The sequence below is a fragment of the Micropterus salmoides genome, unplaced genomic scaffold (genome assembly GCF_014851395.1).
Source record: "Micropterus salmoides isolate LMB-PRFRI ecotype aquatic unplaced genomic scaffold, ASM1485139v1 Ms_hic_scaffold_20, whole genome shotgun sequence".
NCBI classification, from domain to species: Eukaryota; Metazoa; Chordata; class Actinopteri; order Centrarchiformes; family Centrarchidae; genus Micropterus; species Micropterus salmoides.
Genome location: NW_024041151.1, coordinates 31649848 through 31773385, shown reverse-complemented (window position 1 = coordinate 31773385; position 123538 = coordinate 31649848). Strand labels below are relative to the sequence as shown.

Below are 123538 nucleotides of genomic sequence, written 5' to 3'. Positions count from 1 at the left end.
AATATTAATAACATATATTTTTGTATTGCCTGTCAATGGACCCAAGGAGGCTTTACACATAATCACAGAGACAAACAACAGAACAAAAGGTCATTCCTAGATTATCATGGCTTTAGAGCAGTGTGGAAAGGCAAATCTGAGCATTAACTTGAGGCCATTTTGTGTACCTGACCAATTTAATTCAATTCACTTTTCTTTATATAGCGCCAAATCACAACAACAGTTATTTCACAGCACTTTTCATAAAAGAGCAGGTCAGGACCACTCTCTGTGATGTTATTTACAGAAGCCCAACAGTTCCCACCAAGAGCAGCACTAGGCGACAGAGGCAAGGAAAAACTTCCTTTTAAGAGGCAGAAACCTCGAGCAGAACCATGGCTCAGGGTGGGCGGCCATCTGCCTTTTCCTTACTTGCTCTTCATCTCCTCTCCATGAATTTATTACATGTATATTAAATATTAATACTGTTGTATATTAAATGTAAGATGGTTAGCTCCATGGTATAACACTGAAACTCACAAATTAAAGCAAATATCGCTGAAACTTGAGAGGAATTGGCGTTCCACCAAACTGGAAAATTCTCCTTTAATTTGGAAAGATAGTCTTAAAACTTATAGGAAGGCCCTCTGTAATGCCAGAGCAGCGCACTACTCGTCATTAATAGAGGAAAATAGGAACAACCCCAGGTTTCTTTTCAGCACTGTAGCCAGGCTGACAGAGAGTCACAGCTCTATTGAGCCAAGTATTCCCATAGCTCTCAGTAGTTACGACTTCATGAGCGTCTTTAATGATAAAATTCTAACTATTAGAAACAAAATTCACCAAGACCTGCCCTCAACTGGCACCAACTTATCTCTTAACTCAGGAACCTTAGAAACAGCTGTAGAACCAGATATATGTTTAGACTGTTTTGCTTCCCTCAATCTTTACCAACTAACTTCAATAATTTCTTCATCTAAACCATCAACCTGTCTCTTAGACCCCATCCCGACTAGGCTGCTTAAAGAAGTTTTACCCTTAGTCAGCACTTCTATACTAGATATGATCAATCTATCTCTATCAACAGGCTATGTACCACAGTACTTTAAAGTAGCTGTAATTAAACCTCTTCTGAAAAAGCCCAAACTTGATCCAGACGTTTTAGTTACAAATACCTTGGGATGCCGCAGGCTAACAGAAACCATGAGGTGGCAGCAAGGAAGTCCGCCACAGCCAAATACCTACAGAGAGTAAGGCGGGTCCTGAAAAGTCAGCTGAATGGGGAAAAACAAGATCCGAGCTATCAACACATACCTGTCATCAGATAACCTTATGGTATAATAAACAGGCCAAAGGAGGAGATAGAGACCGCTGACATCAAGATAAGAAAGCTCCTCACAATGCATGGTGGGTTTCACCCCTAATCCAGCACCCTGAGACTGTACACCAAGCGTAGCAAGGGAGGCAGATGGCTAGCAAGTGTCAAGACCACTGTCCAGGATGAAACAACAAAGATCCAGGAGTACATCAGGAAGATGGCTCCCAAAGATGAAGGGCTTAGTGAGTACCTCAGGCAGCAGAAACCCGAGGGTGAGGACAAGGAAGATGAAGAACCTTCATGGAGAGACAAGCCGCTGCACGGCATGTACCACAGACAAATAGAAGAAGTGGCTGATATCAAGAAATCCTACCAGTGGCTGGAAAAGGCTGGACTGAAGGACAGCACAGAAGCACTAATCATGGCGGCACAAGAACAAGCACTCAGAACAAGATCAATAGAGGCGGGGGTCTACCACACCAGGCAGGACCCCAGGTGCAGACTGTGCAAGGATGCCCCTGAGACAGTACAGCACATAACAGCAGAGTGTAAGATGCTGGCAGGAACAGCGTACATGGACCGAGCTAAGATCCTGTGGGACTTCAAGATCCAGACTGACAAACTGGTGATGGCTAACCAACCAGACATTGGACAAACAGCAGAAGAAGGCTGCAGTGATAGATGTGGCAATCCCAAGTGACAGAAACATCAAGAAGGAACACAAGAAGCTTGAAAGATGAGCTAGAAAAGATGTGGAAAGTAGGAGCAACAGTGGTGCCAGTGGTAAATATACACACACACACACAGTACATACAATGGTCTTAATAAGCTGTCATAGTTTGAACTCTACCCTGGTCTGCTTTCTGTTTGGTGGTTTGAAATGGTTGTAGAGCTCAAAACACATCAAATCATCTTAACCTGAAACAGATGCATGATCATTTCACACAAAAAAAACACCATAACTCAAATTTAGATCATATTTATTTACATTTCATGAACATAAAGCAGTCAGAAATGCATGACGTCCAACAAAACAGAAGTAACTTTATTGAAAAACAAAGGAGAAAGAAATCCAGGTGTAAAACTTTCTGTGGTAAAATGACCAGTGGCATATAAAATCACAACCCTCAAAGTGCTGAGGTACAGTGTACAGTTCATGTGCTAGTAGACTGAAATCAATGAGCACAATGTATCCTCTTTGGTCAGTACATAAAAACAAGTCATTTGGTCTGTAGAGATCAAGTCTAGTTATCATTGCAGCTGTCTTTCTCTAATAGTGGCTGGGGGCCAAGTCCAACAGTCCTGCTATACACATTAATAATCATACTACATGCTATATATTGTTATGACACATGATAACTGAGGCAAATAATTATTAAGAGACAAACAAAAGCAAGGCGATTTAATGTGCATTTGTCAGAAAAGATGCTCATGACACATTCAATCTGCATGGCTTACAGTCTGTGGATGAGAGTATTCCCATCACAGTGAGTGAGAAATCTAAACTCCAGTGATGTCTGCTTAGTTTTAGCAGTAGAAAAAACACATCATTTCAGGACAGCTGAAGCTGCTTCTTTGATACAAGACACGGCCTTCTGAATGTCCTCCTCCGTATGTTCAACGGTGACCACCACTCTGATGCTGAGGACAAACAGGTGGAGCAGTCAGACACAACAGCACTGTCAAAGCTTATGGCATCTTCACAAATGATGCCATTTATAAATGCTGACACTTCATTCACTGAAATTAACGTGTTTCAAGAGTTCAACAGGGTTGCTCTCAGATTTCCCCATTTATTCTTTTACTGGAGAATTACCAATATCTCTTCCCACAGTGGTGTTCATTCATACCTCTCTATTTTACCTGCCCTTTCACATTTCCAGTGGATGTAAATAGGGTCAGGTGACAAAGAACAGACACAATACTTCAAGTTGACTTTGAAAATGCATATCTATAAATATAATTACAATATAAAACACAACATTGTTCATTGTACCCCCTTTAAAAAATAATTTATGTATTTTTGTTATAAAAATCTCCTGAAAAGACCAAAAGCAATGATGTGTTAGTTGAATAAACTACAGTGTGTGTGTTCCTGGTAATGAACTGACTTAAGATAATAATACATTTTGATACACTGTATCGGCTGGAAAGTAGGGTCCCTTACCTGGGTGGGGGGAGGAACCGCTCTTCTTTTTCCAGGTAACAAGCGAGGGTCAGGGCAACATGTCTTCCCAAACACTGATACAGAAAACAGAAACTACTAAGAGACACTAAATAACATAATCTCTGTCATTTAACATTAAACTCTGTCACCATTTGATATACAGCTATATTAAAATGTTGAAGAAAATCTGAGCATAATAGTAAACATTAAAAAACATCAATGATTTTCCAGTTGTTTGTCTTCACTTGTAAAAAATAACCTTTTAATATAATTGTGTGCCTGGGATTGATGTGATCAGCTGGACTTACATAGTCTACAATAGTGCGGAGCAGCTGCATGTCGGAGTCTCTGGAGCCTGAACTTCTCTCCAGCTGTAAGTGAAGAGCTGGGGCAAATGGTACTCCTACTAACTTCAGACCTGGAGTTCTGTCAAACAAGGATCATGCCAAACAATCACAAAATACTGGGAAGAGCAACTCTGAAACTTCGGTCAAGATCATTTTGATGTAAAATAACCCTGTCTCTGCTGGCCTGGATATGGTGTGGACAGTCATGCGTTTCCTCTACACAGCCACCTGCCACTAGGGGTGGGAATCTCTGGGCACCTCATGATTCAATTTGATTACGATTCAGAGGGCTGCGATGCGATAATAAAACGATCAATGCATCTTGAGACATAATTTTATTCTATACAGAATCTCTGGATAATTACTAAGCGTAACATTTGCCCATTAAAATCCAAAATAAACATCTCCCAATTAGCTTAAAAGGACTAGTTTGCCTTCCTAATTACTTCATTAAGCAGGTGTGTTTACCTGAGGTGTAGGCTTCTTTGTGTCTGTGTGTGGGGAGAAGAGAATCCAGAGGAAGGTGCAAAGAGTATTTAAAATGTATAATAATAATGTTCCTGGTGATTAAAGCCTGCTGGTTTAATGTGAAAAATTTTGATATTTTTGCTGGGGGGGCGGGTTTTACAATCACGATGCCTGCTCAACCATCGACCATCTGTCTGCCATCGCCGATGGATGATGGCTATCGGCCCAACCATAGTTGCTGCTAATATCTTTTTCCACTAACTGCCACTCGCTCTCTCATTCGCTTGACCACACACACAGGATACACATGGAGCTGCCAAGCGTCAAGTGTCACCATGCTCGCACAATGTGCGAGATAAAATCATTACTTGAGCATAGATATTAATGATTGTGTGACATTTAAGTAAGGTGGTTATTTATTCCCAGTGGTGGTGTGCCGAATACAAGGGGGAACACGGTTCTCTGTTATGTGCATGCCACAGACGCAGGAAGGCGCTGCACTTCTGTGAGTTCTGCCTTTTGCGTTCGTCAACATTACGTTATCAATTAACATTTAAATAATAGATTTTTGACATTCTTTCTTAGAAAATAAACCCCTTAGTCACTAGCAACAGTCAACTTTAAACTTTTAGATAAATTCACACATCAATCATCTTGTTGGAGTTCTTGATTTGACTCACAGTCAAGTCTTACCCCTTTAAAGCCTTGCAAACATGTTTGCACTTTTCCTTCAGGACAGTGAAAATATCTGCAAAACAGATGAAGACAGATGGATGAGCGGGAACAGGTTTGAAAACAGAACTGCTTCTTTCTAATGCACATTTCTAATCAGCAGGCATTAGCAATGAAAAGCACTTTCTCTAATAACAGCTTGTCTCAAATAAATGCCCCCAAGATGGAAAGGTGCATAGAGGAGTTGTTAAAGGAGCAATGCAACACAATATATATAGATCTTCTGTTGTTGACATATTGTCAAAACGGTTATTTCCTCACATTCTATTCATAATTTTAGTTAATGTTTGAAACCTGTACCTGGATCCTCCTCCATGATGTTGAGGGCCTCAATGGCAGCAGCAGCCAGCATGGGAGGCAGGGAGGCAGAGAAACAGTAGCCCTGGCCCGACAGACGCTACAAAACAGGAGACTTACTTACTTTTTACTGAGTCAGTGGATGTTGTTAGGATTGGTATTTTAACACTGATCACACTGTACAAAATATATTTTAATATTAAAGAAGAAACAAATTGACCTAAATTAAAAGCAGCAGATAGAAAGTAACTCACTGTATTCGATTTCAGCCCCTTCACTACTATTACTCATATTTAGTAGAAGCACCGTTTACAGCCCCGGCTTTATTTTATTTGTCCACTTTCAGAGGAAGTGTTAGTAAACAGCTATTTTGAAGTGGACAGGACTGAGGCCCGGACCAGGATGTAAACATCTTCATAGGTGGGGTTGTTCACACCTCATTAAAGCTGATGATACACGGGGCAACTTTTTGAGCAATGTTGCTGGGCAATCTTGCTAGTGGCAAGTCCGACTAGGTTTTGAACGGATAGCGGCGATACGGGGCGGGTGGCGGAGTGGTGGGGGAAGGGGATAACGGTAGTAATCTTTACTCATTACCATTGACGGCAACGTTGCCCTGCATGATTGCTCTAAAAGTTGCTCTGTGTATCATCAGCTTAACTCTTTTTTTGGATACTTCTTAAAATGTTTGAGGATACAGTCTCTCACACTATGTGTCAAAGTTGTATGTGTACAGCCATACAGTGCTTTAACTTGATTAGCAATTTAATTTAAACATTATTGAGCAGAGACCAATTAGTCATTTATTCATGTATCAATAAAACTCTTGTATTTACCTGGTGGTCGATGACAAAGGATCGTCCACAGCAGAAGCCTCCGATAGAGGCAACAGCGTTCTCCATATTGGCACTGATCAGGTCAATGTCATCTATCTGCATGGTGCAAAAATGGTACCGTGTTACACATGAGACACACATACACAATGGAAACAAATAAGCCCAAAATGTTTTCAGATATGAGAGGCTGAACAAGCGCACTCTTGATCCAAATGCCCTTTGTGTCATCTCTTATTTTGTTCATTGGAAAAGTTTATCAAAACAAATAACATTCTTGCAAGAATTATAATTAGAAACAATGAATTTATTTTAGCAGCACATGTGCTGCTGCACACCAGTTGGCAGACAGGTGTAGGCATGAGGATAGGAGCCTAGCATCAACAAAAAGGGAAGTTAAAAATGAAAAGACAAGGACACTGCGCACATAACTAGAGCTGAAACAATTCATCGATTATATCGATTAATTCAATTACTAAAATGCATCGACGCAAATTCTTTGCATTGCATTCTTTGCGAGAAAATAGCGAGGGACGAAGAAGAAAGTGTTCAAAGTATGGGATTATTTCAAGCTAAACGAAAATAATCTGTAATGTTACATTCCGTCCACCGTAAAATTAAACTTACGTGGCCTACCAACAGCACGACGGTACCTGATCAGAAAGCAGCCGGTGTTCTGCCAGCGGACCACAGATAAGGTAACAGTAACAGCAACTTTAGCATTTAACAGAAATCATGATTGATTGTTGAGTTGAAGGCTAGCTAAAGTAAGCCGCAGTCCTCAGCTGATAATGTACACACGTGTGTTTGTTGTTCTCCACCGTGAGTTTGGGTTCTAATGTCACAGTCAGGAGTTAACTGGGTGATGGGGAGCTGCACCTTAGTGTAACTTGTATAATACTCGGGTGATGTTTGTGTTGGTAAAGCAGCTGTCTGGTTGTTTGTCTGTTGATGCTGCTGGTCTGATGTTTGCTGTATGACATTTCCAAAAAGACTAATAAATATCCATCATCTATCAACGTACAAAGCTGATCCCGTTACCGTGGTGGGGGGCGCCGCCACCGCCAAGCCTAAGTTCTTCTTAAAAAATGCATCGATAGATTGTTGAAATAATCTATAAAAGCTTCAAGTACTAAAATCATCGTTAGCAGCAGCCCTACACATTACACATTGTGTCATAGATGTAAAAAAAGTTATTTAATATACATTTAATGTTAAATATTATTGAGTATATATTTTGGTACTCAAATTATGTTTGATATTAATTTGTTTATTGTAACTTTGGGTTGCATTTGTTTTTTGTATTTCAGACAGTTGGTGCAGGTAATGTGGGTGTGGTTGATTGTTGGGCAACTGAAGACATAGATATAGCTGTTATAAGATACAGGCACTGAGGAATGAGAGAACTGTGGGACCTGACATTATGTATGTGAGGCAAGCTTTTTTTTTTTAAACTGTAGAGGTTGAATCTTTGCAAGGCCTGGTTTTGATATTTGTCCGGTTAAATGATTATTTTATCTGGTCGTTACCAACTGCGGATCAGAATGAAACCAACATTCACACAAGTTCTTGCTCAAGTACACTTTGACATGCAGACTGGAGGAGCTGGGGATGGAAGATCCGAGATTACCTACCTGTCTACCTGATCCGGTAGACATATGGTGCTAAAATAATCATATGACATACTGAATTCTAATTCAATTTGTAGCTAGCTACAGGCATTTCATTTGTGCCATTGTTGCATATTGAGATGCTGATTATTTCCCCCTTCAGTTGGTGTGGATTTCAGAGTATGAGTCTCTATTGGTATGAGCTTAAATGAATCCTATCAGAGAGACTTAAAAGATGTTCAATCATGGATGGGTGATAATGGTCAAGATGAACAGTCGTGTGATGCGTCATTAGAAGGAGCTGTTGGGCCTGGTGATTTTGATTTTGAAACTGCTGTGGCAAAATTGTTGAAATGAAACATACGGGTAAATAAAGCACACTGAATGGAAATGACAGTGTCTATGACGTCCACAAGGGCCTCGAGCTAATCCGTTTAACCCCCAGCCATAACCAAACACGCAGGCGAATATACTCAATGTTTCTAGAAATATCTACGTCATAATGTAGAACATGTACAGTACTTGTTTTAACAGGGCTCAACGTTAAACTTTTTTCCGTCTGGCCCCACTTTGCCAGTCTGTTTGAAACTTACTGGCCCAAAGACTATTTTTACTGGCCCTCCTTCCGAAAGTTATTTATCAGCGTTACAACTGTTACAAAAATCGGTTATTTAATACATCCTGGATATAAAAAAAACTAAACTAAAATGTAATAGTTAAACAGTTAAAATTATTTAAAAAAAGGTATTAGTTAACAAAATTTACTTTTTTACAGACATACTAATGTACTAATTTACAGACGACACACAACTCTACCTATCCTTCCAGCCACGCGATCCCACTGTCTTGGCGCGGATCACGGACTGTCTATCAGACATATCTGCATGGATGAAAGCTTGCCACCTTCAACTAAACCTCTCTAAGACTGAACTCTTGGTCATTCCAGCCAAGCAATCTATCCACCATAACATCAAACTACAAATTGACTCTTCAACCATCACTCCAGCCAAGGTGGTGAGAAACTTGGGTGTCATGATTGATGACCAGCTGTCCTTTTCAGACCATGTTGCTGCTGTCTCTCGGTCGTGTCGCTTTGCTCTATACAACATAAGGAAAATCAGGCCCTACCTCACTCAGTACGCCACCCAGCTTCTGGTACAGGCCATGGTTATCTCTCGCATCGACTATTGCAATGTCCTCCTAGCAGGTCTTCCAGCTTGTGCGGTGAAACCCTTACAAATGGTTCAGAACGCAGCAGCGCATCTGGTTTTTGATCAGCCCAAAAGGACTCATGTCACTCCATTACTTTGTGACCTTCAGTGGTTCCCCGTGGCCTCCAGAATCAAATTCAAGTCACTAATGCTTGCATACAGAGTGACTACTGGGTCTGCACCCATCTACCTAAACTCCATAATACAAACTTACGTTCTGCCATCCCTTCACACAAAGCAATCCCAGTCCCGGCTATTCTCATCTGTGACACCACGACGGTGGAACGAGCTACCACACGCCATCAGAGCAGGGGCGTCCCTCTCTGACTTCAAGAAGCTCTTGAAAACTCATCTCTTCCGAGAACACTTCCTCTTATAACACCTCTAACTCCTAACCTCTAACATGCACTTCCTGTGCCCTTCTTCTTCTATCCCCTACAATGATCTTGTATTGATTGCACTTTTTGTTTTGATTGCACTTTGTTAACTCTTACTTCCTTCCCTAGGTATCTACCCCATTGATATGATGATATGTACTGTGAGCTCTTACTAGTATGTATTGTCAGTTGTAGATCTGTATTTGATGCTCTGTTGATGCTTGTATGTTGTTCCTCAAATGTAAGTTGTTTTGGATAAAAGCGTCTGCCAAATGAGTAAATGTAAATGTAAAACAAAACACACCAAACAGACTCAAACATGACGTGCTCGCTCTCTCGCTCACAGCCATTTAATAAAAGAAATGTACACAGAGCAGGAGATACAAGTCACCATGGTAGCGACTTGTCAATCACAAGGTAGTCCCGCTGGCTGTTTAATGTAGGTTTAAGTTCCGTCCGCATGGTTTCACTTTCAGACCCAGAGGATGCCGCTTGATTGAAATTAGAGAAATAACATTTGACAACCAGTCGTCACTACAAATCTGGAATTGGACAACCGTGTGCGCCATGAGCTGCAAAGCAACTGCAGGAGTTTCTGATTTATTTTTTTTAAATACTAAATGTTTTTGCACTGGTCCACTGGTCCAAGTTGCAAGTTCAACTGTCCCGACGTTACTTTTTCCTGGCCCCAGGCCATCAGGCCACCGTTACTGTCGAGCCCTGTTTAGGCAGGTGTAAAAAATGTAAAGTAAGAAATATCACCAATTTGTCTTGCACATAGTATAACATTAAGTCAATTAAACTTTAGGGATATCAATCTGTTCAGTTATGAACAGGGTTTCTGCAGCTTTCACCTAGTTAAATTTAAGACCTTTTAAGACCTTCAAGACCATTAATGAACAAAATATAAGACCAATATCACAACATCAAAAAAAAAGAAAACCAAGGAAATGCAGTCAAAAAATTACTTACAAAGTAAATAAATGTATTCAAACGTAACAGTACTGAACACAGTTTAGATGCTTTGTTGAAAAAAAAAAAATCATACAAACATGTTGTCATGAGTTTGTGTGAGTGAATGAGTGGAACTTTTATCTTTCCCGCAAGTGAATGATTTAGTGATGTCAAAGTTTGGAAACATTGTCTGAAACAATTCCCTGATTTCCTCATTCACGTTATAGGATTGGTATCTAGTCACTGTGTGGAGGACCCAGAGCATTTCTGTTCTTAGTGTTCAAAACACATACATGCAAACTCAGAAGGGAAAAAAAGTGGCATTTTTGCAATTTTGCATTATGTTGTACTTATGTTGAAGCTGTAACCAGACACGATAACACTGAGGAACAGTTGAAAATATCTTATTTTCTTCTCAAAGATGTGATGGCTGCAACACTGAAGACTTGTAGCAGCAGAGGTAAAGCAAACTTTTTTTTTAAGTCTGCACTTGCAAAAGTGGGCCCTGCTTAATCTCTAGATAAGTAACACCAATACAACATGTATGTAAGCAAACACTATATATTGTTTGATATATAGTTAACAAGCATTTCATTTGTAAATAAAAATCGAAAAAAAAACAATCTCCTCATTAGCTTAAAAGGACTAGATTGCTTTAATTGCCTCAGCTCCTCCTACACCATCCTTTCTTTTTAAAGAGGTTAAATTCTGCTTTTTGCCTTTTTCCCTAGTTAGTTATATTCCTTTTCTGTGTGCATGTAATAGGTTTGCAAAGTGAAAAAGCCCAAAGTCCAGCCCAAACGGAGTTCCCACCTCCCACAGAAAACTCTGCTCTGAACTGCCTTAAAACAGCTCGTTTGTAGTCTGGCCTTTTCTTCAGCTTTCTTGTGACGTCACAAGAAAGAATGTGTCATAATGCTCGCCAAGCAGCTAGTCTGACACACCCTAAAAAACACTGGTGGAAAAACACAGAGCTGCAGCACACAGCGACAAGATGTCCACCTGCCGACTCTTCTCTCCCTTCCAAACACTAGCTACCCTCCAGGCAGTCAATGGACATAAAGTTGTTCCTGTGCTGTAGAGACAGAGCTCAGTCAAAACTTTATGGATAAAAGATACTTTTGTTACAGATTAATAACTCACCACTCTGAAACTCTCGCTCCAGTCTATGTTGCTAAGCTGGTAAGGGGATATACAGCTCAACCGAAGCCATGTGTACCGGCTTTTCACGACTTGCCCTACTCTGCTTCTGATTGGGTAGTAATCCTTAACTAGGAACTGCGTGTGTGCAACTCCCAACAAAGATCTTGTAGAGGTAAGATGTATCACTCCAAAGCTAAAACTAAGCCTTCAACACAGAGTGAAAAGAGGAGCTGCAGCAATGTGCAGTATGACAAAAAAAGATTTTTGAAAATGAAACCATGTTTTCAGGTACAACCCCTAAATAAAATGATGAATCTGTGTTGAAAAAGACTTGAAACTAGCAATTGAGACCATAAACTCATCAGGAAAGTGTTTACTGAGGTAATAACTCAGCTGAGAAGTAGAAACATCAGAGTCACCCCTGCTGGCCGTTCAATAGAATGCAGCTTTATGGGACTTCCGCATTGGATTCACGTCTCAGACCGGAAGCTTCGCGCTTGCACACTACGACCTGTAACAGCACCTGTCATGTAGAAGTCCTCTGAAGAATGAGGAGAGGAAGTTAGCCATGCTCTTTTAGCTCCCGCCAAAGAGTAAAGGTCAGTACAATATTTACTCTTACTCACTTCCTCCGATAACATCTTGGGTGTCTTTCTAGCCTCTGCCATGTTAACCATACTGTGAATTGCGCAATGCGGAAGAGTTGAGTGAGTGGAAAATATACATTTTTTGTTATTATTCTTTAGCAAAAAATGAGCACTCGTGTGCAGTGATGGAGTAGATGTGTCTTCCGAGTGCTCCATGCCATCTCCTTCATTTTATTTTAACAACATTGCATTTTAACATTATATTAGGTAGGTAGATAGATTTTATTGTCACAGTACAACAAGTTTTGTAACTCCCTTCTGCTAATAAAGATTAAATTGTGAAAAATGGTAAACAGAAATAAACTATCATCAGTGGAGCAGTGCTGAGGATGAATTAGAGTTTAAGAGGCTGACAGCTTGGGGGGGAAAGTCTGATGGTGTGACAAACTTCTATATCTCTTCCCAGAAGGCAGCAGGGTGAACAGGCTTTGGCTGGGTGGGTACTGTCCTTTAGTATCCTTTGGGCTCTGCAGACACCTCACTGATATCACTGATGCTCAGGAGATGGGTACCAATGATCTTCTGAGCAGTTTGAATCACCCACTGCAGACCCCTACGGTCCTGGGCCGTGCACATCCCATGCCAGTTTGTAAGGTTCCCAGTCAGGATGCTTTTACGCTGTGTTGTCCGTTAAACCGTGCTGTAGCCTGTCGGAGGGGTTTATATCAACATGCCTAAGACAGACAATAGACCGAGAGATGCATCAAAGACGAGTTTGTCTGCCGCTAGCAACGATGCTATACTAGCAGGTATCACTAACCACGGGGCTTGACAGTATCAGCGCATTGGAAGCAACGTGCAACAGGTGGCTAACGGTCTCCTCAGAGCTAAACTGAATGATTTGGAGGGCCACTCCCGTGGACTCAATGTCAGGATTGTGGGCATTCAAGAAGGGGAAGAGAAAGGCAGCCCTATTGATTTTGTTTCTAAGTTGATCGCAGAGCTATTCGGCCGAGACAACTTTAGCAGAACCATAAAAATAGACCGCGCCCACCGTAGCCGGAGACCAAAGCCTCACCCTAATGAAACGTGGTTTAGCTGGTGCTAAATGTTCTGCGTTTTCTAGCCAAGCTCCACATTGACCACAACAACACATCAATCTTTGTGTCACCGGCTGATGCTGAACAGTTTGCCAACTCTTTAGGCCCAGGAAATGACTCTTAACTCCCATATATTACTATTTTGTATATAATTTCGGATATGTTATTTTCCTATCCAACGTTTTGATAAATGTTGATATAACACTTTTATTTTTAGCTGATCACCGATCAGGGACGGACTGGCCAATCGGGAGAACCCGGGCCAAATCCCGTGGCCTGCAGGCTAATTTGGCCTTCCATCGGTAATCTAGAACAACAACAAAACATCATCTAGCAAACTTGAGCCAGCGCACACTCTATTCACTTTCTACAAATGGAGCTCCAGTCTGACAGCTATCAGGAAGCTTCAACTCAGGGGTGGTCAGTTAATAACAAGTTTAGGGGGGGCTCCAAGTTCCGGGGAGCCTTGTGGATGAGATGAATGCCTTTGGTGTGAGAGACCCGGGTTTAATTCCTCACTGTGACACATCCACCAATGTGTCCCTGAGCAAGACACTTAACCCCTCGTTGCTCCAGAGGCGTGCGACTAGACTGGCTGTGATCTGCTCCGGCAGCTGCGACGCAGGCAGACTCAGTGTGTCCGAGGTCATGTAAACTTGGTATTAACTGACTTGGTAGCAGGTGGCCACCGTGATGAAGCTCCGCCCTCGTCTTGAAAACTCAGTGTTCAAAATCAGTCCCAAAAGTCAGTAGATGAACATGGCAATGACTATACCTGGTGTGGTACCTGTTACATCAACAAATGGGGTTTGTCCCATAGACCAGGGGTTTTGAAAGTATGAGGCGGGCCTCCCTCGGGGGGTCCAAGTTCCGGGGAGGCTCAATGAAAGGAAATTAAACAATATTACATTATTTATTGTCCTTTGGGGGGTGCGCCATTTCCCAAGCTTTGTAGGAGAGGCCTGCAGTCTCAGACTTTGAAAACTCCTGCCATAGACTTTATATAAAAAGGTTAGTCCACAAAAATTAGCAGTTTGGTGGTTTGTGTGAACAAGGTGGCCTGGGGTCAAGTCAAATTCCCGGCCAGAATTCTTGTGCCAGTATGCCTCTGTCACAGATGCAGTATATACACCTTATGTGCTTAAATAGCGTTACACACAGTGTGCTTTTTCAGGTGTATAAACCTAGCACTGGCACAATATTATTTATTACCTTTGGATTGTATTAATATTGATTGAGACTCCCTCTTATGTGTATTTATTTAAGCGTTTGTCTTTTCATGTATACACATTCTTTTTTCACTTTGATATTTTATATGCTGCACCGTTTATACCCTCCTACCTGTTATATCTCACCAAGCGTGTGTTTAGAAATTTACTTACTTTCTGTTCGGTGCAATTAAAACATTAGTCTGTGTTGGAGATGTGCACTGGGCCCCGTGGTAAGTGTACATTTTAGTGTGCAGTTTGGCTGGCTCTGTTACCCGGCAGCCTCCTTGTTAGCTAGTGGGATGTACCGCTTAGTTCTTTTAGCAGGTTTGGGTTCTGTGGGGGTTTTTTTTGCCTTTTTTGTCATTTGATGTTTTGCCAGCCCTTTATATGTAACATGTCAGACTTCCCCATCTGTCCCTCCACATAGATCCATGTCACTTACTCACTTATGTTAGGGATGAGTTACATCACTATTACTACTTGGAATTGTAGGGGTATGGGCAGAGTTCTTAAATGAGGTAAAGTATTCTCACATTTAAACTCCCTGTTGTCTGATATTGTTTTTTTGCAGGAGACACATATCCATCCTTCAGAGCAGATGCGTTTGAGATTTGTGTGGGTGTTTCAGGTGTACCAGTCCACCTTTTCCTCCAAGGTGGGGGGTTGCCATTCTTGTTCGCACATCCATCCCATTTGTATTCAAAACGCAGACAACCAATCCAGATGGGAGGTTCATACTTGTCAATCACTTCGGACGCAGCACAAAGGTGTTAATCATCACTTCACGTAAAGTTTGGTGCAGATGTGAGAATGTACACTGAAGTTACAAAAACTTCCTCTTTTACGGGGAATCATCAATTTTCGACTGAGTAGAGAGTGTCTGAATCATTCAAAAAATTACCATAAAATTCAAAATAGCTGACTTCATGTTGGGTGTAGGGCATCGGTCCAAGAGGCTTTTTGCTACGTCTGGAAACGATACATGTGCCATAAAACTTTCCTATATGTAGGTAAACTGTGCTGCGGGTGCTGCTTCATTTAAGGTCACTTCCTAATGCCAGCAGGTGGCACTAGTGAATACTGGTTTGTAGACCTGGGGCAAGTTCAATCTCAAAACTTTTTGCACTGGTTTGCAACATTTTCAGATTAAACAACTTGTTTTCTCCCATTTGGTGGGCGAGTCTCCGGTGTTACCCAATCAGCTGCGACAAGTTTGTAAACCAAACAGTGTTAAAAAGACAGGAAAATTCAGTGCGCTTGCGTACACAGCAGGGTGTTCAGGGAACCACAGTTTCCGCAAAAAAAACAAAACACGTTTTGCTACGTTTTGTCTGCGATGAACTCAGCCCTGTTCAGGTTGGGATTCTTATGAAAGATGTCAAGTTTGGTACAGATCTGAGCATGTACAGTCAAGATACAGCAACTTCCTCTTTCATGGTGAATCATAAATTTTGGATGCCATGCCACGGGCACGCCATTCCTCAAAAACTCACTGTTTGTACAACTTTTAATTATCAATGTATGACAGATAAATGGAAAATTCTCCCCCGTTCATTGATTGGCCGTGTCAATATTGTCAAAATGGTCGTGCTCACTAAATTCACTTATCTAGTTCAGAATGTGCCCATCTTCCTCACTTCATCCTTTTTCAAGAAGTTAGACTATTATCATGCCCTTCGTCTGGGCAGCCAACCCCCCCGTATTTCAAAGGCCCACTTAAGCTATGTTCACACTGACAGCAAAGTTAATATTCGCCTCATTTTACTTGCGCGTGTTTGACCACTGGACATTCTGAGTGTATTACAGCTGTATGAACCCAAGGTAAACCTTTTGTTGTGATTTAAACGGATCAAACTGATGCCAAAATAACTACAATATGATGCCAATTTGTTAGACATATGAATTCATGCTTTGTCAGATCTGTCAGCAAGTCAGCAGGACAAAAACTTTTAAATGTTTGTTTTCTGAATGGAGTTCGGATCAAGCTGGGCTATGCTAACCTGTTCACAGTAAAGTACAACGATAGCTGGAATAAAGTTAGACACATATTTTCTGAACTCACCAGGAGGTTCAACTTCTTTTTTGTCGTCATTTAAGTTTTTTTTATTTATTCATACACACAAACATAAAATAAAATAAACACTGACCCCAACATCAACGGACCGTATATTCAGCATACAACCCCATATACAAAGGCCTCCTGCAAAATCGACATTTCCTTTTTTTGAAAACAAAACATTCAGCACCATGTCTACAAATGTTTCCATATGCCCCATCTACAAAAAGATACGTTCCCAGGCCCTCCTAAAATGTTCTCCTTCGTTGTTAATTCTAGCCAACATGCGTTCATATGATGAAACTTCTGACATCTGCTGTGACCATCCCAACTTTTAAAACCCCTCGTTCATATTTAGATATATTTGACATTTCTGTTTGGTCCCCTAACACAGTCTTGGTGATACAGGTACCACCACACCCAGCCACTTACTCACATGTTCCAGTACTTTCTCCCAAAACGGGTAGACCAGTTTACATCCCCAAATTAGATGCAAAAATGTCCCTATTTCAATCTGACACTTCCAACATAGATTTTTTTCCTATTAAGCCCATTCTATGTAGTTTTGAAGGGGTGAAATAAAATCTATGAATTATCTTGTACTGAATAAATTTCCCCTTCGCCTCTCTCATATGTTTCCCTGTATGTGATACGACATTTAACCAATCCTCCTCATTCAGATCACACACTAGGTCTTTCTGCCAAATGATCTTCAGATTTTTGAGGCTAGCTTACTTCTCGTCGCTGCACATTTGAAAAAGTTAACTTTGTTGTTCGACATTTCATTGAAGCAGTAGTCCAACAGAGTTCTGGGTGCCAACCGACACTAACAACAACAGTAAAACCGGATATGCACGGAAGGTAGCTGCCGAGAAAGGCGAGTGAAGATAATTGAAGTTGTTATCCCAAAATCTAAAGTAAAAAGCTAATTTAATAAAAGCAGTTTAAAAAAAAAAAAAGTCTTTACACACGTCAGCCTGTAGATGCCCTCAAATCCTCTCCATTTCATCTCTACATTGATATTCATTTGAGTGGACTCTCAAATTTCTGTGTGATCTGTATCAGTATAATCATAACTATTATTGCTATGGTTTTATGATATCTTGCAAAACAGCATTTTTTCTGTGCATTTACAGATCATTTTTAGAATAAAGAAATCACCCAGTACAACAATCCAAGTAATTATTAAATACATAAAACATTTTGTAAAATATCAAGCTATGAATGAGATTTAAGAAACTGTTTGCTAATTAAAGTTGCAAGCGGCGCTAAACGGGCCCTCACGCTTGCAGTGCATCTTGGTGTGAAACAGCCACACTGCAGATGCCACAACTCACTGTCACCGGTGTCGCGGGACTTTCGGATAATTTATCACCATTGATGAACCACACAAAGAATTTTATATAACTTTTAAATAGTACTTGGAATAGACCCGTAAGGAACCGCAACGTGAATGCAATTGTCGGCCGCATAGCAAGCACGTAAATCTCTGACAAGACCGTTGAATGGGGCGGCTGTGGCTCAGGAGGTAAGCGGGTTGGCCGTTAATTCAATCCCCGGCTACTCCAGGCTGCATGTTGAAGTGTCCTTGGGCAAGATACTGAACCCCGAATTGCCCCTGGTGGCTGTTCCACCAGTGTATGAATGTGTGTGACTGGTGGAATGTGTGTGACTGGTGAATGCAGATGTAGTGTAAAAGTGCTTTGAGTGGTTGAAAAGATTTGAAAGGCGCTATACAGAGCATTTACATTTGAATAGCAGGCAAGCAGAGAGAAAAGGGACAACAATAAGCCTCAGTTTCGCTGGAAATGTCTTTTCTTTTCTAAACACTAAAGCGGAGCTACCGTGTATATTCTCTACGAGATACATCTCTTGAGTGACCATTGTTGTTGACTTGCTCCCTCAGCCCCGAGGGTTTTTCACACAAATAAGCACCTATGATGGCGGTTCCCTTGAGGGCAAGTGCTGAATGGAAGTCACAGAGGCCATGTTGAAACGCAGTCAATCTTTCAACCACTAGTTTACCACTTTTTGTGACAGGAATGGATTTTTCTTGTTGTTTCTTTATGAAGTTAATTAACAGCAATGTTTGTAACATTTGAGTTTGTTAAATTAATCAATTAAATTTTTCACATCCAAGATGTTACCACTTATTCAGTGCTCAAGTTTCTTAACACCGAAAAGCAGACACATTATTTTACTATGCATTTTTTGACTGTAGCTATTGATCTACTGATATCTGACAGCAGCGCTCCCAACAAACAGTTTTAGTCAGAACATTTTAACCAGCTGCTTAGCTTTTTACGGTGCCAATATACAGTATCTCTTTATTTAAAGTTGAGTGTACTCACATTGACCCCAAAGTGTTCTGTGACTCCTCTGCCATGTTCTCCCAAAACACCAAAAGACATGCTCTCTTCCAGAAAGATCCGCACTTTGTACTTGTACTTCAGCTTTACCTGGAAAGTTACACAGACACAATAAATAGGCAACAAAACACAACACACATTTAGACATATGACAGCCCTGCTGTAATCATGCCATAATACACTGATCAAAAATAAATAAATAAGGGGACACATATAACATGTCACTTCAGGGAGATCAGTCTGTCTAATTAGGAAGCATAAGAGATTGTGAATTAATGTCATTCTCACTTGCATCAAAACAATAGTGCACTGGAGAGGCAGCAGAAAGAACTCCCAAAAAGGGAATAGTATATTGTAAAGCTTGTGAGAATTCGTTATCCAGCATGAAACAAGAAGCTGAAGCTTTTGTAAGTGTTAAGAATATTTGAAAACTCACAAAACTTGGTTCACGTGTAAGAAGGGGCAGGATGAGAATTAGGGCTGAACAATTAATCGTTTTCAAATGGAAATTCCGATTTGAAAGAACGCAATTAGCTTATCGTGAAGACGGCTATTAACAATGTAGGTTAATTATACAGCGCATCTGACCCGTTTTAAACAGTCATGCTGTTACAAATTCATTCCATTTCCATCTGTGTGTGACAGACTTGCTAGCCAATCACAAGCGCTCACCTGATGCATGCTGGACTTAAACTGGGGGGTTTGGGGACACTCCCTCAGAGAATTGAGTGTTTTAATTTCCTGTATTCTGGTGTTTTTCCTGCACCAATTTCTGCCTTTTCTGCATCAGTTTATTGTGGAAATTATTTATGTAAAAGGGACACAAAATTCAGGTAGCAGCAGGGGGCTGAATCTTTGTTTCACTGTTACTTTTAAATGACTTGAAGGCTGGCAATTCTGCCTTCAGATGTTATGACTGATTACTTGTTTGATCGTCTTTGTTGCTGAATTGTGGTGAATGGAGAACATTGATACTTTATGACCTTGTAACTGATTATTTATTCCCATCTTAAATGTACAATTGTACTACTTCCTACCTTGGCCAGGACACTCTTGGAAAAATAGTTTTTTCTGGTTTAATAAAAAGGTATAATAAAACAATGTAAAATCTAAAACTAACAGAATATAGAGCAGAGCAGCTCTCAGGCATTCAGAATCACAATCAGAAGGAGCTTTATTGCCAAGTAGTGTTTTACACATACGAGGAATTTGTTTTGGTGATGAGGTGCTACACGTAGACAAACATATAGATGACATATATAAATGTAGAAATATATAAATATGGAATAGACAATGCAAGTTATATAAGAATATTAAAGTGAATAGAGAAATAATATAACTATTTGCAGAACATGTGCATTATTCTGGGTTGCTTTCAGATATGTTTCTCCCATAATCAACTTTTAACATCACTGCTGAATCAACACACACACAGACGTGTCTGATTGAGGTAACCTCTTTAAATGTGGATGTGTGTTAAATAATTTTAATTCAGTTAGAAACTCCTGGACTTTAATAGCACCTGTGTTTCAGCAGGTTTTCTGCTCATGTTCAAAGTTCTGCACAACTGGGTTCTGTGACGTTTCCAGAATAAAGGATATTTTTAAAGGTCAAACAGGAATCATAAACTTTGCAATCAATTATGCGTGCCGTACCGTGTGGAAGGGATCCATACCACGGCTTCTGCAACCCGTTTCACCACTACTATCCATGGTACTGTGAGGATTTAATTCTTGCATGTTTTGTTGTGCAGGATCACAGCCCCTATGTGTCCACATGAGGAAAGGTCAAGATAGGCTATCAGAGTAAAAATGGACTGTCTATTGCATCAGACTAAGCAACTTAATGAGTTTATTCTTTTAAGTAGCCCATTAAAATATTCCTGCAAATGCAGTGAATAAGTTCAAGTTCTAAAAAGCTGTAATCTGAATTTGTTTTTAAATAAAGCAGTTAAATGCTCATTTCTAATAACTTTTGAAAACAGAAAGTACTTATTGTGGCTAAAAAAAAAGAGGGTATTGAAGATGATGGAGAATAATATAACTAGAACAAAACCAACTACATAAACCATGGAACAGTTGCTAGTTAATTTAGCCACGGCACAAATGTATTCAGTTCTCCTAATGTTCAACTTGTCTGTGACATTCCCGGTGTCTCACTTGGCCCTGACTCTTTGTCACGTCATCTCACATCTAGGAAAGCAACAAATGTTTGTGAACACAGAACTGTCTTCAATGCAAACTCTGATGACATTATTGTCATAAGAGTTTATGCTATTAACCTAACAAAGTCATTTTACTCTGAATTTTAGAACAAACTATACAGTATGTCTACTAGCTATCCATACAACTTCCAAGCTCGTCCTGCTCAGTTATTTCTGCTCCTCCTCCTATGACCTCTGTCGTCTTCCTCTTAAAATACTGCAGGATGCTCGTCTCATTTTGACCACTGTTACATTTAAATTGTTTACGGACATGTATGTACACATTCAGGACTTTATAAGGTCAAGGATGGTCAGAGACAGGGGCAAAAGTGGCCCAGGAGTTTGTCCCTGGTCAGTCCACTCTCCAGACAAAGTATTTGTTGGGGCCCTGTGTCTTTAGAGAACTTTATTCCTGCATTCTTAAGAATTTTAAGTAGAGTGTATAACGTTATGAGCCATTACCTTTTCAAAACTAGAAACCCCTCTCTTAAAGTAATCACCTCAGCTGAGCCCTTGAGTAGATAAATAATCCATATCATCATCATGCTTACCATAAACTGGTGCTTTGTGCTGTACTGGTTCTGACTCTGTTTTCCTATAGACCTCATCTCTGCTGTCTGTCTCATGTTATCCACAGCAGCACTAGTAGCCACTGGTGCCGCTGGCCAGTGGCGGGTAGAGTACTCAAAATCTTTACTCAAGAAAAATTACAATTACTCGCATAAAAAGTACAAGAACAAAAATGACATCTGCTGTTCATCCTGTTAGAAACAGCTGTGCAACATGGTTATTTCTTTTCCTTTTAAATTTCCATGAAAGTGTTGATAAGATCACTTTAAAATATCACTTTTGCTGCCCAGCCAACTATTGTTGCCTGTGCCTTTTATTGTGGAGATATACCCTACCAAACCGCTCACACAGCCTGGATGACAGCTCATTTCGGTTAATGAAGCCAAATGCAGATTACAGACTGGTTAAGTTATGAAGGTATGAAAGGAAAATGTAGCAAAATTAAAAGTACATTAGATGTACCCACCCCTGCTGCAGACATCACTGCTGCCTTCAGCTAGAAGTAACAGCAGCACAAAAGATAAGTCTGTAAGATTGATGCACTTTGCTGCACCGGCCTCCAGCAACTTCTTTTTTTCCCTCCCTCAACATTTCTATAGGCCACATTCTGTCCGTGACTGATGTAGAGTATGTGAGTGATTGACTGGTCACTTAGTAAACCGCCTCCTATATGAGCTAGGGTTATGTAACCATAAAACATGTTTACCTTTTAAGTATTAATGGTGTCAAATTATGCCTGAATATCTTTTAAACAATACGATTTGACCTTCTGGAGGTTGTAATGGTGAATTTTAGGATAAGACCTTTAAAAAAAATAAGTAAAATGATTAATAAAGATTTGAGTAAAGCAGTACACTAAAGTGGCCACTAGATGGCAGCAGAGGGTAAGAACTTCACCATTACAACGAGGCAAAAAGGGTGCGGTCAGGGAACATAGGAGGAGTTCAAGTAAAAGTCCAGCCTAAGTGGGCGGAGATTGAGGATTATAAAAAGAGATGTTCACCAACTGTGCACTCAGTCGTTGATCCTGATGCCAGCCGGGATGTAACTTGGGTTTGTGACTTTTAATGGAATACAAACTATTTTGCACTGATTTTGATTGTTATTATGGCGAGTATAATAGTGGTGGAGAGAAGTTTTGGGCTTTTAAATTGGCCTAGCCCCAAACTTTTCTTCATCAAAATGTATGGGATTATTTTCCTATCTTTATTCAAGTGCATGGTCTTTAAATTTGAGAGCATGACTTCTGACTGATTTCATGCTCAGATTTTGTAACGCTTTCCTTCAAAACCCTGCCCTCACACTTACTGCCCCAACCAACAGAATGCCAAGTGAAGTGTTGATCAATGAAATGAACCCTGCCTCACTGCAGGCATGTTCGCTTTACTTCTTATAGCGTCCGTACGGGCAGTTACTCTTGAACTGGATCATCCACAGCTTCATACACCGGTCAGCCATAACATTATGATCACCTGCTGGTCATAATGTAAGTCTCCCTTTTGCTGCCATGCTGGAACGGATTCTGAGAGGGTTATTGCACAAAAAAAATCCCAGAGCACACAGAAGCACCCTGAGTATGAGGAGAAAGGCTGAAGCCAGAGGCAAAGAAACCTCTGGAAGGAACAACAGCTTCTAAGTGAAAGCACGCTATCTGAGCAGAAGCAGAGCAAATATAAGTAGTCTAATCAATCAATCAAGCAGGGCTGTTTGAGTGTGAGGGCAGGGTTTTGAGGTAAAGTGTTACAAAATCTAAACATGAAATCAATCAATGATGCTATCAAATTTAAAGACCACGCTCTTACAGTAGGGTTGTGCTATTAATTGAATTTTAATTACAATTTCGATTTTGTCTTCCAACAATTAAAAAATAAGTTAATTGAAATAAAACGTTTATTACCGTGCTGTTTCGCATTGAAACTTGTTTTGTCTTGGGTTATAAATCCAGCGCACCCTTTCCTTTAGAGCAGCACCCCCCGCCCCTCCCTAAAAGCCAGGCATTTGTATGTGTTAGGTTAAACCTTGCTTTACCTGGTCCATGCTTGTAAAAGAATCACTGTGTCCCTGTCTTCTAACAATTACTGGATTTATACTTTTATCACCGTTGGTTTAAGTCACTGCATCTCCCAACAGAACGCCACGGTTGAATTTCAGCGTAACTTAAAGAGGTGGTATTATGCTCATTTTCAGGTTCAAAATCTTAACTGGGGAACAGGTTTACATGGTTTCATTTTCAAAAAACACCATATTTTGTCATACTGCACATTGCTGCAGCTCCTCTTTTCACCCTGTGTTGAAGGCTTCGTTTTAGCTATGGAGTGATACATCTTGTCTCTAAATGATCTTTGTTGGGAGTTACACATGCGCAGTTCCTAGTTAAGGACTACTAGCCAATCAGAAGCAGAGAAGGGCAGGTCAGCGAAAGGCCGGTAATAGCCAATCAGAAGCATACGTATTTTCATTGTGACGTCACAAGAAAGGGAAGTGAAGGGCTGGACTACAAACGAGCTGTTTTCAAGCGGTTCAGAGCTTTCTGTGGGAGATGGGAACTCACTTTGGACTGGACTTTGGGCTTTTTCACCCAGCAAACCTGTTACATGCACAAAAAAGATAGATAACTCAATAAAGGAGAGGGGGAAAGCCAAAAAGCAGAATACCACCTCTTTAACATAAGAAGTTGTTGTTTACTCAAGTAGTTCACAAGTCACCCATTCACACACCAGCACATACACACACAGATGGAAGCCCGTCAACCTGGATAAACACTGTGTTGCTTTCATCTTCTTGCGCTCCAAGATGCTGTTAATGCATAATCACTGAAAATATGAAGCATTCAGTTTTAAAAGTTCAATAAATGCATGATGTTTCTTAAGTCAATCAGTAATCATGTTAATAATTGTGATTTCAATTATGATCAAAACAATCATGATTATATTTTTTGCCATATTAGAGCAGCTCTATCTTACAGAAATGTGTTCAACAAGTCTAACACTAAATAGGAAAACTAGTTCCAACCCCCATACATACTACACTGAGGCTACATCTACACTACTACGCTTTTGCTTAAAAAACACCAGCGTTTTAGCTGCGTATCAGAGTTAATCTCCGTCTATATTAAACCACTGAAAACGCACATCTAGTGGCCGTTCATGTCCACTTGGCATGTGTGTGCTGGTGTTGCTGAATATTTGGCAAAAGAAGAAAGTACTACTAGAGATGAAGATCCACAACAGATATATATATTTTTTAATGCATGGAGCAACGACGTGGTGGACTGTTCCGGGAGTCTAATGCGACTGTGACGACAGAAAACAGACATTCGTCACAAAGTAAATATGGCAACATGCACTTCACAAGTGTTATTTGCTCAATACAAAATATTTTACTAAAAATATTAAAGTCCTCCGTTTTCACCTGCTGCACTACTACGCTATCCCACAGTTTTAAAACAAAAACATAGTAGTGTGGATGTAGCCTGACTGAAAGACACTTATACAAAGATATTTGAATAACAACAGGAACTGCAGTTTTAGAAATTATGGTGCTGAATCACCCAATGATTTTTAGTAAAATAATTCACTCAATTACTTGGTCACACACCCCCTGACAGCAATTACTGAGGGATAATAAACTTGGCCAGTTTGTAAATCAAAGAGATTAGATTTATTGTGGAGAATAATAATCTTTGTGGTCTATTAAGCTTGATTTATACTCCTGCGTAGGGTCTACGTGCCATGCATTTATACTTGTGCGTCCGTGTGTCTGGCCGTAGCACTACAGAGTCCACTCTGTTGACTTTTGCCGGCCGAGCAGGCTAACTTCCGGTTTAGCCCTCCGCTAACGTGAATGGGTAAAATTGTAAACGTGCAGCTGGTATAGCCTTTTCAAATGTTACTGACCGAGTGAATCACATTCTGATAGTGAAACGAGTCATTTTGCTCGGGTTGTGGCGGTCAAATATATTGATCCACCGTGTTACAGCCGCCGTTTTGGCCGCTAGAAAAAGTTACTTCAAAGCACATCCTGTCGCCTCGGAGGCATTGCAAGGTTACCCAGCCGACCAATCACAGAGCTTACGCGTCGCCTCGACGTGTAGTTACATTTTTGAAGAGGTGCACGTCAGGCTACGCCGTAGGTGACGGCGTAGGGTAGGGGGCTACACAGAGGCTACGCTGTCGATTTGAGGCAGTTCTCTATTTACCAGTTCAGGGAGAGGACAGATGTCTGCAGTGTTGATGTACAGCCCCTCCACTACAATGAACTTCCGGGTCACTCGAGCTTTACGAGGATTCTGCAACAGAACCACAGTATGTTAGCACATGAGAGTTTGGCAAGAAAGACAATAAGACATTGAACATTCATAAAGAAAACAGGTTTATAAAAATAACATTTTGAGTTCCAACACTCTCTGCTACATTTACAACTACAGAGTGCAATTTGACATCCTCCCCCAATAATATTGTTTTCTCAAATTAAACAACCCTGTACTAACCTTCTGGTCCTCCAGCTCCTGCTCCTTGAGCAGCCTCTCCAGATCCTCCATGTCATTGTGTTTGAAGTATTTGATGAAGCTGCGGGACGCTTGAAGTCCCTTCTGGATGGAGAAACAAGCTGCTTCGTCCCTGAACACACAATCAAGGACACAACACAAAACTAAATATATGGAACACAAAACAACAAGTCACACTTCAAACTTTGCTACACTACATCTATGACAGAATTACAGTCACTGGAAAAGGAAAACAGGTTTTTGGATTAAAGAGCAGCGGACCACTATCCACCAGGCCCGAACTACCAGATCAGGCACCACGGCGGGTGCTGTGATCACTCAGGAGAGGAAAGAGAGCCAGGAGAGGAGCCATGCTTGACTTAAGGCTGCTACTAAAGGTCCAGTCTGTACAAAATGGGAGTCATGTTGATCCAAGTTACAGAAATCAGAGACTGTTGTGCCTACAAAGAACTGTGTCAGACTTTTGAATGTAAAGATGAAACCATATTATGATCTTGTTGCTGCGGGTTATATTCAGCCCAGACGCAAATTCAAAAATTGCACTGCAGAATTTTTTAGGTGTACGTATATATAGACAATACTTACACAAAGATGATGTCCCCCCTCTTGGAGTAGGCAGGGATTGCACTAGCAATGGTTGCAAAGCCATACGAATAGATGATGGCCTCTTCTGTTTTCATGAATTTGGCCAGACGACTCTCCAGCTCCAGGTGAACATCTGGGGGAAGGAAACAAAAAAGAAGTTGAAACTAATAAGTTCACTGTTAATCTGCATTTATTATTACAGAACATATTCAGATTTGCAGAGAATACAGTGGCTTCTTGGCAAGGCAAAAATAAACCTGATTCAACAAAAGGTATAAGGAATGATATTGTATTGCTGTGTGTAAATAAAGGACAGTCATTTTAAATATGATTAATATCCCAACCACTATGCTTCCCTTTCTGGTAGTCTTGTGCTTTCTCGTCCCTCTCCTCTCTCCTCCTATCACTTCCTGCAGGTGTTTCTGGCTCTGGAGCTGAGGAGTCTGGATCTGTGGCTGCGGGTCACCTGCTGCCCCCGTGTTCCTGCTCGACACCCTCTGCTGCAACGACTATTGTTACTAGTCCTATTGTTATTATAATTATTATCATTCACACTGCTGTAAATATCTGTACCATTTTTCATTCAGTCTATAGCAACATCACCTTTACTGTCTGTACCTCTGTGTGTACATTGTGTAGGCTGCCTCCCCCCCCCCCCTCTCCCTACAACGGTGGATTCTACAGACAGAAGCATGGCTGTGCCATGGGCTCACCGGTATCCCACGATTGTGGCAAACATCTACATGGAAGAAGTGGAGAACAAAGCCCTCAACTCCTTCAGAGGAACAGCACCGAGCCACTGGTACAGATATGTGGACGACACCTGGGTCAAAATTAAAAGCCAGGAAGTGCAAGGCTTCACAGAACACATCAACTCTGTGGACAGTAATATCAAGTTCACACGAGAAGATGTTCACAACAACAGTTTAGCTTTCTTGGACTGTGCTGTACACACTGAAGAGGACAAGAGTCTGCAAACTGGAGTTTACAGGAAACCCACACACACAAACCAATACTTACTTTTCTATTACACCACCCACCGGAACATAAGCAAGGGGGTTATTAGAACCCTGCACCACAGAGCGGACAACATACCAACAAGTGCAAAAGCTAGAGAGAAGGAACAGAACCACCTGAAGGGGGCACTTACAGCCTGTGGATACCCTAAATGGACCTTTGTGAAAACAACAGGGGATGAGGAGAGGAAGGTCAAACGCAACAACATTGTAATTCCATACGTGTCTGGAGTATCAGAGAAACTCAGGAGGATTTTCAACAAACACAACATCCCTGTGTTTTTTAAACCCAAGAACACACTAAGACAGATGCTGGTACACCCCAAAGACCGAACACCCAAACACAAGAAAAGCAGTCTAGTGTATGCGGTCCAATGCAGTGAGGAATGTACAGACCTGTGTATTGGGGAGACTAAACAACCACTACACAAACGCATGGCTCAACACAGAAGGGCCAACTCCTCAGGTCAAGACTCTGCAGTCTACTTACATCTGAAGGACAGAGGACACTCGTTTGAGGACCACCAGGTGCACATTTTAGACAGAGAAGATGGATGGTTTGAAAGAGGTGTCAAGGAAGCCATCTACACCAGGGTCGAGAAGCAGTCATTGAACAGAGGAGGGGGTCTACGCCACCACTTATCCCCCACTTACAATGCTGTCCTTTCATCACTTCCCAGGAAACTCCACAAGCATTTCCTCTTGGCCTCAGGTGAAGATACGGACGATGGTCATTCAGACTTGGCCATGGGTGACTGTAAGAACCGTCGTTACCACAGCCAGGACCACTAACAAACCAGCGGTTAGGGCTGGGCTGATAGACGATGCCATTGTCCATCGGCAATGGCTGACAGACATCACGAGCTGAGCCAGCGTCGTGATTGTAAAACCCCCGCCGTCACATTATACCACCCAGTCAGTGTTGTGGATTCCCGCCCAATTGGGCTGTTTTAATTTTGATTGTGCGGGTCAAAAATAGTTTGGGCGGGTGGACAAAATTTGGACTGGTTTGGGATCAGTTTGGTGGTTTTTAACAGTAGCATTTTATAGTTAATTTGAAACAAAACCTAATAGTGTAAGTACTCCATCCAATCAGTAATCATTAAGATAGACACTACAAAGTCACGTTGCTCGAGGTACTAGACAGAGCTGTATCTAAAGGTAAAAACACTTGTCTGTCTAGATTAAAGTTTTAGAAAATCTTCTTGACTGACAGATCGCGTTCCTTTATCGTTTTGTCGCTATGGTTACACAAACTCCCCCACTCCTGCCCTCCCGTTGGCACTGCGCTAAAAGTCATGAGTCAGTTATGCAGTTACCCAAAATCTCCTGAATGAAGTTAAAGTGTGTCATGTCATTGCATGAAATAATATCGACTTGCAAAAATACACGAGCCGCCTTACAAACGAGTGTGTGGAGGATATTGTGATTTCGCCGTAAAGTTTTGATGGCACTATTTATTTATAAAGGAGGGCAACACTCCAGTCCAGCAGGTGGCGCTAATGCACCTAAAACGGTTTATTTATGTATGCTTCAGCTGCTGGTGTTTATTTTTTCTAGTAAAAATATATATGTAACGTACTGTAGGAAAGGAAAGGTGGAAGTTACTGAAATAAATACTGATAACATATTTTGGGCGGGTTTGTGTGCGTTTTGGCGGTTTTTGGGCTGGAATTCATCAGCTGGATCTGGCAACACTGCAACCAGTGAAAGCAGATTTTAATGACCACAAACTTATTGTTTTTAAGCATGCTTTGCACCAGAATTCTCTTCTCCCCACACTCACACACACCTACACATCAGGTAAACACCCCAGCTTGCCCCGCCTCTCTCTCCCCCCCGTCTGCAAAATTTTCTCCATCAGCAGTATGTTTTATAAAGTCACCTAAGACTGAGAACTCGTCTTTTTTTCTGTATACATTTCCACCCACGAACCCTTTATCATGGCAGCAGGTGAGCCGCACGTCGGCTTATTAATGACGCAACCTATCAAACAACTGAAACCAACATCTGCACCCTGTGTGTTCACTGCTGCTTTACCTGGTCCGTGCGTAAAATATCCACCGCGACTTGTAACGCAAGATCAATTCAACTGAGCTTTATTGGCATGAATGTGTAACAATATTGCCAAAGCATCATACAAACTACATGAGAACAATCAACCCCATACATTTCAAAGCAGTAAAGTAAGTAAAGTAATAAAAGCGTAAAGTTAATAGTCTACCATTTTTTTTAACCGAATGAAATCTGTGCGAGAACACATGTACATAAGACGACTGCAGTCCCCCCGTGCGTGTGTGCGCCCGATGACATTGTCCATCCCAATGTTTCATTGTAGACATCGCCCAACCCAACCAGCGGTATCGACAATCCTAGCTAATGTTCCCAGAGGTTAATTAGCTCAGTTTCCCTACCAGTCAGTCAGAACTGAAGAAGTCTATTAGATGAGGGACGAAAACGTGTTCTAGCATCTTCAACCAAGTCCAGCTGCCCTTGACCTCAACCTTCGTCCATCATCAATGGAGCTCCAATTCTGCAATTCAGCACGGCAATGGGTAAATAAAGAGCAGAGACTCCATTTTAATAGGGTGGCGCTAGAAATATGAATGCGTGTCAACGCAGACCATGATAGGCTATTTATGTTAAAATGCAGGAATGAAATATGCGGTCAATAAGTTGACATTACTACGTTTTATACAGCATTGTTCATTCATCATTTACCAGACTTGAATTTCCTTAATGAATGATAAAGTGCTGGAATTCTCCTATAGGCCTAGGTCTATTTAAATAGGCTAGATTTTATGCAGACTTGGTTATGCAGCTGTAGCCTGATGGGACTAAATCTTCTCTAAACCCACTGACGATTAAAAGTTGTACAAATGGTGAGTTTTTGTGAAACGGCGTGCCTGTGGCGTCCAAAATCGATGATTCTCCATGAAACAGGAAGTTGTAACTTCAGCCTACATGCTCACATCTGCACCAAACTTTACGTGCTTCATAACAGTTGAGCCCTGAACACATCTAGATGTTCAGTTATAGTCGTAGCGCAAAGTGCTACGCAGCGCCACAAAGGGGACACAGGAAGTGATGACTAACACCTTTGTGCAGCGTACGAGCTCCAGAATCTGCAATGTGGCGTCTCACACCTCACCTCGTGAAAGGTACTATACAAATAAACTTTACTTACTTACTTACTACTGCCTGAAACATATACAAGCCATATAGTAAAATGATTTCTCTTTGCTTTAAGAGTGATAATCGTTAACTGCTTAGCTCATATTACAAAAGTACAACATTTTAAGTAAGAAAGGTGTTTTGTTTGAGATACTTTAATATTTTTTAAAAGTCCTATATCTCTGCATCTCTTGTGCCTGACTGTATCTTTGCCTCTAAAGACCTTTGTCTGTGTATGGTTAGACATGCTCCAAGTGAAAAAAGGTGGGATAAAGAGGGGAAGGTAAAGAGTTTTACTTCTTAAGTTTCTATATTTTTTTTTTAAGTAAATTTTTTTGTAAACTTTAAGATTTGTCTTCTGTAATTATGTCTCAAATATGCATTCCATGATGACGTCAAGATAATTATTTTAAATCAGGAAAGAAGGCACTATTTGCCTATATATCACCAGCCATTGTGAAAATGAAAGCAACCTCATTTTGAGAATAAAAGAACAGAAGGAAGGTTTTTAGTCAATCCATGATTGAGGTCTTTTCTGCATCTTGTTTATGATTTTCATTTGTGTGATGCATTTAAGATGTATAGGAGAAGAAATTTTGTCTTGTTTTGAAATTGAGACCTACTACGTATATCTGGTCTATATGCATTGGAAATTAGAAAATATTACACAATCATAGTTTGTTGAATCTACACAATATTTTTTATTTTACAGGAAGTGTACACTACCTATAAAAAAAAAAGAAAAAAGAAAGATATGAGGTGAGAATGTAATCTGATGGCTAAATTCTGGCAGCCAGTGAACATTTGGAAAAGGGGTGAGGTCCTTCTTGACAATCAGTTATTTAAGTTGCTGACCCTAGAGCTCAAGGGGAAGAAATAAAGAAGGGGCAAAAGAGGAGAAAAGGGAGGGATTTTGGGGGCTTCCGTTTTTGCATTTTTGAAAGTTTCTCTTTGGGTCACGCCTGAAGACACTAGAAAGAGTTTTTCATCTCTTTTTGTCTTTTTATTAAGTTTATTTAAATAGGGATAGATGCAAAAACATAGATAAACTTTGACAGACATCTGATGTGTGTATCATATTGTTTTTAGCTAAAGCTAATTCACGACACTTGTCCCTAGTCTTAATTTTCTTCCTCCTCTTCCGGACTGGTAAGTTAGTATTCTTATAGTTTAACATCCACACTGCCTACATTAACACACCCCATTACAGATAAGCAGAAAACCGCTCCTTTCAAGGAACTCATTCCAGGTTATGTGTTCAGTGCCCTACTCTCTGGAATCTAAAGTGAGAGAGGAGTGAAGTGGTTGACTAGGAAACTTTAGAATCTAGAGTTAGATATTCAACACAGAACGGTCAGGTCAGTACCTAGTATTGAAACTAGCTTGTTATCAGAGGTCACCCTTTTTCCTAAGTGGTGTCTGAATTCATAATGCGGTAAGGGTGCCCGGGGATGGGGACGAGAGACAGCAGAAGGGCCACTTGTCGCTACATGGCGCCCAATTGCGTGGCTCAAGAAAAAATGGTGACCGGGGGTTGTCATGTATGAATACGGGAGTTTTTTTGAGTTAAACTTTAACTTTAACTGTCCCTGAGAAATTAGCGGTCTTGACTGAGTCACAAGCATAATTTACAGGCTGCCCTGTGCAGACATGACTTGCCTCGCTAGAAACATTGAAAATACAGTAATCAGTAAAGATTGTAGCGGACTGTAATTAAGGTGATTTTAATCTAAGATTGTTTTGATAAGAAAGGTTTGTCTCACTGGCCTTGCTGGGGTAATCTATGTTACCTGAGTGGAACACAGGGAGGCCAGGGACCTGGACACTCACAGGCACGAGGGGTGAGAACTCAGTACTTGTCCCACAATCCAAAAGATACTGACAGGACAAAGAGCTATGCTGAAATATGTAGTGCCAAATTAGGTGCTAAATACATTTACATGTCAACCTGTGCAGGCCATAGGGTTAAATAAGTACCCAGGCTGTTAAAAAACTCAAACCCAATAATATATACATTATAATATTCGCGTATCTCAAACCCAATATTACAGTGGGTACGGAAAGTATTCAGACCCCTTTAAATTTTTCACTCTTTGTTTCATTGCAGCCATTTTCCAAAAATCATAAAAGTTCATTTTATTTCTCAGTAATGTACACTCAGCACCCCATCTTGACAGAAAAAAACAGAAATGTAGAAATTTTTGCAAATTTATTAAAAAAGAAAAACTGAAATATCACATGGTCATAAGTATTCAGACCCTTTGCTGTGACACTCATATTTAACTCAGGTGCTGTCTATTTCTTCTGATCATCCTTGAGATGGTTCTACACCTTCATTTGAGTCCAGCTGTGTTTGATTATACTGATTGGACTTGATTAGGAAAGCCACACACCTGTCTATATAAGACCTTACAGCTCACAGTGCATGTCAGAGCAAATGAGAATCATGAGGTCAAAGGAACTGCCTGAAGAGCTCAGAGACAGAATTGTGGCAAGGCACAGATCTGGCCAAGGTTACAAAAAAATTTCTGCTGCACTTAAGGTTCCTAAGAGTACAGTGGCCTCCATAATCCTCAAATGGAAGACGTTTGGGACGACCAGAACCCTTCCTAGAGCTGGCCGTCCGGCCAAACTGAGCTATCGGGGGAGAAGAGCCTTGGTGAGAGAGGTAAAGAAGAACCCAAAGGTCACTGTGGCTGAGCCCCAGAGATGCAGTCGGGAGATGGGAGAAAGTTGTAGTAAGTCAATCACTGCAGCAATCCACCAGTCGGGGCTTTATGGCAGAGTGGCCCGACGGAAGCCTCTCCTCAGTGCAAGACACATGAAAGCCCGCATGGAGTTTGCTAAAAAACACCTGAAGGACTCCAAGATGGTGATAAATAAGATCCTCTGGTCTGATGAGACCAAGATAGAACTTTTTGGCCTTAATTCTAAGCGGTATGTGTGGAGAAAACCAGGCACTGCTCATCACCTGTCCAATACAGTCTCAACAGTGAAGCATGGTGGTGGCAGCATCATGCTGTGGGGGTGTTTTTCAGCTGCAGGGACAGGACGACTGGTTGCAATCGAGGGAAAGATGAATGCGGCCAAGTACAGGGATATCCTGGACGAAAACCTTTTCCAGAGTGCTCTGGACCTCAGACTGGGCCGAAGGTTTACCTTCCAACAAGACAATGACCCTAAGCACACCGCTAAAATAACGAAGGAGTGGCTTCACAACAACTCCGTGGCTGTTCTTGAATGGCCCAGCCAGAGCCCTGACTTAAACCCAATTGAGCATCTCTGGAGAGACCTGAAAATGGCTGTCCACCAACGTTTACCATCCAACCTGACAGAACTGGAGAGGATCTGCAAGGAGGAATGGCAGAGGATACCCAAATCCAGATGTGAAAAACTTGTTGCATCTTTCCCAAAACGACTCATGGCTGTATTAGATCAAAAGGGTGCTTCTACTAAATACTGAGCAAAGGGTCTGAATACTTATACTAGTAGTATACTGATACTACCATGTGATATTTCAGTTTTTCTTTTTTAATAAATTTGCAAAGATTTCTACATTTCTGTTTTTTTCTGTCAAGATGGGGTGCTGAGTGTACATTACTGAGAAATAAAATGAACTTTTTTTGATTTTTGGAAAATGGCTGCAATAAAACAAAGAGTGAAAAATTTAAAGGGGTCTGAATACTTTCCGTACCCACTGTATATGCATTATAATAGGGTGAATCCGGCAGAGTAACCCGGAACAGAGTGACGCCTGAGCGAGACTGATCACCTCGTGTCATAGGGTCTAGGAACTCGTACGTGTAAAAAGGGTAAACAAACTTATAAAATGAAGAACAAGGATGGCAGGAAGAGTCAATTCCACTGAACCAGCCCTTACTGAAGTGGGCAATTTTGCTTGGTCTGAAGAGGGAGAGGAAAACCCCTCAGCACCAGAGTATGATACAAACTATCCAGATGTTAGTAGATTCAGGATAGAGCCACAAACACAGCAACCTCCTCCATATCAGGATACAGAGGTCAGAGGGGATCAGGAGTATTACTAGACCTGGTAGAGCATCTGATAAAGAGGGCAAAAAAAAAATCAGTTCAGACACTATTTTTTTGGCAAGAGTACACTGCAAATATCTGGTTCTTTTTATGGAAAATAATTGGCAGTTGTGGTTGCCAGAACAATGGTATGGAAGTACGTTACAACTGAAACCTGCTAACCACAGCAGCCTACACAATTTTGCAGATGATACAAATTCATTTTGTTCTGGGAACATTTAATGGATCTTTCATATGCTATTGAAATGGAGCTGAAAATCCTTAAAAGCTGGTTTGATATAAATAAATAGTCTCTCAACATCAAGAAAAACTAAAGAAAACCTTTTGGGAAATCAGAAAGTAATTAATGGGGATATTACATTAAAAATGTGATGTAACTGAAAGAGTTTGAGACAAAAGTTGTGACTGACCATAAATTGGAAAAAACATATTGACTATATTAAAAGGTAAACTATCAAAGACAACAGTAATCCTGTATAAATCAAGAGATTTCTGGAGAGACTGCAATGTGAATGCAGTACAATACAAGCTCTCATTTCAGCCTCTTAAACAAACAGGCTGCTCCTGTCTCTTTAAGCCCCCCCCCTTAACTTATTCCATATTCATTTAGAAAGACAGAAAACAACATACACATTTAAAAGCAAACCACTGCAAGTCTCCACACAGGTGTTTGAAGTTGAAAGCATTTATTACTGCTGCCAGACGGTGGGATTCGAACCTGCGTCTGATTGAAAGGGGATGCTTAGGAAACCAGCGCTCTAATCAAGCAAGCTATAGAGGTACAGGCGATCATTTGTTGATGGTAAAGTGCATTTGCTTAAAAAAAGTCTTTCAACTACCAATCTGGTGTTATAAGTTAGAAGACATGTTAAGTTTTGTTGTTATAATTAAGTTCAAAAACCATACATGTGTTTAAATTTGAAACCAATTATGACTGCTGCCGGCTGCAGGATTCGAACTCACGTCTGGAATAAGAGGTGCTGCTTCATGGCCGGCAGTCTAACCAACTGCACCACCAGCAAGCTTGCTCGTATTGAGGTGATGTGATCCTTTGTTGATGCAAAAAGTGTATTTGCTTAAAAGCTATCATTTTGGACTTTAGTTAGTGCTTGAGTAGCTGAGCATAAAAATATACATCTTGTGTCCAAACTCCAAACAGGGAGGATGATACAGCAAGATAAAGAATTAGTGACAAGGAGAGATGACTAAGACTTTCCAATCAATTAAGGATCAGAGATAAAAAAACTAAACGTCCACTGAGCAGGATTTTGACATTTTGAGGGAGAAAATGCATTTGGCTACATTTTGGTGCCTTTTTTGTGCTTATGGAGATAAATATACAGGACTGGCAGCAGTTTACAAAAAAAATTCTGGTCTGCCAAATCCTCCTCTCCCCACGCTAATGTGATCACATGACACGTTCTAAAGTCTGCTAGAAGCTGTAAAACCCTTCACTTTGGAAGGGCATAGCTCCTAAACATTTTTTTAACAAACGCCAAATTCAACTTTGAAAGATCAACATCTTTTCTGCAACCTACAGCTCAAATGAGTCTGTAGCTGCACATATGCCGGAGCATTTAGCTCTTAAAGTTGAGTAGGTTGGAAGAAAGTTCTCCCATTGAAACTACATACATGATATTACATATAAATGAAGAGTCCATAAAATACATAGCCTAATAAAGAATTAGCCTACAATAAGACCACTGAAGATAATTACAAATTTACTCCATGCGATGCCAACAAGCCTCCGTGGCTTTGTTGGCCGCCATGGTGTTAAACTCCTCATATCCTGACACAATAAACATGCATTCTTCTGGGCAAAATACGGAGCATGCGCCGTTGCGAAAAAGCTCGAACATACATTACGCGAATGCGCCCTAACTCCAATTAAGTAAACACCAGGTTCATAGTCCAGTGTAGGCAGTCAGAGTTTGCTGAAAACCCTGAGTTAACTCTGGGTAGGTTGAACTCTCTTCATAGTATGGGCCTCTGGAGGGGCATAAAAAGTGCTTTGTAGTGAAAAAGTAGCTGCCTGCCAGCTGTCTGCTCTCATTGGCTGGATGTGGATGTTGAGTCGGCCAACTTTTCCAGATATTTGGCAAACTAGATATCTGTCTGACATCAGCAATGCAGAGCCATTTTGACGACTGGCAACCCCCAATTGATTGCTGACTTACCCTCGATCACAGTCCGATGGTTGGCGAGTGGCAAATGGGGATTAAAATTGTGTGAACTAGGCTTAATAGGTATCCTGTGGTCTCTATTTTGTATCAATTTAAATGTAAATGCTCTGTACTTGTATAGCCTTTCTAGTCTTTTCGACCACTCAAAGTGCTTTTACACTACATCTGCATTCACCAGTCACACACATTCATACACTGAGCCTAAGTGCTCCAACGGAAACTAACATTCACACTCACTCATACACTGGCGGAATAGCCGCCAGGGGCAATTCGGGGTTCAGTATCTTGCCCAAGGACACTTCGACACGCAACCTGGGGGAGCCAGGGATTGAACCGCCGACCTTCCGATTAACAGCCAACCCTCTCTACCACCTGAGCCACAGCCGCCCCGATTCAATGCACATTGCCCCCAAATGCAATGAAAATAAAGGCTGGCAAACATGGATGCAAACTATACAGGTTTTAAACTTTAAGAGAAAATTGGCGTTGCAAGTCTTTTATGGAGGATGGAAATGCATTCAAAATGTTTGCGAAAAACACAACTTTTCAGTTCTTAACTTTGAATTGTTTCAACATTTCATGATGAATGTGTGTCATTTCAGATTCTGTAGTGGGTGTGGTAAAACTGTTAATGCGCCACAGATGTAGGGGGTAAACTGCATTGCAAAACAAGACAAACGGCATTAAACAGGTCTCAGTCTATAATTTGTATGTCAAATGGTCAAAAACAGAGAAAGACTTTTTCACTAACCGAAAGTTCCATAGAAGCCTCTTGGACCACATGTACCCACACCATATTTCTTCAGAGATGCCAAAGCTTTTTGCTGAAATGAGGAGAAGAAAATAAATAAATAAATTCACAAGTTCCAATCATGCTTACTAGCAACATGGCAAAATGAAGGAAAGAACTACAGGTAGTTATGGCTTCAATAAGAAGAACTGACCTTAACTCTCTCATGGTCGAGGAGACCAAGAAAGTTAAATGATGCAAAGTTAATGCACTCTTTTCCATTGATTGTGATTTTATGGCTGGTAGGTCTGTAATGGAAAACAGTGCCTTTAAATGCTTAGCTTATGAACACTGTAACAGTGTACAGAGCACAATACATCTAGTTACTGTATTAAAAAAAAACAAAAAAAAACACCCATACGATGCATTTTGAGTCCAAATACATACTCATTTCCAGGCAGACTCTGGTTCTCCACTGAGGTAACGTCAACTCACTGAGACATGAAACTAGCTAAAGTTGGGAAAGCATCATGCCTGCTTTTGTCATTTCGTTATTTTGTTGCATGGTGATAAGTTTCAAAAGAATCTGCACAAAAACACTGTATACAATGGGGCCAAAAAGTATTGAGTCAGCCACTGATTGTGCAAGTTCTCCTACTTAGAAAGATGACAGAGGTCTGTAATTTTCATCATAGGTACACTTCAACTGTGAGAGACAAAATGAGAAAAATAAAATAAAAAAAATCACATTGCAGGATTTTTAAAGAATTTATTTGTAAATTATAGTGGAAAATAAGTATTTGGTCAATACTTAGTAACATAACCTTTGTTGGCAATGACAGAGGTCAAACGTTTCCTGTAAGTCTCCAGCAGGTTTGCACACACTGTAGCTGGTATTTTGGCCCATTCCTCCATGCAGATCTCCTCTAGAGCAGTGATGTTTTGGGGCTGTCGCTGGGCAACACGGACTTTCAACTCCCTCTACAAACTTGGTCTGAAGACTGGCTAGACCACTCCAGGACCTTGAAATGCTTTTTACGGAGACAGAGCGGTGTGTTTGGGATCATGTCATGCTGGAAGACCCAGCCACGTTCCATCTTCAAGGCTCTCACTGATGGAAGGAGGTTTCGGCTTCGGCTTAAAATCTCACGATACTTGGCCCTGTTCATTCTTCCCTTTACACGGATCAGTTTTCCTGTCCCCTTTGCAGAAAAAACAGCCCAAAAGCATGATGTTTCCTGCCCCATGCTTCACAGTAGGTATGGTGTTCTTGGGATGCAACTCTGCATTCTTCTTCCTCCAAACACGACGAGTTGAGTTTTTACCAAAGAGTTCTATTTTGGTTTCATCTGACCACATGATATTCTCCCAATCCTCTTCTGGATCATCCATACGCTCTCTGGCAAACTTCAGACGGGCCTGGACATGTACTGGCTTAAGCAGGGGGGACACGCCTGGCGCTGCAGGATTTGAGTCCCTCTCAGCGTAGTGTGTTACTGATGGTAGTCTTTGTTACTTTGGTCCCAGATCTCTGCAGGTCTTTCATCAGGTCCCTCCGTGTAGTTCTGGGATTTTTGCTCACCGTTCTCATGATCATTTTGACCCCACGGGATGAGATCTTGCGTGGAGCCCCAGATTGAGGGAGATTATCAATGGTCTTGTGGGTCTTCTATTTTCTTACAATTGCTCCCACAGTTGATTTCTTCACACCAACCTGCTTGCCTATTGTAGAGTCACTCTTCCCAGCCTGGTGCAGGTCTACAATTTTCTTCCTGGTGTCCTTCGACAGCTCTTTGGTCTTGGCCATGGTTGAGTTTGGCGTCTGACTGTTTGAGGCTGTGGACAGGTGTCTTTTATACAGATAAAGAGTTCAAACAGGTGCCATTAATCCAGGTAACGAGTGGAGGACACAGAGCGTCTTAAAGAAGAAGTTACAGGTCTGTGAGAGCCAGAAATCTTGCTTGTTTGTGTGTGACCAAATACTTATTTTCCACCATAATTTACAAATAATTTCTTTAAAAATCCTATAATGTGATTTCCTGGATTTTTTCCCCTCATTTTGTCTCTCATAGTTTGAAGTGTACCTATGATGAAAATTACAGACCTCTCTCATCTTTCTAAGTAGGAGAACTTGCACAATCAGTGGCTGACTCAATACTTTTTGGCCCCACTGTAACAACTGAATGACAAAGTTATGTAAAGAACGCATGAAACTGAGCATGAATGTTAATTGGTAACCTTGGAAAAAAAGATGATGGGATTAAAAGCTCCAACAAAGCAGCCTGAGTTAAATTAAGCATGAATTGTTGTGAGTTGTCTACAACATGCAGGAACATTGGTATGAGCGTGTTTTAAAGTATCTGGGTGTCTGCTTCCTCCTTTAATTTGGATGATTTGACTATTTAAAACACAGGTGGTTCATATTAGGTTTTCACTGTAATAAGCCATACACTCACTACTGTAAAACTTAGGAAAGTGTCACTTCTTCAGTGTTGTCACATGAAAAGATCTAATCAAATATTTACAAAAATGTGAGGTGTGTACTCACTTTTGTGAGATACTATAATAACAGCAGTGAGTCAGAATGGAATGAGATTACATTTTTTAGGGGTTCTTCAACAGCTTTTTAGTGAGCAAGACATTTTACAGTGTGAAAATAAAGTGCTCTCTGGTGGTAATGAAACACTTCCAAAATGAATATACAGTTGTGGTCAAAAGTTTACATACACTTGTAAAGAACATGCATGTCATGACCGTTTGAGTTTTCAATTATTATTTAAAAGCAGTAAGTAAAGCAGAGGGGGCTTTCTGTCTGTTTTACCCTGTGACAACGCTGTAGTTGAGGGAGGGATGGTCTTTGGAAACGGGAGGAACAAGAGGCTCTGGCTGCCACTCCTCGATCAAGTCCTCCTTTTCCTGTATCATGACAACCACACAGCTGTTTGGTGACACATACAAAAACACTAGTGATGTTTGTTAGTCATTGTGCTGAGTTTACCTTCTCTGTCAGTTTATATGTCTCATGAAGTTTGTAGGTTTTAGAGAACAGAAGTCTGATGATCCACAGTATGAGGATCCCCTCCAGAATCAGATGATACGCAGGTGCCTGAAAAAGACAGGGATAAAAAGTTTTCCAAACTGTCGATTCTGTAACTATGCCAAGAGCAAAAAGGCCACAAAAATATTTGGAACAAATGTCTAGGTCCGTACCAAAGTTTAAAATCAACATTCGCACATGACATTACAATTTAGCAACATCAAAATGAGACAGTTAATAGTGTTGTTGCGAGTTTTGTTGTGTCGTATAAGTAGAGGATGTTTACTGTTCTGTGGAAAAAGTGTGTATCGTTCCAAATAACACAGCGGCTATATCCACACAAGAAATGCCACTTTTTCCGGTTTTCTGTTATCAAACCTGCATATTCGTCCAAAAACATTTGTTTTCTTTAGGCTTTGCAGTAATCTAATACTGTTTAAACACTACTTTTATTTTTCAGATTGTTGAAATACACCATAAAGTGTTGTACAGCCTTTTTGAATTTCCCACAATAAAAATAAATCCATCCACCGACCATGATGGATAATGGACGTCAACCACCATTTAAGTTACCATTGGCTATGAAGCCTACATTCTCTCATATGCCATTGTTTAGTTGTTTTGCTTGACTGTTTCTCCCTCACTTGTTTTCTTATGTCTGCTGTTTACTGCCGTTGTTCTGCTGGTTGTCTCCTGTATTCCCCCTCTGCCCTCTTTTTTTGGTTTCCTTCCCAAGCCCCCCCTCTCAGTTCTCTTGCAGGTGCTGTCCTTTGTCTGCGGTGTCTGTTTGTGTGATGTTTGTGTCTCCCATCCCTATGTCTGCCCCCATCTGGCTACAAATGACATAATTAAATAAATAATAAAATAGACAAAAGGAATTTATCAAAACTCCCTTGCTAGAGCAAATCTGTATGGCCCGACATGGTATCCAGCTCCTCATACTGCATACCAGGGCAGGGCAGGTTTTATAAAAAAAAAAAAAAAAAAAGTTGTAATCTCTGTCTAAAAATGATGCAGAAAAACTAGTCCATGCATTTGTTACTTCTAGGCTGGATTACTGCAATTCTTTATTTTTATTTACTTCAATTTCAAGTTAAACCAGACTAAAGCTACAGTGTTTTTTTCCTTTGCATTCTAGTCACACATGAAGTGATAGATTAGAGTTGAAAAGTCAGAGACTTCACTTGGACTAGACAACATAGGACCAGATTTGCTGTCACAGTCACAGAATTTTAAGTCAGAGGTAACTTTACTGGTGGCACATCTGGCAAAATAAAAAGAATGCATGGTGCATTCACATTCAGCAATAACTCCTTCAGATTTTATTATAAAATATTCCCCTACAGAATGTGGAGATTTTATTTTATTTGATGTTTGGGTTATTCAATTCAATTTTCAATTCAATTTTATTTATATAGCGCCAAATCACAACAACGGTTATCTCACAGCGCTTTTCATAAAAGAGCAGGTCTAGACCGTACTCTGATGATATTTACAGAAGCCCAACAGTTCTTTTTTTTTTTTAAATGTTCTACATGATTCAGTTTTCAAGTTGCATGTTACTAACACAACTTCTCCCCTTTCTGGTAGTCTTGTGCTTTCTCGTCCCTCTCCTCTCTCCTCCTATCACTTCCTGCAGGTTTTCTGGCTCTGGAGCTGTGGAGTCTGGATCTGTGGCTGCGGGTCACCTGCTGCCCCCGTGTTCCTGCTCGACACCCTCTGCTGCAACGACTATTGTTGCTAGTCTTATTGTTATTATTGTTATTATAATCATTAACATTACGATGGTTACCATTAACACTATTATAAATATCTGTACCATTTTTCATTTAGTCTATAGCAACATCACCTTCACTGTGTGTACCTCTGTGTGTATATTGTGTAGGCTGCCTCCCTCCCCTCTCTCTCTCCTTACATCTCTCTCTCTCTCCTTACATCTCTCTCTCTCTCTCCTTACATCTCTCTCTCTCTCTCTCTCTCTCTCTCTCTCTCTCACCCCAACCGGTCGAGGCAGATGGCCGCCCACCCTGAGCCATGGTTCTGCTCGAGGTTTCTGCCTCTTAAAAGGAAGTTTTTCCTTGCCTCTGTCGCCTAGTGCTGCTCTTGGTGGGAACTGTTGGGCTTCTGTAAATAACATCACAGAGTACGGTCTAGACCTGCTCTTTTATGAAAAGCGCTGTGAGATAACTGTTGTTGTGATTTGGCGCTATATAAATAAAATTGAATTGAATTGAAGTTCTTGCTTTCTAATATATCTTGATGTCTGACTTTAAATGCATGCATATAAATAGGCATTTTAGTGAATTTTCCGTTATAAAGTATGAAAGTAATAGACATGTTCATGGATTATGATAAGAGCAGCGTAACTCTGAATCAGGAGGTGAGTAGTGAGTATTTGATTGTCTGAGCAGCAGAAAGTGACGGTGAACGCGAGCGGAGGACAATATTCTGGCAGTAAATGTACGGTGTCTGTTACAGTGCATTAGTTTCTCAAGACCAAGAAAAGTCTGTTGTTTCCCACCTGCTGGAAAAGTGAAGCCAGTTAGCGCTAAGTTAGTGAACATCTCCCCTTCAGACTGAGCTGAGCAGGAAAGCTTCTACAGCAGCTATAGAGCTGCTATGTCACTTAACATTAGCTCAATTTATAGAAAGTAAGTGGTAGCTGTATTTTATTACTGCCTACTTGTCCAATGTTGAGAACATCAGGTACAAACTTAAGACTAAACTGACGTAGCCTGTAGCTCTGTCCTGTACAGACTGGTTCAATTATTTTTCAGTCTGAAAAAGTGGTTTTGGAAAAGAAAGGACGGAGGTGACTGGAGGAGCTGAGGTTAGTAAAGCTAATTAGTGATGCAAACTAGTCCTTTTAAGCTGATGAGGAGACGTTTCTTTTTGGATTTTAATGTGCAAATAAAATGCACCTCAGAAGGGAGGAGGTTTCTCATGTTGCCTATTTTTTATATTAATGTCTGCAGATAGATGTCAGAAGCTGTAAAATGAAGACACAAAAGGCAAACATGAACAGTCGTATCTATAATGATTCTGAGGTCATATTAACAGGGCTTTCCCCCCGTTAAGGCTTAGGGGTGATGCCCAAAACATGCTGTGCCATTACCTTTGTCACAATAAAGCAGAATTAGTTATGTCATGAACTTGGCTTGTATGTTAATGTTGACCATCAAAGTATTAAACTAGACCACAGAATTCTGGATTCAGCCCATAGAACATTTCAGGAACACTAACACTAACTGTAGCAATAAGACAAAAGATGTTATAAAAATTCAGTGGACTTACACCACAGTTTTGTAAAAGGATCTGGATTAAGTGTCTGCTAAATACCTTTAATAAAAAAAGAAGCTGCCATAAGGCCATCAGCAGAGGTTGGAGTTTCCCTGCAGCAGCAGGACAACTACCTAAATTACCAACTTTACAGATTTTTAAGGATCATCCCTAACGTTAAATGTATGCGCGTACGTTACCAGTCTGTAGTAACGTAACGTAACGTAACTTTGAACTCGCCAATGTTCAAACTGACAGCATCGTACAATTTGTAACTTTAGACATAAATGATCACATTTCACATTCAGCTTTACTATTAATCTTGGCTCCTGGTCTCTGATGCTATTTTCTTCTTTTCTGCCTAGCTACAGACGGAGCTAAGGATTTTCAATGACCATTCACCTTCCTAACAAACACAGGCGATTGGCTGCGGGAGTCTGTTACCGGCGCTGTGTGAAACACCCAGGCCACGGACACTTCCTGACTCTGAAGTTTGCAATCAACAGTGTAGCACAAAATTAAAACATCGCCGTGTAGCTAAACGTATGCAGAATCTACTTGAAAACGTCAGAAAATCCCTCTACTCGACACAGTTTTACAGAGGAGAAACTTACCTCATAAAATGCCTGCACCATTTCCACCAATACCCATTGCTGTCCGGACGCCATGTTTATTTTCCTATTCTTCGCTGTTGTTTTACGGGGGTTGGCATCCAACTAAAGTAGTGCATTACCGCCACCTACTGTACTGGAGTGTGGGCCGGAGTTAAAAAACAAAACAAAAACAAAAACAAAACTAAATCAAATCCTTTCTGCCAATTCCATGTCCAAGAAGCTTAATAAAAATGTACTAATGACATTTTTAAAAATTACCAGTAAGTTCAAGCTGTCCCTTTCATATTTCTGACACTCAAAAACCCATAATTATATTTATTTCAATTTGAAATTCATGGGAGAAAAAGTATAAACACCCCTAAAAGGAAAATACTCAATTGTAAGTACCTCAACATTTGACTTAAGTAAAATAGGGAGAGGTGATTTGAGCCTGTGGTGAAGTTGAGCCAACCCTCGTTTCCTGGTGGCCATAAACAAAATTGATCATGTGACCACATATTTGTGAAGAGTCATCCATTTTACTCACTTTGTGATGGAGAGAGGCCCATGGAATAAGCACATTTAGAATCAAAAAAGTAATTTTTTTATGTTCAAGGAGTCCTGATTCTTGTATCTTAAGACAGGTTTGAGAAAACCCTTCGCATGTCGCACAATTATCACGACCACCACCAAAACATTAATCTAAAGCTCACATAAAACTAGGGGAAAACACTGAAATTTTTAGCAATTCTAATGTGCAGTGCATGCTCATGGACACAAGAGCAATGCTGCTGAGACATGTTGTGTTGGGGTTTTATATTAAGACATACTACGCACTATGCGCATAAAAATGTTTTCGCTTTACCTCCGCTGCTACAACTCAAACCTAGGGGAAACACTGAGCATCATCCTATATAAGCTTGTCAGTCATATTTTAGATATTATAGCTATACTCATTCTCATTATCTCAATATTTAGACCAAACAATTGGATTCTGTTATACAGGTCTATATCAAAAGCTCCAGGTGTCTCATTTATAAAAGTGTATGTAGGAAAGACTACTAAAGGTTGCATACATACAAAACACAGGAAGCGCGTGCACACAAAATAGTCAGATTTATAAAACAGCATGCGAGTCCTACGCCGATTTCCCTTTGTAAATCACAATCAACTTGAAATGTGGCGCAGGTGAGTGAGCTCCTTGTCCCACCCTTTAAACGCCCATAGTTGCCTATAAATGGTAAGTGAAACTCCCCTTATTAAAATTAATACTTACTGAAAGCATGAAGAGAAGGATGGGAAATTCTGACAGAAAAAAAAGGATAAAAATAAATAAATAAATAAAAGCTGTAAGCAGTGTTGGGCGGGCCCTTGCACGTGTAGCTTGTCGAGGTATCAAGCACGTAAAGTTTGGTGCAGACAACTTCCTCTTTCAGGGCGAATCATCGATTTTGGACGCCACGCCACGGGCATGCTGTTTCATGAAAATTCACTGTTTCTACAACTTTTATTCGTCAGTGGGATTAGACTAGACAGCGAAAATCTTAATTTGCTTGGACTAATTCTCTAGCAGGAGTTCATTAAAGTATGGAGTGTGTAAATCATCCAAAAATGACCATAAAATTCAAAATGGCCGACTTCCTGATGGGTTTAGGGCATCGCTCCAAGAGGCTTTTTGGTATGTCTGGACATGATACTTGTGCCACAAAAATTTCGTATATGTAGGTAAACCGTGCTGCGGGGGCTGCTTCATTAAAGATCACTTCCTGTTGCCAGCAGGTGGCCCTTTGACTTTGGGTGAATGTTGAAGGGCAGGAATCTTATCAAATGTGTACAATTTGGTACAGATTTGATCGTGTACAGTCAAGTTACAACAACTTCCTGTGTCATGGCGAAGAGTTTAACTTTCCCACCAAGCCACCTCCCCGCCATTAACTGCAAACTCTCAAGTTTTACAACATGGCTTCATCAATGCTTCATTGAAGTTGATATGTCCAACCTGATAGGAGTAGTACATTACAGCACAAAACGTGTCATTTCCTGTTGCCAGCAGGTGGCGCTGTAACTTTAAGTGAATATTGGTATGAGGATGTGTTCAGGGTGGGACACTTATAGCACATTACAAATTTGGTGCAGATTTGAGCATGTAGACTGAAGTTACAACAACTTCCTGTTTCATGACGAATCATCGATTTTGGATGCTACGCCATGGAGATGCTGTTCCACGAAAACTAACCGTTTTACAACTTTACTGCACAGAAAATATCTTAAGTTGGTTGGACTAAATCCCTAGGAGGAGTTCGTTAAAGTATGGAGTGTGTAAATAATCCAAAAAGAACCATAAAATTCAAAATGGCCGACTTCCTGTTGGGTTTAGGGCATCGCTCCAAGAGGCTTTTTGGTACGTCTGGACATGATACATGTGCCACAGAAATTTCATACTATGGGTGAATGTCGGCATACATGTATTCAGGGCGAGACTCCTATTAAACGTGTAAAATTGCGTACAGATCTGAGCATTTACAGTCGAGTTACAACAACCGCCACGCCACCGCCACGCTGTTAATTGCAAACTGAAGTTTTACAACATTTTACAACACTCATGTCATGGTGTTCCTGATTCCTGCTTACAGACAGAAATTAAACCTGTGGTGAGGACATCAAAGAAGCTGTAGAGGATCTTCAGGCGTGTTTGGACTGCACTGACTGGGATGTTTTCAGAGTATACAGAGGCTGTGACGTCCTGCAACAGCTTCTGTGAGGACAGCTGCATTCCAACACGCACCAGGGAGAGTTATAACAATGACAAAGCCTGGTTCACAGCTAAGCTCAGACAGCTGAGGTTGAAAAAGGAAGAGGCGTTTAGGAGTGGCGACCAGGCCAGGTTTAAGGAGTCAAAGTACAGGTTTAGCAAGGCGGTGCGAGATGCTGAACAGCTGTACGCAGACACCAACACTAGTTCTCAAGGAATGACTCTACTTCTGTCTGGAGAGGATTCAGACAGATCACCAGCTACAAACCTAAATCCCCCCACTCCATGAACGACTCACGCCTTGCCAACGAGTTGAACCAGTTTTACTGTCGCTTTGAAAGACAAAGGGGCAGACATGACACCATCCCCCATCACACCACTGACCGACCACAGTCCACCATCTCATCCCCCACCTCCTCCCCTCTCTTACCATCCTGGAGAGGGATGACAACAGACTATTCAGGAGGCAGAAACCACTCAACGCAGCTGGGCCGGACTCTGTCTCCCCATCCACCCTGAAGCACTGTGCTGATCAGCTGTCTCCCGTGTTCACACATTTTTAACGCATCACTGGAATCATGCCATGTGCCAGCCTGCTTCAAAGCCTCCACCATCATCCCTGTCCCAAAAAACTAAGTACCACAGGGCTGAGTCTACCTACAGGTGGGAGATTGACCTTCTGCTGACCTGGTGCAGCCAGAACTGTCTGGAGCTCAACGCTCTGAAGACCGTGGAGATGGTCGTGTGGATTTTAGAAAGAGCACGGCCCCACCCAAGGGAGGCTGCAGCGTATCATTCACTCTGCAGAGAAGGCTGCAATCTTCCTTCTCTTCAGGACCTATACGCCTCCACGAGTCTGAGGCGAGCAGGAAAGATTGCAGCTGACTCCTCCCATCCCGGTCACAAACTGTTTCAGACTCTCCCCTCTGGCAAGAGGCTGAGTTCCGTCAGGGCCAAAACCTCTCGCCACAACAGCTTCTGTAGCTAACAAGGCCCGGGCCCCCCACTGACACTCCCCCCTTTCAAATAATACAAATGTCTCTGTACATGTAAATATCACTTCATTTCATATCATGCACGAACCTGGCACATTACACATTTTTAATCGTTGTTGTTTAATTTTTATTATTTTTTATATATATTGTCAATTTATATATTTATGCACACAGCATCCTCTTTTGTTGCAATACGTTTGCACAACACAAACCAGAGTAAGTAAGTTATTCCATATTTATATATTTCTACATCTATTCATGTCATCTGTATATTTGTATACCTGTAGCACCTTATCACCGAAGCAAATTCCTTGTATGTGTAAAACACTACTTGGCAATAAAGCTCCCTCTGATTCTGATTCTGATTACTAAATTGTCAAGGTTTGATGACCAACCAATAGCATTTGTTGACCTTGAGGAATTGCTGTGACATCTGACCAGGCCTGGAGTACTGTAACATAATAATTAATGTTATCACAAAATTTATATTCTGGACCAAAGTTGTCTGAAAACCTACAATTCTAATTTAATGTTGATTCTGGAATTTCATTTTAGTAGGCCAACTAAGGTTTAATTTCTTCTTCCTTTTATCTCAACATACGTCTGACCATGCACTGAAACTGAGACAACACAGCAGCATGTCTTTGTACATGGACTGACATGTCTTCTATTGGTCTCAGTAATCCACAAAGGGGGCTTGATTAGTTTTTTACAACTGCTAACATCCAATCTTTGTCCAATCTGTAGTCACATTTTCAAAACTCTAAACACAAACCATATTGGTTTGTTCATACCATACAATTAACACAATTCATGTTGTTTACACAAAAAAAGCAGTCAATTAACCCATTTCTAAAAGTTTTTCTTTACATTCAATACTAAAACTTTGGATGTTTTTTGTGTGATTTATAAATGCTAGCAAATAACATGTCAGAAATGAAGATATCATTTTCAAAACCTTAAAAAATGTATAATGCATCTACGTCTGCTCCAATAGCGGCTCAAAATCTATATTGAAACAGCTGACAAGCATTTGTGAATAAACATATCATTGACACATTGAGAAAAAGCTCATTTATTGTAATTTGGGTAAAACAGATAAACCACAGCTAATTCCAGTCTTGACCAGAGACATATACAGGTGCTGAAGTTCTTTCAATTACATACACAATGCAGTAAAAAGGGACTTTCTCGAGTTGAATTATACCAATGTGGATACATAACAGTAGCTGAACAAAGGTAAGTGTTTTTATCCAGGTGCATAGCAAGAGATGACAAGTGATGTGGATGAAAACATGTGGCCAAATGCTGAAGATCATATGGATTAGAACAGGACTGTGCATTTTTGTTTCTTTCTCTTCTGTACACTTTTGTTTGTTTCAATGTAATTGTGTATTTACATTTACATTCACTCATTTGGCAGACGCTTTTATCCAATGTGACTTACATTTGAGGAACAACAAACAAGCATCAATAAAGCGTCAATACAGTAAGAGAACTACAAGTGACAATAAATACTAGTAAGAGCTATTAGCACGTACAGCATCAATGGTGTAATTACCTAGGGAAAAAGTAAGAGTTAAAAAATAGTGCAATCAATACAAGATAATTGTAAGGAGATTGTGGTGTATAACATATGTGCATTTGACGCAACAGTTTAACATAGCACTGTAGCAGCTGGATAGAGGATGAAGAGCACAGGAAGTGCATGTTAGAGGTTAGAGGTGTTTTAATTGAATTGAATTGAATTTTATTCAATTTTATTTATATGGTCACAACAGTAATCTCACAGCGCTTTTCATAAAAGAGCAGGTCTAGACCGTACTCTGTGATATTATTTACAGAAAACCAACAATTCCCTTCAAGAACAGCACTAGGCGACAGAGGCAAGGAAAAACTTCCTTTACATTACATTTATCTGATGCTTTTATCCAAAGCGACTTACAATTGCCATATATGCCAGAGGTTGGACCAACCAGGGGTTAAGAGTCTTGCTCAGGGACACAATGGTGGATGGTTGCAGCAGGAAACTGAACCCAGGTCTCTCACACTAAAGGCATCTGTCTTATCCACTGCACCGTCACCACCCCTTTAAGAGGCAGAAACCTCGAGTAGGGCATCGGAGTGAAGTAAGGGCATTCTTGTCTCCGAGGTGAGGGCATCGGAGACGCCCTCACCTCGGAGACAAGAATGCCCTTGACAATACGTAAAGAAGAGTGCACAAGATAAAGTTGTTTCAAGCTGGGTATGGAATCAAGATCATCGTCGGAGACAGTGTGGATGTCTATGTCAGAGAGGCAGAGGAGCATGTTGTTAATGGCTGGATCAAGAGCTTGAAGTGCAATTAAGTCTGAGTCAGTGAAAGTGTCAGCAATTGAAACTGTGTGTGGAGCAGGGGCGGCCATCAGAGACGTGCCTGTCGCCTGGGCTCTGGTAACACCATATGTCATTTGAGAGGGATGGGTGGGGCACAAATCCGCTTGGAAGTGCTCGGGTGTGTCTACAACAGCATCCTGTTTGCCTAATGCTGTAAACTTTGTGTCAAGTTCTGACAACTCCTGAGCTCATAGCCATGAAAATCAGTGCTGATCGGCAAATCCAGCGGGGTGTGTTTGGGGATCAGGATGTCATTTGTGGTGGCAGTTAAGGCACCAAAGAAAGGTTTCTCATTGGGCACAATGTTTGTTTTGGTGCCGCGAGGACGTTGGCAAGGTGTCGGTAGGGCTGCCTGTTCGATCGTCCTGTTCTGGTGCTGAGACCAGATAGTCCTGTTCTGGTGCTGGTGAGATAGGCAGAGGTTGTTTCACCTGTGCCCAGACTGTCAATTCAATTCAATTTTATTTATATAGCGCCAAATCACAACAACAGTTATCTCACAGCGTTTTTACTCAAAGAGCAGGTCTAGACCGTACTCTGTGATGATATTTACAGAAGCCCAACTATTGCCACCAAGAGCAGCAATAGGCGACAGAGGCAACGAAAAACTTCCTTTTAAGAGGCAGAAACCTCGAGCAGAACGTCTCGGGTTACGTATGTAACCCTGGTTCCCCGAGAAGGGGAACGAGACACTGCGTCGGTTATGACACTATGGGAACGCCTCTAGGTGAAGCAGGTCTGAACGTGAATGAAATCACTCCAATCCTATTGGCTTGTTGCTAGAACGGTAAGGTCTGACGGAATAACCGGAGGAGTATAAAGCACACCTGTACACACTCATCATTAGCTTAACTATGAAGCAGGCGCTTCAGGCGGGGAGAGAGGTGTGGCGGGCCGACGCAGTGTCTCATTCCCCTTCTCGGGGAACCAGGGTTACATCCGTAACCCGAGACGTTCCCCTTCGAGGGAACTCGAACTGCGTCGGTTATGACACTATGGGAACGAGATACCCACTAAACCGTGCCGAAAACCCCGCCTGCCCCTGTGTGCAATAAAGTGACACGACTAAGAGGAGAGCGCACGAGTGCCAGGTGCCGAAGGAAGGTCAAGACTGTAAAACCAAATGAATGTGTGCGGAGTGGCCCAGCCAGCCGCTAAACAAACATCCTGCAAAGAGGCCCTGGAAAGGAGGGCTCGAGAGGCCGCCATGCCTCTGGTAGAATGAGCCCTCACAGCCACAGGTGAAGGCAAACGGCGCACCTGATAGGCCAGGGAAATAGTCTGAACAATCCAGTTGCTAATAGTATGTTTGGATGCAGGGAGCCCGGCCCTGGGAGACCCAAAACACACTAGCAGCTGGTCAGCCTTCCTCCAACGGGAGGACCTCAGAGTGTAAATACTCAGTGCTCTGACAGGGCAGAGCAGATGAAGTCTCCCGTCCTCCGCCGTCACATGAGGTGGAGGATGAAATGCCTGCAGCACTGTGGACCCTGCCGCACAAGAAGGCACTTTAGGGATGTATCCTGAATGAGGGTGCAGGAAAGCCCTAATATTCCCCGGGGCAAACTCCAGGCTTTGCGGGGAAACCGAAAGCGCTTGGAGATCCCCCACCCTCCTCAGAGACGTGATAGCAAGGAGAAAGGCCATCTTGAGGGTCAAGTGCTTAGCCTCAGCTGACTCCAGGGGTTTGAAGGGGGCCTCAGCCAACGCCCCAAGAACCACTGCAATATCCCTAGTGGGAACCTTGGACCGAGTCGCAGGGAAAATAGCCAGCACGGGCCCCTGGGACAGGAACCAAGTTTCCTTCCAAACTGATAGGGAACGAAGACACTTGCACGTAACCCAAATCAGACGGAGAGGATTTCCCCTCGGGGAAAAACCCTTGTTCCTTAGCCACCACTGCAGGGGTCTCATGTGCAGCAGTCCAGATGGTATTACGCTGGACGCAGCCAGGAGACCCAACACTCGTTGAAAGTGTTTCATAGTGATGGCGTGGCCTAACTTCACCCCTTTCACGGTAGCCAATATGGTGTCGACACGTGCCGGAGACAATTGTGCCCGCATCGTTGTCGAATCCCATACAACCCCTAGGAACGTAGTCCGTTGGGTGGGCGCCAGCACGCTCTTCTTTGCGTTGAGCCTCAGCCCTAAACGCCGCAGATGAGCCAGAACGACATCTCAATGCCGAACCGCCAACTCTCGAGACTGGGCTAGGATGAGCCAGTCGTCGATGAAGTTGAAATCCGGATGCCCTGGAGCCTCAGCGGGGCCAGTGCTGCATCCATACACTTGGTGAATGTGTCGAGGGGAAGTGCCAGGCCGAATGGAAGAACCCGATACTGGTAAGCCACACCCCCGAAGGCAAACCTCAGGAACTTCCTGTGAGAAGGACGGATGGAGACCTGGAAATAGGCGTCCTTTAGATCTATCGTGACGAAACAATCCTCAGATTGGATGTGCGTCACGGTGGCGGGGATGATGAGCATCTTTAACCTGAATCTCCTCAGAGACCAGTTAGAACCCGCAGATCCAAAATAGGGCACGTAGCCCTCCGTCCTTCTTGGGGACTATGAAGTACCGGCTGTAGACAACCCAAGGTCCCAACACCGGACCTTGCTCCGGGCGGACCACAGTCCAAACCACCCCCTCTCTTCTGTTGAATTTGGAGGGCGGGTTTGAACTGTAGTCGATACCCATCTATGGCAGTGTGCAGGACCCACAGAGAAATGTTCGTCAGGCTCCGCCAAGCCTCTGCAAAGTCTGCCAACGGAACCAGCCCCTCGGGGCTGGTGGTCGGTGTCTCGTGTGATCTTCTGGTGGACCCCTGAAGCCCCAGAACGGCAGGGGGGAGCCGCCGAAGATCAACGGTGAGTGAGTCGGGGCACCGCCTGACTGCAGACCCTCGGGGCAGGCAGTACGGCATGGACTCGATGGTGGCAGGTGCGTCCTGAACGTGTAAACGGCGGGATAACATCACCTGTTGCCACGGCGGAGGGGACCTCGGTCGGCCTCCGGGGGGGGTGGGGGGGGTGCGGGAGGGGAGAAAGACTCCCCTACCCCGGTCTTCCCTGAGCTCCGTCGGGACTGGATGACGGTCCTCAGATCGCGTCTCTCAGACGGCTGAGGTTGAGAGCGCCGTCTCGCTGCCCCAGCTCCTCGGGGGGGCCCCCGAGAAGCGACACTCTGCTTCCTCTCCTCTCCGTAGGAGCTCGTAGAGGGAAGGGACCTACGCCTGGCAGCCTCAGCTGCCTTGGGTCCAGACCGGCAAGGGAGGTACTGGCGGAACGCTTCGCCCTGCGTCTAACGCTCCGTGGTTCTGCGAAGCTCCGCCAGATCTTCCTCAGAGGGACCCCCCCTCTGAACCATCTCCTGTAGCAGGTCGGCTTGGTAGGCTTGAAGCACCGCCATGGTGTGCAAGCTTGCACCTGCCTGGCCCGCTGCCATGTATGCCTTCCCCACGAGCGTGGATGTGGTGCGACATGGTTTGGATGGTAACGCCGGCTTCTCCAGGGAGGATGCAAGTCAAGGGGAGAGATAGCTCGCAAGCGCATCCTCCACCCGAGGCATCCTCCCATAACCACGGTACCTAACCCCCATCACATTACTGTAGTTCAGTGATCGGGGTGTGGAAAGCCATGTAGAGAAGGGTCTGCCCCATGATTACTCAGTTCATCATGTAAATCAGGAAAGAATGGCCGGCGTGGAGGTGGCGTGTGGTGCTTAAGAAACCTTCCATCCAGCTTACCACTAGCCTGTGGTGTCTGCTCCTCCTGTGGCCAGTTGATGTTGAGTTTAGCCACGGCTCTAGTCACCACCTCCAGCAGCACGTCATAGTCGGGCGCCGCCAGATGACGCCGCCCCGACACCCGGAAGTCATCGTCCACTACGCTGAGCACGTCTGCCTCCTCGGAGTCGGATTGCTGCAGCGTCTCCGGATCCAAACCGCGAGCGGGAGAAGCCGAGAACGGGCTCCCGAACGAGGAAAGGAAGCGTCGGAGCCAGCGGATGAAGGTCGGGAAAAAGCCTCAGCCGTCCCGAAATCCTCCGACAGATCACGCTGTGAACCCCATGAGTGAAGCCGCCGGGCCGCCTCAGCGGCCGCAGGGCCCACACCACATCCGGCCATCCTCGGAAAAGAGAGCCATGCTGTACCTCAGTACCCGCACGGAAAGGGCTTCGCAACGGGCGCAGGCAGCCCCCTCGAGAGCTGCCCGGGCGTGCTCCATCCCCAAACATGAGACACACATCTGATGAGAATCTCCATCCGTGATGTACCGAGGGCAAGAAAAAACACACCTTCTGTATATCTGGTTGCCGGACATGCTGGTAGACTTCTTCTTCAGGTAAGACATACTGCTTGTAGGACTGGAGCTTTCTTCAAACAACATACAGAGCGCCTGCTGAATAGAAAAAAGCTAATGATGAGTGTGTACAGGTGTGCTTTATACTCCTCCGGTTATTCCGTCACACCTTACCGTTCTAGCAACAAGCCAATAGGATTGGAGTGATTTCATTCACGTTCAGACCTGCTTCGCCTAGAGGCGTTCCCATAGTGTCGTAACCGACGCAGTTCGAGTTCCCTCAAAGGGGAACCATGGCTCAGGGTGGGCGGCCATCTGCCTCGACCAGTTGGGGTGAAGGAGAGAGAGGGAGAGAGGGCAAGAGAGGAACAGAGAGAAAGAGAGAGGGATGGAAGGACAGAGGGGAGGGAGGCAGCCTACACAATATACAGTAAAGGTACAGACAGTAAAGGTGATGACTAAATGACTAAATGAAAAATGGTTTAGATATTTATAGTAGTGTTAATGATAATAATCGAAATGTTAATGATTACAATAACAATAGGACTAGTAACAATAATTGCAGCAGAGGCTGTCAAGCAGGAACACAGGGGCAGCAGGTGACTCGCAGCCACAGATCCAGACTCCACAGCTCCAGAGCCAGAAACACCTGCAGGAAGAGATAGGAGGAGAGAGGAGAGGGACGAGAAAGTACAAGACTACCGGAAAGGGGAGAAGTTGTGTTAGTAACATGCAATAATGGGATGAGGTTGCATACAGAGGGAGAGAAAGTAGAGGAGAGAGGAGCTCAGTGCATCATGGGAAATCCCCCGGCAGTCTAGGCCTATAGCAGCATAACTAAGGGATGGTTCAGGACTCACCTGAGCCAGCCCTAACTATAAGCTTTATCAAAGAGGAAAGTCTTAAGCCTACTCTTAAATGTGGAGATGGTGTCTGCCTCCTGAACCCAAACTGGAACCTGGTTCCACAGGAGAGGAGCTTGATAGCTGAATGCTCTCATTCTACTTCTGGAGACTCTAGGAACCACAAGTAACCCTGCATTCTGGGAGCGCAGTGCTCTGGTGGGGTAGTAAGGTACTATGAGCTCTTTAAGATAAGATGGTGCCTGACCGTTAAGAGCTTTGTAGGTAAGAAGAATGATTTTAAATTCTATTCTGTATTTTACTGGAAGCCAATGCAGAGAAGCTAAGACAGGAGAAATATGATCTCTTTTCCTGGTTCCTGTCAGAACACGTGCTGCAGCATTCTGGATTAGCTGAAGAGTCTTAATGGACTTTTTCGAGCAGCCTGATAATAAGGAATTGCAGTAGTCCAGCCTATAAGTAACAAATGCATAGACTAGTTTTTCTGATTACTGGTTCCTGATTTTCGCAATATTACGTGGGTGAAAAAAGGCGGTCCTTGAAATTTGCTTAATGTGAGAGTTAAACGACACGACCTGATCAAAGATAACTCCAACATTCCTCACAGTGGTGCTGAAGGCCAGGGCGATGCCATCAAGGGAAACTATATCTTTAGATAATGCGTCACGGAGGTGCTTGGGCCCCAGAACAATAACTTCAGTTTTATCTGAGTTTAACATTAGAAAATTATAGGTCATCCAGGTTTTAAAATCCTGAAGGCACATTTGAAGTTTAGCTAACTGATTAGTTTCATCTGGCTTGATCGATAGATATAACTGGGTATCATCTGCATAACAATGAAAGTTTATGGAATATTTCCTGATAATATTACCTAAAGGAAGCATATAAGTGGATTGGTCCGAGGACAGATCCTTGAGGAACTCCATGACTAACTTTGGCGTGCATGGAGGACTCATCGTTAACATGTACCAACTGAAATCGATCTGATAAATAGGACTTAAACCAGCTTAGAGCGGTTCTTTTAATGCCAATGAAATGTTCCAGTCTCTGTAATAGGATCTGATGGTCAATGGTATCAAATGCAGCACTAAGATCTAATAAAACCAGTACAGAGACAAGTCCTTTGTCTGATGCAATAAGGAGGTCGTTCACCAGTGCTGTCTCTGTGCTATGATGAACTCTAAATGCTGACTGAAAATCCTCAAATAAACTATTGCTCCGTAGAAAGTCACACAGCTGTTTAGCAACTGCTTTCTCCAGAACCTTACAGAGAATAGATATAGGTCTATAGTTGGCTAAAACATCTGGATCTAGTTTGGACTTTTTCAGAAGAGGTTTAATTACAGCTACTTTAAAGTACTGTGGTACATAGCCTGTTGATAAGGATAGATTGATCATCTAGTATAGAAGTGCTGACTAAGGGTAAAACTTCTTTAAGCAGCCTAGTCGGGATGGGGTCTAAGAGGCAGGTTGAGTGTTTAGAAGAAGAAATTATTGAAGTTAGTTGGTAAAGATTGAGGGAAGCAAAACAGTCTAAACATATATCTGGTTTTACAGCCGTTTCTAAGGTTCCTGGGTTTAGAGATAAGTCGGTGCCAGTTGAGGGCAGGTCTTGGTGAATTTTGTTTCTAATAGTTAGAATTTTATCATTAAAGAAGCTCATGAAGTTGTAACTACTGAGAGCTATGGGAATACTTGGCTCAATTGGCTCTCTGTCAGCCTGGCTACAGTGCTGAAAAGAAACCTGGGGTTGTTCCTATTTTCCTCTATTAATGACGAGTAGTACGCTGCTCTGGCATTACGGAGGGCCTTCCTATAAGTTTTAAGACTATCTTGCCAGATTAAAGGAGAATTTTCCCGTTTGGTGGAACCCCAGTTTCCGCAATATTTGCTTTAATTTGCGAGTTTCAGTATTATACCATGGAGCTAACCGTCTTTGTTTTAGTATTTTCCTTTTTACAGGGGCTACAGAGTCGAGTGTCATTCGCAGCGAGCCTGCAGCACTATCAACAGACATCTTGTCTAAAAAATTTTGCCCAATAGCGTGTAGTTCAGCAATACAAACAGTGGTCAGATAAAGAGGGATTCTGTGGGAACACTATTAAATGTTCAATTTCACTACCATATACCAGAACAAGGTCGAGGGTGTGGTTAAAACAGTGAGTAGGTTCATGAACACTCTGAGAGAAGCCAATGGAATCTAACAGAGAGATAAACGCAGTACTGAAGCTGTCATTCTCAACGTCCACGTGAATATTAAAATCCCCTACAATAATAACTTTGTCCGTTTTAAGGACTAAAGTTGACAAAAACTCTGTAAATTCAGATAAGTACGGACCAGGTGCTTGGTAAAAGACTAAGAACAAGGCTTTCAAATGAGTTATAATTTAGTTTAGTTTTAGAGCTGATTAGTAGGCTAGAGTCGAAGATAGCTGCAACTCCACCTCCTCAGCCTGTGCCTCGAGGAATGTGAGTATTAATATGACTGGGAGGGGTGGATTCATTTAGGCTAACATATTCTCCATCACCCAGCCAGGTTTTAGTAAGACAAAATAAATCAATATCATAATCTGATATTAGTTCATTTACTAGTACACCTTTAGAAGAGGGAGATCTGATGTTTAAGAGTCCACATTTAATTTTCCTATTCGTTTGCACTATTGCTCTTGTGGTTTTAATTTTTATGAGGTCTTTATGTACAGCTCCTCTTTCTGTTTTCTTCCTTTTTAAATAATTTTGATGGTCGGGGGACAGACACCGTCACTATAGGATTTTCACTAACTAAGTAACTCCTGAAATGGAGGAGCAGAGAAGTGTGTTAGACTGCGTAGGGTTTTGGGTGGGTGACTGCTGAAATAGAAGGGCAGAGAAGTGTGTCATCAGTACTCATAGGGAGTACTGTCTGACTAAATTGTGGACACCTTTAGGCAAATAGAAAGTGGCATGGCCAGATGGAAAGCCTACCAAAGTATCTGTTTCTACATTATACTAAACTGACACATAGGAAAAGACCATTGTGCCATTGTGACACTCAGTTTGCAGGCCTCCACCTCAGTGATCAGCACCACGATCTCACACTCTGTGAAGTTTTTCTTTTTCATATGTTTTGCAGCAGAATTGGCTGTTGCTATTCAGACAGTAGGTGACAGTATTTATAGTCATTTGCAAAGTAATTTATGGGAGGAGCCAAGGCAAGGTAAGTGGCTAGTCCATATGCACTCAATTTTACATTGACTGGGATATATAATGGAAAGGTGTGTAGGACCTTGCATTCTTTTCAAATTTTGTGAGTACGCCATTTCAGTATGAAAGTGTCACAGTCACAGTTACACACTGTAATTTTTGACTCGCAAATGAATGATTCTTACTGAAATGCACCCTGGGACTTTTTATGTCCACAGGTGTGTACCTTTGACCCATTGTTGAAGAACAATTTATATTCATAATTTCTACAGATGATTCAACCAGGAAAGTTCCATGTCCATCTAAACCTTAAAGGGCTCCAACTGTCAGTCACCTAAACTAAATGGGCTGCTACTTAAATCCATGCCAAAGGAATGTATGTCATTGCTGTGTTTCAGCATGCAGAATGACTCTGCTTGGCTCAGATTTCTGATTGGCCTAGACATATTTACAGCTGCCTCTTTGTTTTTGTTGTTGCACCTGTTAAAATCAGTTCAAGTCACTTCTCTGCATTTTCTGACTGCCAGCTGCTCTCCTCGTTTTTGCCGTTACGGCACCTCAACACTAAATTTAGAGCTGTAACTCTGGATCTGTTTACGTATGATGTAAAAATAGCAAGAAGGGACACCACCACAGAGCAGATATACAGGACAGACTGAGTGTAAGCTGGTAAAAGTTAACGACAGAAAAAGACTGAGGACAGACAGAAAAAAGAGATAGACAGACAAGCAGAGAGACAGACAGGTACCTTCGCAGCTACTGTAAAGATTAGAGACAGACAGGCCCAGAGATAGACAGATACAGACAGACAGTGGACAGATACTGTGGTTCACTTAAGGGTATACTGTTATTGGTTACAGCAGAGGATGTTAACAAACAGACAGACAGACTGTGACAGAGAGACATCAGGTAAGAACCGGTTTACTGATTTCTCTGAATTTTATATGTTTTTAGGGCCTGAGCATGAACTGTGCAAGGTCCCTATTGAAACTGAAGGAATTATTTTTAGGGCCTGAGAATGAAACATGCAAGGTCTCTATTGGAACTGAAAGAATTATTAGGGCCCGAGCACAAACTGTACATGGTCCCTATTGAAACCAGGGTACCCCCAGGATTCTCAGTTAAAGTTAAAGTTAAATTTAAGACCATTTAAGACATGAAATTTAATGCCAACTTCACTGCTGTATAATGGAAAATCTGTATCAGATTTAATAGAAAAATTTATTATAATACTCAAATTCATATTTAATACACTATAGCTTTTTGAGGAGTGTTTGTACTCTGATAACATAAAATTAATCAAGAAACACTTTATGTTGAAAAGTGTTAGAGGACATAGGGGTTGAGTTTGTGACGATACACTTAGCTCACATGCACGATTCACAATATTGGGTTCTCACAACACTATTTCTATTCACTATTCAAGCCATCTGTGAATTTTTGCATAGCAGCAACTTATTTGAAAAAATTCAGTCAGGTATCAGAATGCATCACAGTAAAGCGAGGGTGGTGATGGGTAGTGGATAAGACACATGCCTTTGGTGTGAGCGACCCGGGTTCAGTTCCCTACTGTGACACATCCATCAATGTGTCCCTGAGCAGGACACTAACCCCTCGTTGCTCCAGAGGACATAAATAGCAAATATTGCTTTGGATAAAGGCGTCAGCTAAATGAATAAATGTAAACAGAGAAAACGCTGATAAAAATCTCTAATGATCATTTAACTGCATCAGACAAACGCCATTACATGAACTGCTTTTAACTGGTTTAAATCTTACTTATCAGATCGTACCCAGTTTGTACATGTAAACGATGAGTCCTCTCTGCACAGCAGAGTCACCCATAGAGTTCCACAAGGTTCAGTCCTTGGACCTATATTATTCACCTTATATATGCTTCCGCTAGGTAATATTGTTAGGAACCACAGTATAAATTTCCATTGTTACGTTGATGATACTCAGTTTTACCTTTCTGTCAGACCTGACGAAGCCAGCCAGTTAGCTAGGCTTCAAATGTGCATCAAGGATGTGAAGAACTGGATGTCATAACTTCTTCATGTTGAACTCTGAAAAAACTGAGGTTGTAGTACTTGGACCCAAACACCTCTGAGATACATTGTCTGCAGACATAATTGCTTTGGATAGCATTGCCATGGCCTCCAGCCCCACCGTGAGGAATCCGGGAGTTATTTTTGTCTGTCTTTTAACTCACACACAAAGCAAACTACAAGAACTGCCTATTTTCACCTTCACAATATTGCGAAAATTAGAAACCTTCTGGTTTCTGCAGAGAAACTTTCAAGCTGCTCAAAAAAATCTCTTAAGTCTCTCCAGTTAATACAAAACGCTGCTGCATGCATACTGACTAGAACTAGCAGGAGAGATCATATCACCCCTGTTTTAGTAACTTTTCACTGGCTCCTTTGAAAGAACTTCTTACACCATACTGCCCCACTAGAACACTGCACTCCCAAAATACAGGGCTACTTGTAGTGCCTAGGGTCTCTAGACGTAGAATGGGAGCCAGAGCCTTTAGCCATCAGGCACCAGCTTGGCTGTGGAATCAGACCCCTGTCTGTGTTCAAGAAGCAACCAACCAACCATTTACATATTTAAGAGTAGCCTAAAAACCTTTCTTTTTAGTAAAGCTTTTAGTTAGGGATTGTTTTTCTTTATTTTGTAAGAAGGTTTATAGTTAGGGCTAGGGTGTGTTATGAATTTTTATACATTTTTATAGTCTATTTAATTTAATTTATTATAAGTTTTATAATTGTGTATTTTATTGTTTTTTAATGTGTATATTGTTAGGTGATGTCAGCCATTTTTATTCAATTCTGCAATCTTTATGTGTCTCTGTTTTCTGTAAGGTGTACAGGGACCACACAGCAGGTGATTTAACACTTTAAATAAATTTGACTTATTTTGACTATTTTGATGAAATATGCAATGCTGAAATTCCTCCCCTAGAAAATTTTGAGCACTAAACACTTAATTTCCTGCATCCTGGAGACATTTTGTACACCACTTTATGGTAGATAAAGTGAAACATAAAATTCTGTGCCAATTCCAACAGAAAATAGTGCAGTAATCAGCAGCTTTTTTTTTTAGCTTAAGTTACTTTTTTTGGACAATGCACATTTGTTTCTTCTTTATTTACATTGTATTACATATTTTCTTATTGTGCAAATAAACCCTTCTTTCATTTTTTTTAAACATTTCTTGTTAAGAGCCATTTTTCTGAACATATATAACAAATGCTTTAAAAAAGTGATGGGGACATGTCCCCAGCGTTCCAAAATAAATTGTGCAGTTTGAGTTGTTACAATTAGTGACACCTTGGCTAGATAAGGTAATGTAATGTAATATAATATGCCTATGTAAATGCCAATTGCCTCAGTCATTATTCATCCTGTTCTGTTTTTGCATCTGAAGGTTGTTGGAAATATAGTATATATAGTATATAGTGTTGGCTTGAAAGCAGCTGGGATAAGGAGTTTTTTTTTTTTTTGTGATGTATGGAGTTTAATGTGCGTTAGCATGTTGGATGTTTCTATTCACATAATGTCAGACACGTCCTCGTCTCTTACACAGCTGTCTCTCCGTTGCTGTAGTAACATTCACCAGTAACCTGCAGTGGGTCTTCCAGCTCTGCTGTTCCATAAGTGCTCGTCACAGTGTGACTGGCACGCACGCCGTTCCACTTGTTGAGCTAACCTCAGCGCCACTGCCCTCAGTCTTGTCCGGCAACTCGTCCGTATCTCTGACTTTCTGAACTTCAGACATTCGCCCATTCTCAGCTTAGCATTAGCTTGATAGTAGCATGTCAAAGACATTTTGCTTTCTTTCCCAACAACTGACTGATTCGTGCACTGCCAACACACCACAGTCAAGAGTGGCTGACGTAAACAGTAATGTTACTTGTGCTGCTGTATAACATCCAAGTCGCACCAAACGGAGTATATTGTAAAATCATAAACAAAAAAAGTATTTATTTATGACGTTACGCTATTTATTTAAACAAAAGGACAAGAAAACGATTTTTTTTTCTTCTTTCTTTCTTTTTACTGCAAAGTAGCCTCAATTTTGGGGGCCTAAACATACTCGAAAATTCACCAAACTAATACAGGCGCAGCAAAAAAAATCATATTTTATGGTTCTTGCGCATAAGCATGTTAAAATGGCTCGCTAGCGCAGCCCCCGGCCAAAGACACCCAACAGGAAGTCAGCCATTTTGGATTTAATGGTCACTTTTGCCGATTTACACACTTTGTACTTTAACAAACTCCTCCTAGGGAATTACCCTGATTGACTTCAAATTTTCGCTGTGCAGTGTAAACCCATGGACGATTAAAAGTTGTACAAACTATTGTTACCAGTCGACCAGTTTGATGTGGCGCGTCGTCAAAAATCATTCGCCATGAAACAGGAAATATGATATAATAATAGTCCCGCCCTGAATACATCCATATTCCAATATTTACTCAAAGTCATAGCGCCACCTGCTGGCAACAGGAAATGACACGGTTTACGCAGTAATGTACTAATTCTAGCAGTTTGGACATATCAACTTCAAAACTGTCCCAGAAAACCCTTAACACATTGATGAGGCCACGTTGTAAAATTTGTGAGTTTGCAGTTATGTGGCGTAGCGGTGGCATGGCAGCGAAGTTCCACTCTTCGCCATGACACAGGAAGTTGTTGTAACTTGACTGTACCTGATCAAATCTGTACCAAATTTTACACGTTTGATAAGAGCACCGCCTTGAACACATGTTCATGCCAATTTTTGCACATAGTCATAGCGTCACCTGCTGGCAACTGGAAGTGACCTTTAACAAAGCAGCACCTGCTGCATGTGTCATACCTACATGTATGAAATTTCTGTGGCACATGTATCATGGCCGGACGTACCAAAAAGCCTCTTGGAGCGATGCCCTAAACCCAACAGGAAGTCAGCCATTTTAATTTTATGGAAATTTTTTCTGATGATTTACATACTACATACATACATTACATTTTTGCGGTGCACTCTAAACCCATTGACAATTAAAAGTTATACAAACGGTGAGTTTTCGTGGAACGGTCCTAAATTGATGATTCGTCAAAAAACAGGAAGTTGTTGTAACTTCAGTCTACATGCTCACATCTGCACCAAATTTGGATTGTACTATAAGAGTCCCGCCCTGAATACAGCCACATGCCAATATTCACTTAAAGTCGCAGCCACGTGCTGGCAACAGGAAATGACACGTTTTATGCTGTAATGTACTAGCAGGTTGGACATATCCACTGTAAAACTGTCCCAGAAAGCCCATAACGCATTGATGAGTTTGTAGTTAATGGCGTGGCGGTGTCATGGCGGCAAAATTAAACTCTTCACTATGACACAGGAAACTGTTGTAACGTGCTCATATCTGCAGCTAGCTGGCTTCCAACTGCACAGAGCGGACCGCGACACATAACTCTCCATCAAAACAAAAGGTGGAGGTGTCTGTTTTTATATTAACAATGGGTAGTGTACCGACGTGACAGTGACTCAGCAGCACTGTTCTCCTAATCTGGAATATTTTATCATTAACTGTAAACCATTTTACTCCCCCCATGAGTTTGCTTCATTCTCTCTGGTTGGTGTTTACATTCCGTCGCAGGCCAACGTGCAAAACGCACAGCGCATGCTGGCCAACCGGATACTGTGTGTGGACAAACCCGGACTCCCTAGTTATTGTTCTTGGTGACTTTAACAAAGGAAACCTCTGCCAAGAACTCCCCAAATACAGACAGTTTATAAAGTGTCCAACCAGAGACAGGAACACTTTGGATCACTGCTACACCACAGTTAGCAGTGCCTATCACGCCGTCACACGCGCTCCACTGGGACACTCTGATCACGTGATGGTCCATCCGATTCCTGCTTACAGGCAAAAAGCTCTGTAAACCTGTATTGAGGACATCAAAGCAGTTGACCAGTGAAGCTGTAGAGGACCTTCAGGCGTGTTTGGACTGCACTGACTAGGATGGTTTTAGAGTATACAGAGGCTGTGACGTCCTGCAACAGCTTCTGTGAGGACAGCTGTATACCAACACGTACCAGGGTGAGTTATAACAATGACAAACCCTTGTTTACAGCTAAACTCAGACAGCTAAAGTTGGAAAATGAGGAGGCATTTAGGAGTGGGGAGAGGGCTGGGTGCAGGGCGTTAAAGTACAGGTTTAGCGAGGAGGTGCGAGAAGCCAAACGACTGTACTCAGAGAGGCCCAGGTCTCTGGAAACGACACCACTTCTGTCTGGAGGGGGTTCAGACAGATCACTAACTACAAACCCAAAACCCCCCACTCCATCAACGACTCTCGCCTGGCAAATGAGCTGAACCAGTTCTACTGCTGCTATGTGAGTCAATCAGACACCATCCACTGTGACTCCTCCGCTCAGCTTCAGCTCCAGCTCCAGTACACCTCCCCCCCTTTCAGAGTTGGCCAAGCTCCACCCCCTTTGCCCCTCTCTCCCTCTCTTCTGCAAAGATTATACTTTCCGCGGACGTGAGTACACGAGGGCCCATGTGACAAAAAATTGTCATCAGAGGGGGTACATGCAGAGGCCCGCGTTTTTTGTGTGGCAACTACGCTACCATGGCACCAACCGTTCTACTCCGCATGTGTGGAATGTGTCCGCCAACTGACTGCATAAAGTAGTATAAACAGAAGTAGTACACAAACTGTTCCAGACTCTCCCCTCTGGCAAGAGGCTGCAGTCCATCAGGACCAAAACCTCTCGCCACAAAAACAGCTTCTTTCAAGCTGCAACTAGCCTCATTAACAAGTCCAAGGTCCCCCACTGACTCTCCCCCCTTTCAAATAATACAAATGTGTCTGCTCATGTAAATATTATTTTATTTCATTTCATATCATGCACGAACCTTGCACTCTTTTCTTTTTATTATTCTTATATAACTTGTATTGTTTATTCCATATTTATGTATTTCTAGATTCATTTATGTCAACTGTATTTGTCCACGTGTAGCACCTTATCAGCAAAGCAAATTCCTCATATGTGTAAAACATTACTTGGCAAAAAAGCTCCTTCTGATTCTGATCCTGCTTCTGATAAGTTCCACCCTGAACACATCCGCCAAAATTCATCCATAGTATCCACCTGCTGGCAACAGGAAGTAGTCACTTCCTGTTGCCAGCAGGTGGCGTGGCATTTACTCTGTGATGAACCACTTCTTGCAGGTTGGCTATATCTACTTCAAAACTCTCAGAAATCTCTTAACACATTGATGTCATGTTGTAAAGGGCGTGAGTTTTCCTTCAATGGTGTATCCTTGGCGGGGGAAGTTAACTGTACATGCTGAAATCTGTACCAATCTTTGCATGCTTGATAACTGTCCCGCCTCAAACACATCTACATGTCACTATTAATTTGTAGTCGTAGCGCCAAGTGCTTTGCAGCGCCACAAAGGGACGCAGGAAGTGGCGTATAACACCTTAGTGCAGTGTCCGAAGCGTGTAGCAAATTCTAGCCGCACCGGCAAAGCTCCAAAATCTGCAACGCGGCCGCCTCACACCTCAAACTTAGGGGACTTGCACACCTGAAAGTCCGCACCAAGGTCCTAACTAAAGTTTATGTTTTGATACATTGTGATACATTCGGTTAGTTTTGATTTGGTTTCACAATGCATTTATGCCACCGCACTAAAGGACTTTGCATGACAGACCTGCGTCCTGTCGTCATCATCTGTGTGGGCTGCGTCTCCCTATACTTTACGTTGATTGGTTTCTAAACATGTCCTCGGGTAGCTTTAACAAGAATGAATGGATGAGGGATGAACATTTAATATCGTTGCCACTGTATTGTTATTATGGCATTACTACTGCAGCACCAACTAGCCTATAGTCTACTTGAGGCTCGTTCAAATTCATCAAATAAACGTCCTCGTTGTGCAAACATTATATCGTCACCGTTCGTGTCATTGGCTGCAGCTGCGGTGCAGGTAAGGAGGAGAAGACAGCAAGCAATCCTTCTGCATCTCTGTTCAAGGAGAGACAAAAGACGCGAGTGGCAGTTTGCTTCCATAATGACCATCTGTATCAAAAGATAAGCTGTCATGGGAGATTTATAAATGTGGCCTCAATTCAATGCTTTCTACGTGCATTTGTTTCCAGTTCACACGGTAACCGCCAAACTTCTTGTAAATGGTCTGTGTGATGGCAATCCGAGTTTTCAAATAAATAGCTCAGGCAAACACTGGTCTTTCTGTGAATTTTATTCAAGTCTTCAATTTTATTCAAGGACTCACAGCAACACACATACGCCGTGTACATGTATGCTCGAATGAGTGATCCAGCTTTAGGGTGAATCATATCATCCCACAGAGAGATGTTGTCCCTGAAGATTTGGACTGTTACGTTTACACAGATTCAGTGCCACATCACAGATGAGTATCCCTGAGTCCAGAATTACATGCAATATGTTTGGAATTCCCATTACATCTGAAAGTCAGAACCATCTAAAAAATGCTTTCACACTAGAAATGAACTGAACCATGGTTCAGTTTGATCCGGACCAAGACTACCTCTTTTCGTCTGACCAAATTTCATCTGTATGGTCTGGACCGTGGTTCTGGGGAGGTTTGACACCTGCAATTTTCGTTCAGATCAAACTGAAAAGTCGGAAAGTCTGGACCAAACAAGGTAGGTGTGAAAGTCCCCTTAAGTTATGTAGCCTGAGCAAGGGCAAGCATCCAGGAACTGCTACTTCTACTACTGTGTAGGCTACACACACACACACAGTATCCCGCATTCATTGATCCACCACACTAATGTTAGTTAACTAGTTCTAGATGCAATTTAATATACCAACAATCCCCTGCTGTTACATTTACATTAATAATAACGTTAATGATAACATATATTCTACTGTCACTCGCCAGGTAACGTAAATATAGCATCAGCCTCATCTGGCTCATTTTCTATAGTTTCTGTAACTTTAATGTTCGTGTCATCAGCTGCACCTGTGGTGTCACACGGCGCAACAGGAGCTTCAGGGACAGGCTTACGAAAACAATAAATGAGTGTAGTTTGAGTTTGCTCTCGTTTCATATCTCCTTTAGTGATTCACATTAGCAAATTTCAAACTTGCGGCAGATATGTTTTTCTTTGGTAGGTGATGTCAGATCCCGGACACAGAAGCCCCAAAAGTCAGTGCTTCGCAACACAGACGGTGTAAATTTATGAATGAAAGTGTGAACAAAACATTATTGTCATCTCGCTATTTTAAGTGGGTATACGGAAATCCTTCACCTTTGCTAGCGGGTATACGGCGAATACCAGCATATCACGTAGACTACACCACTGTATAGTTCAGTGTTTAGTTCTAGCTAAATTTTCAAAAATCAAAGCGAAAAAATTACTAAAAACTTATATTTGTAGACAAATTTTGGAATTGTTTTTTCTGCCATCTTGCCTATTTTTTGTGAGATACCACTGGCGCACAGACTTGTAGGTAACAGGCAGCATTCAAACTGACCTTTACTGGGGGCAGTTTAAAGGCATCTTATAAGACAAAAAAAGATCATTTGATCAGTTTCGAACAGCGCTCGATGTCTCGCTGTCCTGTTAGACACCTTCTGAGACAGCATTTTTACCCGTTTCGAACACAGCCCTGGTGTCTGTAGTCCTCTGGGCTGTAATTCTTGGTTTTCAGTCAAGTGACATGTGCGGTAACCTGGAGGGCAGAACAACAGAGCAGGATGGTGGCTCACACCGGACTCCCTGTAGAGATGCAGCAAAAGCCATTAAATTTCCCAAGCCCACGATGATTTGGATCACCGCTCAACTCAAGAAAAACAAAGATATGGACACAAACTGCAAGTTTGCTGCACTTGCAATCCATATACAGCATGTTGTATTTCTGCTGTTAAAGTGGGACTGGGGAGACCTGTCTACTTGTCGATTAGTGCATGCGATAGCACAACAACCATTTGGCATTTTTTCAATTCAGTTCAATTCAATTCAATTTTATTTATATAGCGCCAAATCACAACAACAGTTATCTCACAGCGCTTTTCATAAAAGAGCAGGTCTAGACCAAGAGCAAGCACTAGGCGACAGAGGCAAGGAAAAACGTCCTTCTAAGAGGCAGAAACCTTGAGCAGAACCATGGCTCAGGGTGGGCGGCTATCTGCCTCGACCGGTTGGGGGTGAAGAAGAGAGAGAGAGAGAGAGAGAGAGCAAGAGAGGAACAGAGAGAAAGAGAGAGAGGGCCATTAAGAGCTTTGTAGGCAAGAAGAATGATTTTAAATTCTATTCTGGATTTTACAGGAAGCCAAGATAACTCCAAGATTCCTCACAGTGGTGCTGGAGGCCAGGGCGATGCCATCAAGGGAAACTATATCTTTAGATAATGCGTCACCTGTGGTGTTTGGCCCCAGAACAATAACTTCAGTTATTACTTTTAGTTAAGTCCTGGGATATAGTGGAACCCAGAAACCTGAAGGATTCCACAGCAGACACAGGGCTGTTTAGTATGGTGATGGGGCAGAGTGGGGGGCTCCTCCTGAAGTCCACAGTCAGTTTTGAGCGTGTTAAGCTCCAGGTTGTTCTGACTGCACCAGAGAGCCAGCTGATCAACCTTCCGTCTGTAGGCCGACTGATCACCATCCCGGATGAGGCCGATGACCGTTGTGTTCAGCGAACTTCAGGAGTTTGACAGATGGGTCTCTTGAGGTGCAGTCGTTGGTGTAGAGGGAGAAGAGCAGTGGAGAGAGCACAAACCCCCGAGGGCGCCAGTGCTGATAGTCCGAGTGCTGGATGTGATGTTCCCCAACCTCACCTGCTGCCTCCTGTCAGTCAGGAAGTTTGTGATCCACTGACATGTTGAGGCTGGTACAGTGAGCTGGGTGAGTTTGGTGCTGAGGTTGTCCAGGGTGATGGCGTTGAACGCCGAGCTGAAGTCCATAAATAGGATCCTTGCATCTGTCCCTGGATAGTCGAGGTGTTGCACGATGTAATGCAGTCCCAAGTTTACTGCATCATCCACTGACTTGGTAGCCCTGTAGGCAAACTGCAGGTGGTCCCAAAAGGGGCCTGTAATGTCCTTCAGGTGGGCCAACACCAGTCTTTCAAAGGACTACATGACTACAGATATCAGGGTGACAGACCTGTAGTCATTTAATCCAGAAATGGTGGGGTTTTTAGGAGGAATAAAAGAAGAGAGTTCCAGAGCCTTGGAGCCACCACACAGAAAGCCCAGTCACCTCTTGATTTAAAACAAATTCTGGGAACAGTTAAAAGGTGTTGGCCTGAAGACCTCATAGAGCGACCAGAAGTGTGTGCGTGCAATAGATTCTGGATGTAACAGGGAGCTTGACCATGCAAAGCTCTTTAAGTAATGGTTAAAATTTTTAAATGCACTCTAAAACCATTTGGATGCCAAAGAAGAGCCTTAAGCGTAAGCCTTAAGTGTAATGTGTGATCTGTTGGTCTTTGACAAAAGTCTTGCAGCTGCATTCTGTACAACTTGCAGTTTGTCCATGGAGGATTTGTTTACAGATGTGTACAGTACATTGCAATAATCCAGACGAGAAGAAATAAAAGCATGAACAAGCATTTCCATCTCTTTAGAAACCACAGATCTAATCTTAGCAATGTTCCTGAGATTGAAAAAACAGGAATGAACCACAGATTTAACATGACTGTTAAAACACATAGATTCGTAAAAAATGACAGTCAGAGGATAATAGAGCCCCAATGGCCTGCCTAATCTTAAGAGTAACTCAGTTTTGTCTGAATTTAGTTGTCTGCCATCCATTGTCTGCCATCCATTTGTCAATGGAGGCTAAGCAATTGTGCAACAATGACAGTCTGTCTAGCCTATCACGGCTAAAAGTAAATATAATTGGATGCCATCAGCTTAGCGATGGTAAGATATTTCTTCGAAACTGAACAGCAGGGGGCCGAGCACAGAACCTTGGGGCACACCACAGGAAAAAGGAGCAGAGTCTAACGCATATGTTCCTATGGACCCAGAGAAACTCCTGTCTGAAAGATAGGAGGAAAACCAGTCCAGAGCTGATCCAGTAGTCCAGTCTATCAATCAGAGTGCAGTGATTCACAGTATCAAACGCGGCACTGAGATCTAATAGGACCAGAACAGAACATTTACCCCCATCAGCAGCCATCAAAATATAATTTGAGACCCTAAGGAGGGCAGTCTCAGTTGAATGTTTTTTTTTTTATGAAAACCAGACTGAAACTTATCAAAGATATTATGAGAATCCAAAACATTATTTATCTGGTTCGCAACAACCTTTTCTAGAATTTTAGAAAGAAAAGGCAATTTAGAAATAGGGCTATAGTTTCTAAATGAAGCTGCATCAAGATTGTTCTTTTTCAAAATAGGCTGAACAACAGCATGTTTAAAACAGCTGGTCCAGCTGAAGAGATAAGTTTAAAATTGAAAACAAACATGGGCCAAGTAGATGTATGGATTTTAAAAGTAAATTATCAACAGGGCTTTGTGAAGTTTCATTGTGCCCACTAATTTAATGATGTTATTCAGGGAAATGGGGCAGAAGGAGTCCAGTATTGAAAGTCTGTGATGTTTAACTATATGGGGGTTTGCTGATGGAACAATGCCTGCCCTGACAGCTGTAACCTTTTCCACAAAATGAGCCAAAAAGTGGTTGCAGTCAACATTTGAAAACACAGGGACAATACATGCAACAGGAGAAACAATGTTGTTAATAGTCTCAAACAGAGCTTTAGGATTTTTTTTACAGGCAGATATTAGATTAGTCTATTAAGAGCTCTTTAAGATGTTCATTAGCAGGGAGAGGATCCTCATCACGAACAAGATCAAATAAGATGCATTTTTGATCACTAACAAATACATCTTAGATGCAAACATTATTAATGTTAACTGATAAAATTACAGTCCACAGGACAGAGCTCATTCAAGTGATAGTATTCCATATCCTGTTGCCAAGTCTCCGTGAGCAACATGAAGTCCATGTTTTTGGAAATAAATAAATCACTGAGCAAAAGAGACTTGTTTACAATTGAACGGGCATTTATCAGACCCATCCTGAGCGGTGCAGGAACACCTGAAGCAGAGAAAGAGGCTCGCAGCAGCGACCTCAGATGCGCAGAACACACACCGCGACCAGTGGTAGGGTTTCTCCAGGGCACCGGGACCGGAGCCCTGGGGACGTCAGGGAAGACAGAACGAAGACATGAAGGTCTGGAGTCGCAGTCAAAGACCCCCAGCTTGAAGAGCTTTTTGATGAACCTACCTCCCTGCCCTTTTTCCTCGCTTTCACTGCCGTCTATTTGTGGGTCTTATTAGGTCCTCTCCATGCTACATACAGACAGCAGTTGTAATCGTACATATGAACGGGGCAGCAAACTCACCTGTACCACTCAAGGTACATCTGTCACTGCACTCCGCTGTTGGGCCTCACAGTCTGGTAGAACAAAAGACTGGGCCTGTTGGAATCTCCAAAGCCTGACCCCGGCCTACAAGCCAGCCATGTGGCTTGACTACACAAAGGAGGTCAGAGAACAATGGAAAGCCCAAATGGCCTGTCAGTTAAATCACACCTACCTGTGAACTTTTATCTTTTAAAACCAAACCAAAGGTTTGTATTGGCTAAAGCTTTCGGGGGGCGGAGTAATCCCAGGAAGTACAGCCATTTTGTCAACAGAGGTATAAAACTGAACACCTCCGAAACCTCATTCCAAGCTCCTCCTTCCTATATCTTTGATATTCCCTGTACACAGGATAAGCGGTTGACGATGGATGGATGGATGGATCTTTGATATTCAGCTAATAACCAAACCTGACCATATGTTGACAAAAAAAAAACAACACCGCCATGGAGGATCAGATCAACAGCATTGTTTGCCGATCGTACACCCATGCAGTAGACACAACATTTGTTGACAAACTTAGTAGCAATATAGTGCAGGAAACAAACAAAACAAGTCAGGACGAACAACCAGCCGCAGAGGCGAAGCCAAACACAGGCGCCATGATGGAACCGGAAGTGATGTGAGTGGTGGGCTTCTCAAACCTACATTAAATACCATTCACGGGGCTGCACGGGGAACAGAGCGATAGGCGTCCTTTAATGTTGTGTAGCAGTGGTCCAGTGTGTTAGTGTCCCTGGTGGGACACTTAATATGCTGTTTGGAAGTTCGTGGCTGAGGTTTGCTCTGTTGAAGTCACCGAGAACAATGAGCAGGGAGTCTGGATGTTTTTTCTCCACGTTAGTTATCTGGTTGGCCAGGTGTCGTAACGATTAACGATAGAATGATTGTCTCCACTAAAAATGTTATGCATATATCCTCCAGCCTAATTAGTAAGACATCAGCATCTAAACATCCAACAGATTAGCTGCTCAGATTAGACCAGTTAAATACAAGCGGCAACCTCTGAGGCTAAACCGGAAGACAGAAAAACTGCAGTTCATCGCATGGCCATTGCTATCCACTAGGCCACCATGCTTAGCTCTCAGCTGACATTATGTTAACGTCAAACTTTCCAAACGGCAATGTTGGATTTGGCTTCGTACTGTAACAGAGTCACTGCTCAGTTATATACTAGTCAGCTACTATTATAAGTGACTGCACCTAAATTGGGGGACACAAAGGCACAGAGCAGAGGGGAGAGCGGCTGCAGAGTTCTGCCTGCCAGCCGTTGCTGTTTAAAAACAATATAATATTCTTTGTGGGGTTTATCAGTGGTGATAAATGATTCAAAGTACATTTTTAAGAATGTCTAGCGTCAATCAATAATTTATTCCATCCTTGAGATACAGTGAAAGATCTGTGGTGATAACCATGTTTGATCAATGTGCACAGCAAAGTGTCTGAAAAGGACCTTAAGAGGTTGATGCATCATTTGCCAGAATGATGTTTGCCAGATGTTGTAGGCTACCTGCCGAAATTTGTGTCCACGTTTTTTGTCAGCATGTATGAGTGGTGTCTCTTGCAGTCAATTCACGACAGGCATGCTCTGCAAAATACATGTGGTCAGGTAGCTGGTTTAACTATGCCAACGTAACTGATTTGGTTATATAAGTCCATCCAGATGGATATAAGTTATATTAGTTAAGGTGGGAAATTAGGTGTTTGACATCCGCTTCTGAGTTTTTCATTTGGTGGATTAGAATTTGCCCCCCCCAAAAAATGCAGTTAGTAGTAGTACAGTTCAATAATAAATATAAAATAAGTTCTTAATAATAAATATACAATTAGAGCTGACTTGAGTGGTCAAATGGTGTCTAGCAGCATGGATTATTACTGCACAGTGTCCAGCAGCAAATGTTAATATTGCACATATGAGTAAACAGTGTATTTCACAATTCCACCCCAATTACTGTTAAATGCCTGAGAGGTTATCATGCTGAGGCGATCTCAGTTCAGTACCACAGCCAGGAGCACCAACGAACCAGCTGTATTGACGATCCTAGCTAATGATCCCACAGAGGTTAAATAGCTGTCAGTCAGAACTGAAGAAGTCTCTTGGATCAGGGACGAAACATTTTCTAGTTTACTTCTACAAAGTCCATTTGCCCTTGACCTCAACCTTTGTTGGCTTTGTGGGTACTTTTGTGGGGAGTTGCACTGCTTTTTTCTACAATTTATTACCATAGAATTGAAAGTGAAGTTTCTAGCAATGTATTTTGGCTCTTTAGGTAATGCAGTTTACCTTCCACTTCTGGCAGTTCATTTCACATTTATGCATTTTCAGCAATGCTTTTGTTGCAGGCAGCCCTACTGTGATAGATTGCTTAAAGATGTCTGACGTCTCTACAAGTTGATGCTTGCACTGTGGTAAAATTTACTAAAACCACAATCTGTAGGAGAAATAATAACTTTTGAAATGTGATCAGCCATGACGTAAATGTAAAGGCATTACTATGCAAATTAAAGATTCTGCTGATGAGCAAGCTCCAAAATTAATTTTATCCTTTTTTTGTTTTCTGGTTTTGAAATTCTAACAGAATAGCTTGAACAAAAATACACATAGGATTATAAAAACACAACACTTTTCAGCAACTGACTGTCAAAGATCAGATGTCTAGTGATTCTTCACCAGCACTTGAACATACACAAACAGCCACAGAGAGCTATAGGTTACACTTCTGAAATGCAACTGTTACGTCCTGGAGTGCTAGGGGTATTGGGACATAGACATGATAATTTTTTCCCCCAGAAATGATGTATACAATCAGATAAATGCAATGCACGGATAATCCACCAGGTGGCCGAAATTACTTTAACATATGATGTATAGTTACTTATTTTATAGTAAAATTGTTAGATACAGCAGGTAATTTATGTATACATCTGTAAATCAGTTTTATTGCATATCCTTCATTTCTATTAAGCTACATACTCTTTTAATTATTTTAGTAAACTGATTAAAGACATAATTTGGTATATTTAGAGCAGAAATTGAGAAATTTTGTAGCCTATATTGTATTCATATTTCAAATTCAGAGCAGAAATACATGGTTACACGGTTTGTATTTTTTAAATGGCAAAAAAGTACAGCATTGAAGATATCCTGATTATGGATGGCAATTCAAGTGACATGGAGCAGTTAGGGGAGGATAATGATACTAATGATGATAAAAGGCTTAAATGTTGTGTTCTGCATGTTTTATGTCATTTTAAAAATAACATGATGTGGGCAATACATTGGTGCATGCCACCCAATGATGGGGGGGTGGCAGTGGCATGCCATACCAATCAGAGTTATCGTTGCAGGAAAACCCAGGAACTAGGCGGGACATTTCTTTACAGCACAGCCAATCCGCAGCATGGAATTGCACAGCCTGCTCAGCATATTAAATAGAAGCACATTCACAGTTAAATAACAGGCGGGTGCCGGCAGCTGTAACACAACTTAACAGCATGAAGAAAAGATTTGTTGCAGTTTCTATTGTTTATTGATTGTTGTGTGTCTCTTAGGACATAGGATGTTGTCAAAAAAGGAGGAGAAGAGGTCATTCAGCAATGGGCCGCTTAGAGACCAATGGGAGAAGAGAGCTCAGAGCATGGCGGACCAGTGCAAACAGGAGGCTGAATGGAAGGAGAAAAGTTCCCTCAAAATGTGAGAATATTTTTAGTAGATATACTAGATTTAGTTAGATATTTTTAGTTTTTTGTATCACATCAACGGCAAGGAAAACCTTATCATACAAAATGTAATTTTCCTTCACAATTACAACAACGTTTAAGTTTAAGCTCCAACATTTCAAATCTCAAAATTCAACATTCATTCAGAACAGATCAAACCTTTTCTAAAGATCTGCCTAAACTCAAATGGTTCTAGCCTGATAAATGTCAGGAACGACCGAGTGCTGGAGCTGTAAAGCAAGGTTTAGGGGCCAAACGCAAGATGGTAGAGTCACTGATACAGTTTGCCAGGTTTATTGTAGAATATTTAGGATAATCAAGGCAGACAGAAAACTAATCTAGACAGTGACACCAGGCACAGACCATATTAAACTAAAACAGGAACAAGCTGAGACACAGACCAAAAACACAGAAACACAGACCAGAACAGACCAAGATCATGACAATAACTCAAACTAACCAACTAATTTATGTAGCTAGTAGAGTTGAGCTAACCCCACAGATCATTTACTAACTATTCAGCTTTAGTTCCAGAAACATTTTGTTGTCATCACAATTTAATGGAAATGCTCTTTAGTGTGGGTTATACTTAAATAAAAATACACATAGGATTTTAAATAGGCAAATGAGGTGGTGCTACAGAAGCACATTACATTCATCAAAGAGAAATAATCTAGACATTTGCTGTGTACATGATCACTCTCTTGTTTGCTTATTCACTATTCACTATTTAGTACATACAGTAGTTTTCTGATTTCAGCAGTAACTTGAGATTTCAGACACTAAAATTAGCATTTTGCACCATCAAGTGTAGAATCGCACAATGGAAATTTTTGCATTTGAAGAAATTGCACTGCGTTAGTCAAATGTAGTGGTCATGCAATGGACATGGATTCACACTCAAAATTTAGATGAAAATAGCAGAACATAAATATAGTTAGTTTCACTGATTATACTTCACTAAGAAATGTGTGATTCTGAATACAGTTGGTATCCCCTAATAGGCCTTCTTTCACATTTTGAGTCGTTATAGTAGTAAAAGGCACAGGCGGAACTAATACTGTTAATGATGCCTCCGCTCCGTTCGGTCATCCCAGTAAGTATAATGCTCAGTTGACCTTGAAACTGGTTTGACAAATAATTGGGCTAACCGTCATTTGAGCCGATGCCGGGCTGGACTGGTATTTCTGGACTTGGTAACCTTGCATTCTTCATTTTACAAGTCACATATTTGTGGATTTTGTGTGAAACAGCACAGTAGAAGAGTCTTAAAAGAATCCACGCATCCAGATTACAGATGCAAATCACTCTGACATAGACATGGATACAGATTTACAGAGACCATTGTAATCCCATACTGTAAGACTGAAAAACTTCCACATTCACACAGGCTACCTTAATCCGTGGAGGGTGTGACTGCTGAACAAGCCAAACATCTCTGCTTCCACTGTCAGTATGTGCCTTTAGTTGAACTCTGCAGCCACTGCAGTAATGAAGGTGGCACTTAAATCCGCCACCATATTCTCTCTAAACTTGCCACTACGTTTCTCAGAGCCCATTCATTCTGACAATATATGAGTTGATTTCCTATATTTCTTTGTTTTTTACATCACAGATCTTTCTCAAAGTGGAATTATCACTGGTCACTTGTTTCTAAAGGAGACTTCAGTAAGCTCACCAGCGGCACAGATGAACCAGAAAAAAACAAGCCGAAAATCAAATTCAGAATCATCCCCCCTCCTCCCAAACCCAAACCTGAGCCTCCTCCTCCTCCTCCGCCTCCCAAGAAAACAGCTTCACCCAAACTTCGCAGACCAAAACGAAAAGTAGAGGTGGATGTGTTTGGGCTTTGCTGGAGAGATTCCTGGATGAGCCTGAAGCCTCCAAAGTATCTTTATCTGAAGACAAAAGAGACGAAAATAAAAATCCCAGGATTCACAACCATAAAGCTAACCAACAACAGGAAGTACAACCCAAAGGAGTACGAATCAGAGGCTAAATGGGCATCTCATATTGATAAATGGAGTCACTCTTGGAAACAGGTACAGAGACTTTAAAATACACTAAAACCCAGACCACTGACCAATGGTTTCAGGGTTCCAGCCATGTTTTGGATAAAGTGTGCAGATTGTGATGTGTTTTGACTAGTGCTGGGAAGTTTATGTGTTATATTGGTACAACCTGGTTCATAAAAAATCATCTCTAAATCAGACTGTTCTCATCTCAGGGTGTCCAAAACCAACGCTTTTAGAAAAAGTGACAATGCGTAGTTATTTGACGCCAAAGGTACGCTTCTGCATCTGTGTGAGACACACCGGGTGCCGGATGCAACTGTATGAGAAGTTCTGGGGCGTCTCGTACAGACCAGAAGTGCTAACTAGTGCTAGTTAGCTAGCTACGTTCATATTATTAAAGGTCTTGACAGCCCCCCAAAGCCCCCTACCCTTACCATAACCATCAGAAATGTTAGTACCTAAACCTAAGTCACTGACTTAGTAGTAGTATATTGAGTTTTTGAGTTTTTTCTCTGACTCTGGTACGTGAACGAATCGAAAGAGCAAACAAGCCCCAACAAATATAATTATCAGGGCCCAAGCACGAACCATGTGAGGTCCCTATTGAAACTGAAGGGATTTTTTTTCTTTCTTTCTTTCTTTCTTTATTATGCAAAGTAACCTCAGTTTTGGGGGCCTAAACATACTCGAAAACTCACCAAACTTTGCACATAATTCAGACGCAGCAAAATTTTTTGTATTTTATGTATTTTGTTCATGAGTGTGGCAAAATGGCTCGCTAGCGCCCCCTACAGAGCAGCCCCCGGACAAAGTTTCACCTACGTGTACAAAATTTCTGTGGTATGCACAAAAAAGCCAGGAAGTCGGGCATTTAGGATTTAATGGTGATTTACACACTTTGTACTTTAAAAAACAATTCCTAGAGATTTAGTACGACCAATTTCAGATTTGTGCTGTGTAGTCTAAATCCATTAATGATTAAAAGTTGTGCAAACGGTGAGTATTCGTGGAACAGCATGCCCGTGGCATGGCGTCCAAAATCGATGATTAGCCATAAAACAGGAAGTTATTGTAACTTCAGTCTACATGCTTATATCTGCACCAATTTTGGAATACATTATAAGAGTCCCACACTGAATTCATATTTTAATTCATACCCCAACATTCATATGCCACTATTCACTCAAAGTCATAGCGCCACCTGCTGGCAACAGGAAATGACACGTTTTACACTGTAATGAACTACTCCAAGCATGTTGGACATATGAACTTCAAAACTGTCCCAGGAAACCCTTAAGACATTGATGAGGCTATGTTGAAAAAACTTTTTTTTCGGTAAACGTCTTGGCAGTGGCATGGCGGCGAAGTGCCATGCTTCGCCATGACACAGGAACTTTTCTGTACATGCTCAGATCTGTACAAAATTTTACACATTTACTAAGAGTCCCGCCCTGAACACATATACATGCCAACATTCACCCATGGTCATAGCGCCACCTGCTGGCAACAGTAAATGACTTAACGAAGCAGCCCCCGTGGCACGTTTCACCTACATGTATGAAATTTCTGTGGCACATGTATCTTGTCCAGACGTATTAAAAAGCCTCTTGGAGTGATGCCCTAAACCCAACAGGAAGTCGGCAATTTTGAATTTTACAATAATATGTGTTCAGGTCGCAACTCTTATTATACATGCAGGTGTGAGCATGTATACTGAAGTTATAACAACTTCCTGTTTCATGGCGATTCATCGATTTTTGACAGCACGCCATGGGCAAACTGGTCGACTGGCAATAACTGTTTGTACAACTTTTAATCAATGTCAATGGGTTTAGACTGCACAGCAAAAAAAAGCCTCCTGGAGTGATGCCCTAAGCCCAACAGGAAGTCTGCCATTTTGAATTACAGCGTAAAACGTGTCATTTCCTGTTGCCAGCACGTGGCGCTATGACTTTGAGTGAATATTGGCATATGGATGTGTTCAGGGAGGGACTCTTATAATGTATTCCAAATTTGGTGCAGATGTGAGCATGGAGACTGAAAAGTAAAGGTAAAGTGTGCAAAGCAGCAAAAATTACCATTAAATCCAAAATGGCCGACCTGTTGGTACCCATAAAATACTAAATTTTTTGTCGCGCCTGAATTATGTGCAAAGTTTTGAGTATGTTTAGGCCTATATACAGTCTATGGTGTAGGCCCCCAAAATTTAGGTTACTTTGCAGAAAAAAGAAAGAAAGAAAGAAAAAAATCCAATCAGTTGCAATAGGGACCTCGCACGGTTCATGCTTGGGGCCTAAATACATCCATCCATCGTCAACCGCTTATCCTGCGTACAGGGTCGTGGGGGGCTGGAGCCAGTCCCAGCTGACATTGGGCGAAAGGCGGAGTACACCCTGGACAGGTCGCCAGTCCATCGCAGGGCGGGCCTAAATACATTTAAAATAAATAAATAACTCAATGAAAAGCATAAAGAATAGTTCTACCTGTGACAACCATGGTCAACCTAAATTTGTTTGTGTGTGTACCTGTGACAGACTGTAGTTGTTAGTGAGAGTGGGACGCCACAACAACAAATATAATTTAAGACCGGAAAATTTTGAAACAATTTCTTTGATAGAAAAGAGATGCGAGTTAGATCTCTCTTAATGAACGAGGCAATGCCATATTTGTCAGATTATTTTCACCACAGGTGAATGACTTTGCATATTCCGAATCGGGGAACATAGAGGCTGTTTACACATGGCATGAAAAAGCATTTTGGGTGATCAAATTGTGATTGGGTATCACTTGGCCACATGAAAGTACAGGGACGTGCACAGGAATTTTGAAGGGCAGTTGCTCTGACCTGAAAAAAGGCACTAAACACAGTATCCAAAATGTATTAACAATATAAATGTCACCAAAATACATATGAGAAAAAGAGTTCCTTATATTATTGTTTATTGTTTTTTTTAATCATTATTATTTTTTATTTTTTTTCCTTTTTTTTTTTTATTTGAAAATAAATAATCTAGATTGAATTGACAGATGGGGAAAACTCGCTTCTAATAAAATATTAAATAAAAAAACGCTTAGATTTCGGAAAAAAATACAATCCTTTTTTAACCTTTTGGCTTCCCGTACATTCAGTTGCGCTTCTAGCTCGTATTCACTTCTGTTGGTACGTATCACGTATGGTAACTGGGCAAAACTACGCATGATTTGTTGTAGTATGATTGCATAAAGGAAGGAAACAGGAATTCCGGTAGGGAACAGAATCGACTGACGTGCAGGCAGCGCTGCAGCAGTGCAGCCACTTAAACAGAGTTTGCTCTTCCCCTGCTGAATGGAAGTGAATGAGGCTTTGCGATCGCGATTATTTTTTTATTTTATTTTTTTTTCTCGGAAGGGCAACTTGAGTCAGGAAAGGCAAACGGGCAGTTGCCCGGGCAACCAGAGCAACCCCCCTGTGCACGTCCCTGTGAAAGTACATGTGTAAATGAACCCGAGACCCATTGAGGACAGATTGTGATCCGATTAGCAAAACCACCTCTGGCGGTGGTCAGGGACACTATGACCACATGGATGTATTTGCGTTTTCTATCCACACACTACATACTACTTGGGCAAAATGTACAGTTGCAGTTTTCTGCAACTAATATAAAAAATTAAATTAAATCCAAAAGTTTGACAGCACAGACAGGCACCAAGACCATACAACGTGCTCAAACAGTGCCGATCATTGATCATGCTCATGTTTTTGGTGAACTGATGGTGTCCATTTGTGAATGTGAACTCTTGCTAGGGCTGGGCAATAAAACAATGATGATAATTATTGTGATCTAATTTTTTCTCAATAACAATATAACAAATGTTCATGTTCAATAAACATTTGATTTTATTAATTTGGATCATAAACAAATTAGTACTTTTCCTTCTATTAAGATATATTCTGTTGAGGAAAATGGACCAAAAAAGATTGTACTTCATTTTACTCATGCATATATGTAGCATTTACGTATATGAAACTGTTTAATACCAGGGTGCTGAGGTTTGGCATCAAGTGTTTGTCATGTTCTGACCATAAAGATCTGGTTTCTTCAATTTTCAGGAGCAAAAATCAGCCTTTAAACTTAAGTAACTTAATAAAAATATTGATTTAATAATGATTTGAAATTTATGGAGATAATTATCGATATCGAATGATATGGAAAGTTTTTATTGTTTAATATTTTTGGCCATATCACCCAGCCTTAACTCATGCACTGATGTGTTAAAGCCCATAAAAACTACTTAAATAACAGAAAAGACTCATTATAAAGAAAGGTAGCATGAAAATGATGCCAGACCGAACTTAAGTTTCACTTTAATTTTCTGGCTGAGCTAATACATAGGCGCACCGCTATAGAGAGAGCTAAGCATGGATAATTCATGGAGGAAAACAAATCACGGTAAAAAGACACACTTCAACCTGTAGTTATAGATAATTTTTTGGATCAGAGGAGCATGTGATGTTCGGTTGTTTGAGTTAGAACGATTGGATCTTCCTCCAACAAATTTACTTAACAACTTGCGTCTCCCATTATCTAGCAGCGAATGGCGGGGTCTGGCATTGTCAAATACTGTTAAGTTAATCAAACACATACACTTAGACGTTTTACGGTAGGCCACTGTGCGTGACAATTTCTCCACCAGCCTTAAACGTATCATCAGCAAATTTAATACCTACAGCAATTTTTTTTTAATTTAAGACCTTAATTTCCCTGATTTTATTTTAAAACATTTTAAGAACTGCGGGAACCTGATCATATAGCCACAATAAACACAATTGAAACAATTTAACTACGTAGCCTACTACCCATAGTAGAAGCATAGAAATCAAGGACAAATGACCTAATCAACAAAATCTAAGCAAGTCAGCAAAATCAGTCATGCACTACGCTATTCTTCTGAAAAGCAGCCCAGCAGGTGGTGGGGATGGGTCACGAATATTCATTATTAATCATTCATCATTAAATTTAATAAAATATATAGTCTTTGCGATCATAGTCTTTTTACCGGTGTCAGTAAAACATGGGTGTGGCACGTGCAGTTTGGCTACAACTCTGTGAGATGGGCTAGGTGCTGCAGCCTAATATTGTTAAGTGTATTGTGTTTGGTGCTGCAGAGGAAATAAGGTTCCTGTAACAGTATGAACGCCACCACAACATCTCTTCGAAGAATGGTAGAATAGTTCACATTGACTGTATAGATAGTATTTTTGCTTGAAATTCCCATCCCTAGTGCATTTGTCTGGTCAGGAGTAGGAAGGGTTTGCATTGATTGAAGTAAAGAGCTGTCAGATGCCTTATAAATAACATCTGTCTCTGATTCTTCCATGATCTCACTACACTACAAGAGAGAGTTAACCGATTAATACTTTGCAAACTATCTTCATTGTTCTTGTTTCCAGGTGAAGAGTCCTGCCCTGTTGGACTGCTCTAGGGAAAAACTATTCACTTGGAAGATTTTGTTTAAAAGAAAACTGGTTTGCATAGCTGAGATAGAAGTATATTCTCTTCCTGTCTGGGCCGGAACTTGGAAGATCATGAACTTTGCCTTCAGACAGCTGAAACAGAACTGGGACTGTATCTGGCCTGATTACCAACAAAACCTCAGCAACAAGTTTGACAAAGTACAACAACTAGAGGAGCAGGTGGGGATCAACATCATTACAAGTATTGCTTTCTTGTTAGTTTTTGCTATTTCAACTTTGTTGTTCACACAGAAGCAAATTAACACAGGAAATACTTATACAGATATATATACAGTATGTTAGGTAAGAGCAGACCAGACTGAGCAACCAGAGGCTTGTACTACGAAGGGGATTTAACTTAATCAGAGTTAACTCTGGTTTATCAAGGAAAGTCAGAGTTGACTCTGACTGCCTACACTGGTGTTAAACGGTACTATGGCGGTGAATAAGATGTTGGTTAGCTGAGTTGGTGTTAACTTAATTGGAGTTGGGCACATTCACATAAAAAAGCTTTTTCACAATGGCGCATGCTCCGTGTTTTTCCCAGAAGAATACACGATGATAATAAGAGCTACTTACAGATAAACTAAATGGAGGTAGGTCAGGGACGCAACTGACAAACGCGATTGAAACGTGATTCCTCTCATTTCTCTCTAATTCATTACAGTCGCTAATGCTGCACATTGCTCAATTAGCCACAAAGCTAGCTAATGCCATGTTTACTAACTAGGGTGAACAGACATCCCCGCTCCCCTTCGAGGGAACTCGAACTGCATCGGTGACGACTATAGGGGAACGCCTCTGGGCGTGGCAGGGCTGAATTATGAATGAAACTACTCCAATTCTATTGGTGTTATGGCGTATATAAGCATGCCGACACACAGGACACATTAGCTTTTTTCTATTCAGCAGGCACTGTGAGTATGTTTGAAAGCTCCACTATTGGAAGATCGTCTTACCTGGAAGTTCCCGACGAAGCAGAAGAGATCATGTCTGGTACAGCTCCGACAGTGTGTTTTTCCTTCATCACGGCTGGGGATACTCACGAGATGTGTGTTTCCTGCCTAGGGATGTCGCATGCCCAGGCAGCTCTCGAGGGGGCTGCCTGCGGCCATTGCGAGGCCCTGTCTTTGAGGGTGCTGAGGTCTCGTGCGGCTCTCTTTTCGGTGGATGGTCGGATGCACTCTTCCCGTGGCTAAGGCCCCGCGGTTGCTGAGGTGTCGCAGGGGCCTTTTCCCGGTCCTCGTCTGCTGACTCCCCCTCCCCTCTTCCCCGATCGGTAGCCCGTTTTTTGGCTCCCCCCTGCCCGAGTCCAGAGAGGCTTGCACAGTCTGGCTCCGAGGAGATAGACGTGCTTAGCATCATGGAGGAGGACTTCCGGGAGCCGGGCCGATGTCATCAGTCTTCGCCCAGCTTCGATGAGTTATTGGAGGTGGTGACGAGGGCTACGGCCAAGCTAAGACTACTGGCCTGTTTGGTGAGGCAGTAGACACTGTCATCAGCAGGTTCCAGCACGTAAAAACGCAAGGAGAGAGAAACGCCAGAAGCGAAGTGTCGCTTCCCGTGGTCCCCCTCAACCAACCTGACGAGACAGAATTATCACAATTGTGGCCAAATAAGTGTTTGCAGTTTATAGCATAACCAGGCCTGACATTTACGTGATTTTATAAAACGGGTAACTCAAATCAAGCAGTTTGATTGATTCATAGTCATGATATAATGAGCGTATACAACAGGTACGATGTCGAATTCCTTTGCACAGATCTGTATCACTGCGATGATGATTTGATGTTGATTAAACTCTCTTAAGAAGGGGGAAATAAATTATTTTTGAACACCGGCACTAGTGTGGAGGGCTCGTCTAGTCCGAAATGTTTACGGAACTGTGTCCAGATCTTAAGTGAGTGGGAAACAACCGGATTTTGTGAGATATCATGAAGTTTGAGCGGGAGCCGGGTGGTCAAGAGAGAGTGTAGTGAGTGCTTGGATGACCCAATGGATGTCCATTCGTGCCCATAAAGGGTACTCCTGAATGGGTGAAAGGGCCACAATAGATTCTTAGAAGAGGCACTTATGGGGAGAAGCTCACTTCTATGGAAGTTGAACTTGTATCCTGAGTATCTTCCGAATTGGGCTAAGATATTCTTAACAACTGGAAGGGACGAGACCGGGTTAGAAATAAAGCAGTAGCTCATCCGTATACAGGGACAATTTATGAGTGATGCCCATCCTGTTGATGCCCTCAAATCTCCCCTCCTCTCGAAGCCAAATGGCTTCAATGGGGTTCAATGGCCAGAGCAAATAGAAGGGGAGAGAGGGGGCACACCTGCCAGTTTCCACTCCACCCTATCGAACACTTCTCAGCATCTAACGATAGTATTACCTCCGGGGTGTCCATATTCAGAGAGCTGATGATGTTAAGCAGCCATCTAGTGTTATTCAAGGTGTTCCTCCCAGCCATAAAGCCGGTTTGATCTGGCGACATCAACACTGGTAAGGCCTGTTGTAAACGTAGAGCAAGCACCTTTGCAAGCATTTTTAGGTCCACATTTAAAAGAGATATCAGTCTATAGCTGCTACACTCAAGAGGATCTTTACCTTTTTTTAATAACAGGCAGATGGTGGCTTCGTTTAGGTTTGGGGGTAGCCAGCAATTAGCAAAGGACTCATAAACCTGTGCCAGAAGCGGGGATAATAAGTCAGTGTATGTTTTATAAAATTCAACTATGAACCCATCGGGTCCAGGGGTTTTACCACTCTGTAGCGATCTGATTGCGTCTTGTACTTCATCAGTTGTGACCAGGGACCCTAAGCTATTAGCAAAGTCGCTACTAACTCTATGGAGTGTGATGAACTCAGGAGGGTTATTGTCATTCCAGATCTCTGGCATATACTCAGATCAGAATTAAAAATCAAAAACACACATTGTTCACCATTTTTGGGTCAGAGACGCTTTATCCTGGGGATTAGTCTGGAGAGTGACACCGCCCTGGCCCGATGGGCATGAAGCTTACCTGCCTTTTCTCCTTTCAAAGTAACGTTGTTTCGATTGTAGTAGCTGTCTTTCTATCCTAGCAGTTGACATAAGCCTGGAGCATAGAAAGTGGGGTTGGGGTTTGTGGCCACCCTCTGGAGATATCGATATCTCCATTAATCTGGCATTTTCTATCTTTCTCAATTGATATGCGAAAGAAATAGCTTGCCCACGCAGGTACATTTTGCATGCCTCCCATAAAGTGCTTCTCGTCATGTCGGGGGTACCATTTAGCTGAAGAAAGTGAGAAATTTCCTCCGCTAAAAATGTCTTAAAATGCAAGTTATTCAGTATCAGAGGCAAGAGCCGAGGTTGAGTTAGATATTAAACAACTTGCCAGAGACGGCCACAAAGCGACCCTCAGGGTCCTTGATAGACTTTTTTGCTAATAATATACTGTATTAGAATATTATATTTTTGCTAATAATGATGGCCACCCCCCTTGCCCTCTCGGAATAACTCGAATGGAATACATGGTTCATCCACGGTCTTTTAATACGTAAGATGTCAGAGGACTTGAGATGGGTCTCTTGGAGGAAAATAATATCCCCCTTAAGCTGTTGCAAGTGTGCTATTACTTTACCCCTTTTAAGCCTAGCCCTAATTTAACCATCATGTAGCTTCCTGTTCTTATGCTTTAACCTCTCTCACAGTTACCACGGCTCATATGCCAACCCTTACAGAAAAGTAGACAATAATTACATAGAACTTAAAAAGCCAAAAATTGCCACCAAAAACACCTGCGACCTGAGTTGGGCTCTCCAACCAAGATTTAACCCAGATGAAAATCACCATCATTAATCATTGACAGGAGGTTGATGAATAAGGATGAAGAGAAAAGTAAATAATAATAATAATAATAATAATAATAATAACATTAACAACCAAGACACAAAATACTGTTTCCATGAAAGAGTCACACAGCATTGTGTTGTGGCAGTGGCCAAATTATAATAATAATAATAATACATTTTATTTGTGGGCGCCTTTCATAGCACTCAAGGACACCTTACAGATTAAAACAGTTAGAATACATTTCAAGGAGGCAATAAAAAATCAAAACAAGACACAATGTAAAGATTAAGATAAAACAGAATAGAGAATTTTTTTTAAAGAAATAAAAGAAAGCACTTCGTCATGAATCCGGTGGAAGGTGGAGTTATGTGGGGTAGGCCTTTCAAAATAAGTGGGTTTTGAGCAAAGTTTTAAAGGAGGATAGGGACTCAGTCGTACAGATGGATAGAGGGAGGGAGTTTCAAAGGTGAGGTGCACAATAGCTGAAGGCTCTGAACCCCATAGTGGACATGCGGGCAGAAGGAATGGAAAGTAGTGAGGAAGAAGAGGATCGGAGAGTTCGGGATGGGGTGTAGGGCTGAAGGAGTTCAGAGAGATAAAGAAGAGCAAGATTATGGAGAGCTTTGAAGGTGAGGAGTAGAATTTTGAAATCAATACGGTATTTGACAGGGAGCCAGTGCAGTTGTTTTAGAAGTGGAGTAATGTGTTCAGAGACTGGGGTTCTGGTAATAATACGGGCAGCAGAGTTTAGGACCAGTTGGAGTTTATGAATGAACTTGTGAGATAGACCAGAGAGAAGGGAGTTACAATAATCAGTACGGGAAGTGACAAGAGCATGGATGAGAGTAACTGTGTTATGGTAAAAATAAAATAAAAAATAAAATAACAAACAATCATACAGCTGGAACAAAGTATATTAGACAAGCCCAGTATGTGTCCATAAGGCTAAGCAATGGATGACCTAATACTTTCGCCATATCCATGCTGGTGCAAGTAACAGATTAATGTAAACAAGGGAGAGGACAACAAACTCCACCAAGTGCAATGAAGAAACAGGCGTGTGGAGCTGTGGCGTCCACGAACCATACATTGAAAGCGTGAAAAAGAACACCAAATCAAGTACCTGGTCACTATGCCCCGAGAACTAATATATTAACAGCACCCTTACCAGTTGTGTAGACCATGTTGAGCTTTAAGGTAGTATTAGCACCTGCATTAGCGTAGGAAAGCTAATGCTAGCCGATAATGCCGACTTTCCATTCGGTGCTGAGTTATACTTTGGGCCCGTGTCCACAAAAGCGTATTTTGTCAGCTGGTGGGCACGGGCCCTTACAGTCCTTACAGTGCTCTTCCAGCAGGCTTGAAAGAACAGGCATGCTAATCTGATTAGCTTTGGTAGCCAGCTCGTCCCTCTTGGCTTTTTCCTTCTTAGATGGTTTGTTTTTGGATTCCATGGTGCCAACTAAGAACAGGTTTTGCCTTTACAGAGAGAGCAGGTTTAATGGCTGGATTATAGCAGGTTAGTAAGAGCTAGCGGGAGATCGCAACATGTGCGTCTATTCCATTTCTCTCTCCACCAGAAGTCCCACATTGCAAGGCTGCGACATCACACCACAGATGCTGCTGCTTGCCCGTGTATCATGTCAGCAGTGGAATATCACATTATACTTGAGGAAATATTAGGGTTTTTTAGCCCACAATCATAAAATTATCATACGCTAAGAGAATTTCTTTTTTTGTTGTTGTTCTTGTAAATGTATAACTGTCATCACTGATTGTTACCCCACTCTCCTGGCTCTGTATTTTTGGACACACATACATTCATACAGGCTGCAGGGCTGCCTGTATGAATGTAATGCTATTGTGTTGAGAATAACTTAATTTTAGCTGCAACCCCAGTGAAAAGAGCACGTGGCAACAAGTCTGGATAAAATCTAAAATAAAATAATAATACTTTATCAAGTGGTTTATATTTATAGTTTTCGTCATTAACACTGAATACAGATGCAGCATATGTAGCCACACTTATAACAGCCTATTTATGTCCAGTCCCCTCCAAAAGTATTGGAACGGTAAGGCAAATTCCTTTGTTTTTGTTGTTCATTGAAGACATTTGGGTTTAAGATCAAAAGATGAGTATTAGACAAGAGTTCAGAATTTCATTGTATTCACATCTAGATGTGTTAAACAACTCAAGACATACCACCCTTTTTGTTTGAACCCACCCATTTTTAAAGTGAGCAAAACTATTGGAACGTGCGACTGACGATGTTTCTTGTGGCCCAGGTGTTGCCTTTTAGGTTGATTGTCCAAACATTAAACAGCTCTGCATGACTAGTCTAAGTTTTCATCCTTGGTTCAAACCTATAAAGACTGTATTTCCTGTTAAAGAAGACCAGAGAGCTGTCTATGGGAGAAAAGCAAGCCATCGGCAAGCTGAGAAAAGAAGGAAAATCGACCAGAGCCATTGGACAAATTGGGCACAGCAAGCACAACAATTTGGAATGTCCTGAAAAAGAAAGAAACTACTGGTGTACTGAGCAACAGACGTCCAACAGGTTGGCCAAGGAAAACAACAGTAGTTGATGACAGAAATATGGTGAGAGCTGTGAAAAAAAACCCCAAAACATCAGTAAGTGACATCAACGACCTCCACAGTGCAGGATGAAGGTATCACAATCCACTGTTGGAAGAAGACTCAGAGAGCAGAAATATAGAGGCCACACCACAACATACATATTCTGAACTCTTGTCTCATACTCATCTTTTGATCTTAAACCCAAATGTCTTCAGTGTACAACAAAAGGAATTTGCCTTTCCGTTCCAGTACTTTTGGAGGGGACTGTAGGCTAACTTGAAGATAAGGCTGTAGGCTAATATGAAGATAACCTATCTACTGTTGTAGTACGGGTCAATCGGGAAGTTACACCTGATTCACAAGTTACTCCTGAAGTTACCTGGATAAGCCAGTATCCTTGCTTCATAGTACAGGCCTCAGGACACCCTTTTTATTTTCGGTGTTTCAAAATGTATGTTGTGATCGTTAAACAGGACGAGCCCTCAGGCTGGGAGGATTCATGGAAACTATCCAGGGCAGAACTTGAACCAAATGACACCACTGATGACGAGACACTAAATGCAAACTCCCTCAGTACTGAAACCACAGTAATGATGAGGATAAACGATGTGTTTCTGCCTGGGTGGCATTACTCCTGGCTGCTCACTGCAGCTCCTGTGGAGGAAGAAGAAGAACATCACAAGAATTGGAGCTCATGCTGGGGATACAGGCAGCAGATCAGGTGGGCTTGGTGATTGAGTGACCCATGCTTAATGTTAAGTACCTTTCAGAAATGCACGCCTTTACATTAATCTGATGGCAAGTCACAACAGCAATATTATTAGGTCAGACCTCTAACATTTTTGTATTACTTCAGCATAGCACAAGTGTGAAGTGGGAAGTGGGAAGCTTCTCTCTCTCTCTCTAGCAACGGACTTTACAGTATACATATACATACATATACAGTATCTCAAAAAAAAAAAGCAAGGACACCCCTCACATTTTTGTAAATATTTAATTATATCTTTTCATGTGACAACACTAAAGAAATGCAACTTTGCTACAATGTAAAGTAGTGAGCTTGTATAACAGTGTACATTTGCTGTCCCCTCAAAATAATACATCACACAGCCATTAATGTCTAAACCACTGGCAACAAAAGTGAGTACACCACTGTGAAAAGTGATAATACTTGGTTCTCCCAAGTAGTAGCCCAGCTAATTCAATCAAGAAATAAACAGTGGTCCCTTGCAAGGAGGACCAAAAGTAATGTAGATCAACTAAAGATAATTTTAACAATCCATCCAAATTCTGGCAAACAATCAAAGTATTACAGAACAAATCATCATCAGCATCAGACTTTCCTCAGCAATTGAATACCGGAAATGTATCTATGGCAAATAAATGTGATACATTAAATACCTTCAATGGTCATTTTGAGAAGACAGGTCATTTCTTTGATCAGCAGTTTCCTTCAATTTCTGTTGATTCTTTAAGAATGTTTTTTATCACCTAGTACATCTTCACCCTCTGCTCTCTCATTTGATTTTGAAGCCCTTCAAGTTCATGATGTTATGCATTCACTGAATACAATAGACTCCAAAATGGATCCCTTCCTGAGGTGGCTGCATCGGTGATATTGTTAAGCCTATTATTTTTAACATGTCAATTAGTCTTATTCAGGTTCTGGCCATCTGGAAGCAAGCTTACATTACACCCTTCTAGGTCTCTGGACCTACTCAGTGGTCCCCTCTAGGACCACAGGACTAAACAACTACAGACCCGTCGCCCTGACCTCTGTGGTTAAGTCCTTTGAACGCCTTCTGTTGTCCCACCTAAAATCCATCACAGACCCACTCCTGGACCCCCTGCAGTTCGCCTACAGAGCCAACAGGTCTGTAGATGATGCAGTTAACATGGCCCTTCTCTACATCCTCCAGCACCTGGACTCCCCAGGAACCTACTCCAGGATCCTGTTTGTGGATTTCAGCTCTGCTTTTAACACCATCATCCCGGCCCTGCTGCAGGACAAGCTCTCCCAGCTGAGTGTGTCTGACTCCACCTGCAAGTGGATCACAGACTTCCTGATGGACAGGAAGCAGCACGTGAAGCTGGGAAAACATGTCACCACCCTCATTGGGCTCATCTCAGGTGGGGACGAGTCCGCCCACAGGTGCGAGATCGACCATCTGGTGACCTGGTGCAGCCAGAACAGTCTGGATCTCAACGCTCAGAAGACAGTGGAGATGGTCGTGGACTTCAGAAAGAGCACAGCCCCACCCTCATCATCCTGTGTGACTCCTCAGTCACCACTGTGGACTCCTTCCACTTCCTGGGCACCATCATCTCCCAGGACCTCAAGTGGGAGCTGAACATCACCTCCCTCACCAAGAAGGCCCAGCAGAGGATGTACTTCCTGCGGCAGCTGAAGAAGTTCAGCTTACCAAAGACAATGATGGTGTACTTCTACACCGCCATCATTGAGTCCATCCTCACCTCCTCCATCACCATCTGGTACGCTGCTGCCATCGCCAGGGACAAGGGCAGGCTGCAGTGCTTCATTCGCTCTGCAGAGAAGGTGATTGGCTGCAATCTTCCTTCTCTTCTGGACCTGTACGCCTCCAGGACTCTGAGGTGAGCAGGAAAGATTGCAGCTGACTGCTCCCACCCCGGACACAAACTGTTCCAGACTTTCCCCTCTGGCAGGAGGCTGTGGTCCATCAGGACCAAAACCTCTCGCCACAAAAACAGTTTCTTCCCGTCTGCAACTAGCCTCATTAACAAGGCCCGGGTCCCCCACTGACACTCCCCCCTTGCAAACGGTACAAATATCTCTGCACATGTAAATACCGTATCATCTCGTGTCGGGCTCAGACCTGGCACGTTGTACATATTTGTTGTTGATTGTTGATCTTTGTTGTTGTATACTTTTATGTTGTCAGTTTATATATTGTACACAATATTCTCTTCCGTTACGTTACTTCTGCATGGCACAGACCCAGAATAATGCACATGTATATATCTACAACGTTCATGTTGACTGTATGTTTGTCTACGTGTAGCCCTTATCACCGCAGCAAATTCCTCGTATGTGTAAAACACTACTTGGCAATAAAGCTCCTTCTAATTCTGATTCTCTACAAAGCTGGCGATCGATCTGACATGAACAACTTTGGGCCAATCTCTAATCTCCCTATCTTTTCAAAAATCTTGGAATCATTAGTTGCTACCCAACTTAAATCACATTTGGATTTGAATAACATTTTGAATGAAATGCAGTCCGGTTTACAGTCAGGGCATTGTACAGTAACTGCCACTTTAAAAGTTATGGATGATTTTAAAGAGGTTTTAGATAACACATTTTCCTGTGTATCTTTGTGTATAGACCTTACAAAATCTTTTGATACTGTGGACCATCCATTACTTATTAATACTCTCTGAGAGCTGGCATTGGAATGCAAAGTGGGTAAATGATTCCAGTTATCATTCACAAAAGGTTAAACGTGGCAATGACTAAACATTCACAAATGTTAAACGTGGCAATGACATGTCAAATCCAGTTCTTGTTATGAAGGGTGTTCCACAAGGTTAACTTTTGGGACCCTTGCTCTTTCTAGTTTATATAACTAATATTTGTGAAAAGTTTAAATTTTGTAAGTATCATCTCCATGTAGACGACACAGTTCCCCTTCGAGGGAACTTGAACTGCGTCGGTTACGACACTATGGGAACGCCTCTAGGCGTAGCAGGTCTGAACGTGAATGAAATCACTCCAATCCTATTGGTTTGTTGCTAGAACGGTAAGGTGTGACGGAATAAACGGAGGAGTATAAAGCACACCTGTACACACTCATCATTAGCTTTATTCTATTCAGCAGGCGCTCTGGATGTTGTTTGAAGAAAGGTCCAGTCCTACAAGCAGTGAATGTCTTACCTGAGGAAGAAGTCTACCAGCATGTCCGGCAACCAGAAATACAGAAGGTGTGTTTTTCCTTGCCCTCGGTACATCACGGATGGAGATTCTCATTAGATGTGTGTCTCATGTTTGGGGATGGAGCACGCCCTGCGGCCATTGGGAAACCCTTGCCATGCGGGACCTCAGTACCCGCACGGCTCTCTTTTCCAAGGATGGCCTGATGTGTTCTCCCCGTGGCAAGGGCCCTGCGGCCGCTGAGGCGACTCGGCGGCTTCACACCGTGATCTGTCGGAGGATTTCGGGACGGCTGAGGCTTTTTCCCGACCTTCGTCCGCTGGCTCCGATGTTTCCTTTCCTCGTTCGGGAGCCCGTTTCCGGCTTCTCCCGCTCGCGGTTTGGATCCGGAGACGCTGCAGCAATCCGACTCCGAGGAGGTGGACGTGCTCAGTGTAGTGGACGATGACTTCCGGGTGTCGGGGCAACGTCATCAGGCGGCGCCCGACTATGACGAGCTGCTGGAGGTGGTGACTAGAGCCGTGGCTAAGCTCAATATCAACTGGCCACAGGAGGAGCAGACACCACAGGCTTGTGGTAAGCTTGATGAAAGGTTTCTTAAGCACCACGCGCCACCTCCACGCCGGTCTCTGCCATTTTTTGAACGAGACACTGCGTCGGCCCGCCGCACCTCTCTCCCCGCCTGAAGCGCCTGCTTCATAGTTAAGCTAATGATGAGTGTGTACAGGTGTGCTTTATACTCCTCCGGTTATTCCGTCACACCTTACCGTTCTAGCAACAAACCAATAGGATTGGAGTGATTTCATTCACGTTCAGACCTGCTACGCCTAGAGGCGTTCCCATAGTGTCGTAACCGACGCAGTGTCTCGTTCCCCTTCTCGGGGAACCAGGGTTACATACGTAACCTGAGACGTTCTGTACTCCTGTGCCCCCACAGCAGAGCTGGCTTTTTTCAAATGTGCAGGCAGATTTTGATACCCTGCAACATGCTCTATCAGATTGCTTTTAAACTCACACAAAACTAAAGTTATGATTTTTGCCATTGGGCAAACATAGGTATCACGCTTCTCTGTCACGACCCTGGATGGAATCTGTATTCAGTCTGTTGATAGTTACAAATCTCTGGGAATTTGGTTGGACAAAAACCTAAATTTCAAATTTAAAAATAAAGAAATTAAAATTCACACTGGGTTTTCTGTATAGGTAAAAGTCCTCTTTCTCCATGGCTTCACAGAAACACTTAGTTGCTGGCCTATTTCTGTCACAGATAGATTATGGGAACACTATTTATAGGTTTGACTCTCTGTCCACCTTGTCTAAACTTGACACTCTTTATCATCTCTGTATCATCTTTATCTGGCTAACAAGTTTGCACCGCAGAGGATGGCAGCCTCTGGATTATGCTCTGTAGTGCTTTTTGTGTTTTTCTTTATTAACTCTGTTCTGCTCTGCTCTGCTCTACCATCCCTCTCTGGTAACATTTACCAGAGAAGAGCTCTTAAGCATCAGACTTTCAACTGCTCACACTATTCCACCGCTCCTTATCGAACCTGGAACTTTATTAGTTGGAGGCTCTGTCTGGAATCTACCGGAGACGCCGAAGGGGAAAGCGTGCTAGCGCTGGTTAAACTTAAGACAGCGGGGTTTTCGCACTGCGCTCCCTTCTATACACCTGCCGAATGTCCGCCCTCTGGCCCACAAAATGGATAAACTGCTGCTCCTCAACAGAACTAATTCGTACTTCTGCAGATCTGCCGCCCTCCATTTTACCAAGTCCTGGTTCACCGAGCACATCCTGTACAGCACACTTCACCTACCGGGATTTAATCTTTTCCATGCGGATCGCCTAAGGGAGCTCACGGGAAAAACAAGGGGAGGAGCACTCTGTCTCTACTTAAACGAAGGTTGGTGTACAGATGTCACAGTGTTGAAGAAATCATGCAGCCCTCACATACAGACATTATTTATAAACTGTAAACATTTTTATTCAGTTTTCCTCATTTATTCTGGTCGCTGTTTACATTCCACTTCAGGACTGAAAAAACATCCAGACTCCCTTCTCATTGTTCTTGGAGACTTCAACAGAGCAAACCTCAGCCATGAACTTCCAAAGTACAGACAGCATATTAATGTCCTGCCAGATTTGGTATACAGTCCACAATATATAATATGAACAGTAAGTAAGTAACAGCTCTGAAATAGAGAATGATGAATAAATGATAAGTGGTGACCGGTAAACAGGTGGCTGATTAGAGACAGAGTTACTGGGTTACTGCACAGGAATTGATCCTGACACTGTGAGAAAGAAGTCAATTGTTCATCAGATGGCTTGTGGGAAGAAACTGTTCCTGAGTCCCTAACAGAGGGGAGAAGTTGGAATAGGTTGTGGATCCGGGGTGAGATGGATAGTCTGTCCCTGACAGATCCAAACCAGACAGTGATGGAGGTGCAGAGGACAGACTGGATAATGGCTGTGTAGAGCTGGATCAGCAGCTTCTTAGGAAGGTTGAGCTTCCTGAGCTGGCGCAGGAAGTACATCCTCTGCTGGGCCTTTTTGATGATGGTGTCAGTGTTGGGCTCCTGAAGGATTCCACAGCAGACACAGGGCTGTTTAGAACGGTGATGGGGGGCAGAGTGGGGGGACTCCTCCTGAAGTCCACAATCATCTCCACAGTTTTGAGCGTGTTAAGCACCGGGTTGTTCTGGCCGCACCAGAGAGCCAGCTGATCAACCTCCCGTCTGTAGGCCGACTCAAACCGTCCTGTATGATGACCGTTGTGTTGTCGGCGAACTTCAGGGGTTTGACAGATAGGTCTCTTGATCTGTAGTCATTGGTGTAGAGGGAGAAGAGCAGGGGGAGAGCACATACAAGTTTGTGATCCACTGACAGGTGGAGGCCGGCACAGTAAGCTGGTTGAGGTTGGTGCTGAGGTTGTCCAGGATGATGGCATTGAACGCCGAGCTGAAGTCCACAAACGGGTTCCTTGCATAAGTCCCCGGAGAGTCGAGGTGTTGCAGGATGTAATGCAGTCCCAAGTTGACTTCATCATCCACTGACCTGCTAGCCCTGAAGGAAAACTGGAAAACTACCCCCCCCACACACTCCCCCCCTCTGTGCCACAGCACAGATCTCACCTGTTCACTGGACCCCATGCCTACTATCTTGGTCAAGGCATGCCTCCCTACCTTCTGTCCCATCATGATGGACGTCATAAACACCTCTTTGGTATATGGCTTGGTACCCTCCTGCGTCAAAACAGCTGCCATTACCCCTATTCTCAAAAAGCCCAGTTTGGACCCGGATGACCTCAACAACTACCATCCGATCTCCAACCTTCCCTTTCTGAGCAAAACAAAAAGAGCAGTCGCTGCCCAACTTCATCAATACATGTCCCACTATGATCTCTATAAACCCCTTCAGTCTGGCTTCAGAGCGCACCACAGCACTGAGGCCACCCTCATCAAAATCACTAATGACCTTCTCATCGCTGCTGATTCTGGACATATCAGTGTCCTCATTCTTCTAGATCTCTCAGCAGCCTTTGACACAGTTTCCCATACCATCCTTCTCAACCGTCTATCTGAATGTGTTGGCCTCTGTCATACCTCTCTAATATGGAACAGTTTGTCACCACAGACTCTCTACCCCCCGGCCCCAGTCAAACAAGGTGTGCCTCAAGGCTCTGTGCTTGGACTCCTCCTTTTCTCCTTATACATGCTCCCCCTTGGCCAGATAATACGCTGCCATGGCCTCAGCTTCCACTGTTATGCTGACGACACACAGCTGTATCTTAGCACCAAACCATCCACTCAGCTTCCCCCTCTGTCACTTGTTAACTGTCTGAATGAAATAAAAACATGGATGTCATCTAACCTACTCAAACTAAACAGCAGCAAAACAGAGCTAATGGTAGTGGCTCCCAAGCTGCTGCCTTCTACCACCTCAAAAACATCACCAGACTTTGACTTCACTTTCAGACTCTGTGGCAGAGTCACTCATCCATGCCTTCATCACCTCCCGCTTGGACTATTGCAATAGTGTCCTGTATGGGCTACCCAGCAAGATCCTGGACAGGCTACAATATGTCCAGAACTTGACTGCCAGGGTTCTCACTCACACTAGGACATGGCAGCACATCACCCCAATCCTCACAAAGCTTCACTGGCTGACGGTCAAATTCCGCATCACCTACAAAATCCTACTCCTCACCTATAAATCTCTCCATTCCCTGCACCCCAGTACCTATGTTGGATCAGATGTACGATACTTTGTAAAAAATATACTCCATTAACTTTCTATTATAGTCAATAAATTTGCAATCAAAAACTTCTCTGGAGACGGTCAAGAGTCGGTGCAAAAGAGTTTATTCCAAAACAGGACAGGTAAACCCGTACAACATCCCTGCAGGGTGGAGTCAACCCTGTGGTCTGCAGCCTTCTGGGCTGGTTTGCCCCCTCCTCTCCTTATGGTGAACTTCTGCTTTTATGCTGCTTACACATGTTGTTTTACCAATTAACAATGTTTTCCAGCTGTCATTTATTACTTTGACTTTCTAAATTTTTATATTACTGGATAAGAAGTTCACCATTTACATTTCAACTTCAGTCTCACCATATTTTTTAAACGTTATGCATGCTTAATTTGACACACAATTATATTTTTAAACAATTAATATAAGAATAACATAAGTAATTTTGCATCGTTCATTAATGCTTGGTTTCTCACAGCAATCTTGATGTTTGATGCTGGCTGTTTTCAGCTTTCTGCTTATCAGAATCAGAATCAAAATCAGCTTTATTGCCAGGTATGTGTACACATACGAGGAATTTGACTCAGGATTGTACATTGCTCATGCTTACCATCTCTCTGTCGCGTTTTCATTAAGCATCTGACGTTTTTTTTGGTCATCCACCATCTGACTGGATTTTAGTAAGCCTCTGTCACTTTTTCTGTCATCAGAAATTCATTCAGCAAGTTTATTCAAAGTTCACACAGGCTGTAATAATCAGAGGTTAGAAGTTGACAATCAAACCCTTAATTAGTAATTAAACATGTTGTCTTAATATCAGCAGACTAATACATCAACAGTTCCTCATATAATCATAACAGTAGATAACAGCAGAACAAAGCATACACTTGTCACAGCAGATTTTGAACACCTGCAGCCTCTCCTGAAGTCATAAATCTACAGTAGATGACAGTTGGACAAGGCGTGCATGGTCTCAGTGTCTGCAGTCAATGCTCCCACTCAAGGATCTTAACCACATCTAGGTAAAAAGAAAATGATTAAGAATAATTAATACTGATTAAGGATAATAAAATGATTAGAAATTATGAATTAAGAATGATTACTTATTAATACTGAGTAAAGATAATAAAATGATTAAGAATGATTAATGATTAATACTGATAAGGATAATCACTGATGACTGTTTCTTGACTGATGTCTGTTTTTTTGTCTGCACTGCTCTCCCTCTCTGTGTCCTAAGCATGCCCTCTGCTGATCATGCTATTTTAACCATAACCTGACTTTGTGGAATAAGCTGGTGTCTTTTGTGTGTGCTATACAGGACATTCTTACTGTCATGGACTATGTTGATGTATGTTTTGTAACACAATTTTCACTAATTCTGCTTCTACATTTTCCTTTTCTAGTGTTTTTGATGATGCCTTGCTGTGCTTCACTCTGCTCCCAAAGCACACGTGCCTGCTTACACACACGTGCTACTGCTGAGCCTTGTCAGTTAGATACAAAAGGACACATATACTCAGTGCTATAGAGTTTTAACACTGTGATCCTAACTTTACACTATAAAATAACACTTTAAATGATGACAATGTAGACCACCATTGCTCTAGTAATTAATGTCGGTAATGTTATTAGTAACAATTTAATATAGCTATATGCTCTAAAATAATTCACAACACCTACTGGACCTTTTTCACCCCTACATCCCCTGGCGGAACCTGCGGTCCACCGACAAGGGCTTGCTCTCTGTCCCCCACACCAGACTGCGGACTTCTGGGGACAGAGCCTTCAGCATCACAGCCATCACCCTCTGGAACTCCATCCCCACAGAGATCCGAAATGCTCCCTTTCTGGACACCTTCTAACCTCCTAAAAACCCATCTCTTCACAAAGGCATTCAACCCTGAATGACTTTTGTTGTCTCTGTAGTTATGTGTAAGGCGTCCTTGGGTCCCGGGAAAGGCGCTATAAAAATATAAGTTATTATTATTATTCTTATTGTGGAGCGTGTTAGATCCCGAGTCACACCTGTTCAGGAGGTACTGGACCAGCTCTTAAAGGGGTCTTAAAGGGTCCGATCCTCTAGGCCTATGGGTATTACCCTAGTAGGTATGACTGAGGACTGTTTAAGCTGGTGTCGAAGAGATTCGCCTGGCTTCTAACTGTCTTCTTCCGAACGCCTACCCTGCTTACTCTGAGATAGCACCTTACTGAATAGCCCTAGAGCCAGATACCACCCCAGCCACGCCCGTTAACGACAGCTCTCTTCTTATTGATCAGTGCACTTGGTATGGTTGCCAGGTTGGTATTTAGTGGCCAGGAAAATAGGCCCCAAGGATAAGTTAATTTCAGTGGCTAGAGCAACCTATAAGAACCTCAAAGATGTTAAACACACTTTACCTAATTGATTACTACCTTAGTGAGGAAATAACTTCAATGTCGACTATCGTTCTTAAAATGCAGTGATTATATATTTTATTGCATAAAGTTAGCAAGGGCAAGCATACAACTAAAATTGGTTAACATGAGTAAAAATAATAAAACTGTTTAAAATTCAAAACCTGATACGAATAGCTGAGCTTGAGTGTTTTTGGTTATCTTCTTTTTGGAGAGAAAGGGAGGGGAAGGAGTTGTCCTGCAGTGAAATCCTTCCTCCGCTGCGGGGCTGCGGACTCCGGAGGAGACTTGAGGCTTTGTCCAAAGCCCTCTACCGTCTGTCGAAGTCTTCAGTCTTTGTTGCAGTTGAAAAGGAGAAAATCTTCAGAGTCCGATGATTCTTCAGTTGTCTTGGCTGTTATGGTTATCCTCCGTGGCGCGATCTGTTGATGCTTTGCTGAAGAAATCTCTGAAGCGTTCTCTAGATGTTAGTTGTTCAAATCCCCAACTCTTTGGCTCTTGGTCCGATGCTTGGTGGTCCTGCTCAGCGACCGATGCCTCTGAGATCCGCCGAGGAATAACCCCGATCTCTTTCTGGCTTCTCTTTATATATCCTACTCCGTGGCTGATTTCTTTGTCATATCAGCCACCACCCCTATCCTGTCTACGTGACTACTGGCACATAGATTGTTCATTTGTTTCAGAGATGTCCTTGTTTGGTCCACTTATTTCCCCTACTGACCTTTCCCACTCAATGACTCACAGTCATGAGGCGGTCACACTCAGTCCAGTATTTCGCAACAAGCTTCAACATGTCCTAACATATTCCTTCAATCACATCTATCATTACATGCACATTTCCAATCAATACTTATCAAATCATGACATTTTCATACCATAGTTACTAATTTTTAATTTCTTTAGTAATTCCTTTATAATACGTCTAATACATCATTCTACTGATTGCTATACTTATCACACTTAACACATCACATTCATTTGGAAAGTACCTGATTCTCCTCTAGGTTATTTTGTTTCTTATAGTCTCTTGTGTTATTCAGTCGGAAAGTACCTTGCATTCCCATGGCCTTTAATGGGCCCTTTTTAGAGTGTTGTTAGTGCGCAGGGATCTCAATCTACTTGACACCCCCTCCTTGAGATCACTTGCTGCCTTGGTTAATCATCCGTGAGCATGAGTTCTTCATCGTCATACACCGCTTCAAAGAGCACATCGAGGTCTGGGGGTGATAGGGGCCGGTTCCATTGATCCACGACGACGAACTCATCAAGGCACGGGGTGTGGAGACCTGAGTAGCCCCCAGGCAAGGTGACTTCGCCTGCCTCGGGCTCCTGGTGCGTTGATGAGGATCCGTCTGACGGTGCCTGGGTATCCTGCTGCTCCTCGGGTGGCTCGTTCTCGGAGTCCAACTTCCATGTGTCATTAGGGGATGTCCTGCTGGAAGACCGTATGGGTGCAGGATTGCCGCTGAAGGGGCCGTCGAAGCATGGTTCTAGTTCAATAATCTCCTCCATGTGGTTCTCCCAGCACCATACCATCCAGTCCGTCTGGACCCCGGCATCCCTTGTCGAGGGTTGATTGGCCGTTGTGGCCCTGTTTGCAGGTATTCTTAGCTTGGGTAGTTTTGGGCTTATCAGTACGAATCTTCCGTCGGTGAGATGAGCTGTGGACACCCTGGTTCCGTCATCATATTCCCACATCTTGGTATATAGGGTGTGGTAGTCGCAGTCAGGATGGATGGCATATATCATGCTCGCCCCTTTCTCGGCTCTTAATGAACTCCATACCGCTGTAGCATATGCCTCCACTTCTATTACTGCTTCTGTGGTAACTTCTGGTAGGTCTAACTGATCTTTGAGAGCACGATGCCCCTTGCAAGCTGGATGGTGAAGTTGCGCCTATAGCACTCCGTACAGCATAAGGCTGGGATGACATCCCAGAGGAGCTGGGTCTGTCTTAAAGTGATGCCACAGTGGATACATCTTGCTCCGTCCTGCATGGTATAATAACACAAAAGGTTTAGTGCTAACAATTATATAGTAAATGCAAGCAAGCAAGCAAGGCCCTTTGCTCTTGGGTCCTTTTTAGTTAGGGCCCCTAGCACGCCTTCGAGCCAATGCGGCCAGCCATGGTGATTGCAGAGCAGGTGGTGGATATAGTTAGATACAGCCAACGCCTTCTTCCTCTTTTTTGGAGTGCGCTCGTCAAAGCGATTACATATGCCAGCAGGCCTAGGGTCATCAGGGCCTCGCAGGCAATGTTCGCGATCTTCAGTGGTGTGCAGAATACGGTTAGGGAGTCTAGGATCATCCAGAACACAACGGTTGCGCCTTGGCAGATTCCTAGCCGATCTATAGCTATGTGGAAGCGACCCAGCATGTAGGTGACAAACAGTGACATCGCTAGGTCACGCATCCCGAACCATAAATTAATGGTTATCAATTTAGCGCACCCCTGCATTAAAGCCAGGAATCTCAGGGGCTGATCTGGGGACCATCGGCCCATACAGCAGTAGAGGAGCCATATGGTCAAGATAGTAGTAAACTCTAGAGTACTCACTCTAAAGAGAGCCGTAGTGGTAAAGTCGGTGGTATTGTTGGCCAAGTTTCTTCTATATTCTCTTCCTTTGTTGTCTTTCGTTATTGGTGCTGCTGCCGTTGTCAGATCAGGAACTGCTTGTGGCCCAGGCGTGCTTGCTCCCTGTTTTTAAGGGCTTCGTTACTCCTCCTCCTTCCGGAGGAGGGGTTTCTCGTCTTCCTCTTTTTTCGCCTGCCTTTCTCCACAGGGGTGTAAGGCTGCATTGACTCCTCCCTTAACTACAGCCACTGCTATTGCACCAGTGATAAGGAGTCCTACTATCATTTACAGATAGGGCCAAATTTTAGCAAACAGACTGCCCATCCAGCCTGTCACCACCCCGAATCCTTCTTCTATGATCTCTGCTGTCTCTTCTATTGCCGTGGTAATGGCTCCAGTGACTGCTATTCCCAGTCGTTCATACCAAACACACTCATGTTCCTTCTTGCCCTCGCCGCATTGCATCCAATGCTCTTCTGGCGAGTGGCAGGTTCCGTTGTTGTAGAGCCCATTGGGTCATTTCTTTCCCTTCGCACAGGCTTTTCCGGAAGGCATGTCCTTCGGCTACAATGATTGTGGGGTTTGCTACAAATGGCACGATTATCCCTTGCACCTCCTTCCTTTTTGACATTCCATGTCCCAGAATGGCTCTGGCACATCCAACTCGTGGGGGAAACGATCTGATCCATTTGTTCTGTATCTTTGTCCACACTATCTGGTGCCCATAGGTGTCATATTCCTCCTTGTAGAATGATTGGCAGTGATCCTTCCATCCTGGGACTCCTTGGCAATGCTGTCTGGCTAGGCTGGTGGTATACGTGGTATTAGCTTTGTCACATGTCAGGCTCCAAGGTCGTGGACTCACAAAGGGTATAGGCTTACTCCATACCCCTGGCCAGATGTCTCTGTCTTTTGCATACACCGTGGCTATGTATTGATATTTTACCCAGTAGTTGCTTGACTGTGCTAGGCAAGGTATCAACCATTGTTCCACTTCTGCTTGTTCCATACCCCACCAGGTGGAATCGGTGCTCCTTGTGTGTCCCTCAGTCCAAGCTTGCAGTACCCCTTTTACCGTCTTGTTACTTTTTATTCCGCTGCAGTCATGAATCCATTCCCCCCAGCCTCTGTTTTGGACCTGGTTTATTGGACAGCGGGGCGATTTTCCAGTATTAACATATGCAGTACCATTCAGCCCTTCAAAGATCTTATCAGCCACACATTGGTCGATTTTTCTGAAGTCCTCTTTTGGTGCGGAAATCAGTTCATCTGGGCTTTTTGGACATACCATCACATAATATCTGTCTGGTACGGCCCCTTGAGACCCAATCCTGTCCACGCGTACCCTGCCGGGAAGCTTCCTATGAAATGCTTCAGTGGAGTTATCCATAACCAGGGCAGGGTCGCGTTGAGCCAATTTTCATGGAATGCATTGGGTACGATCCTATATTCCACTTTATGGATCATGAACCAGGGTTTTGTAGCCGGGGTAACTACAATGTAGTTCTGTGATTCACAGTTTTTGTTCACGTTCCAGAAACATCGAGCAAGTTGTGTCAGTTGCTTATACACACAGTCCCTGGTGATGTTTCTCAGACGGTCTTGGTACTGGCTTGTCTTGGGACTGAAGTCCGGGTCTAACAGTCTCATCGTTGAGCCCTGTATTGGTATCTTGAGTGGTTGGGCTGTTCCCGGTGGTTGGGTGGTCAACCTCAACGAGGTAGTTAGCGTTGGGTTTTGGGTGGAGTTGCCATCATTAGTGGTGTTCTTTTGGTGCAGAATCCTTCCGTTCCTTCTTCTGGGCTTTAAGCACTTACTACGCTCACAAGTGAGTTTGTAATGTCCCCAGAACTCCCATTTTGGAAGTACCGTCAGGCAGTTGTCGTTCCGTCCTGCAGCGGGGAAAACCACCTCTTTTTCCCAGTAGCCTTCGCTTTCTAGCCCTGGAAAGGGTCTGCAACCCCAAGTGCAGTACCATCCTGGCTCCCCATTCTCTGCGCGTATCCACGTGCATCTCACCTCTTTGGTCTCCTTCTTCTGCAGTTGTAACATTCGTAGCATGACTCCTTAGTTTCCTTCAACCTGTATATCTTGGAGGAGTTCTGTGCCTGCCGTGACATTTTTTGTTCTTGTGCTGTTTTGGGACACCTGGGCTTCTTTAAGTGCTTCCAGCTTCCAACCTGTGAGGTTGGAGGTTTGGTTCTTGTCCCATACCTTTACGATATTTCTTGTTGTTACTGTCCAACAAGCCTGTTGGATAGTTTTAGTTGTTCCATGCTGGACCCTGTTATGGGTTAGGGCCCAGGGATGACTGCCATAGTGATACAGGATAGTCAGGACCACTACCAGTCCGACTATTACTGTTAGAATCTTGGTAGTCAACAATAAGCAAAAAGTCCGTTTTCCGTTGGTCCGTCGTTGCCGTGGTCGTTGCTGCTGTTCATCAATGCCTTCTAGTCCGAATTCATGCATGTCTGGTGGGGGCTGGCTCCCGGTGGTCCTTGGGATCTTTCCCCAGTTTTGGGTCTCCAGTAGTGGGAGATCCATCCTCCCTCTATCGAGTAGGACCAAAGTCGCTTGTGCTTCTGTTGGTCCTTGGTAGTTGGAGTGTTGGGATCCTTGTGCTTCAGGCGTGTGATTCTAGGTGTTGGTCCTCGCCTTTCTCCGTCTTCCCTTGATTTGGTGATTCGTCCCTCCAAGAGTGCTTCATATATTGGAGAGGGGTACTTGAGCTGTGGGTCCATCCCCCGCCACACCCACTTGTAGGACATAACTATGACGTAGCTTAGTTCAGGTGGGGGTCCCTGGGCGTATATTCTTGTTGATCCTGTGTCGACGATGAGGTCCTGGCACCTCTTCCAGTGTTCAGTCCCGGTACCCCTTGTTTGTGCAAGCTCAACGTATGGAGGCGCTGGCCGACCCTCGAGAGTGCCTTCTGTTGGTTTGATGTCGAGCGCTGCAATGAGGGCTCGGGCTTCTTGCCGAAACCCCCCTCGTATGCTCAGTTCATAGAACGGATCTCCGAGCTTGATTGCGCATGGGCCTGTCCTTCTTTCATAGGGTCTGAGGTGTAGATCTTGATTCTCGATCACATAGCACTCCGGGTTCTTTAGTCGGTGTGACATCTGTCGACTCATTTCTGGGCTGCTGGTCCATATAATTTCTGGTCCTAGACTCTCATCCACATAGGTGCCCTGTAGTACTTCAGTGTAATTGGGACCCCATCTGAGCTTGAGAAGGTTACCCCGTACTTGGAGGTTGACTGTGTTCAAAATCCAAGGGGAGGACTCTGGGCATGTGGGCACTGGTTGGAACCGCAGTCTCTTCTCGTATGGTCGGCATTTCTGTAAAAGGGCCCCATCTTTTAGCACCTCTGTATGCCGAGCCTTGTCCGGGATGGCCAATTTGTTATGCCTTGAGTACTCGTGATTACTACAAAAGTACCCTCCTGATCCGTTGTATAGCCCTGTAGCCTCAAAGTCTCTCCTCGGCCAATCCAGCCAATCTCATTTGGCATTTTGAGGAATGGAACCTTTTTTATACCACTTCTTCCATTAATGGTGAATAGATCTATCTTGACTTGTTTCTCTTTGTTCTTTTTCGGCATTGTGTACAGTCAGCTTCTCCTTCTTCTTTGCTTTGCTTTACTTGTTCGATGTCGCCTTATCTTTCGTTCTTCCTCCTCCAGACAAGGACCGTTGGAACCACGCCCTGAGGCGCTTTGCGGGCACTTCTCTATCTGGTGTTGTGGCAGCGATTCTTGGTTCCGCCACCTCCTCTATGACTTCAAAGTCTGCTCCTACCGAGTATATCCCCTTAAATGGCACCACGACCATCCTGACCCGTATTTTTACTTTCAGCGTTTGGTCCGGCCTTATGGGCGCCACTCCTCCTGGTACTTGCATCACGCCATTTCTGTACCACCCTTCTGGAGTGACATGGTATTCTGCGCTTTTCCCTTTTGCTTTGGCCCCTGAGTTTCCCCAGGCGTCAATACCAGTGACACTGTAGTACAAGTTAGTACCTCTGGCCCCTTCTTCTTTTGGTACCTCTGATAATTCTTCTGACGGGATGTCGGGATTTTTTACTACCTCTTCAATCAACTTGCCCCAGGTGGTCAGTTCCCAAGGGCCTTCCCAGTTCTTCGTGCGGGCCTGTTCACGGAGATCCTCTGGTAGCGTTTCCAAGCCTGTAGTGTAGCCTGGTCGTGCTGGGTCTCGGAACACCCTTAACACCAATGGTGCTTGATTTGTGGAAAATGGAGGGCTTGCCACCTGCCCATATTGTGGGTTGTACGGCCACCTTTGTTGTACTGCTTCTCCTAGGAGGGTCTGCCTTCCCAGTTCGATCGTCAACTCAGCCAGAGTGCGGTGTTCTTCAGCACTGGCAGAGCACAAGTGTGGGTAGAGGGCTGGCGCAGACAGACCGGTCCCAGGCTGTTCCCGTGACCCGAATCCACTCGGTTCTTGAGCTTTAGTTGGTTTCTCAACCGCTGCCCAATTCTTCTCCTGAGGTGGTGCTTCGAAGGCCTCTAGTGGATCCAGAAATCTCCGTACCTGCCATCCTTTAGCTCTTCCTACCTGTAACAGTCTTCCATTCCTTAGCTGAAGAGCGCATCCTCCACAGTGTTGGATGTTCTGTCCGTCCCATTGGCAGGTGCAGTCCGCTGGTTCCATCTTCACCCCCCGCAGGTCCCACTGGGTCAGGATTATTAGCCTTGGCAACATCGTCACTCGACATATCCCACAAACATAGGCATCCATTACCTTAACTGGTTTGTAATACATGCCTCTAAACTCACTTTTCGCCCCATTGGGCTTGATCGGCTTCGTGCTCCCAGGTCCTTCCCATTGGACCGATAGCGTTGATGGTTTCATGCAGACAACACAAGAGTTGTCGACCTCTCTCCATTCCAATATCTCCCTCTCTTCAGACAGGAATCCTTCTTTTGCGCATCTCAGCTTTCTCAGTCCTCTGCCTGCCCAGAGTCCTGAGGTCGTTCTCCTTAAGGCAACCACCCCATAGACAGTGGCCAATATGACGTAGGGTGGTAGGTTCTGTGTGTTATTGGCCATTCTTGGTTCCTGGTTTGCTTCTCGCTTGGAATTGGTTTCAGCTGCTCGACTCCTTGGATTCCTTTCTTTTTTAGTAATACTGTATTACTGTCTAGTATTTTCTCTACTATGTCAGATACTTCGTACTTAGCTTTAACTGCAGTGTTCATAGGGTGATCTCTGGCTTTCACCCACACCCTCTGTCCGACGTGGAATGGGATTTTCAATCCTGGTACCATCTTTTTATCCTCAGAGCCCCGCCCCACTTCCTGTGACTTGAAGGGGCTATGATTCAGCTCACTGGAAGGGGAGGGCCTATCCGCTCGGCTTCTGTCGTTCAGTGCCCTCCCTATTTCCAGGGCTTGGGTGCTCCATTCCTTGTTGTTGACATTCTTCCCAATCCAGTTTTTTACTAGGCTGATGGTTCGTTCGACCACCCCGTTTGCTTGTGGGGTGTAAGGGTGGCGAATACGTCCTCATCACCCCACTGCGATGGCACCATTGATCCACTTGTGAGTTACGGAAATGAGTACCATTGTCCGTTCGCAACTCTTTCGGCACGCCCAAATGAGCGCATGCTTGGTCTAGCATACTGACCACACTGCTACCGTTAGCTTTCCTAACCGGCTTGATGATCACATACCCTGACATGGAGTCAACTAACACTAAGAGGTACTTCTCGCCTCTTCTCCCGGTCACCCCCATTGGGCCAGCTACATCCATGCATACTGACCCCCATGGAATGGTACTTTTTATGGTTAGGCCTTCCACCCTCTGTCCCCTACGACCTGCGTTGTACTGACCACATACTTCACAGTCTTTGAGGACTCGGCGGATCTGGCCCCCAGGAATCCAAAGTTGCTGCTTCTCCAACTCCTTCCGTGTGGGCATGGCACCAGCATGGCCCAGCGCTTCATGTACGGCCTGCACCACTTCCATCACGGACTCTTTTGGGACTACCCTGCCTTTGGGTGTCTCGTCCCACTTCTCGATCCCGACAAAGACGATTTTCCTTTGCTGCACATAGCGATCCACTTCATCGTTTCCTCGCCAGTGAGCCCCTTCTTTTCCATGAACCCTTTGATGTACCACATCTAGGTCCATGTTCATCCGTAGTCCGGCTATTTTCTTCCACAAATCTTGATGGGCTACCATCTTTCCCTTGGCACCCCCAAAACAGTTTTCTTCGACTATGGTGAGTTCTTCTTTCAGGGCTTGTGCGCAGTAGTAACTATCCGTTATTACTCTTGCCCTCTTTATCTTGCGTTTCCCTAACTCTAGGAGTCCTTCCAGTATTGCTGTTACCTCACCTGAGCCCTGCCTTTTTGCCGGTGCTGTTCTTCTTCATTGAGCTTCAGAATGAAGCCCCAATAGGCCGTGTTATCTTGTCCTTTTTTTGATCCGTCGGTGTATAAGGTCCACTCGTATGGCCTTTCCTCTGCTGGTTGCTGCTTCTGTTGTTTCTTACTGTCTGGTTGGGCTGGTCCTATTTCAAGATCTGGGTCCAGCAAAATGTCTTCCCATCTTCCCCATCTTGTGTTCGTGGCCTTGGTGCTCTCAATGGTGCCTTTCCTCAGATAACGGTGTACCTGACTCTGAGCTATTACTTTAATCCCCTGGCCTTGGGCTAGCTCTTTCATGGCTCCCCAATATTTGGCTAGTTCTTTCTCTTCTTGAGGGAATTTCTGCTCCACCGTGGATAGGGTATAGCTCCACAAGGTCACCATACCCCCTCCTTCGTTTTTCACCTTCACCACAGCATCATTGTCCTCGCAACTTACTTCGGCCACGAGCCTGGTGTTGAGGCTCCTAGGTTCCAGCCTGACCGCCTCTTTTATGGCGCATACAACCTCTCGAGATTGTCTTGGTCCTGGGCCGTCCAAACCCAGTTTTCTATACACTGCTCCTCCTCCTCATCTATCTCCTTCTTCCTCAAGCAAGCATATAGAGGTTTGGCATACATCTGGTAACTCGGAACATGATCCCTCACATAGTTGCAAAGTCCCAGGATTTTCTGCAGGTCATTCTCCGATCTTGGTGGACTGATCTGGTCCAGCTTCTCTCGATACCCGTCTGAGAGCCCCAAGTCTGTTGCAACTTGGAACCCTAGGTAGTTCACTTGAAATCGCCCGAATTAGCATTTCTTTAAGTTCAGTTTTAGTCCTGCTTCTGTGAGTCTTTCCACCACCTTCTGCAGCTTCTCCAGATGTTCTTCTTCTGTGTCATCGGCGATGAACACGTCGTCTATGTAGATGGTGACACCTAGGTCCGCTAGTACGTCCATTACCGCAGCCTGAAACACATTTGGTGAGTTCTTATAACCCTGTGGGAGGCGCTGCCACACGTAAGCTTTCCCTTTATGCGTGAAGGCTGTCTTGCCTTGTGACTGTTTGGCCAACCTCAAGGAAAAGAACCCGTTCGCTAGGTCAATACAAGACTTGTATTTTTTGACCTGCAATGTCTTTAGGGCCCCTTGTGGATTGATCAGACTCGGTTGGCTATTGTTCTTCGGTTGAGGGCCTTGAAGTTAATCACTGGCCGCCAGCCTCCCCCTGCCGCTTCTGGCTTCTTCACTGCCTGGATAGGGCTGTTGGTGATAGGGTTAGGTTCTTCTCTGATGATCCCAAGGGCGCTGAGTTCTTTAACGATTTTGTCCATCTCTCTGACTGCTCCTGGGTTCAGTGGGTACTGTCGAACCGGTGGGTGGACTCCACCCTCGATCGTGTGGACGTACTTCAGTCCCAGGTCCCCGCAGTCGTTCTTAAAGTGGGCCACGCCTGCGACGTTGATTATTTGCCTCAGTTTCCTTTTTCCGTTTTGCGAAAAATCACTCTCTTCTAGCTTCTGCTCGGTGGTGGCTGGTATGTCTACTGGCTTGTACCAGTCCTCTGTCGCCGCTTCATCCAGGGTAGGAGTTACTCGTATTACTCCGGACTGTAGCATGGTTAATCGTTGTCTCAATGATTTGTGACGTCTCTTTGGTGTGTGTAAATCTTTCAGATCTCTTGTGGTGATGAGATCATATGGGCCTTTCACCCATACTATTCCTTTCCAAATCCCAAATGGCAATCTCTCTACGGTCACGTTGGCAAATTGGACCTTTAGGTGTCCTCTTGTCTCAAGGTTTTTGCGGGTCATGGACACCTCTGCCCCCGAGTCCACCAAGTAGGGTCCTCCATCCACTTTAGTGTAGATATCGTCCCCCACCCAGTAGGCATTTTCCAGGGTGACCCGCACCTTTGATGCCATTACTTGCTTGGCCCTCCAGCCGTCATTTTACGGGCTTCTTGGAGGGCTTTTCTTTGTTCTGGTGTCAGCTTACGGAATTCTTCGTCTGGCAGGAATCCACCTTTCCGTGGCGCTGGAGTTGGTCTTGATGGTGCTGGGCCGGGCGTGGTCTTCTGTGGGGCTCCCTGGTTTCTCTGGTATGGGGTTTGAGGGTACTGTCTCGGCTGTGGTGTTGTAGGGGGTGGTCTGTTGTACTGCTCCCGAGTATTCTGCCTTGGGCCACTCCTTTCCTCTGCTCTGGCCCTAGGTCCAGACTCCTTTTTCCTTCTCTCTTCGTAATATTGGTGTTCCAGGTCCCACCCCTTCACAGCTGCATCCATTGTGGGCATGGTGGTGCTTTCTACCGGCATCCTTACAAAGGTCAGGTCCCCTCTTCTGCCTGATGTTACTTTCCTCAGAGGTTTCACGTAGCGTTGTGCCGGTATCTTCTGTTTTAGCACATGCCACACTTGAGCCAATGTTTGGCCCTCTTCTAGCCCTGCACAAGCCCTGGCAATGTGGTTGTCCTCATCATCCATGTCCTCCAGTACCAGCCTCTCATAAAGTTTCCGTGCTGGCTCGCTCTCATCGACTGGCTGATTGGTTATACTACTCAACCATAGCTTCTTGCCTCCTTCGTGGACAGTGCTCCCATCAACTAGTGGCCATACATCTTTCACGTAGTTCTTTGTGTCTTCGTTTGCTCTCTTAGGCCTCACTAGGGCCTGCAGAGTCTTGAATGCTTTGAAATGTTGGCCATCTGTCTGCATCTTGACGGGGCTTCCGTTGACGTCCGGTCTTGCCTGTAGAGCTGGTTCTTTAGGTTTTTCTTCTTCTTCGTCTGAAATATCCTGTTCCATTTCTTTTCTTGCTTTCTGTGCATATTTTACGGCTGCCTTCTTCATCCTTCGCAGCATGACATCATGCGCTACCGCCATGTATCCTGTCCTAAAGTTGTTGGTTAATTCTTTGTAGGCTGCCAAAGTGGGGAAACTAGGCATCATAATGATGTTAGCCCATTCCCCCATGGTGGCTGTTACTTCCAGAGTCTTTTTCTCTTCCAGCCTATCAGCCCATACTTCTGGTATGTGGTGATCGAGTTGTTCAACCTCGGGTATGTAGGCCTGTCTTCCGTCCCTCGTTTCCACTGGTCCCCAGGTAGTGTCTCGGGCAATGTTCTCTGAGGTTCGTCGCACACTGAGTACCTTCACTTCTTTTTTGTCCCCTTTACGGCGTCCCACTCTCAGCTCTTGATGTTCTGTCTGTTCCGCTACTGAGGGTACACTTTCCCCATCTTCTTGCTGGTCACTCTCTTCTCCTTGTGATTCACTAATTTCCTCCTCTGTAGCTCTGGGCTTTACCCAGTTTCCTTCTCTCGCCTCGGGGGATTTCTTTGGCTGAGGCCTGGGCTTTGGCAGGCTCAGCTCTTGCATCTCTTGGGCTAAGCTACTCACTTCCAGGTCCTCTTCTGCCTGTTCTGGTTGGGGCTCTTCATCTTCCCAATCCTCTGGTTGCGACGGCTTCATTAGACTCCTGTGCCTGGGGCTGGCCTTAGTCTGGTTCTCGTTGAGGGTAGAACGTGTACCCTGGGCTTTTGCTGGTGTCTTCTTTTTTCTCTGGGGGGACCAGGTGGAAGGTCCAGCTTCTGTCTCTTGCCACTTCATTTGGCGCACGACCCTCCCTTCTCGTTCAGCCGTCGTGGGTGAGGATAGTGTTGCCCATGGTGCCGGTTCATACCTTTCTTCTGACCTGGTCCTGCTCCGGGCTCGACTCCCTCCTTCCTTGCAGGGCTGCACGCTGGCTAACGCTTTCTGTTGTCGCTCTTGGTGTTGTTCCTTGGTGGTGATTACCATGAGCTCTCGTATTGTGCCCCACATCCCCGGCATTCGCAGGTATAACTTGGCAAGTCCCATTGCAGTTGTCTCAGTCTCTTCCCATGCCATGGTGTTTGACCTCAGGCCGTTGGTGCACAACACCACTCTTGTGAATTCTAACTCTCTTGCTCGGTCAAGACCCTGTTCTAGGGTTCTCAACATCTTCCCTTGGTATTCTTTGAACTCCGCAGTTCCCCGGTATTCGTCGATGGTTAGATGTATGACAGCATAGTAAGTGAGTTTCCCTCCACTCGTCACTATGACCCGTCTACTCTTCTCTGTCTCGCTCATCCTACGGGTTCTTCTGTCTTCAACCTCTCTCCGGTATTCTCCTCCGGCTAGACGGATTAGTTCTTTGCGGAACTTCCCATGATGTATCTTCAGGTTCTGGTGCGCTGTCATCTTTGTGATGGGATCGTACTTCTTGGAAGGGCTCACCAGGGCTGTGATTCGCCCCCTGTCCCATCCGTCGAGAACCTGGAGCCACCATTCGATCCAGGTCCGGATCTCTTCTTTGGTCTTCACCTTGTTGGGGCACCTCATAACCATTATCGCCTGCCTGTCGATACAGGCGTCAGCGTAATAGTACGCTGGGCTCTCCAACAACTCATTCACTTCTTCCTCCATTTGCCCAGGTGTCGCCCTTGTGCAGTATCTCTGGAGGTGCTCTTTAGTAGCAGGGCTCCATGTTTGAAGCCCGTCTCCGAACAGTATAATTCTGTGTGGCATTCTCAGCTCCACTTTTGGGGCCTGATTCTTTGGTGCCTCACTCTCAAGGTCTTCTGTTTCTTTCATCTCACCCAGCTGTTTTGGGTTATCTGCTGATGCCGCTGCCGCTGCCGACGCCTCTGTCATCTTTGTCGTCTCGAGTCGTCTGTTCCTCAAAGCCTCCCTTAGCGCTTCGGGTCAGGGATGAGTTGCAGACTGGTTGGCTATTCAGCGCCGTTCTGGGATGCAGCTTGGCTGCTCCTCTCGGTTGCTCTCTCCCCCGCTTCTCCCTCTGGATCTCTGCGGGTGGGTGATGCTGCTTCCTCTAGCAGGTCACCAGGCAGCTCCGCTTCTCTGCAGGGCTGCCCCTTCGAGTGTTCAGTCGGAATGTCTTCTCCCGCTGGACTCCTCGCTCTGGCGCTTGGCAGATGTCTCTCGCCTCACGCCTCTCTCTCGTCGGGGTTCTGCTTCAGGCTCAACGAATCCTTTCGTCGAGCCCCACGTTGGGCGCCACGTGTTAGATCCCGAGTCACCCCTGTTCAGGAGGTACTGGACCAGCTCTCCGTCTTAAAGGGTCCGATCCTCTAGGCCTATGGGTATTACCCTAGTAGGTATGACTGAGGACTGTTTAAGCTGGTGTCGAAGAGATTCGCCTGGCTTCTAACTGTCTTCTTCCGAACGCCTACCCTGCTTACTCTGAGATAGCACCTGACTGAATAGCCCTAGAGCCAGATACCACCCCAGCCATGCCCGTTAACAACAGCTCTCTTCTCATTGATCAGTACACTTGGTATGGTTGCCAGGTTGGTATTTAGTGGCCAGGAAAATAGGCCCCAAGGATAAGTTAATTTCAGTGGCTAGAGCAACCTATAAGAACCTCAAAGATGTTAAACACACTTTACCTAATTGATTACTACCTTAGTGAGGAAATAACTTCAATGTCGACTATCGTTCTTAAAATGCAGTGATTATATATTTTATTGCATAAAGTTAGCAAGGGCAAGCATACAACTAAAATTGGTTAACATGAGTAAAAATAATAAAACTGTTTAAAATTCAAAACCTGATACGAATAGCTGAGCTTGAGTGTTTTTGGTTATCTTCTTTTTGGAGAGAAAGGGAGGGGAAGGAGTTGTCCTGCAGTGAAATCCTTCCTCCGCTGCGGGGCTGCGGACTCCGGAGGAGACTTGAGGCTTTGTCCAAAGCCCTCTACCGTCTGTCGAAGTCTTCAGTCTTTGTTGCAGTTGAAAAGGAGAAAATCTTCAGAGTCCGATGATTCTTCAGTTGTCTTGGCTGTTATGGTTATCCTCCGTGGTGCGATCTGTTGATGCTTTGCTGAAGAAATCTCTGAAGCGTTCTCTAGATGTTAGTTGTTCAAATCCCCAACTCTTTGGCTCTTGGTCCGATGCTTGGTGGTCCTGCTCAGCGACCGATGCCTCTGAGATCCGCCGAGGAATAACCCCGATCTCTTTCTGGCTTCTCTTTATATATCCTACTCCGTGGCTGATTTCTTTGTCATATCAGCCACCACCCCTATCCTGTCTACGTGACTACTGGCACATAGATTGTTCATTTGTTTCAGAGATGTCCTTGTTTGGTCCACTTATTTCCCCTACTGACCTTTCCCTCTCAATGACTCACAGTCATGAGGCGGTCACACTCAGTCCAGTATTTCGCAACAAGCTTCAACATGTCCTAACATATTCCTTCAATCACATCTATCATTACATGCACATTTCCAATCAATACTTATCAAATCATGACATTTTCATACCATAGTTACTAATTTTTAATTTCTTTAGTAATTCCTTTATAATACGTCTAATACATCATTCTACTGATTGCTATACTTATCACACTTAACACATCACATTCATTTGGAAAGTACCTGATTCTCCTGTAGGTTATTTTGTTTCTTATAGTCTCTTGTGTTATTCAGTCGGAAAGTACCTTGCAGTCCCATGGCCTTTAATGGGCCCTTTTTAGAGTGTTGTTAGTGCGCAGGGATCTCAATCTACTTGACAAGCGTTTGAAGCAGGAGGGAACTTCACACAGCTCCAGTGATCTGTTGAAGATCTGAGTGAAGAAGTGAGGGGGGGTGCGAGCGTGGCAGTCAGGGGAAGGTGACTGTTTGAAGATGGTGTTGGAGCGGGGGAGAGGTGTGACTGTGGGCTTTTCAAACCTACAATAAAAGCTATTCAGCTCGTCTGCCAGTCGTTGTGTACCAGCAGGGTTGGGGGATGGTCTCCTGTAGTTGGTGAGTGTCCGCAGGCCTTTCCACACTGACGCAGGGTCGCTGGCTGTGAAGCTTTTGGTCGGCACACACGTCCTCACAAAAACTGATGTAAGATGTCACAGTGTCAGTTAGTTTGTCCAGGTCAGTGGCTGCAGCCTCAAAAACACTCCAGTCATTACAGTCAAAGCAGGCCTGGAACTCCAGCTTCGACTTGTTGGTCCATCTTTTCACCCTCTTTACGACAGGTTTAGCAGATTTTAATTTCTGCCTGTATGTCAAGATAAGATGAACCAGACAGTGATTAGAGAGTCCCAGGGCTGCACAAGGAACAGAGTGATAGGCGTCCTTTAATGTAGCAGTGGTCCAGTGTGTTAGTATCCCTGGTGGGTGCTGTCTGTACTTTGGAAGTTCATGGCTGAGGTTTGCCCTGTTGAAGTGCCCAAGAACAATGAGCAGGAGTCTGGATGTTTTTTCTCCACATTAGTTATCTGGTCGGCCAGGTGTAATAACACCTCACTAACACGGGCCTGTGGTGGAATGTAAACGGCGACCTGAACAAACTAGGAAAACTCACGCTGTGAATAAAAAGGTTTACAGTTTATGAATAATGTTTCTAAGTGAGGGCTGCATGATTTCTTCCAACACTGTGACATCTGTACACCAACCTTCGTTTATGTAGATACAGATTCCGCCTCCCCTTGGTTTTCCCTGTTTTCCGTTATGCAATCTACACAGAAGAGATTAAATCCCGGTAGGTGAAGTGTGCTGCCCTGGATGTGCTCGGTGAGCCAAGACTCAGTAAAACAGAGGGCGGCAGATCTGCAGAAGTCCGAGTTAGTTCTGTTGAAGAGCAGCAGTTTGTCCATTTTGTTGGACATTCGCCAGGTGGATCGAGGGGAGTGCAGTGCAAAAACCCCGCTGTCTCAGTTTAACTAGTGCGCCAGCTCGCTTCCCCCTGCGGCGTCTCTGGTAGGTCTCATACAGAGCTGCTCCTCCTCCAACTAATAACTCAGGTTCAATTCTAGGTTCGATAAAGAGCGGCGGAAAACAGAGTTTATAAACAAAAACACAAAAAGCACTATGGAGCGTAATCCAGAGGCGGCTGTGATTTGAAATTTATTGTGAAAATTGTGAATCATATGACAATTTTTTGGCCATATCACCCACCCGTACTTACACACAAAAAAAGCAACATCCCATCCTCCATACACCAACACCAGTTTGCTTATAGGGTAAACAGGTCAACTGAAGACCTTGGCCTCTACATCCATCTGTGCAACTGGATTCTGGATTTTCTTACCAACAGACCACAAACAGTGTCCATAGATAAGCACTTCTCCTACCCTACAATACTGAACATTGGAGCACCACAGGGCTGTGTGCTGAGCCCACCCCTATACCTTCTTCAGGCACGACTGCACACTCATCCATGACTCCAAGATCATTATCAAGCTTGCGGATGACACCACAGTGATAGGTTTGATCTCAAAAAACAACGAGACGTTGGAAACCTGGAGAAGATGTGGATAAACCTGGAGAGCATCAGCATCAACAATGGAGGCAGTCCAGAGTTTCAGATTCCGTTGAGTCCACATCAGCCATGACCTTTGATGGTCTATCAACACAACAGCGATGACCAAGAAAGATCTTTAGAGGCTTCACTTCCTGAGGAACCTGAAGAAAGCTCAACTCCCACAACAGCTGTTCTTCTACAGATGCACCGTTGAGTCAACACATACTGCATTACAGCATAGTAATCTGGCTGCACCTCTGAGAACAGGATGGTCCAGCACATCATCAAAATGGCTGAGAGGATTACCGACTCACAGCTTCCAGCACTAGAAGAAATCTATAGAACCCACTGTAGCTGCAAAGCCATGAGCATCCCTGACCAGGATGAAGAATAGTTTTTACCCAAATAACTGTCCTTTATTTGTTCAGTTCAATTACATCCATCCTCAATCGCTTATCCTGCGTACAGGGTCATGGGGGGGGTGGAGCCTGACATCAGGCGAAAGGCGGGGTACACCCTGGACATCGCAGGGCCACACATAGACAAACCAGTCACACTCACACAAGGACAATTTAGGGTCACCAATCATCCTCATGTGTTTGGACGGTGGGAGGGAGTCGGAACACCTGGAGAGAGCATGCAAACTACACAGAAAGGACAGGACGACTGGGGTTCGAACCCGGAACCTTCTTGCTGTGAGGCAACAGCTATCCACAAGGCCACTGTGCTGCCCTCAATTCAATTCAATTCAATTCAATTGCACCAATTCATGACAAATGTAATTTCATAGCACTTTTTAGAGAAGCAGTGCAAAGAACCTAACACAGGAGTTTTATGGACTTATTCGAGCAGCCTGATGATAAAGAATTGCAGTGATCCAGCCTAAAAGTAACAAATGCATGGACTAACTTTTCCACATCCTTTTAAGACAGTATGTTCTCAATTTTTTCAATGTTACATAGGTGAAAAATAGCGATCCTGGAGGTTTGTTTTATGTGGTAGTTACAACTACATCTTTCGATAATGCGTCTCGGAGGTGTTTGGGCCCAAGTACAATAACTTCTGTTTCATCTGAGTTTAACAGTAGAAAATTGCAGGTCATCCAGGTTTTGACATCCTGAAGGCACACTTGAAGTTTGGCTAACTAATGAGTTTCATCTGGCTTGATCGATAGATATAACTGAGTATCATCTGCATAACAGCAAACCGTGTTTGCTGATAAAGGAAGCATATACAAGGTGAACAGGATTGTTCCAAGCACAGAACCTTTTGGAACTCCGTGGCTAACTTTGGTGTGCACAGAGGATTCATTGTTAACATTTACAAACTGAGATCGATCTGATAAATAGGACTTAAACCAGCTAAGAGCGGTTCCTTTAATGCCAATTAAATTTTCAGTCTCTGTAATAGCATATGATGTCCAATGATGTCTGATGCAGAACTAAGATCTAACAAGGCAAGTACAGAGACAAGTCCTTTGTCTGATTCAGTTAGAAGATCATTTGTAATTTTCACCAGTGCTGTGTCTGTGCTATGATACACTCTAAATCTTGCCTGAAAATCCTCAAATAAACTATTGCTATGTAGAAAGTCACACAGCTAATTGGTGACTGCTTTCTCAAGGATCTAAGAGATAAAGAGATGGTAAGATATAGATCTATAAAAATGTGGTCACTAACTGACATTTTTTTGGATTATAGTGTATTATAATTCTCATTATAACCATTTGATAATGTATTATAATCATATTATGCAGTATATAATGTATTACAACTATGTTTGTGGGCAACGTTTTGTGTGTTGTTCTAACTAATATCTAACTAATTATAATTTATAACTAATTATATTTTACTCAAGTTTAGAATGCATTATAATGAATTAGACAGGGCATAGAAAGTGTTACCAAACTTTCATACTATATCTACAGGTGGTGCATGCCTTCGCTGGAGTCCCATCATCGACACAGCGACATGCTGACTAGGAGACGTAACACCACGCACTACCTCCTCACATCAGTGTTGGACGATGAGATCATAGATAACACAGAGTGGAGGGAGGCCTGGAGGACTCCTAAAGGATGGATCAAACCAGAGGAGGATGAACTGAATGAGACACAGGAGGAGGAAGAATTAGAGGAGATGATGGATAATACAGAACAGGAGGAAGATGTTGACAGAAATGAGAAGGACAAAAAAGCAGACATAGATGAGAGTGATACACACAAGCAAAAGGAAGATAGAAGACAGAATGAAATTAACAAGGATGAGGAGGATGAAAACAATAAGGAGGATGAGGGAGTAGATGAGGAGGAGGAGGAGAAAGAAGAGGACAAAGAAGTGCACGAGGAGGAAGAGGACATGGTAAGCAAGAAGGATAGGCAGGATAAAACACATAAGGACAAATATGTGCATAAGGGGGAGGACAGCAAGGAAGAAGACAAAGAGGAAGACAAAGATGTACAAGAGGGCAAGGAGGAGGAAAAGGAAGATGTAAACGACAAGCAAGAGCAAGATGTAAAAGAGATGGATGAAGACAATGACATGCATAAAGGGGAGGATTTGAAAGTGGAGGATGAGGAGGAAGAACATAAGGTGGAGGATGTGGATGAAGATGAGGAGGCAGAACATGAAAAGAGAGAAAAAAACATAAACCAAAATTGTAAGGAGGATGAAGATGAAAAAGAGGTTAAAGAACCAGCTAAGGAGAAGAAAGATGAAGAAATAGACAAGGAGGATGAGGAAGAAGAAGCAGATGAGGAAGAGAGGGAGGATGACACAAAAGCAGAAGAAAAAAATCAGATGAATAAAGGAGAGAGACAAGAAGAGGAGGAGGACAATAAAAAAGATGAGAACCAGGACAAACAAGTGGAGCAGAAGAAATACAAAGGTGTATACAAGGAAAACGAGGACGAAGAAGTCGAGGAGGAGGAGACTAAAGTAAAGAAGGACAAAAAATATGTAGACAAGGAGGACAAGGACAAAGAGGCAGAAAAGGGGGAAGAGGATGCAGAAGTAGACAAGAAGAACGAGGAGGAAGAGTCAGACAAAGAATGGGAAGAGAAGGAAGAGGAGGACGAACAAGTAAATGAGAAGGAAGTACATGAAGATAGTATAGATACGAGGCAGGGGGGTGAAGAGGTAGAAGAAGAGGTGAAGGAAAAAGAGGATGAAGAGAATGAAGCAGACAAAGACCAGGGGAAAGAAATAGAAGAAGAGGAGGACAATGAAGAAGTGGATGAGGAGGATGATGACTACTTAAATGAGGAGAACAAAAAAGATGCTAGAGTAGATATGAAGGTCAAAACTGAGGCAGACAATGACCATGAGAAAGTAGGTGAGAAAGAGGAGGACAACAAAGTAGGAGAAAGGGAACCAATCAAATGCAAACCTAATGTCCCACTTCATCTGCCGAAGGAAAAAAAGGATGAAGAGAATGAAGCAGATAAAGACCAGGGGAAAGAAGTAGACACTAAAGAAGAGGCAGACAATGAAGAAGTGGATGAGGAGGATGATTACTACTTAAATGAAGAGGACAAAAAGGATGAAGATGACAAAAAAGTAGACAGGGAGGAGGAGGAGGAGGAGGAGGAGGAGGAGGAGGAAGAGGGGGAGGAGGAGGAGGATGAAGCAGACCAGGAGGAGACTGACAAAAAAGATGCTGGAGTAGATGTGAAGGTCAAAACTGAGGAGGATGATGACCATGAGAAAGTAGATGAGAAAGAGGACAACAAAGAAGGGAAGAAGGAACCAATCAAATGCAAACCTAATGTCCCACTCCATCTGCAGTTCCATGAACTGAACACCTCATTCTCCTCCTGGAAGCAGTCGTGGATGGTTGCGGTAGCTCACAGAGGAGATGAGGATGAAGAGGAGGAGGAGGAGGAGGAGGAGGAAGAGTGGTGCACTTGGAAACAGTCATGGAGGATTTGTCGCTGGAAGAAGCTGGATGAGGACACGGTAGTATACTTCAAGCACTGGAGTCGGACATACATGGGACTGATGCATGAGCAACGCAATATGCCAAAGACTGAATGGACCCTGAGTTGGAAGATAACCAAGGCTGCGGCAAAGGATGTAAACAGTAAAGAAGAAGAAGAAGAAGAAGAAGGAGGAGAAGAAGAAGAAGAAGAGAGAAGAAGAAGAAGAAGAAGAAGAAGAAGAAGAAGAAGAAGAAGAAGAAGAAGAAGAAGAAGAAGAAAGTTAAAATGTCCTGATAGTACATTGACATTTGTGTAAATGTACTGAATGTGTTAGAATGTCTTTGTAGAAGCAAAAGATGGCATTGACTAGTGTTTGTTGAGTAGATAGTTCCTGATTTCAAACCAAATTTTGCAAATTTAAGATTTTGGCAAGGTTTGTTTTAGGTATTTTTACTATGTGGGGAGCAGATCCAATTGTACAAATATTTGGGTATATTAATTGATGATCAGCTCTCTTTTAAGTCGCACATTGATAAACTGGTACAAAAGCTCAAACTAAATATAGGATTTTGTTTTAGAAACAGGCTTTGTTTGTTTTTTTGTTAAATCAGTTTTTCTTGGAAAACCAGGAAGAGACTGGTTGCTGCAAACTTTCTCACTGCACTCGATTACGGATACCTGCTCTATAGAAATGCGCCTGGCCAATGTTTATCTTTGTTGGATACTGTCTACCATAGTGCTTTGAGGTTTGTGACTGGATGTAAAGCATCAACGCACCATTGTACATTGTACAAAATGACAAACTGGCCCTCATTATCAGTGAGGAGGCACATACATTGGCTCACTTTTATTTCCAAGTCTATGCTGCATAATATGCTCCTCTCTTATCTTTGCACATATCACGCAACATCAGTTCCTGTAATTTGCACTCTGGTAACTTGTATTTGTTATCTGTACCTACGGTCCGTACAGAGCTCGGTAAGAAGGCCTTTAGGTATGCTGACCCATCCACCTGGAACACAGACTGATTTACATCAGGGGCGATTTTAGACCATTTTAATAAAATAATACAAGAACTTATTATTGTTTTCTGTCCCCTAACATTTGATTTTGTAGAAGTAAGAGAAGGGACAACCAATTAGCCTACAGTTTCATATGGCTTTTCTTATATTAAAAAATAAACGGGTTTAATGTCCCTGAATACTGCCATTTTTCAGTTTCTAATGTTTTACCTAATGATCCACGACCGCACTGGCCGAGTCAGTCTGGGGCTGGGCCAAACTAATACTTTCAATATTGAGGGGGGATGCGAGTGGTCCCTAACAACTTGGACAGATCCTTGTTTTTGCTGAATTCTGATGAAGTTACCGTCTGGGGCGAGTTCAATCCAAAACCTTTTGCACCAGTTTGCTACGTTTTGTTGGTGTTAAACTCAGCCAGGGTTGTGTGACAAGTGCAACAGAGAAGGGGGCGAAAGAATGTCTATCTCCCTCGTTCTCCATTCTTCATTTTACTTTACTTTAGCTTGTTGGTTGACAGCTGACTTGAATAACATCAGGTCCAGTGCCGCTGACCTGCCGCACAGTCACGCATGAACGCAAAGGATGATACATTC

At 43.1% G+C, this 123538-nt stretch overlaps 2 protein-coding genes across 2 annotated transcripts; one reads left to right on the top strand and one right to left on the bottom strand.

Annotated features, from left to right (window-relative positions):
- Nucleotides 1-2260: 2260 nt before the first annotated feature.
- On the bottom strand, nt 2261-44816 carry sptlc1 (serine palmitoyltransferase, long chain base subunit 1). Its single transcript, XM_038734090.1, has 15 exons — nt 44708-44816; nt 40776-40883; nt 40599-40693; nt 37992-38085; nt 37799-37871; nt 26625-26757; nt 26022-26151; nt 25731-25820; nt 18742-18849; nt 6145-6240; nt 5312-5408; nt 4973-5027; nt 3773-3890; nt 3465-3538; nt 2261-2938 (listed from the first exon to the last, which is right to left on the bottom strand). Exons 1-15 carry the CDS (start codon nt 44759-44761, stop codon nt 2845-2847), a joined length of 1419 nt encoding a protein of 472 aa, XP_038590018.1. The 5' UTR covers nt 44762-44816; the 3' UTR covers nt 2261-2844.
- Nucleotides 44817-59790: 14974 nt separating this feature from the next.
- On the top strand, nt 59791-122293 carry LOC119914210 (golgin subfamily A member 6-like protein 6). Its single transcript, XM_038733330.1, has 8 exons — nt 59791-60065; nt 76137-76278; nt 77920-78346; nt 83751-83993; nt 90694-90941; nt 119932-121588; nt 121790-122077; nt 122258-122293. The coding sequence occupies exons 1-8, from the start codon at nt 60023-60025 to the stop codon at nt 122291-122293; spliced, it is 3084 nt and encodes a 1027-aa protein (XP_038589258.1). The 5' UTR covers nt 59791-60022.
- Nucleotides 122294-123538: the final 1245 nt, after the last annotated feature.

Coding starts and splice junctions, on each gene's coding strand:
- sptlc1 (XM_038734090.1), bottom strand. CDS start 44,761: ATGGCGTCCGGACAGCAATGGGTATTGGTGGAAATGGTGCAGGCATTT. Junction 40,694..40,775: donor CATATAAACTGACAGAGAAG/GTAAACTCAGCA, acceptor GTCATGATACAG/GAAAAGGAGGACTTGATCGA. Junction 26,152..26,624: donor AGGGGGGACATCATCTTTGT/GTAAGTATTGTC, acceptor TTGTGTGTTCAG/GGACGAAGCAGCTTGTTTCT.
- LOC119914210 (XM_038733330.1), top strand. CDS start 60,023: ATGTTAACAAACAGACAGACAGACTGTGACAGAGAGACATCAG. Junction 121,589..121,789: donor GGGAGGAGGAGGAGGAGGAG/GAGGAGGAGGAG, acceptor CTCCATCTGCAG/TTCCATGAACTGAACACCTC. Junction 122,078..122,257: donor CCAAGGCTGCGGCAAAGGAT/GTAAACAGTAAA, acceptor TGAATGTGTTAG/AATGTCTTTGTAGAAGCAAA.